The sequence below is a fragment of the Neltuma alba genome, unplaced genomic scaffold (assembly GCF_004799145.2).
Source record: "Neltuma alba isolate B1F8T4 unplaced genomic scaffold, ASM479914v2 tig00011879_pilon, whole genome shotgun sequence".
NCBI lineage: Eukaryota > Viridiplantae > Streptophyta > Magnoliopsida > Fabales > Fabaceae > Neltuma > Neltuma alba.
In genome coordinates this window covers 203,646-332,583 of record NW_021636481.1, presented here as the reverse complement: position 1 = coordinate 332,583, position 128,938 = coordinate 203,646, and the positions used below count along the sequence as shown (strand labels likewise).

The 128,938-nt window shown below is 31.9% G+C and overlaps 6 protein-coding genes, 2 long non-coding RNA genes and 2 pseudogenes across 10 annotated transcripts; 1 reads left to right on the top strand and 9 right to left on the bottom strand.

Annotated features, from left to right (window-relative positions):
* Nucleotides 1-19,334: 19,334 nt before the first annotated feature.
* On the bottom strand, nucleotides 19,335-21,704 carry LOC114718918 (receptor-like protein EIX1). The gene is made up of 4 exons (XM_028904357.1): nucleotides 21,431-21,704; nucleotides 20,994-21,342; nucleotides 20,404-20,638; nucleotides 19,335-19,403 (listed from the first exon to the last, which is right to left on the bottom strand). Exons 1-4 carry the CDS (start codon nucleotides 21,702-21,704, stop codon nucleotides 19,335-19,337), a joined length of 927 nt encoding a protein of 308 aa, XP_028760190.1.
* A 2,437-nt stretch (nucleotides 21,705-24,141) lies between these two features.
* Nucleotides 24,142-25,110, bottom strand: LOC114718917 (receptor-like protein EIX2). The gene has a single exon (XM_028904356.1). The coding sequence runs from the start codon at nucleotides 25,108-25,110 to the stop codon at nucleotides 24,142-24,144; it is 969 nt and encodes a 322-aa protein (XP_028760189.1).
* Nucleotides 25,111-34,908: 9,798 nt separating this feature from the next.
* On the bottom strand, nucleotides 34,909-37,275 carry LOC114718916 (receptor-like protein 38). The gene is made up of 3 exons (XM_028904355.1): nucleotides 36,837-37,275; nucleotides 35,585-35,827; nucleotides 34,909-35,471 (listed from the first exon to the last, which is right to left on the bottom strand). Exons 1-3 carry the CDS (start codon nucleotides 37,273-37,275, stop codon nucleotides 34,909-34,911), a joined length of 1,245 nt encoding a protein of 414 aa, XP_028760188.1.
* A 6,900-nt stretch (nucleotides 37,276-44,175) lies between these two features.
* LOC114718914 (receptor-like protein 33) lies at nucleotides 44,176-45,491 on the bottom strand. Its single transcript, XM_028904354.1, has 3 exons — nucleotides 45,239-45,491; nucleotides 44,276-45,021; nucleotides 44,176-44,196 (listed from the first exon to the last, which is right to left on the bottom strand). Exons 1-3 carry the CDS (start codon nucleotides 45,489-45,491, stop codon nucleotides 44,176-44,178), a joined length of 1,020 nt encoding a protein of 339 aa, XP_028760187.1.
* Nucleotides 45,492-65,758: 20,267 nt separating this feature from the next.
* On the bottom strand, nucleotides 65,759-71,917 carry LOC114718913 (uncharacterized; annotated as a pseudogene).
* A 483-nt stretch (nucleotides 71,918-72,400) lies between these two features.
* LOC114718912 (flavanone 3-dioxygenase 2-like) lies at nucleotides 72,401-75,307 on the bottom strand (annotated as a pseudogene).
* Nucleotides 75,308-77,600: 2,293 nt separating this feature from the next.
* On the bottom strand, nucleotides 77,601-81,129 carry LOC114718897 (protein DOWNY MILDEW RESISTANCE 6-like). Of its 3 annotated transcripts, none has more exons than XM_028904340.1 (5): nucleotides 80,840-81,129; nucleotides 79,209-79,474; nucleotides 78,867-79,102; nucleotides 78,440-78,774; nucleotides 77,601-78,102 (listed from the first exon to the last, which is right to left on the bottom strand). In XM_028904340.1, exons 1-4 carry the CDS (start codon nucleotides 80,841-80,843, stop codon nucleotides 78,666-78,668), a joined length of 615 nt encoding a protein of 204 aa, XP_028760173.1. In that variant the 5' UTR covers nucleotides 80,844-81,129; the 3' UTR covers nucleotides 77,601-78,102; nucleotides 78,440-78,665. The 3 variants fall into 3 exon arrangements, with proteins under 3 accessions (XP_028760173.1, XP_028760174.1, XP_028760172.1); XM_028904341.1 differs by having other exon boundaries at nucleotides 79,209-79,453; XM_028904339.1 differs by lacking the exon at nucleotides 80,840-81,129 and having other exon boundaries at nucleotides 79,209-79,666.
* Nucleotides 77,860-78,556, bottom strand: LOC114718911 (protein DMR6-LIKE OXYGENASE 2-like). Its single transcript, XM_028904353.1, has 2 exons — nucleotides 78,440-78,556; nucleotides 77,860-78,102 (listed from the first exon to the last, which is right to left on the bottom strand). The coding sequence occupies exons 1-2, from the start codon at nucleotides 78,554-78,556 to the stop codon at nucleotides 77,860-77,862; spliced, it is 360 nt and encodes a 119-aa protein (XP_028760186.1).
* LOC114718899 (uncharacterized) lies at nucleotides 79,697-92,388 on the top strand. Its single transcript, XR_003737863.1, has 4 exons — nucleotides 79,697-80,220; nucleotides 81,139-81,140; nucleotides 85,492-85,498; nucleotides 92,379-92,388. It is a non-coding gene; the product is annotated as an uncharacterized LOC114718899 (long non-coding RNA).
* A 13,322-nt stretch (nucleotides 92,389-105,710) lies between these two features.
* On the bottom strand, nucleotides 105,711-115,255 carry LOC114718927 (uncharacterized). The gene is made up of 3 exons (XR_003737868.1): nucleotides 115,245-115,255; nucleotides 106,075-106,181; nucleotides 105,711-105,934 (listed from the first exon to the last, which is right to left on the bottom strand). It is a non-coding gene; the product is annotated as an uncharacterized LOC114718927 (long non-coding RNA).
* Between the last annotated feature and the right edge of the window lie 13,683 nt (nucleotides 115,256-128,938).

The following is a 128,938-nucleotide window of genomic DNA, read 5'->3' as shown; positions in this document are numbered from 1 at the left end:
ATACAACCGAGAAGATACAATTAGATTAGAAGGTCAACCAATATGGTTGGGTTTAGCGGAAAAGATTAGTCTTTCATAATGTGACAAACTAATATTCAAATCTCTGCTAACAGAATGTCTATATTTAGTGCCAAACTATGCCTTAAATAGAATTATCTCTAATAAGAGGATACTTATGCGTAAAAAAAAAAACAAATTGTAGGTTCAGATTGATAAATTTAAAATGTTTACATTATGACAAATGGTGAGATTAAGTATTTTGGAATTTTTAATGAAATATTCTTGACGATATTAAAAATTGGACTATAGAGTGTTTCTTTTGAAAATAGAGGTGACCTTTAGTAAATTAGAGAAAGGATGTCATTATTTTTATTTTTTTCATGAAACAAGGATATCTCTAAGTCATATTAGACTTGAGACTAATTCCTTTTGGGCCTAAAGAGGTTAAAGAATAGCCCTCTCAACAAGTACGCTTCCCGGGATTTGAGCTTGTGTTCTTTTTCTTACAGAGGTGAGGCTGTTACCACCTCAACCAACAGCTTGTTAGTAATGTTATTGTATTTTACTTTTATTTAACTTTTTTCCCGGTAAAAAAGGTGATTGAAAAATTAAAAAACAAAAGAAATTATGTGACATGTTGAAGAGATTGCTTTGTCCACATAATGCTTTTATAAGTCTTCGCTTCAAATTATACTCAGTTTCAGTCCTTTACTCATTAATAATTTCACCGGAGCTTTCACTCTTATCATCTCTTTCAATTTTCTTTGGCAAAAGATTTTTTTATAATCTCTTATCATCTATCATATATTCCGATCCTTCTAAAGTTAGTAGGTGTTAGGGAAAAACTGAAGACAATTATGCATGAAAATATTGAAGGCCAATGGCTCGGTATTTTTTTTATTTTAAAAATGTTTGCAAACAAAAAAAATCCTACATGGGCTCCATGAGTGGCATGCAACTTAATAGAATAATCAATACTATTTTATGACTTAAAAATAAAATAAATCATTATAAATTTTGTTTTTAATTAATGAAGGAGTACACTTAACCAAGTATTGAGTCAGAGTGAACTAATTTTATACTCTATGCATAAAGTGATAGGCTGTTATCTGGGGCAAAGACGTGGGAAAGAGAGCCGGAAGACCTGAAAAGGTTGAAAGAATTTTGTTCAATGGGGATGAAGAAAACAACAAGGTTAAGATATTATTTTAACCCTGATCTTATTTCTTAGTTACAATTTTAACTTTAATCTTTTTAATGGTACAGTTTTGACTTTGATTTTTTTGGGGTGCAGTTTTGATCCTGATGGGTAAAATTGCACTGAAAAATCAAAAGTAAAACTACACCCGAAAAAATCAAGAATAAAATTGTATTTGAAAAATAAGATTAAGGGCAAAATTACTTTACTAAAAGATTAGAGACAAAATTGCACATAAAAAATAAGATCATGGTCAAAATTGTACTTGAATCCAAAAACAATAAAAAGAGTAAGCTATACAAATATTTTTTATTTATCTAAAATATCCTCTTTAATTATTTGTAATCGGAGCTACTTCTATATCTTGCCCTAATTTAATATGTGCAATAAATATGTATGGTTTGAGGATAAATTATAAATTTAAAAAATAAAATAAACTAGAGTTTTATATTTACAATCAAAACGAACATCTCAATAAGCTTCTGTATTAAAAACCGAATGGAGTAATATTATAAAGTTTAAGGTAGCTCCAAAAAATCTTTCAAACTAAATTTATGTTAATTTTTGCTGTAAGTTTTATTAATTTCGGGTGCTTAGCTTTGTTTCCAAACAATGGTCATTCTATAATTTCAATAAGATATTAATCATTTAATTGACAACTTTATCCTTCAATAAGGAGAGATGGAAAAAGAAAAAGACGTTACAGTGTAAAATATTACATGGGTGAAATTAAACGGAGAAAATATCACATGCATGTATTTAACACCGCGGCATGCATGGATTATGAGAGATATTTATTGTTGCGTGGTGACACTCAGGAATGAGGATACCTTGCCGCGGCAATCGATGGTGGTGATTGATTTGAAATTGAGGATGTTTTTTCCAATTACTTTGATGACGAATGATTCTTATTTCTTCTAATTTTTAACGTAAAAGCTACTTAACTAATTTTATATAGCTTAAAAAAATAAGATAAATTAGTTAATTTTTAGAAATGTAATGCAATCTCCCCGAAATAATCCTTTGTAAAATTAGATTCTATATTAACTTATAAGTTAGATAAATTAGTTTTTTAAAAAATGATATGGGAGACAAAATAAACTGAAAGTTTATATTTTGAATTAAATTTAACCATTAACTAGCTCTTATATTAGCAATAAGAAAGAGTATTAATTAAAATCCATAAATTGAAGTACTCTTTCATCTTTTTTTTTTTTGGTACATACTCTTTCATCTTTGAAATATTCATTTAAATACTCAATTGCCAAGAACACTACTTCCTCTGTTGTTTATTATAAGAGACAATTAACCAAAACCCGTTGAACAGAAAATTAGTTAAAATTGGTTAAAAAATAATAAATATGCAAAAAATGTGATTTAATTATTTTTTAAAAAATATCTTCAAACTGTCTCTTATAAAAAGAAACATGCCCTTTCTCAAGGAATTGTTTTTTATAAATAGAAATGGAAAGTTGAATAATTATATAAATTGTTTGTGTCATTTAGATTTTGCTGTTAATTATATAAATTCGAGCGCGGATGATGGGTGGGGTAGAAGCAATGAATGGAAGAGAATAATTGTCTCCAAATCATTTTATATTTACTACATCCGTTATTTAATATAAAAAAGTTAGTTGACTAATTTGAGTAAATTAAAAAAGTTTGTTGAGTTAGTTATTTGTAATAAATATAAGTTAAATTCCTTAGAATACCATTAGCTAGAACTTCTATTTGATAGAATCTTTAATATGTGTAACTATCACAGTGACTCTTTTGAAACAAATAGATAAATATAAGAGACAAAATAGATTGGGATCTTATATTTAAGATCAAAATAAAACTCAAACCAGCTCTTATATTAAAGATTGAAGCTACTATAATTCAGTCCTAACGCAGATAAAGACAAATAATTCAAAAGCAATGAGAACTGATAAGGAGTAATTCAAAAGTAATTCATAGCTATTCAAAGGGACCGTGGACGGGCCATTATATAGTTATTACCCATTTCACAGCAATTTCCTGAGAAAAAGTAGTTCAAAAGCAGTGGGAACTGCTGAAGATTCTTAAAAAATCATCAAGCTGTATAAAATAATAAAGATCTATCAGTAGGGCCTCAAAAAGCTTAAACACAACCAAAAAGCAAGTTAAACAGATGAAAATGACACGCGTAAACCCCAACAAACAAACAGATCAGAAAAACAAAAGCTTCATTATTTATTACAAAAACTCTGCAATGCGTTTAGGAAAATGTGGAAGCGAGCAATCAGAACTTCGTTATATATGAAGACTAATTAAGTTTATATAATATAATTTCATTTGGAAAAGCACAAAAACAAAACAATATAGATATTAATTATTTATTTAAGAAGAACAAGATTTCTGTTTTGGAATGGTTTGGATTACAAAGGAACAAATATCCTTAATAAAAGCAAACGGTTCAATTTAATTAAATAATTAAAATTCGTTCAAAATAAACATTTTAACGTCTACAAGTAAGAGGATAATAATTAAGTAAACAAAATTAAATTTCATGTTTAATAAACTATTTTGTATTAATAACATTACAGAACTTGTTAATCACGTTACTAAAGTTATAAAAATGCTACTTTTTGAATGTTTTTGGACAAGTTATTATTCACTGTTATACCAAATTTATGAATAGTATTATAAATTTCATGATTCACTGTTATACCAAATTTATTAATAGTATTATAAATTTCATGATATGTATATGATTCCCCCAATATTCCTTCTAAGATAAATACAAATTTTAGTATTTGCATTCAGACTTCATAGTCTTTTCCCCCTCAACGATTTAGAATTCGAAGCATATATTTCGGAATTTACATTTCTTTTTTTGAAGTATCATATATATATATATATATATATATATATAAACAGACACACACATTAGAACACATGCTGGGAAATACTTTCAGGTTCACTCGGCAAGAAAGATGGTAAGGGGGAAAAAAAGCATATTTAGTCATCTAACTTGAAATAAATTTTTAGTTTGGTCTCCTAATTTTATAAAATCTTTAGTCTCACATAATAATTTTGCGTGCCAAGAATTATTATTTTTTAAAAAATTAAGCTTAATATTTTTAGAGTTTAAAAATATTTTATTAATTGCACAGAGAATAGCGTATCACTTGTAGCGTTTCGTGTTCGATTGGCATTAACTATTTACCTATTTCATAGCAATTTCCTGAGGAAAAAAGTAATAATTCAAAAGCAATGGGAACTCATCAAGGTTGTTGAGACAAAGTTATAATTAATGCAATTATTTTACTGTCTCTCTATGCTTATGGGTTGATGTTATATATGTTGTCCACGTCTTTGTAATACTTTTATTGCAACAGTAGTAGTCATAAATTATTAATCGCACTAACAAGGATTTGAGGCGAAGACTGGGAGAAAAAAAACGGTCAGAAGACTTGGAAAAAAAGATTGGGAGTCTCCTGTGAATTAGTCAAGAAAATAAAATTAAGAAAGTAACCTTTACAAATATATTTTTTATTTTGAGAAATTGGAAAGGTCAAAATCACCATCTTACCCTTATGGCTAGATTTTGTCCACAACAATGAGGAGATGATTATTGTTTCGGGTTACAATGATAAGCACTATGGTGTTGATTATTTTGTTAAGATCCAGACTGTGCAAAATTATTTTTTTATTAATGCAAATTTAAAATTTTAACTTATAATTTTGTATACGGAAAAAATAATTTTATTTGAGAGATAGCTGTAAATTTATTTCTTTATTTTAAATTCTCTATCTGTTAAACAATATTTCATTAAAAGCATACAAATAAAATCATATTAAAGTAGAATTAGAGAGTAGGCTTCTTAAAACAAATGAGTTAAACACAAAATGAAAACTTTAATTTGTATGCGTGATTATGAGTGACTTTTATGGCTTAATTTGTGTGGCCACATACTTGTTTCAGACAAACTTTGTCCTGAGTGTGTTGATGAAAACTTGGAAGCAAGCAACTGGGACTTCATTATTTCTGAAGATTAATTGAGTTTATATAACAAAATTTGGAAAAATACAGAAACAAAATAAGATAGATATTGAGGAGAATTTTTTTAATTTTAAAAAAGTTTAGATTCTAAAAGAAACAAACATTCTTAATAAAAAAAAGGGTTCAATTTAGTTAAATAATTAAAATTCATTCAAAAGAATCACTTAATTAACGTCTAAAGTTAAGAGATTAATATTTAAATAAACAAAAATTAAATTTCATATTTAATTTTTATATAAATATAACCATATAATTAATGAAAATTTTAATTGTTAAACTACACAAAACTAACGAAAAAATTGAAACGTATGAACAGCGCAAAAAAGAACAAGTTTGTTAGGAATGGCTCCCAAAAAAAGTTGTTAGGAGTATTGTCTCCAAAAGCAAATTTCACTTAGTTTTCGAGTGCTCATTCCCTGCTCATCAAATTGATGAGCAAAGAATGCCCATACCTTTGGGCTTGGGGGTTGATAATATCCTAAAATAATTTTTCGGTGACATTCAGTATTGTAAATTTATTTTTCATTCATATTGAGTGTTATTGAAGAATATTTCAGGGTGTTGGATACGTAAAAAATTAGTTTAGCGATACTAAGTGCTACTAAAAAAATACTTCAGAGTGTTATATGTTTGTATTATAATTTTATATTATTCTATTTTTTGAAAATAAAAATAAAAAATCCATGTACAAAAAAAAAAGTGATAGACTCTGGAGCAAAGATATTGGAAAGAAGGTTGGAAGACTTGATGGCCAAAAAATAAAGTGAGAGAGTGTATGTCTGGCAAAAAAAAACAGAGAATAAATGATTAATCAATATAATGAAGATAATATAAAAACAAGAAATTAGTTAAATAAAACCATGCTTATCCAAATACTTCTTCCATAGAACGAGAGGGAGCATTCTTGAGGTGGCAGAATATTTCACTACTTAAAAATTTGTCATAGACTAATGGAGGCATTAACTAATAACTATCACCGCCATTTCATAGCAATTTCTTGAGAAAAAGTAATTCAAAAGCAATGGGAAGGGATCCCGAGATAAAGTTAACTAGTTCAACCCTTTTCCAATTTCTATGCTTGCGTTGGCTTTATGTCGTGGACGTCTTTGTAATGAGTACTTTATTACAGAAGTGAGTCATCAACTACTGCTCCACTAACAAGGATTACTTTCTTTCCCCCACCGTGTCATTTACTTCTCTTTTTCTCATATCTTCCCATTTTTTATAGGGAGAGACGATCATTTTGGATTTGCGGCAAATACGAGGAAAAGAAGCTCGGAAGACTTGAAAAAAAGGTTGGAAGACTTCTGTGAAAAGGTTAAGAGAAAAAAACAAGAAAGAGTAAGCTATGCAAATATTTCTTGTATTTTGAGAAAATTACGCAGAGTTATTTGCAAACTAAGCATCCTAAAATTGGATGTTTAGATGAAATCAAATCATAATTTTAAGAGTGATTTTATAGTATATGAAATATATATATATGGAGAAGTTTATCTCAATTTATGAAAATGTGTTTTTAGAAAGCACTTTTAAACATGTCAAAGCACCCGGTTGTTATAATATGAGCTGAACACAAATAGCTTAAATAATAATTTGTAGGATATTTTTCTTAATTTAAAAGCTAAAACGTGCATTCCCAGAAAACATCTAATTGAATAAAAAAAATCCTCTAATTTTTTCCTTACAATTTGGTTGTGGAAATTGGAAAAGAAGATAAGAATGAAAAATGATATGAAAATGAATGCATTAATATTCCAATTTTTCCGCTAAAAGATGAGAAAGACTTGCAAGTATTAGAAGACTTGACCATAAAAAAAAGTATGGTTATAGATGTTTTAGACATTTAAATGTTTGTGTAATGAAAAATAATATAAAAATCAATACATTAATATTCCAATTTTTCCCTAAAAGATGGAAAGAATTGAAAGTATTAGAAGACTTCACCATAAAAAAAATTAAGGTTATAGATTTTTTAGACATTTAAATGTTTGTGTAATGGAAAATGATATGAAAATAAATGCATTAATATCCCAATTTTTCCTCTAAAAAATGGCAAGACTTGGAAGTATTAGAAGAGTTGACTATAAAAAAAAATATGGTTATAGATTTTTTAGACATTTAAATGTTTATGTAATGGAAAATGATATGAAAATGAATGCATTAATATTTCAATTTTTCTTCTAAAAGAAAGAAAGACTTGGAGGTATTAGAAGACTTGATCATTACAAAAAAATATGGTTATAGATTTTTTAGACATTTAAATGTTTGTTTACTTTTTGTTTTTCCAATATTTTCTAATAAACACTTTACTTGTGATGATTTTCATTTTTTTTTATTTTGCCAACAATGATTTTCATTTTTCACAACTTATGTACATCGTGACCATGTAATCTAAATAATAAAGACTTGATTTCTCCTCAAACAAATCGTGATGGCGGTTTCATTTTGAAAATTTCACTTGTTTTGTTTTTTCAAATTATAATATAATTTGAATTTGAGAGGAGTATGATTTTGTGGTGTGTTTGGAGTAAATATAGTGAATGAATGCCAACTTTCTACAATAGTTGTTTTTGCCAACCTATGTTATATTCGTGTGTGTTTAAAATGTATTCGAATTAAATAGAGTTGAAGAAAACATAAATAATTAAATTAATACATAGTTGCGCACTACGGATGAGTAAAATAACTTGATTTATCATCGCTTATTATCATTAAGCACCTGTTTTAACTAGTAAAAAAGGTTGCACCAGTTTAACTAGAAGTCACCTTCAATTGAGAATCTTAATTGATAATCTCTTCTACCAAAGGAAACTGAAAGAGATGATAAGAATGGAAGCTTTATATTGGGTTCCATTAATAAGCTAAAAGATTGAAATATTGTCAATAACAGTGCAACCACTTTGAGTACTCATCAAAGTAGTTTAAGAATTAGTTAAAAATTTGATTTAATTTAAAATATAAGACTCTCGTATACCTTGTCTCTAGTATTTATTTATTTTGCTCTCAAATAACCTTATAATCATTGCACATTTAAGGAATTTCTATCAAATTATAGTTCCAATGCATATATGATTAGTAATGATATTTTAAGAAAAATAACATTTATTTATTACAAATAACTAAACTAATTTCTTAATATTTATAAATTAATTATCTAACTCTTATATTAAGAATATGAGGTAGTGTATTGATTTGATCACTTCAAAGCTAAAATAAAAAATATATATTTGTTTTATGTGTGAATTATTTGCAAACATTCTCGTTTGGAATTAAAAACATCACCAAAAAATTTTTAAAAAAAACAGAGAGAGAAGAAATATCATCACCAAAATTATCGTTTTTCAAGATTTATATGATTGTGTGTAGTTTCTCTGGGACACCACATGTAATTGATGTTGTTACAAATATATGAACTGAACATAAAAGGTCTAAATAATAATTTATAGGATATTTTTCTTATTTTAAAAGCTAAAAGTTGTATTTACAGAAAACCTCTTATTGAGTGGAAAAAAAAATAATTTATTGCTTATGCGTCTGGTGTCTATTGAATGTGCTTAAACAATTTGGTTGTGGCCAAAAATTAAAAAATGATATGAAAATGAATATATTAACATTCCAAATTTTTCTCGATCAAAAAGATGGGAAGACTTTGGAAGTATTAGAAGACTTGTTTATATATGATTATAGATTTTTTTAGCCATATAAATGTTTGTGTATGTTTGATTTTTCCAATATTTTCATTAATTAGTGAAGACTGAACTTGAGTATATTTTGGGAGAAGACTTTACATTAGCGTTTTGAATGGGGCAATGTTTTTATCAATATTGCTAGTCACCATAAAACATCACATGTCATTTCAAGATTATTTGCAAACTAAACATCCTAAAATGGGATGTTTGGATGAAATCAAACCATGATTTTAAAAGTGATTTTATAGTATATAAAATAAATATGTGGAAAAGTTTATCTCAATTTAAGAAAATGTGCTTTTAGAAAGCACTTTTAAACATGTTGAAACGCCCTATTGTTATAATATGAACTAAACACAAAAAGTTTAAATGATAATTTATAAGATATTTTTTTAAATTTAAAAGCTAAAAGTTGCATTCCTAGAAAACATCTAATTGAATAAAAAAAAAATCTTCTAATTTATTCCTTACAATTTGGTTGTAGAAATTGGAAGAGAAGATAAGAATGGAAAATGATATGACAATGAATGCATTAATATTCCAATTTTTTTTCTAAAAGATGTGAAGGCTTAGAAGTATTGGAAGACTCGACTATAAAAAAATATATATATAGCTATCGATTTTTTAGACATTTAAATGATTGGGTAATGAAAAATGATATGAAAATGAATGCATTAATATTCTAATTTTTCTCAATTTTCCACTGAAAGATTGGAAAACTTGTAAGCATTAGAAAACTTGACCATAAGAAAAATGGTTATAGATTTTTTAGACATTTAAATGTTTATGCAATGAAAAATGATATGAAAATAAATGTATTAATATTCTAATTTTTTCTCTAAAAAATGAGAAGACTTGGAAGTATTAGAAGACTTGACCATAAAAAATATATATTTTTATATATGGCTATAGATTTTTTAGTCATTTAAATGTTTGTGTAATGGAAAATGATATGAAAATGAATGCATTAATATTCATTACTCTAAAAGATGGAAAGAGTTGGAAGTATTAGAAGACTTGACCATTAAAAAAAATATGGTTATAGATTTTTTAGACATTTAAATGTTCGTGTAATAGAAAATGATATGAAAATGAATGCTTAAATGAGTTTTCAACGAGTGCGGACTAGCCTGTACCTGTGTAAAGTTAAATGGGCAGGCCATGAGTTGACCCCTAGGCTGTCCAACCCACCGGTTACTCACCTTTACTAAAATTTTGTCCAAATTTTTATATATAAAAGTCAAACTTCACAGCACAAATATTTATTCAAATTTCAATGATATGAATTAATTTCAATGATATGGTGACCAGCAATATTGATAAAGACATTGCCCCATTCAAAACACTGATGTAAAGTATTCTCCCAAATATACTCAAGTTCAGTCTCCACTGATTAATAAAAATATTGGAAAAAATCAAAAGTACACAAACATTTATATGGCTAAAAAATCTATAACCATATATGAACAAGCCTTCTAATATTTCCAAAGTCTTCCCATCTTTTTGATGGAGACAAATTTGAAATATTAATACATTTATTTTCATATCATTTTTCAATTTCTGGCCACAACCAAATCGTTTAAGCACCTTCAAAAGATACCAGATGCATAAGCAATAAATTATTTTTTTTTCATTCAATAAGGGGTTTTATGTGAATACAACTTTTCGCTTTTAAAATAAGAAAACTATCCTATAAATTATTATTTAGACTTTTTATGTTCTGTTTGTATTGTCACAACATCAATGCACGTGGTGTTACAGAGAAATTGCACACAATCGTATAAATCTTGAAATGATCGTTTTGGTAATGGTTTTTCTTCTCTCTCTGTTTTTTTTAATAATAGTTTTGGTGATGTTTTTAATTCCAAACGAGAATGTTTGCAAATAATTCACACATAAATCAATTTTTTTTTAAATTTTAGCTTTAAAATGATCAAATCAATGCCCTGCCTCATATTCTTAATATAAAAATTACATAATTAATTTATATACTTTCTCCATATTCTTTTGTCATTTGCTGCTATTGAAATTTTTCAGTCACGATTGTTACACCGACGACTTTTTAGTGGCCACTTTTATATCTTTAGTTACAACTTTTTATCATCACTGAAAGTTAATTTTTTTTAGTGAATATTGAGCCACGTCATCTAGTGTATCATATGTTGTGGCCCCACTTATCACGTTGTATTAATATTATTAATAATGTTCAATATCTGGGCTTAGTGCTTAGAAGTCATCAAATTCTATCCCACTAACGAGCGTGTAATTTACTTTCCTTCTCTTTCTATTCCCTTATCTTCTAACTTTTTTACGCGGTTGTTGAAAAGCAATGGCACCTTCGTTCTCTTGAGAAAAAGTCATTCAAAAGGTAAATTATTCTTAAAAATTGCTGGGAAGGTACCTAAAGTTGATTAAATGGCTTTGTTACCAAAGCTTTATAGAATTATCGCTTGGTAGTTGGTATATACTACTCCCGGTCCTAAATGTAAGACCCTTATATACACTATATAAGGGTCTTACATTTAGAACTGGAGGGGTATATACATATTTCTTGAGAAAAGTGATTAATTGAAAGCAATGGGAACTTAAGACTCTTATAAGAAAAGTTAATTTAGGTTTTGAATGACTTCTCTCAACAGTTATAATTAAAGAAAGTGACTTACTTTATCATTTTAGCGGGTATTTGATGACTTTCTCTTAGTGCGGTGCCCAAATACTACCTCTAATACTTCATATAATAGCTAGTTGGGGTATTGAATTTCATTTTAAATATAATATATCAATATACTTTGTCTTTTATTTTTTCTCAAAATATCCCCATTGATTGTAAAGAGTTTCACTAAAGGATAGTTTTAATAATCTAATGTATATGATTAAAGATGATAGTTTAGGGAGCCTAACACACATTCGTGATAAATAACTAACTTAATTAATTTTCTTGATATTCCTAAGTTAATTATCTAGCTTTTATATTAAGAACCAAAAGGAATATTAAATACAACAACCTTTAATAACAAAAGCCTACATCTAAGCACAAAAATTGTAAAACAACTGAAAAGCAATGGCTGCTCCTAACTCCTGATAAAAGTCCTTCAAAAGTTAAATTGTAATTTTAAAAATTGCTGGAAAAATCCTAATAATTTAATTAAACCGTGGAACACGCATCAACCGAACAATATGATGTTTTATTCATCACCATTAATAATTAATAATCAGTTAAAAAAGTCAAGGTTGTCATCAACTATACCAACCTAATAAGATGAATTTTCCCCTCAGCCTGAAATTTACTTCGTTCTTCTAGTGTCATATCTTTAATTATTTTAAAGACTAAATTTAGTTGTATAATTTCCTTCACTCTCTCTCTCTCTCTCTCTACATATATATATATAAATATATATCACAGTAGAACAGAGCATCTCAAATGTCCAAACAGAATGTTATTATTAGATCCTCCAAGCCACCAGCTTTATGGTGATTCACTGTGTTGCAAGCTCCAAATTTTGATATCTTCAACATCCAAATTAATATCCTGTAAGCCAACAAGCCAATAAACCTCACAGATTACAACATTCATATGCCCTTTCGTTTTCATTTTTTACTTGGTTGTAATTCATGACACATGATCAGAGTTCAAAGTAAAATCACACATCACATGGAGCACTATTCATCAAAGATTTCTTCACAACATGGGACACATGAACAATAATAGCTACTACAACATGGTCTCTTCTCACAATTCACTAAATTTGAGATAACTAAAGGACATTCAATAGACAACAATAGAGTCCTTGATCGTGCGTAACGGCAGCAGAACTCCTTATTCCTTGAAGCAGGGCTCAGTATTTGAATAACGATCGGAGTAGTTTTTAAATAAAGGCAGCTAATTTAAATGATAACAATACTTGAAAAATCAAGGAAGCTAATTTGTTAACTCAGCTAAGCTTTTGGAACAGAGAGCCAAGGCAACATAAAATTGATTTACCAAGTGATCAAACCATCGGAAAAATCTGTGTCAACATGCTCTGATGAGGAAGAGAGAACCACGAATTCCTTGGAAGGATATCAATTATTTGATACATGTTAGATTAATTTTTTCGTGATTCATTCTTTTTTTTTTTTTGGGGGCCGCGTGTTCAACACTTTTGTTTCCTATTTTCTTTCATATTGAACGATTTAGTGCCTAGATTTTCGTCTTTCTATTATTATTTGTTTCGTATTTTCACATAATTATTTTTCAATTCGTTCAAGGAAATATAAGAATATGAATTTCCTGCTCGTCTTTGATTTTTGATTGGCACGTCGTCTTGTATTATTATTAATTTGTAGATAATATGAGGCATTACAATATTTCGCAGTCATGAAATAGTGCAATCTTTTAAAAATAATTTTCCAAACAAAGTTACACATTAAAAATCAATTAAAATCTCATTTATATATTAATATTCTTTTCTTACCTTAATTTATTATATATTAATAAATATTATATTAACAATAATATTCTTCTCTTAATTTTTTAATATATTTATATTTTTTTATATTTGAATATAGACTTCAAGTTATGCCAGACTTCTATACAGGATAGGTTTATGTCAAAAAAGCCTATAATAAGTTACGGGCCTGCTTGTTAGCAAACAGGCCGATCCTATTAAAACTGAGATCTAATGTGATCTAGCTTATTTCCATCTCTATCCGCAGTTATGGTCAGTTTATTTATTTTTTTAATTGTGGTTGTTTTCAAGAATTTTCAAAGATTTTTTAACATTCATTTTAATTTTGTCTTTGATGACTTCCTTAACTTTCTTACTGAATATTCTTAATTAATGATTAATTATTCATTCATGAAAATGAAACATCATATTGTTTGGCCGTTTCGTGTTTCCCAACCCACCATGGTGAAGTTAATTAACTTTTAGGATTTTTTCAGCAATTTTAAATATTAATTTAGCTTTTGAATTAATGACTTTTCTGAAGAGACCAGAGCTGCCATTGCTTTTCAACGACCCATTAAAAAAAAAAAACAATAAGAAGACAAGGGAAAAAGAGAAGGAAAGTAAATTACACGCTGGTGGAAAAAAAATAAATTCATTATCTTAGTGGGATGGTATATGATGGCTTCCATTTTGCGCTGTGCCCAAATATTGGTGATTTTTTTTTTTTAATGGCACTTCTGTCTCTTGAGAAAAGTAATTCCAAAACTCAATTAAAGTTAGTGTTAAAAATTTGCCAGGAAGGTCTTAGAAGTTAATTAACCTCACTAGAGTGGGTTGGGGAAACACGCAATGACCAAATAATATGTTTCATTTATTAACATTAATAGTAATTAAGAAAGTTATGGAAGTCGCCGACTATACTATCGCAATAACATGAATTTTTCCCCTCAGCGTGTAATTTACTTCTATTTTTTCGCATGTCCTCTCCAATTATTTTAAGAATTAAAGGACATTTTCCTTTGAACCGTTTTGCGAGTAGCACTAATTATTATTTGTATGAACTATTAGCAAAGCAATATTGCCCATTAAGAGTCAAAATCATTACAGTATCGCCCCTTGTCTGACCACATTAATGTTGACTGTTAAGCGTACATTAATTTTAGATTAAAGAGAATTTTTTTACATTAACATAAAAACTAGTTTTTGGAGGTTGAATTTGATCATAAGTATAAGGTCTTAATCTAATTTATCTCTTATATTTATTATTTTTCTTTCAATTAATTTCTCTAACTTATAATTTAATGTTTTACAAGACATTTGTTATAATTAACTAATTTATTTGATTTTTTTAATTAAATTAAATTAATTGAGTAACTCTTATATTAAAAATTGGAGGTATTGCTTATTCTAATCAATAAGAGTCATGGATTGAATCATACTAAAATTTATATTTCATGCTTTACTTTTCATATTGTAATTTTTTTTCTGAAACATAGAGGACGACCGACTTATAATAGGGGAAAAAAATACCTCACATGCTAGAGTTCAAGTTTTGGATTTGATGTAAAATCCTCCTCGGGCCCCTCCTTTTCAACTTGACCAGATTTATTCCGAGGACATTAGGAAAATTAGGAACAATTTTTTTTATTGATTGTTATTCTATCTGTTCAGTTATACAATTTAACATCAAAATTTCCCGTCTGTATCATCTCCATATATGTCTAAATATTGAAGCCATCTTTTCGACTTATAATGGGACGTCATGGTGAATTGTTTATTGGGTATTCACAGAAAACAAATCAGCATATGTATTAATACGAAATTGACTAATTTTACCGGTAGGAATTAGGTCTAACAGAAGGGGCTAATCCTTCACAACATTATGAACTAAAGTTTGAATCCCCACTCGGAGAGATGCCTACATTTAGTATCCTATAGTACCTCGAATAAGATTGCCTCTAATAAAATGATACATGTGTGTAGCAAAAAGAAAATAACTGACTTTAATTTGCATCACTAACAATATTTGGTCCAGTCCATATCATAACACTCTGCTCACTAGCTAATCCTTAATTAAATTTAATGAAATATTTATAATTAACTTTAAAATTGCTTTTCATCTCTTTTACTCTCAATTTATACATCTAACTAATTTAAATGTTTTTCTTCATCTTAGAAAAGTAGTTAATATGACTTTGTAGAAAATATGGGAGGGAGTACTTGTAATGAGCCGACGTCAAGTAGGCATTAGAAACATACTCGTGTTGCTGTGCATCTGATTATCTGAACTCGTGTTGCTGTGCATCTGATTATCTGAGCCAACTTTGTTATTTAACGTTCATTATATTTAATTCTTTTCTGGTTTTAAATATAAGACTTATTTTATAGTGTAAGTTATACTTCGTACAGAATAGATGAGAGAAGCAACTGAGACGTCATTTGAATATCTAGCCTGAACAAGACATGACTCTGTTATTTCGAGCTACTCGTATAAACCGCAATGGAGCAGAGCGTCTCAAGCTTCGAAACAGAATGTTATAAGATCCTCTTATCTTCCACAAATTAATAGCTACTCACTGTTGCAAGTTACAAATTAATATCCAACATGTTAACATACATATAAATCTTATCTTACAGATTACAACACTCACATCCCTTTTCGTTTTGCTTAGCACACTTACACCTGAAATCTTAAACACAGACGCATAATATCTTTTTATTTGGTTCAAACTCATGACAAAACTGTTAGAGTAACAATCATATATCACATTAAAGACTATTCATCAAAGGTTCCTTAACAACATGAGACACACAAATAACTATTGTTATAAAATGCTCTCTTCTCACAATTCACTAAATTTAACATAACAAAAGGACATTCAGTAGGCTACGTTATTAGAGTCCTTGACCATGCGAAACAGCAGCAAAGCTCCTTATTCCTTGAAGCAGAACTCAGTATTTGAATCAGAGGAACGATCAGAGTAGGGATAGCTGCTATTTCACTTGCATCCCGTATTTAAAAATAAACAAGATAAAACATAATCAGCTAAGAACAGAATTTTTTTAGGAAATTGAAGAAAATAAAAGAAAAAAGGAAAATACTAACAATAATTGAAAAATTAAGGCATGGTTAATTTATTACCTCAAGGGAGATCTGTTTTTGATATTCAACCGAATCTTTTGAACCAGAGGGTGAAGGCAACATAAAGTTGATTGGCTTCGTTGTAATTTTGTTTTAAAAAAAAACAATTAGAAGATAAGGGAAAAAGAGAAGGAAAGTAAATTACACGCTAGTGGGAAAAAAATTAATTCATCATCTTAGTGGGATAGTGTACGATGACTTCCACTTTGTGCTCTGACCAAATATTAAACGCAGACAATATCTTTAATAACAAAAACCTACCCATAAACACAAAAATAATAAAATAATTGAGTTAACTTTTCTCAATAGTCTTCAGTTCCCTTTGCTTTCGAAACATTATATATATATGTATATATAAACAATGGGCCATGTGATGACATGTCATCAAAATATTAAGCAACGTCGTCTAGTGTCTCGTGTTGTGGCCACTCTAATTATTACATGGTAATAGTATCATTAATGTTTTTTTTTTTGCCAACATTATTAATGTTTAATATTTAGGCGTAGCCCTAAGTGGAAGTCATCAAATTCTATCCCATCCACTAGGGTGATATTGAATTGTTTTCCACCAGCGTGTAATTTACTTTCCTTCTCTTTTTATTCCCTTATCTTCTAACTTTTTTTATTCGGTTATTGAAAAACAATGGCAGTTTCGTTCTCTTGAGATAACTTAATTTATCATCTTAGTGGGATGGTATTTGTTGCCTTGCTTAACATAAAAGCTAGTTGTTCACCCAAAAAAAAAAGCTAGTTGAAAAATTTAATTTAATTTTAAATATAAGACTTCAATCTATTTTGTTATTCATTTTTTTCTCAAAATATCCTTATTGAATATAAATAATTTTCATTAAAAAATATTATAATCATCCAATGTAGATGATTAAAAAGGATAATTTAGAGAGGCCTGTTAACTTTGGAGATTTGAGAGAAATAAGAAGAAGAAAGATGGAAATCAAATGTATTATTCATGATAGAGCACTTGCTCATACAATCATTGTAACCCACTTGGGTTAACACTAATCATCCCTTACATAAGGGTGATGAACAAACTCCATAACCTATGAGGATTCTTGAGGTGCGAGACCCAAGTTAACCTCCTGTTTTTATGGTGAAGATTACATTATCTCACACCCTTAACCCATGCACTAAAACCCTATTTATAGAGTTTAACTCAATTATCTAGTTATATTTTTACCCTATCTTATCAAGGCCAATATACATATGTGACAAATAACCAACTTAACCAGTTCCTTTAATCTCCTTAAATTAGTTATCTAGCTCTTATATTGAGGATTAGAAAGTATTAAACAAACAATCTTTAATAACAAAAGCCCATACCTAAGCATAAAAATTGTAAAATAATTGAAAAGGAAAGGCAGCTCATCTTGACTCTTGAGAAAAGTCATTCAAAAGTTAAATTGAAGTTAATGTTAAAAATTGCTGGAAAAATCCTAAAAATTTAATTAAACCATGGAACACACATCAACCGAACAATATGATGTTTGATTCATCGCCATTAATAATTAATAATAGGTTAAAAAAAGTTAAGGTAGTCATCAACGATACCAACCCAATAAGATGAATTTTCCCCTCAGCGTGTAATTTACTTCGTTCTTTTTGTCTCATGTCTTTAATTATTTTAAAGACTAAATTTAGTTGTATAATTTCCTTCATCCTATGTATATAATGGAACTAATTATTAAGGGAAACAAGCTAAAGAACCTCTGAATTATGTAATTTTGATATTACATCAATGAATCCCCTCTACATAAAATCAAATCCAATCATAGTATGTGCTCATTAATGGATGGAGAAGCTTCTTAATTACTTCCTCATGTCCTAATTATAAGATCCACATTGTAGTATACTACAAAATGAATCTTATAATTAGGACCATAGTTAGTATATGTAGCTTCTTTCTTGCCCATCTCACCAATCTTCCTTTACAAACCCACATCCTTAATTCTCTACTGTTACAATTTAGGCCACATGGGATTTACAGTCTCTTGTTTTAAAGTAAGGATATAAATAATAATTAAAGAAGCAAGTCATTGCGCCTCAACGATTCATTGTGGGTGTAGTTTAAAAACATAACCAAGGCAACTGATTTGAGCCAACTTTGCTATTTAATGTTTATTAGTGAAGAGATTACTTGATTATGTAACCTAAACAAGGCATGACTCTGTTATTTCAAACAGTATAAACCACAATGGAACAGATCATCTCAAGTGTCAAAACAGAATGTTATTATTAGATCCTCTAAGCCAGCTGCTTTATGGCAATTCACTCTGTTGCAAGTTTCAAATTTTGATATCTTCAACATCCAAATTAATATCCAGTATGCCAACATGCATATAAATCTTACAGATTACAACATTATGCCCTGTTTTAATTGTTACACTTACACCTGAAATCTTTAAATACAGAGGCATGTAATATCTTTTTACTTGGTGCAATACATATCACGTGGAACACTGTTAATCAAAGGTTTCTTGACAACATGACACGCACTTGCACAGTAATAGCTATTATTGCAAGTTCTCTTCTCACAATTCTCTAAATTTAACATAACAAAAGGACGTTCACTAGGCAACCATAGAGTCCTTGACCGTAGTGATAGCTATTTCACTTGCATCTCGTCGACAAACCATATTGAGAAATAAACAAGGTATAACATAATCAGCTAAAGAATAAAATTTTTTAAATAGAGGCAGCTAATTTAAATAATGACAATACTTGAAAAATCAAGGAAGCTAATTTATTACCTCAACGGATATTTGTTACTGATACTCAGCTAAGCTTTTGAAACAGAGGGCCCAGATGACATAAAGTTGATCTACCAAGTGATCTAACCATCGAAAAAGCTGTCTCCATGCTCTGATGAAGAAGAGAGAACCACTAATTCCCCAGAAGCCCACTGCAAATCCAACCCCCATACGAAGATACAATGACTTTAGAAAGTTGTCGTCTTCATTTTTTGAGTCGTGAGTGTCTTCTTTTTTGTTCCACTTCTTTGGAAGAGGACCGCCACAAAGTGCATGGTTGCCAACAAAACTCCAAGACTCAAAACTTTGAATTTGGGTTCGCAGTGGAATTCGTCCCATAAAATTATTGTATGAGATGTTTAGATGAGCAAGAAAAGATAAACTGGAGATTGTTGAAGGAATTTCTCTAGAAAGTCTATTATAGCTGAGATCAAGAGATTCTAAGTTTTTCATGCCTCCAATTTCTTTGACAATCTTTCCATTTAAATGGTTTCTAGAGAAGTTTAAAGACCATAATGGATAGATACTGAACAATTCCTTAGGGATTTCTCCAGACAAGCAGTTAGCCGAAACATCAATAATAACACACGGAGAAGATGGAGGACGATGTTGGTAGTCTAATTCTCTTCCTTTAGTAAATATGCGCATTATTTCACTAGACTTATATGTGATATAATATGAATTTGTGATGTTGTGTAGGCAATGAGGTATGGATGCAGAAAGGTTATTATTAGCAAGATCAAGTATCATAAAAGAAGATAATAACTATCAAATTTTGCGCCACCGGATTTGGCAAACTTCCAAAAAATTTGTTTTGATCTAAAATGAGGTATTGCAAATCTGTCCAATTTAACAAGTTCAATGAAAATTTTCCAAAGAAACTATTATCACTCAAATGTAACAATAGAAGATTCAATGAAGCCAATGAAGGAGGAATTTCACTTGTTAGCTTATTGCTCTCCAATTTAAAGTACTCTAACTGTTTCCAATTGGCCCAACAATCAGGAAGTTCTCCACCCAAATGATTATATGATAGTCCGAGTCAACCAGCTTGCCTCCCTATTATAGTCTACGTGGCAGAATAATGAGAAAATAGATCCTAACAGAGTTATGAAATGCATAAAAGTAAGAGATATTTGTTGACAGTGTGACATTGGATATGTCATCACCAATCAAGTTGTTTGAGATATCAACAACATCAATTCCTGCTAAAAAGCTCCAAAATACATTTGCATCAATTGTTGAAATCCCTGATCTTGAAATGTCTAGATATTGTGGAGATCTCTGCCAATATAGCCATGTTAGAACATTAGGACCTATGCTTGTTTTACCCATATCCAAATCCTTGAGTTGAAATTGTGGGATCCAATCAGGATCAAAAACATATCTGAAAGCATTTGAACACAAGTTTAAATGGAACAAGTTTGAGAGACTAGCAAAATTCTTTTCTGAAACAACACCGCCCAAGGAATTGCCTCCAATATATAATTTAAGTAGGTCATTGAGTTGCCCAAGGCTTATTGGAAGATTGCCACTCAGTTGATTGCAGGACATATCTAAGTAATCCAAGGAAGAAATGTTTCCAAATAAATGATGGAATTGAACTAGAAAACAAATTATTAGAGATATCAAATTCCGTCGAATTTTCATTCTGGCCTAACCAGTCTGGAATTGATCCGTTAGGCTTATTATGGTTCAGCCTTAAACTGCTCAATTGTCGAAGCTTAAACGAGGCTACTGACACTTGCCCATGCAAGTTGTTTCTGCTGAGGTCAAGATCAAAGATATCTCTTGTGAAATTAAAGAACGAATTATGTAAAGGGTTGATAGAAAGATCAAGACTTACAAGCTTTGTAAAATTGACATGGTTGAGGAATGGATAATCTCTCAGACCACAACCTCTCAAGTGTAACTCGGATAGTGAAGGAAGCATATCCATATAGCGGAGCCATTTGCTTTCATTTCCAATATCAATGTAACTCAGGTCAAGATATTCTAAGGAAGAAAGTTGATAAAGCCAATGAAGATCATTTATGGTCAACTCTGGATTCATTGCAAAGTCAAGGTATTTTAGAGCAGCAAAGAATTTGGCTGATGGAGTACTCAGTAGTAAAATTATTGTGAAATAAGTCCAAGCTGCTGAGGAATTCAAGTTGAAGCAAACACAGATTAATCTCACCTCGTAATCCTTGGCCAGCAAGATGAAGCCCTGTGACTCTGCCTGTGTCGTTGTTACAGAGAACTCCAACCCATGAACAGCAATCTTCTTCACCAGCCCATGAGGTGAGTTTGTTTGAAGGATCTACAGCTCCTTCCCTGAAGATCAAAAGGAGTCTTTGATCATTATTGTTGCAACGAATTGAACTGTTTGTGCCACATTTGTTTCCGTCGAATGTTGCTGCAAATAGCAGAAAGGGCAAAACAAATGAAACTTGCGAAGTGAAACTCGCCATCATGTTTAACTTGAGTTGAATGAAATCATCATGGTATGTGTGTATCTATATATAATAATTTCTGAAAGTGAAAGCCAAAAGAAATATTGGAAAAGCTGAATTAAACGAAAACTTGAATGCCTAAAGAAGAGTATAACCATGCACGTTGCATTTATTACATATATATAATATATGATCCGTTTTGTCATTTACGTCCTTTTATTTCCATCCACATTGGCTTCCTATTAACATAAATGACACTTTCTTAGGGAAAAACAGTTCAACAACATATGAATTTGTGGAAACATTAGATGTATGCCCCCGCCACCCTCAAACCCCCAAAAAGGTAAAAAGAAAAATCAGCAGTTTCGACGTCCTTGCCTGCCGCTTTTATCTTTTTATGCTTAAAGTAAGTCTTTCCTCCCAAATGACACTCAATTTCAGTAAAGTCAGTCATTATTGAAAGGAACCCACAGAGGAGCTTATGTTTTCTCTTATCATCCTTCTCTGTTTGCTTTGATGAAAGAGATATTGCCAATTTCGTCAAACATCAATTAAAATGAACTAATGTGACCTAAGGCTAAGTTCAAGTTCTTCGATGGGTCTGGTTCCCCAAAAATCAAGGCTCATATGAGAAGCAATGGCCATCCTCCAGGGAACTTAGGTACTGGTAATAATTTAATTAATTTTTGTTATTCAATAACTGAGTTATTCCAATACGCAAGTCGTAACCTAACCAAGGCATGCAGTACACATATCATTGATGGCTCTGTTACTTCAAACAGTATAAAGCGTAATGGAAGAGAAACTTAAATGTCAAACAGAACGTCGTCGGATCCTCTGATCTTGAACTGTTTCCTTTGCCTGTTTCCTTAGGGTTCATCAATATTATATCTATATCTAATATATTTCAAAACCAAGTAGTCTTACTCTTATATGACTAGTTGAGTTTATTATTATTTTTTTTGTTGGCTAAAGCATACCTATTGAAGGCAATCCTAGTTGAAAGACTATCGGCACTAAATGTGAGTACTTCTTCTAGTGAAGATTCGAACCTTAGTTCGTCACGTTGTGAGGGATTAACCTCTTCCGTTAGACCCAATCTCGTTAGTGTTGAGTTTATTAATTGTTCTTCTGGTTACACTGCTCAATTTTTGTGTCTGTGTCTGTGTTTGCATACAAATTTTTAATTTTAATCATTTGAAATATAAACGATGTATGCGAAGCAGAACTCGATATTTGAATTAATTATTTTTATTTTTCTTTTACTCTAGAAATGAATAAATAATTCAATGAGCTCTTTGAAATTTGAATAAAAATTTGTGTGCCGAAGTTTTTTGATTATCATGTATAAGAAATTGGACAAGATTTCAGTATGACCGGAAAATAATAAAGTTCATGTACAATTCTTATAAGAAATTGTTAATTGCTTTTTCTCCTTTCCTATTCAAATGGCTTCCACTTCCAAACGCGTGAGCGGAAATTTAAAAGATAATGAAGTATTGCTTAAAAAATGCATGTATTTTTTATGGTCAAGACTTCCAAGTCTTCCCATCTTTCCGAGATATTGCCAATTTTTCAAACATAAATTGTAAACGCTGTTGTCTTGGGTTTCAAAAATCAACGCATGAAGTGATAATAAAAATATACAGTGTCTATAATTAATCATCATTTTGCAACAAAAATATACACAACCCTGCAATGCAGTGTAAGGAAATGAATTTCTACCTATGGAGTCACATATTCATTTATAAATGAATTGTTTAGTGCACTGTTGATTTGTTAAATAAATTAATTAAGGAATGAGTGAATAATAATCAAGTCAAATTAATAACTGTATTTACTCATACCACCAAGTTCTCTCAAACTGTGACTTGAGCTGTCGGGAGCGTGCTATATATCCTCCATATGCTCTTCCATATGTGGAGTGTTAACTCAGATACAGAGATTATTAATTTTCAATTCCGATCCAAAAGCATACTTGAACTTTTCATTATTGAAAGAGAAAATAATCAAAGTTTTAAAGTACAACGATATTCAACAAAAGGCTTTTCTGATACATGACAAGAGACACATATATTCTGATAAATATTACTACAAACAGAGATCATATGATGACTAATCAGTAGCAAACATTAGAGACCTTGGGCCATGTACGTATAGCCTCTCAATTCCCTGAAACAAAATATGAGATTTGAATGAATTTAAGTGGAAGTCGTTGGAATAGGACGTAGCATCTGATACAAAAGAATTAACTGGTGTTCGAAAAATGTTGTACCGGAATATGCTTGCTGCTGCGCTCGTATCCCGTACAGAAAACATATCCAACAATAAATCGAAAGTGTTAAGAAATGAATTTGTTTGGCGACAAGAAGATGAAAAGGAAAATGAAACCTTATTTAAAATAGTACATGATCTGAGATCGGTTAATTACCTGAACAGCAATCTGCTTGTAATTTTAATATTCATTGAAAGCTTTTTTCAACTTGAGCGCCACGATAACATAAAGTCGATCCACCAGAAGATGAAACAGTTGAAAAAATTTGTGTCTCCATGCTCTGACGAGGAAGAGAGAACCGCAGAACCCCCAAAAACCTGCTGCAAATCCCACTCCCATCCCAAGATATAATGACTTCAGAAAGTCATCATCTTCGTTTCCTTCAGCTGGCTTTGAGTCATTAGAAGCTTCTTGCTTGTAGCAGTTCTTTGGAAGAGGATCTCCACAAAGTTCATGATTGCCAATAAAACTCCATGGGTCGAAACTCTGAATTTGGGTTCCTAATGGGATTTGTCCAGTGAAATTGTTGTATGAGAGGTTCAAATAATCAAAAAAAGACAAATTAGAGATGGTCCAAGGAATTTCTCCAGAAAGCTTATTGTAGCTGAGATCAAGGGATTCTAATCCTTTCATGCCACCAATTTCTTTGGGAATCTTCCCAATCAAATGGTTTCGAGATAAGTTTAAGGACCACAGCTGAACTAAGTTAAACAATTCCTTAGGAATTTCTCCAGACAAATTGTTAGTGGAAAGATCAATGCTGTGCACAAGTAAAAATTTCTTGTAATCCAATTCTCTTCCTTTAGCAAAGACTGCTATTTCATATATAGGATAAAATTCCATAATCGGCCGCATGATTTTGTATAGGCAATGTGGTATATGTCCTGAAAGATTATTCTCAGCTAGTTCCAATATTGTCAAGCAGGTGAGGTTACATAACTGCGATGGAATATTGCCTATGAATCGGTTTCCCCTCAATTTGATGACATGTAAATTTTGTTGCATGGTATTTGGCAAAGTTCCAGAGAATTTATTTCCCTCTAAATTGAGGCATTCCAAATTTGTCCAGTTTGACAATTCCAATGAAAATTTTCCAAAGAAATTATTATGGCTCAAATCCAGCTGCACGAGGTTCACTAATGAAGCCATTGAGGGAGGAACTTTACCTGTTAGCTTATTACTCCCCAAAAAAAGGTACCGTAATTGTTTCCAATTGGCCCAACAATCAGGAAGTGCTCCGCTCAAATGATTATTTGATAAGTCCAAAGAAGACAACTGGCTTTCTCCGCTACTCTCTAGTTGGCACAATAACGAGAAAATGGATCCCGACAAAGAATTATGAGATGCATCTAAGGCAAAGATATTTGCTGATAGTGTGACATTGGAGATGTCATCGCTAATCAAGTTGCTTGAGATATCAACAGAATCTATCCCTAGTACAAAGCTCCAAAATATGTCCGCATCAATTTTTGAAATCCCTGATCTAGAAATATCTAGATCTGTTAAAGACCTTTGCGTATATATCCATGACGGAACATTAGGACCGATGCTTGTGTTACCCAAATGCAATGTCTCGAGTTGAAATGGTGGGACCCATTTAGGATCAATGTCAAATTTAAAACTCGTTGAACTTAAACCCAATCATGTTAAATTTGAGAAATTTGAAAAAGTCTTTTCTGTAAGAACACCAACCAAGAAATTGTGCCCAATGTCTAATTGATTTAAGCTATGAAGTTGTCCCAAGGTTTCTGGAAGATTGCCGTTCAATTGATTGTTGGACAAGCCTAAGTGGAGCAGGGAAGAAATATTTCCAAGAGATGATGGAATTACACCATAAAACAAATTACTTCCAATATCCAAGTATTGTAACCGCTCATATTGGCCTAACCAGTCTGGAATTGATCCGTTGAGATTATTATATCTCAAATCTAAATACTTGAGGTTCTGAAGATGGAGCAAGGACTTTGTTAATTGGCCATAGAGATTGCAATAAGTAAGGTCAAGATAATAGATGCGATAGGTGATATTAAAAAATGAATCAGGTAACTTTGACTTCACCATATAATTATTATTAGAAAGATCAAGAACTTCAAGTGACGTAAAATTGGCATAATCAAGGGAAGGAAAATCTGAGTCGACAATCCCACAAGCGTAACTCAGAAAGTGAAGGAAGCATGGCTATATGTTGGAGCCATTTGGTATCATTTCCAATGTAACTGCGACTCAGGTCAAGATATTTTAAGGAAGAAAGTTGGGAAAGCCAATGAAGGTCATTTATGACTAAACCATAATTATATGACAAGTCAAGATAACGCAAAGCAACAGAGAAACTTGCTGAGTGATTGGAAAGAGTAGGAAGTGATTGGTTGTGAGATTTGTGAGCATCAAAAGGAGATTTGGAGATTTGGCATGGTGGCATACTCACAGTTTTGAAGTCATTGTGGCTCAGGTCCAAGTGGTTGAGGAATTCAAGTTGAAGCACACACAGATTAATGTCACCTCGCAATGTATGATTGAAAAGAGAAAGCTCTGTGACTCTTCCGGTCATGTTGCAGTGAACTCCCTCCCATAAACAGCAATCTTCTTCGGTAGTCTAAGAAGAGAGTTGGTTGTTTGGATCAACCACTCCTTGTTTGAAGATTAAAAGCAGCCTTTCATCACTTTCATTGCAACTGATCACACTGTTGAATGTTGTTGTAAATAGCAGAAACAACAAAACAGAGGAAATTTGTTAAGCGAAGCTAGCCATTGTGGTAAGTTGGAGCATAGTGGCCTGAGAAGTCTTTGCATCATATATATATATATATATATTGGAAAATCAGAAACTACGTGGTAAATCTGCTGCAAGTCCTCTCATTCTCCTTTAAATTTTATGAAAAAAAAATATTATTTATAAAGCATGAATCTTATACTATGAATTTTGCAATATGTCTAATACGATGGGTAAGGGAGAAGTGAAGCATTGAGTGGCGTGTTGCAAGTGGGAAAGGGAGACTGATCGGCTTAACCGCCGTTTGTCTTTGGTCCTCCCTTTCCCACAGGCTCCCTCCTCCGTCCCACGTGTTTCGCCTTCTTTTGTTTTTTTTTCGTCGACAACACGTGATTTAATAGCGTAAAAGAGACAATCCACTCTACAAGGTCAAGCATACTAATTAGAATTTTGTATGAATATATAATTTTTTCCGGTGTAAAACTACATATAATTTCTTTAAATTATATTAATTTTAATAATATATCTTAAAATATTTTTTCAGTAATACCCTGTATTCTGAAATCATTTTTTTTTGGTACACTCAATATTCTACAATATTTTTTTAGTAATACTTAGTATCCCAAAAATATACTTAGCACAGTGTTACTAAAACCTAAAATTATTTTAAGATATTGAATGTTTCTAGAAAAATCTTTCAGGGTGCTGACTGGACCAGACGCACACTAGTGACCATTATTACAACATGTTCTCTTCTCACAATTCACCACTAACTATTCTGTGCCACACACTCCTATGCCGCTTGTTTCGAAACACACACCAAACAAGTCAATCAGAGTGACGACGAACAGAAGAAACCGGAGGATTAATATAGATTTCAGCAGCTTGTGAATTAACTGGAGCGTTAATTATTACTAATAATCATATCCAAGTCTCTCTTATCAGCAATTCTGGCCTCATGTTGAACTTTGAAGTAATCCTTATCAGCAATTCCATTGAAAAAGAAACTGGCATAAGTACACACAGTCACAGATGTTCTAATAAACCATTATTACAAACTCTTATTTTGTCACTATTTCACTAAATTTAAGATAAAGAAATGGCATTAATTAGAAGGAAACATTAAAGCTCTTAGCCAAGGGTAACTGCAGCAAAGCTTCCTGGCTATAATTCCCCGAAGCAGAATATATATGAGACTTGAATTTGGGACAAAGGCACTGGAAAAGTTGTAGATATATAGATCAGTCTTCAAAGCGTTGCACCCACTGCTTCATACTACAGTTGCGTCCCAAAGACAAAACATATCGATCAATAAAGAAAATAAGAAAAAACCAGTTAAGAACTAAATTTGTTTAACTAAAAGAAGATAAACTTTCATGCAAATAAATGAGAGAGACGACTTTGTTTTTGAAATATATGATAGTTAATCCATTAACTCAGTAGCAACTTAATTTGTCCCAAATATTCGACCGAAAAAGCGTCAGGGCCACATTGACATAAAGTTGATGAACCAAACTGTCAAATAATCGGAAAAATCTATGTCTGCATGCTCTAATGAGAGAGAGAAAACCACAAACTCCCCAGAAGCCTGCTGCGAATCCAACTCCCATCCCAAGATGCAATGACTTGAGAAAGGTGTCATCTTCATTTTCTTCGACCGCCTTTAACTTGTGAACTTCTTTCTTGTTACACTTGCTTGAAAGAGGGTCTCCACAAAGTTGAAGATTGCCAACAAAACACCAAGAATCAAAACTCTGATTTTGAGTCCCTAAAGGGATTTGTCCCTAAAGAATCATTTATTCGCAAGTGATAATTATGTGAAAGATCTGGTTGAAGCAGAGTAAAAGATTTGCAGACATGGCGTTGAGGAATACCCACGGAGTCAAATCGATTATGGCTCTGCAACTCTGCCAATGACATCACACAGAACTCCGGACCAGAAACAACAATCTTCATGACTAGTCCATGAAGAGAGTCTGTTTAAAGGATCCACCACTCCTTGTTGGAAGATCAAGAGTGGTCCTTGATCATTCTCGTTGCAACGAATCGCATTGTTTGTTTTACTATGCCTCTATCGAACGTTGTTGAAGTGAAGCTGACCATCATGGCTGATTTGAGTAGAATGAACACAACCTGGTCTTTATGTGATATATATATTTATATATATATATATATATGTATATATAGGGATCAAAGTGAACAATTAGTTTTTTCAAGTTTATAAGAGGTTAAAAACTTTAAAAAAAACTTTTAAAATTTTTTTTTTTGTTTTGGGTTCAAAAACTTGGACCAATTTACTGCGGACTAAAACTAAACAAAAGTCTCAACTAAGAAGCCATTTCTTTTTTTGGGCCAATTTTTATACTGCAAACACCATATTAGATTCTCCAATTACGCCCAAATTTAGACACGTTCAATTGTAAATCACAAAATCTTAGTTTTAAATCTGCACTAAGAACCAGTTATAAATATAATCCCATAAAAATGTCATTCTCCTCTTATATCTACAGTCGGCGCTCATCAGATTGTGTAGGAAATAAGATTGACCAATACAACGCTAATTGCTAATTTTTGTTTTCAAGGAGAGATTAGGAAGGGAATATTAAAATTTGTGTTTTATATTGATATTAATCTCCCTTACAGTGCCCAAACAAGCAAGTAATTGTGCCATGTAATTGGAGCAATCAATCTTAGAGGTTTAATAAATTATAGGAAATGCTAATAATGTAATTTTTTTACCGATTTTCCCGTTCAAGAAGAGATTAGGTAGGGAATATATCTCAAGTTTTGTTTTTCATTACTCATTTTGACCAGTTGATAGCTACGCCTACTTGTTAACTACAAAATTAATTACTTTTACCAAAAAAAAAAAAAAACAGTGCACTGTTATGCTACATTGTTTAATAGTGGGACCGATTATAATGTAGAACGGCCAAGTCCAAAAACTAATCAATACAAGAGTTCAAGTGTAATTAAGGGATCTCTCAAACCCTATTATCTGTTAATGACTCTGTTATTTCGTACAGAATAACCCAACATGAAACAGAGCATCTCAAGTATGTCAAACAGAGCAATCCACATGAAACACTATTTATCAGAAGTTTCTTAACAATATGAGACACACATACAATACTCACTAACAACTATTATATGAACATATTCTCTTCCCACAATTCACTAAATTTAAAATAACAAAAGGTCATTCAATAGGCAACATCTGAGTCCTAGACACGCGTAACAGCACTCCTCAGCTTATTGCTTGAATCATAACTCAATATTTGAATGAGAGGAACGATTAGAGTAGTGATAGCTATTTCACTTGCATCCCATATTGAAAAATAAACACGATAGAATAAAATCAGCTAAGAATAAATTGTTTTGGTAAGTAGAAAAGGATGCGATGGAAAAAGGAAAATGAAATTTCATTAAAATAATAACAATGGTTAAAAAATCAGGGCAGCTAATTTATTACCTCGAGGAAAATTTGTTGTTGATATTCAACCATGATGAGAGTTGGTTGGTTGGATCAACCACTTCTTGTTTGATGATGAAAAGCAGACTTCGATCATTTTCATTCCAACTGATCGTCCTGTTTAATGTTGTAGGAAATAACAGAAACAACAAAAGAAAAGATATTTGTGAAGCGAAGCACGCCATTGTGGGAAGTTTGAGTAATGAGTATAATGACCTAATGAAGCCTATAAATGATATACCTATATATACTGGAAAATTTGAAGTAATAAACAAAAATTTAAATGCTTAAAAATTTATAATCGCATGATTTTCATTGTGAAGTCCAATAGCTTAGTGATTTTTTTTTTTAAATTTTAAAATGCTTGCAAACAAAACAAATCCTGCACGGGCTCCATGAATGGCATGGAGCTTAATTATTATATTTTCTATTTTTATTAATTACTGAAAGGGGCATATATACAGACACATATTGAAGTGAAAGTGAATTAATTTTATTTATTTTCGTTTTACTCCAGAAATGGATAACTTAAGTGAGATCATCGAAATTTGAACAACTATTTATGCGCTGTAGTTTGATATTTATGTACAAGAAATTGGACAAAATTTTGCTCCAGACACACCACAAATTAAAGTCATACCTCTCTAATTCAAGTCATATTATATGTTGAAATAACAAAACAAAGGAAGGTTGCAAAATGAAACTGTCATCCTGATTTGCTTGGGTAGAATGAACTCAATTAAGCCTTTATTTACAAGATCAGGATGTTTATAAGTTGTGACAATTACTGCAAACAAATTGCTGCTTCAAAAATATTGGAAAAATCAAAATAAACAAATATTTAAATGCCCAAAAAATTCTGTAACCACATCTTTTTTATACTGACGCCTTTTAATACTTCCAAGTCTTCCCATCTTTTCAAAGAAAAGTTGAAACATTAATAAATTCATTTTCACAACTAATCTTTTTCAATTTCCACATCCAAATCATTTGAACCCTTCAAAAATTAAAAGTTGCTTAAACAACAAATTAAAGATTTTTTTCCCATGACATATAATATAAATAGACCATTCACTTAGAGGCTATATGTGAATACAACTTTTAGCTTTTAAAATTACTATAAATTGTTAGTTAGAACTTTTATGATCAGTTCATATTTTTATTAACAACATCAACAACAAGGTGTTACACTGCACACAATCATATATATCTTGAAATTCATCAACAGTTTGGGGGCATTTTTTTTTTAATTTCAAAACGACAATTTTTGCAAATTATTCAAACGTAAGTCGAATATTTATTTATTGAAAAAATAATTAGTTTTATTTTTTTAGCTATGAAATGAAAAAATTAACTCATTATATATGTGCTCTTGGAATAAATATTCATTACTTTTGCATCATAAGTTTTTCCCCCCCGTTCAAGCATCATAAGTTTGATTTCTGGGGAGTTATTGCTATTACGCGGACAAAAAAACAAATTGCAAATGTTTAAGTACGGCCTAAAAATTGAGTTTAATTACACCTAATTTTTTTTTAAAAAAAAGAAATAACTTTAGAAAATAACAAAGTCTGGATATAAAAATTGAGTAGAAGTACATACGCCCTCCCAAAGTGGAGAAAAGAATTTATCGTAAGGAAAGAGTTGATATCAGCAAGAATAACGTCCACTGTGGAAAATAAAAGCTTTTTTTCTAAAAAAATTAAAGATATAGTTACGCTATAGGCAGTTTTAGTTTTTTAGTTTTATTTTGTTAAAAAAATTCTGAAGGTAGAAGGGAACGTAAAAAGATTGGTTAGTAGCATTTTAGTATTTTTAAATTTATATATTCTAAATAATTATAATTTGTATGATCCTTCTCAATTAATATTATATTCCTTTTGTAAAAATAAATATCATGTCCCATACGTCCTTGGTTTTAATTTTCTAAAAAGCTGATCAAAAAAATTTTCTAAAAAGATTAAAAGACAAAGGAAAAAAGAAAAGGAAAGTAAATTACACAGTGGTGGAAAAAACCTAATTCATCATCCCAGTGGGATGGTATAAGATGAGTTCCCACTTTGTGCTGTGATCAAATATTAAACGTAAACAATATCTTTAATAACAAGAACCTATACCTAAACACAAAAATAATCAAATTGTTGAATTAACTTTTCTCAGGAGTCTTGAGTTCCCTTCGATTAATCACTTTTATCAGTATATATACATAGGTGTGTGTGTGTATATCTATATCTAAACAATGGGCCACGTGATGACAATTCATCACGATATTAAGCCACGTCATCTAGGGTCTCATATGTTGTGGCCTCTCTTATCACATGGTATTGATGTTAATAATGTTTAATATTTGGGCTTAGCACTAAGTGGAGGTCGTCAAATGTTTTCCACTAGCATGTAATTTACTTTCCTTCTCTCTTTATGCCTTTATTTTCTAACCTGTTTACGCGGTTATTGAAAAGCAACAGCAGCTTCGTTCCTTTGAGAAAAAGTCATTCAAAAGCTAAATTAAAGTTATTGTTAAAAATTGCTGGGAAGGTCCTTAAAGTTGATCAACATGTCTCTGTTTCCAAAGTTCTACTGAATTATTACTTGGTATGGAGTGTATATAAATTTATTGAGAAAAGTGATTAATAAAAAGCAATGGGAACTTAAGACTCTTAAGAAAAGTTAAAAATGAAGGAAAGTATTTGACGACTTCCTCTTTCTGGGGTGCCCAAATACTACTCTCCTCTTCAATATAAAAACTAGTTAGGAAATTGGATATACCCATACATCAAAATCAATTCACTTTGTTCTTTATTTTTTTCCAAAATATCCTTATTAATTATAAAAAGTTTTCACCAAGGGATAATCTCAATTATCCAATGTACATGATTAAATATGATAATTTAGGGAGACCAATATATATTTGTGACAAATAAACAACTTAACTAATTTTTTTAATATCCTCTAATTAGTTATCTAGCTTTTATATTAAGAACCGGAATTAGTATTAAACACATCTTTAATAGCAAAAGCCTACGCTGAAACACAAAAATTGTAAAATAATTGAAAAGCAATGGCAGGCTTGCGAAAAGTCATTCAAAAGTTGCATTGATGAAGTTAATGTTAAAAATTGCTGAAAAATACTAAAAATTTAATTAAATCGTGGAACACACAACAACTAAACAATATGGTGTTTCATTCATTATCATTAGTAATTAATAATTAGGTTTCCCCTCCTTAAAAAGGTGTTTCTTCTAGGATTTGAACTCGAGACCCAAAGAAATTTAGCGAGACCTTATATTATTATTAGACCAATTCTTTATCAGTATAATTTCCTTCATTCTATATGTATATATACTTAATCTAATTATTAAGGGGAAAAAAAGCTAAAGAACCTCTGAATTATGCAATTTTTATATTACATAAATAAATTCCCTCCTCATACCAAATCAAATCCAATCATAATATGTGCTCATTGACTGATGGAACACACACGGAGGAGCTTCTCAAATTACTTCCTTAAATTCGAATTATAAGATTCATTTTGTGGTTCAAATTGCACCATAAATTGAATCTTCTAATTAGAATCGGAGGTAGTATATGTATCTTCTTTTTGGCCCGTCTCACCGATATTCATTTACAAACCCACATTCTTAATTCTTGATTGTTACAATTTTAACTGTATGGGAATTACAGTCGCTTGTTGTAAAGTAAGAATATAGATAATAATTAAAAAAGCAAGTCATTGCGCCCCAATAATTCATTGTGAGTGTAGTTTAGAAACCCAAACCAAGGCATCTTATTTGAGCCAACTTTGTTATCTAATGTTTATTATGCTTAGTAGTGGAGAGATTATATTATTTGATTATGTAACCTAACCAAGGCATGACTCTGTTATTTCGAACACAATGGAACAGAGCATCTCAAGTGTCGAAACAGATCCTCTTAGCCAGCTGCTTTATGGTGATTCACTGTGTTGCAAGTTTCAATTTTTGATATCTTCAACATCGAAAATGCTTTATCAATTCCAAAAGCATACCATTAAACAAAAGGCTTTTCTGAGACATGACAAAACACACAGATACTCTGGTAACTATTTTACTACAAAGTAGAGATATGACAATCTTTAGGAAACATTAGAGAGCTCGGACCATGTATGGCTGCAGCAAACCTCTCTATTCTCTGAAACAAAATATGAGATTTGAATGAATTTAAGAGGAAGTCATTGGAATATAGCATGTAGCGATTAGACGTGTAATTCAACTGACAGGTAATTCAAAGCTAGAGGAAGGAGTTCAGTAGCTTCAGAGGTGGAAGAGGTGCATAGGTTGCTAAGATGAGAGAGAGCGGATGACCTGGGGTTTTTTCTTTATAGATCCGGTAAAAATAAATAAATATTGTACCGGAATATCCTTGCTGCTGCGCTTGTATCCCTTACAGAAAACATATCGAAAAATAAAGGGAATGTGTTAAGAACTGAATTTGTTTTGTGGCAAGAAGAAAGCGAAAAGGAAAATAAAACCTTATTTGAAAAAAAGTAGATGATCTCAGATCGGTTAATTACCTCAACAGCAATCTGCATGTAATTTAATATTCATTGGAAGATTTTTTCAACTTGAGGGCCGCGATAACATAAAGTCGATCCACCAGAAGATGAAACAAATGAAAAAATTTGTGTCTCCATGCTCTGATGAGGAAGAGAGAACCACAAACTCCCCAGAAGCCTGTTGCAAATCCTACTCCCATCCCGAGATAAAATGGCTTCAGAAACTCATCATCTTCATTTTCCTTCGGCTGGTTTTGAGTGATTAGAAGCTTCTTTCTTGTAGCACTTCTTTGGAAGAGGATCCCCACAAAGATCATTTCCAACAAAACCCCATGGGTTGAAACTCTGAATTTGGGTTCCCAATGGAACTTGTCCAGTGAAATCGTTGTATGATAGGTTCAAATGACTAAGAAAAGACAAATTAGAGATTGTTGAAGGAATTTCTCCAGAAAGCTTATTGTAGCTGAGATCAAGAGATTCCAAGTCTTTCATGCCACCAATTTCCTCGGGAATCTTCCCAATGAAATGGTTTCGAGACAAATTTAAGGACCACAGCTGAACTAAGTTAAACAACTCCTTAGGAATTTCTCCGGACAAACTGTTAGTGGAAAGATCGATGCTATGCACCTCTGAAAAGTACTTGTAATACAATTCTCTTCCTTTAGCAAAGACTTTTATTCCATGTATCGCATAATATTGCATGATCGGCTGCATAATGTTATATAGGCAATGTGGTATAGCTCCTGAAAGATTATTATCAGCAAGATCAATATTGTCAAACCAGTAAGGTTCCATAACTGTGGTGAAATATTGCCTATAAATTGGTTTCCCCTCAATTTGATAACGTATAATCTTTGTTTAATGGTATTTGGCAAAGTTCCAGAAAATTTATTTCCCTCCAAATTGAGACATTCCAAATTTGTCCAGTTTGACAAGTCCAATGAAAATTTGCCAAAGAAGCTATTATGGCTCAAGTCCAGCTGCAGAAGATCCATTAACGAAGCCATTGAGGGTGGAACTTTACCTGTTAGCATATTACTTCCCAAATTAAGGAATCTTAATTGTTTCCAATTGGCCCTACAATCAGGAAGTGCTCCTCTCAAGTGATTATACGATAAGTCCAAGTCAACCAACTTGCTATCCCTGTTACTCTCTAAATGGCACAATAATGAGAAAATAGATCCTATCAATGAGTTATGAGATGCGTAAAAGTAAGAGATATTTGATGATAATGTGATATGGGATACGTCTTGACTAATCAAGTTGTTTGAGACATCAACATAGTCCAATCCTACAATGAAGCTCCAAAATACGTCTGCATCAATTTTTGAAATTTCTAAAGCAGAAATGTCTAGATATCTTAGAGACCACTGTGTATATAGCCATGTTAGAACATTAGGACCTATTCTTGTGTTACTCATATCCAAATGCTCAACTTGAAATGGTGGGACCCATTTAGGACCAATGTCAAATTTCAAATTTGTTGAACCAAAGCTCAATGATGTTAGACTTGAGAAATTCAAAAAATTATTTTCTGTAAGAACACCCTCCAAGAAATTGTGTCCAATGCCTAAATGATTTAAGTTATAGAGGTGTCCAAGGGTTTCTGGAAGGTTGCCACTCAATCGATTGCAGGACAAGTCTAAGTAGAACAATGAAGAAATATTTCCAAGAGATGATGGAATTACACCATAGAACAAATTTTCATAAATATCCAAGTATTGCAACCGTTTATATTGACCTATCCAATTTGAAATTGGCCCTTTGAGATTATGAGTCCAAATCTAAATGCTTGAGTTTCTGAAGATTGAGCAAGGCTTTTGGTAGTTGGCCATAAAAACTACAACCGCTAAGGTCAAGATGATAGATGTGATGGGTGATATTGAAAAATGAATCAGGTAACTTTGACTTCATCCTATAATTATTAGAAAGATCAAGAACTTCAAGTGATATAAGATTTATATAATCAAGGGATGGAAAATCTCTGAGTCCACGTAAGTGTAACTCAGAGAGTGAAGGAAGCATGGCTATGTGCTGGAGCCATTTGGTATCACTTCTAATATAACTTAAGCTAAGGTCAAGATATTTTAGGGAAGAAAGTTGAGAAAGCCAATGAAGGTCATTTATGGCTAAACCAAAATTAGATGAAAAGTTAAGATAACGTAGAGCAACAAAGAAATTAGCTGAGTGATTGGAAGGAGTAGCAAGTGATTTGTTGTGAAACTTGTGAGCATCAAAGGGAGATTTGGAGATTTGGCATGGTGGCATACTCACAGTTTTGAAGTCATTGTGGCTCAGGTCCAAGTGGTTGAGGAATTCAAGTTGAAGCACATACAGATTAATGTCACCTCGCAATGTATGATTGAAAAGAGAAAGCTCTGTGACTCTTCCGGTCATGTTGTTGCAGTGAACTCCCTCCCATAAACAGCAATCTTCTTCGGTAGTCCAAGAAGAGAGTTGGTTGTTTGGATCAACCACTCCTTGTTTGAAGATTAAAAGCAGCCTTTCATCACTTTCATTGCAACTGATCACACAGTTGAATGTTGTTGTAAATAGCAGAAACAACAAAACAGAGGAAATTTGTGAAGCGAAGCTAGCCATTGTGGTAAGTTCGAGAATAGTGGCCTCAACGTGAGAAGTCTTTGCATCATGTACATATATATATTGGAAAATCAGAAACTACGTGGTATATCCGCTGCACGTCCCCTCATTCTCCTTTAAATTTTATGGGGAAAAAATATTATTTATGAAGCATGCGGCTTATACTACGAATGTTGCAATATGTCTAATATAATGGGTAAGGTAGAAGTGAAGCATTGTGTGGCGTGTTGCAAGTGGGAAAGGGAGACTGATCGGCTTAGCCGCCGTTTGTCCTGGGTCCTCCCTTTCCCACAGCTTTCCTCCTCCGTCCCACGTGTTTCGCTCTGTTTTTTTCCTGACAACACGTGATTTAATGGCAATAAATAAAAATGGAGACAACCCACTCCACAAGCATACTAATTAGAATTTTGTATAAATGCATATATTCCGGTGTAAACATACATATAATTTCTTTAAATTATATTAATTTTAATAATATATCTTAAAATATTTTTTCAGTAATGCCCTGTATACTGGAATGAATTTTTTTGGTACAATCAATATTATACAGTATTTTTTTAATAGTGGTTAGTGTTCCAAAAATACACTTAGCACACTGTGTTACTGAAACCTAAAATTATTTTAAGATACTAAATGTTTCTAGAAAAATCTTTCAGGGTGCTGACTAGAGCCAAAAATTATCTTAAGATACTGGGTGCTCTTGAAAGAAATATTTGAGAATGTTGACTATATTTTTAGGATATTAGGTGTTACTGAAAAAACAACTTATGGTGCCGCCAAAAATTATTTTAAAAAAGTGAGTGCTCTCGAAAAATATTTTAGTGTGCCAATCGTGTTTTAGGATGGGATACTGAGTGTTATTAGAAACATAATACTTTTTTTTTTTTTTCATGAAGAGATTGGGTAGGGAATGTAAAATTTTTATACCATTCAATAGTGATATTAATGCCCCTCGCACTGCAGAAACAGGCAAATGACTCTGCCTCAATAACCAAGGCATGACTCTGTTATTCCAAACGGCATAAACCAAAATGGAACAGAGCAATCACATGGAACACCATACATCAGAAGTTTCTTGCTATCTACTACGCTTGATACTTAACATAAGAATTAATTTAATTTTAAATATAATATTTCAATTCACTCCTTCTTTCATGTTTATCTATTTTTCTTAAAAAAATAGTTCTTGTAGTAGTTGTACATATTAAATGTTCTATCAAATAGTAGTTCTAACTAATACATATAATTAATAATAGTATTTTAGGAAAGATAACACCTCTTTATAACAAATAAGTAACTTAACTAATTTTCTTGATCTACTCAAATTAATCAATTAACTTTTATATTAAGAATTAGAGATAGCATTATGTCATGTAAAAGTAGAGTACTAACCAAGTGCACAAGACTCTCAATCTCTCATAAGGTGGAGCCTGAGAAGGGACATAGCTAATGAGAAGGAACCAGGCTTGTTAGCACTGGGGAATATAATACTCTTTCGGTCTTTAATATAAGACCTATTTAACTAGTTTAATTAAATTAAAAAAGTTAGGTAAGTTAGTTAATTATAAGAAATACTCTATGACATGTTTTTTTTTAAAATACCATAATCATCTTTTCCTACTTGATTATGATTGAGAGAATATCCATAGGGTGATTTTAAAAAATTGATAAGTATAAGAAGTATGTCTTATATTTAGAATCAAAATCAACTTAATAATTAGGTCTTATATTAACGTGACAATAAATCCGATAATCTGCTTAAAATCAGAAACCCTTTGCAATCCTGTCATTCCATGAGATTTTGCTCGGTGACAACTGGGAAATAGAGAGTAGTGTCATTCTACAAGATTAACCCTCGGCAGAAGCACTGAATCAAGTTACTCAATATTTGGCGATTCTGCACAAACACAATTCAAAATTCTACTTTGCTATGTGATTTTCTCTTCTGGGGTTAGGTGATTTTTTTTTTTTGGTAGCGGGAGAACAAAAGCGGGTCCGAAATGTTGGTTCTCTAAAATCATTTTCTATAAAGAATCAAACATCTTGATGCCTTTACACAAACAGAAAAGAGGGAAAAAGTTAATATATGAGCAAATTAAAGAAATTTTAAGGGGTTGGCTGAAATAAAGGAAGCCTTGAGGGGACAGAAACTAATGGATTCTGTCTCACGAAGGCAATGTTAACTAAGTTGCGCCACTGTTAATGCTGAAGGCCCAGGGGTTGTCCGAGCATTCAAAAACCTTGAAAACCTTAAAAGCCTTACAATGTCCTCGTTTCTTTGCAAGAGACCAAATTACAGTAAATTTCCAGACTTAAAGTTGCCTACTCTAGGAATTATTTATAAAAGCCTATAACCATTATGAAAGGGAAACAGGAAAAAGAAAACGAGATAAATATTAAATAGCAAATTGCGTCCTTTGGTATCAAGATAGTATCCACTCTTGTATTATCAAAACTACATCATAACGGCATCAGCTCACACATCTTAGGGGTCCGCTGAGGGGGAAAAAAATCAGATAACTAGAACCAACATCCACTCAACACATAAACCAAGTGGTTTCTTCAGGAAATTTTCATGCCAAAACATAAGGTTCAATGAAACTCTCATGATTATTTTCAATAAAAACAAAAAGGAGACACCACCCCAAAAAAGTACAAGCCCCATTGTCAAACCCAATAACCCTTCTCCAGGTGACACCAGTAGAGATTCCAGCACAAATGGACAGATTTTTCTAGACATCAAACATAGTCAAGAAAATGAACTTCTGTGTTCATAACATGTGAAAAACATGATTTGCTAAGTTGCTGTAAATTATATGTATGTTGATCTTTGAGATTATTGTAAACAGATTTCAAATAGGTTGTACAGAATAACTAAGATATGTATGATATAATATGCCAATGTCTCTGTTTTTCACTTTTTCTGAACAGCATATGCCAAAATGGAACAGAGCGACTAAAATGTCAGAGTGATGACAATTGTACAATAAATCCAATAATCTATTTAAAATCGGAAACCATTTCCAATCCTGTAATTCTATAAGACTTTGTTCAGTGACTACTGGGAAATACTGAAATAGAGAGCCTGTCATTCTACAAGATTAACCATCGGCTTAGCAACATATGATCTTTTTCTAGGGAGGCGCTTTATAGAGGTAAATTGTTAGAGTGCTTGACCGCCTTAAATGTCACAAACATACATAAGGAGAAGTGAGATCCAAGATTCCTACAAAAATAGAATTGTAATCAATTACAAGCATTCTAAATGTAGGAAATAGAGTTGTACTTGAGTAAAAGCCTCAAGCAACTTCCATAAGTTGTTGCCAACTTGGGCAGTTTCTTTGTCAGATGGAATAACTAAATCTTAAGTGCCTGGGCATCATCACCCAAGGTATTATCTAGAACACCGAAAATGAAAGATATTAGCGCACCAAATTGCCCCCCAGATCATTCCCGTGCCAACGTCTTCTTATCAAGAAGAGTAATTGTCTAATTGATAAATCAAACCAAAAGTAGAACATAGCACTTAAATAACATGTCAAAGAAGCAATTGAAGTGGTTAGGTCGAAACCAACAAACACAAAATGTAAGTTTCAAGTGCATGTAGGACCAAACTCTCAACTAAAAGAATATTGAATTCTTTTTTTTTTTTTTTGGGTTATACATCGCCCGGTAATCTGGCGCCTATTGGCAACCGACTAATCCGGACTTGAGGGGTAGGAGTGCCGCAGTTTTCCAGCGGTGGTTGTCCCCTCTCCCAGCAAGAGCGCTTCCCGGGATTTGAACACATGTTCTCATCCTTACGTGGAGCGAGCCCACTTACCAGCTCGACCAACTGCTCATTGGTAAAGCATATTGAATTCTGTTCTCAACATTCTCTTACCAATTGCAGGATTAACTTTAGTATAGATGCGGTGGTTTATAACAATATGAACTCCAATCATAATTACGTTAGAATGTGTTCCTTTTGTAAATTCTATACCAATCATGCTTCAATAAATCAGAAGCCAGAAACACAATCTTCCATTGAGTAGCATTACAAAGTTAATCATAAGCAGCGTAACTAAATTTTATAACAGCTAACGAGCAAAAAGAGGTAGCCCAAAAAATAGGAACCTTCATGATATACTTAAAACAAAATCTGCTGGAGGACACGAGAAGAAAAACATACAATATGGAACCAAGGACACTTCTCTACTCAGCAGAAGCAGCCTTCTTAACTCTTTTGGCTTTTACTTTCACTTCTCCACTTTCCTTCTTCTTCTTGCCAGAAACTTCATCCTTAGTAGGTAAATCATTTTCCTTCTTTCTCTTAGAAGACAAGCCATCTTTCTTACTTTTATCCTTGTTCTTGGCTGCCTTCTTCAATTTTTTCTCACTATTCAGCTCACTAAGAACCTCTTTGTTAGTTATTGATCCTATCCTTTTCTTCTTATCTAGCACTGGTTCAATAGTCATTTCATCATTTTCATTATCTTCTTCTACATCCCCATCTTCCTCAACATCTGACTCATCTTGACTGAATTCGTGACCTATATGATCATCCATGTACCGAACCTCATGGATCCTCCCCTTCTTCTTACCAATTTTAAGATCCTTCTTAGCCACATCCTTCTTCTTATCTTGCACATCCTTATCCTCTTCCTTAGCTTCCTCTTTTCTCTTAGCTCCCTCCATCTTCAATTCCATATTAGGATGAAAAGACCGCACAGAACCCCACCCTTTTGGCATGAGCTCCACATATCATTGATTGCCGTAGCCACATTAGCAACAATCTCGTCCCTTTCCACTGACACTTTGGCCGACTCTCACAACACTACACACGTACCTGTCCTGAGGAAAAACAACGCGGACGAGCATGCCCTCTCAATCTCCTCCTTCCAATTTTTATGTAGAACAGCACATTCTAATTATTTTATGATTATTTTTGTAAGATGCACATCACCGAATGTCTCACCAATTCGTCATACTCGCGTGTTGCGGTGCATATGATTTGAGCCAAGTTTGTTACTTAATGTTTATTATGTTTAATAGCTGAGAGATTATATTATTTGATTACGTAACCTACCAAGGCATGACTCTGTTAATCTCAAACAGTATAGACCACAATGGAGCAGAGCATCTCAAGTGTCAAAACAGAATGTTGTTATTAGATGATTTGATATTTGATATTTGATTTGATTCACTGTGTTGCAAGTTTCAAGTTTCGATACTGAAATCTTTCAATACAGAGGCATATAATATCTTTTTACTTTGTACATTCACATCTCACATGGAACACCATTCATCAACAGGTTTCTCAACAACACGAGACACACATAATTGTTATTACAACATGTTCTTTTCTCACAATTCACTAAAGTTCAGATAACAAAAGGACAACTGATAGGTTTGATCATGCTTCGCTGCAGCAGAACTCCTTATTCCTTGAAGCAGAACTCAGTATTTGAATAACGATCAGAGTAGTGATAGCTATTCCACTTGCACCCGATAGGCAAACCATATTGAAAAGTAAACAAGATATAACACAATCAGCTAAAGAACAATATTTTTTAAATGAAGGAAGCTAATTTAAATAATAACAACACTTGAAAAATCAAAGAAGCTCATTTATTACCTCAAGGGATATTTGTTACTAATAGTCAGCTAAAGCTTTTGAAGAAGAGGGCCCAGGCAACATAAAGTTGATCTGCCAAGTGATCATACCATCGGAAAAATTTGTATCTCCATGCTCTAATGAGGAAGAGAGAAGCACAAGCTCCCCAAAAACCTGCTGCAAATCCAACCCCCATACCACGATACAATGACTTTAGAAAGCCGTCATCTTCATCTCCTTTAGCTAGCTTTGAGTCATGAGTTTCTTCTTTATTATTTCACTTATTTGGAAGAGGATCTCCACAAAGTTCAGGATTGCCAGCAAAACTCCAAGAATCAAAACTCTGAATTTGGGTTCCCAATGGAATTTGTCCAACGAAATTGTTGTATGAGAGGTTCAAATAATCAAGAAAAGACAAATTGGATATTGTTGAAGGAATTTCTCCAGAAAGTTTGTTGTAGCTAAGATCAAGAATTCCAATTTCATGCCTCCAATTTCTTTGGGAATTTTCCCAGTCAAATAGTTTCGAGACAAGTTCAAGGACTGTATTTGACTGTTACTAATTAGTTCTTCAGGAATTTCTCCACTCAAACTATTAGCAGAAAAATCAATAACACCACCCGTAGAATATAGAAGACGGTCAAATGTTTGGTAGTCAAATTCTCTTCCTTTCATAAATATTTTCAAGATTTCATTAGGCAACACTATCACAGAATTTGGAGGCGTGATGTTGAATAGGCAATGAGGTATGGATCTTGAAAGCTTATTTTTAGCCAGATCAAGTATTGTAAAATGAGAAAGGTTGCATAATTGTAATGGAATACTGCCCACAAATTGATTGGCCCTCAATTTAATAAGTACCAAATATTGCGCTATGGGATTTGGCAAACTTCCAGAAAATTTATTTTTCTCTAAAATGAGGTAATTCAAATTGGTCCAATTTAGCATGTCTAACGAAAATTTGCCAAAGAAATTATTATCACCCAAATCCAACAAATGAAGATTCAATGAAGCCAGTGAGGGAGGAACTTCACCTATCAGCTTATTACTCCCTAAATTAAGGTAACGTAATTGTTTCCAATTGGCCAAGCAATCAGGAAGTGCTCCGCCCAAATGATTATATGATAAGTCCAAGGAACTCAACATGCTCTCTCCGTTGCTCTCTAGTTGGCACAATAATGAGAAAATAGATCCTGATAAAGAGTTGTGAGATGCATCAAAGGAAGAGATATTTGCTGATAGTGATACATTGGATATGTCATCACTAATCAAGTTGTTTGAGATATCAACAACATATATTCCTACTACAAAGCTCCAAAATATACCTGCATCAATTTTTGAAATCCCAGATCTAGAAATATCTAGACTTCTTAAAGACCGTTGTGTGTATAGCCATGATGGAACATTAGGACCTATGCTTGTGTTCCTCAAATGCAACGTGTCAAGTTGAAATGGTGGGACCCATTTAGGATCAAAGTCAAATTCAAAACTTGTTGAGCTTAAGTCCAATGATGTTGAATTTGAGAGATTGGCAAAATTCATTTCAGAAAGAACACCTATCCACAGATTGCCACTGATGTCTAAATGATCTAATTTATGGAGTTGTCCCAAGGTTTCTGGAAGATCCCCGTTCAATTGATTGTAGGACAAGTCTAAGTGGAACAAGGAAGAAATATTCCCAATAGATGATGGAATTATGCCATGGAACAAATTGTGATAGATGTCCAAGTGTTGCAACTGTTCAAATTGGCCTAACCAATCTGGAATTGATCCTTCGAAATTATTATACCCTAAATCTAAATACTTGAGATTTTGAAGATTGAGCAAAGAATTCGGCAATTGTCCGTAGAAATTGCAACCATAAAGGTCAAGCTCATGGATGTGATTGGTGATATTAGAGAATGAATCAGGTAATTTTGACTTCACCGTATAAAAGTTGCCAGAAAGATCAAGAACTTCAAGTGACGTAAAATTGGCACAATCAAGGGAAGGAAAATCTCTTAATCCACAACCACTCAAGTGTAACTCAGACAGTGAAGGAAGCATGGCTATATGCTGGAGCCATTTGGTATCGTTTCCAATATCAATGTCACTAAGGTTAAGATATTTTAAAGAAGAAAGTTGGGAAAGCCAGTGAAGGTCATTTATGACTAAATCATCATTGAATGAAAAGTCAAGATAAAGTAGAGCAACAGAGAAACTTGTTGAGTGATTGGAAGGAGTAACAAGTGATTGGTTGTGAGATTTGTGAGCATCAAAGGGAGGTTTGGAGATTAGGCATGGTGGCATACTCAGTTTTGAATTCATTCTTGCTCAAGTCCAAGTGGTTGAGAAATTCAAGTTGAAGCACACACAGATTGATCTTACCTTCTAAACCATAATAGGAAAGAGAAAGCTCTGTGACTCTTCCGGTGATGTTGTCGCAGTGAACTCCCTCCCATAAACAGCAATCTTCTTCGGCAGTCCAAGAAGGGAGTTTGTTGTTTGGACCAACCACTCCTTGTTTGAAGATTAAAAGCAGCCTTTCATCATTTTCATCGCAACTGATCACCCTGTTGAATGTTGTTGCAAATAACAGAAACAACAAAAGAAAAGATATTTGTGAAGCGAAGCTCGCCATTGTGGTAAGTGAGTTCGAGTATGATGGCCTCAATGAAGTCTTTACATTTTATATGTGTGTGTGTGTGAATGTTTATAGACACACACGCGTATATTGGAAAATCTAAAGTAAACAAAAACTTAAATGCCTTAAAAAATTGATAACCACATGATATTTCTTATTATTAAGTCTACTAATATTTTTAAGTCTTCCCGTCTTTTCAATACAAAATCGTGTCATGAATAAGAAAATACCACAAATATAATATATGACATATTTAGATCCTTTTAAAGTTAGCAGGCGTTAGGGAAAAACTGGAGAAAATTATGCGCAAAAATATTGAAGGCTAATAGCTCAATGATTTTATTTTATTTTTAAAATGTTTGAAAACAAAACAAATCCTACATGGGCTCCACATGGAGATTAAAGAATCATCATCACTATTTTATGACTTATAAATAAAATAACTTATGACAAGTTTTGCATTTTATATTATTATTAATTATAAAAGGAGTATAAGGAGTATACAAACACGCACTCACGTAATGAACTCAAAGTGAATTAATTTTATTTATTTTTGTTTTAGTCCAGAAGTGAATAAATTAATTCAGATAATCAAAATTTGAATAAATATTTTGCTCTGAAGTTTGATTTTCTTGGATAAAAAATTCGACAAAATTTTAGTATGACCGGAAAATAATAAACCTTTTCTTATAAAATTTAATATAACCCAAAAAAATCATAATAATTCCGTTCGGACTCCAACTTTTCCTTTTTATTCTTTTTAGCTTCCTTTTTTTTGCCGTAATTCTATTTAGCTTATTTATTGCTTGCTGATTACTCCTTTCCTTCCTATTCACATGCCTTCCAAATACACGACACATACATTCATAACAAAACTAAATACCTCAGCTAAAATTTAATATAAATTCAGGCTTTAATAGGTTCAAAGAAAAATTGATCCTATATGCAAAATATTTGACTGGCATCTAGATTTTATCATTTATGTTTTCTTCAACTGTGTTTAATTTGAATACATTATACTCCTCTAGTCTTTAATATAGGACTTAATTATTGAGTTGATTTTGATCCTAAATATAAGACTTATTTCTCATATTTGTCCCTATGGATACTCCTTCAACCATAATCAAGTAAAAAAGGAAGGAAGAATATTAAGAAAGATGATTACAGTGTTTTAAAAAAATATGTTATATTTTTTATAATTAACTAACTTACTTAACTTCTTTAATCTAATTAAATTAGTTAAATGGGTCTTATATTAAGAATCGGATGAGTATAATGTAGGTTTGCATGAAAAATTACTGTAGAAAGTTTGCATTCATTCATTATCTTTACTCCAAACACACTACAAAATCAAAGCTCTAAAATTCGAATTACATTGTACGTTGAAATAACAAAGCAAATGAAATTTTCAAAATGAACCTGTCATCATGATTTATTTGAGCAGAATTAATTCAATTAAGTCTTTAGTTAGATTACATGGTCACGAAGTACATATATAAGTTGTGAAAAATGAAAATCATTACAAATAAATTGTTTATGAGAAAATATTGAAAAAAATAAAAATGGATAAAAAAATCTATAACCACATTTTTTTATGATCAAGTCTTCTAATACTTCCAAGTATTCCTATCTTTTCAAAAAAAAAAAAAAGGAATATTAATACATCCATTTTCATATCATTTTCCATTCATATTCAATTTCTGCAACCAAATTGTTTGAACACTTCAAAGATAAAAGTCCCTTAAGCAATAAATTAAACAAATTTTTTTCATCCAATTAGGGGTTTTCATCGAATACAACTTTGAGCTTTAAAGTAAGAAAAATATCCTATGAATTATTATTTAGACCTTTTATGATCAATTCATACCATAACAACGTGACATGTGGCGTTACATAGAAACTGCACACAATCATATAAATCTTTAAACGATTGTTTTGGGGATGTTTTTAATTTCGAACAAGAGTGTTGGCAAATAATTCACACATAAAGCAATTTTTTTTAATTTTAGCTATAAAATGATCAAATTAATGTATTCTCTATACCTTGATTTCAGCTATATATATAAATATATATAATATCTTGAAATAAATATTCTTTTTCGCATCATAAAGTCTGTTTTAAGTAGAAAGTTTTTGGCGCTAAGACGCGGATAGAAAATTTGCAAATCCTTGAGCTAGTGTGACCTAAAATTTAAGTTTAAGTCTACTTTTCAAAAAAAAAAAAAATTGCATATAACTTTTCAAAACATCAAAGATTTTAAAAAAATACAACCGAGAAGACACAATTAGATTATAAGATCAACCAACAGGGTTGGGTTTAGTGGAAGAGATTAGTCCTTCATAACGTAACAAACTAATATTCAAATCTCAGCTAAGAGAAGGTCTATATTTAGTGCCAGACAGTGCCTTAAATAGGATTATCTCTAATAAAAGAATACTTATGCGTAAAAAAAAACAGATTGTAGGTTCAGATTGATAAATTTAAAATGTTTACATTATGACAAATGTTGAGATTAAGTATTTTGGAATTTTTAATGAAATATTTTTCACGGTATTAAAAATTGGACTATAGAGTGTTTCTTTTGAAAATAGAGGTGACCTTTAGTAAATTAGAGAAAGGATGTCATTGTATTTTTTTTTTTTCGAAACAAGGATATCTCTAAGTCATATTAGACTTGAGACTAATTCCTTTCGGGCCTAGAGCGGTTAAGGAATAGCCCTCTCAACAAGTACGCTTCCCAGGATTTGAGCTTGTATTCTTTTTCTTATGGAGGTGAGGCTGCTATCACCTCAACCAACAGCTTGTTGGCAATGTTATTGTATTTCACTTTTATTTAACTTTTTTCCCGGTAAAAAGGTGATTGAAAAATTAAAAAACAAAAGAATGTATGTGACATGTTGAAGAGATTGCCTTGTCCACATAACGCTTTTAAAAGTCTTCGCTTCAAATTATACTCAGTTTCAGTCCTTTTCTCATTAATAATTTCACCGCAGCTTTCACTCTTATCATCTCTTTCAATTTTCTTTGGCAAAAGATTTTTTTATAATCTCTTATCATCTATCATATATTCAGATCCTTCTAAAGTTAGTAGGTGTTAGGGAAAAATTGAAGACAATTAACTTAATAGAATAATCAATACTATTTTATGACTTAAAAATAAAATAAATTATTATAAATTTTGTTTTTAATTAATGAAGGAGTACACTTACTCAAGTATTGAGTCAGAGTGAATTAATTTTATTCAATTTTATTTTGGTCCGGAAATGAATAAATTAATTCATATCATTGAAATTTGAATAAATATTTATGCTGTGAAGTTTGACTTTTATATATATATATATAATTTTGGATAAAATTTTAGTAAAAGTGAGTAACTAGTGGGTTGAGCAGCCTAGGGGTCAACTCGTAGCCCGCCCATTTAACTTTAAACAGGTACAGGATAGTCCGCACCTGTTAAAAACTCATTTAAGCATTCATTTTCATATCATTTTCTATTACACAAACATTTAAACGTCTAAAAAATCTAGAACCATATTTTTTTTATAGTCAAGTCTTCTAATACTTCCAACTCTTTCCATCTTTTAGAGGAATGAATATTAATGCATTCATTTTCATATCATTTTAAATTAAAATATTAATACATTCATTTTAATATCATTTTTTATTACACAAACATTTAAATGTCTAAAAAAAATCTATAACCATTTTTTTTTTTTAATGGTCAAGTTTTCTACTACTTGCAAGTTTTCCAATCTTTTAGCGGAAAAATTGAAATATTAATACATTCATTTTCATATCATTTTTTATTATCCAATCATTTAAATGTCTAAAAAATCTATAGCTATATATATTTTTTATTGTCAAGTCTTCCAATACTTCCAAGCCTTCACATCTTTTAGAAGAAAAATTGGAATATTAATGCATTTATTTTCATATCATTTTCCATTCTTATCTTCTTTTCCAATTTCTACAACCAAATTGTATGGAATAAATTAGAGGATTTTTTTTTCATTCAATTAGATGTTTTCTAGGAATGCAACTTTTAGCTTTTAAATTAAGAAAAATATCTTATAAATTATCATTTAAACTTTTTGTGTTCAGTTTATATTATAACAACAGGGCGTTTCAACATATTTAAAAGTGCTTTCTAAAAGCACATTTTCTTAAAAATTGAGATAAACTTCTTCACATATTTATTTTATATATTATAAAATCACTCTTAAAATTATGATTTGATTTCATCCAAGTATCCTATTTTAGGATGTTTAGTTTGCAAATAATCTTGAAACGACATGTGATGTTTTATGGTGACTAGCAATATTGATATAAGACATTACCCCATTCAAAACGCTAATGGAAAGTCTTCTCCCAAAATATACTCCAGTTCAGTCTCCACTAATTAATGAAAATATTGGAAAATTATGGCTAAAAAAAATCTATAATCATATATAAACAAGTCTTCTAATACTTCCAAAGTCTTCCCATCTTTTTGATCAAGAAAAATTTGGAATGTTAATATATTCATTTTCATATCATTTTTCAATTTCTGGCCACAACCATATTGGTTAAGCACATTCAATAGACACCAGATGCATAAGCAATAAATTAATTTTTTTTCCCATTCAATAAGAGGTTTTTTGTGAATACAACTTTTAGCTTTTAAAATAAGAAAAATATCTTATAAATTATTATTTAGACATTGTATGTTCAGCTTTATGTTCAGTTCATATATTTGTAACAACATCAATGACATGTGGTGTCCCAGAGAAACTACACACAATCATATAAATCTTGAAAAACGATCATTTTGGTGATGATATTTCTTCTCTCTCTGTCTCTCTCTCTCTTAAAGTTTTGGTGATGTTTTTAATTCCAAACGAGAATGTTTGCAAATAATTCACACATAAAACAAATATATCTTTTTTATTTTAGCTTTGAAATGATCAAATCAATATACTACCTCATATTCTTAATATAAGAGTTAGATAATTAATTTATAAATATTAAAAAAATTAGTTTAGTTATTTGTAATAAATAAATATTATTTTTTTTAAAAATATCATTACTAATCATATATGCATTGGAAGTATAATTTAATTTGATAGAAATTCCTTAAATGTGCAATGATTATAATATTATTTGAGAGCAAAATAAATAAATATTAGAAACAAGATATACGAGGGTCTTATATTTTAAATTAAATCAAATTTTTAACTAATTCTTAAGCTACTTTGATGAGTACTCAAACTGGTTGCACTATTATTGACAATATTTCAATCTTTTAGCTTATTAATGGAACCCAACATAAAGCTTCTATTCTTATCATCTCTTTCAGTTTCCTTTGGTAGAAGAGATTCTCAATTAACATTCTCACTTGAAGGTGACTTCTAGTTAAACTGATGCAACCTTTTTACTAGTTAAAACAGGTGCTTAATGATAATAAGTGATAATAAATCAAGTTATTTTATTCATCCGTAGTGCGTTTAATTATTTATGTTTTCTTCAACTCTATTTAATTCGAATACATTTTAAACACACACGAATATGTCATAGGTTGGCAAAAACAACTATTGCAGAAAGTTGGTATTCATTCGCTATATTTACTCCAAACACACCACAAAATCATGCCTCCTCTCAAATCCAAATTATATTATAATTTGAAATAACAAAACAAATGAAATTTTCAAAATGAAACCGTCATCACGATTTGTTTGAGGAGAAATCAAGTCTTTATTATTTAGATTACATGATCACGATGTACATAAGTTGTGAAAAATGAAACTCATTGTTAGCAAAATAAAAAAAAATGAAAATCATTACAAGTAAAGTGTTTATTAGAAAATATTGGAAAAACAAAAAGTACACAAACATTTAAATGTCTAAAAACTCTATAACCATATATATATATATATATATATATTTTATGAGCAAGTCTTCTAATACTTCCAAGTCTTTCCTTCTTTTAGAAGAAAAATTGGAATATTAATGCATTTATTTTCATATTATTTTCCATTACATAAACATTTAAATGTCTCAAAAATCTATAACTATATTTTTTTTATAGTCAACTCTTCTAATTCTTTCAAGTCTTGCCATTTTTTAGAGGAAAAATTAGGATATTAATGTATTTATTTTCATATTATTTTTCACTACACAAACATCTAAATGTCTAAAAAATCTATAACTATATATATTTTTTATAGTCAAGTCTTCTAATACTTCCAAATCTTACCATCTTTTAGAGGAAAAACTGGAATATTAATATATTCATTTTCATACCATTTTCCATTACACAAACATTTAAATATCTAAAAAATCTATAACCATTTTTTGTTATGGTCAAGTCTTCTAATACTTCCAACTCTTTCCGTCTTTTAGAGGAATGAATATTAATGCATTCATTTTCATATCATTTTCTATTACACAAACATTTAAATGTCTAAAAAATCTATAGTCATATATATTTTTTTTATGATCAAGTCTTCTAATACTTCCAAGTTTTCCGTTCTTTTAGAGGAAAAATTAGAATATTAATGCATTCATTTTCATATCATTTTTCATTACACAAACATTTAAATGTCTAAAACATCTATAAGCATATTTTTTTTTTAAGAAAAAAGAGAGAGAGAGAAGAAAAACCATTACCAAAACAATCGTTTCAAGATTTATATGATTGTGTGCAATTTCTCTGTAACACCACGTGTCATTGATGTTGTGACAATATGAACAGAACATAAAAAGTCTAAATAATAATTTATAGGATATTTTTCTTATTTTAAAAGCTAAAAGTTGTATTCACAGAAAACCCCTTATTGAATGAAAAAAAAAAATTTAATTTATTGCTTATGCGTCTGGTATCTTTTGAAGGTGCTTAAACGATTTGGTTGTGGTCAAAAATTGAAAAATGATATGAAAATAAATATATTAATATTTCAAATTTGTCTCCATAAAAAAGATGGGAAGACTTTGAAAGTATTAGAAGACTTGTTCATATATGGTTATAGATTTTTTAGTCATATAAATGTTTGTGTACTTTTGATTTTTTTCCAATATTTTCATAAATCAGTGGAGACTGAACTTGAGTATACTTTGGGAGAAGACTTTACATTAGCAATAAGAAAATATAATCTGTTATATGCTTAGATCCTTTTAAATTTGGTAGGTGTTAGGGAAAAATTGGGGGCAATTACGTAAAAAAATATTGAGGGCCAATAGCTCAGTGTTTTTTTTTTTAAAAATGTTTTCGAAAACAAACGAAACCCTATATTATGACTTATAAATAAAATAACTTATTACGAGTATCATTTATTTTATATCATTGTTAATTATTGAAGGATTATACTCGGACACACTCACTCACGTATTGAAGTCAAAGTAAATTAACTTTATTTATTTATTTTAGTCCGGAAATGAATAAATCAATTCAGATCATTGAAATTTGAATAAATATTTGTGCTCTGAAGTTTGATTTATACGCATAAGAAATTGGACAAAATTTTACTATGACCCGAAAATAATAAAACCCCATATATCATTTTTTTAATCAAATTTAATATAAGCCATAAAAAATCACAAAAATTCCATGTGAAATCCATAAAATTAATTATATATGGCTCTTTGAACCCCATATTTTGTGCTATTTGTGAAAAACTAGGTCAAGTTACTTATATCCATTATATAAAATTCTCAAATTATACATGGACATGTGTCTATTTTTGTTTCCTGTAAATTTATAATTAAATATTATTAAATACTAATATTTTAAAAATAAGACATATAACTATGTATGATTTGGGCACTTGACATAATGACTATAAGTAATTTGATGTAAGTATTGTACTCTTTCTTCTTTTCTTTTTCTTTTTAGCTTATTTATTGCTAGTTATTTCTCCTTTCCTTTCCTATTCACATGCCTTCCAAATACACGTGACTGGATATATATAAATAAAATTAAATACCTTACCTTAAAATTTACTGTACATTCAGGCTTTTACAGGTCCAAAGGAAAATTGATCTTATATACAAAATATTTAACTGACATATAAATTTAATTATTTATGTTTTCTTCAACTCTATTTCAAATAAATTATATACATACACATAATGTAGGTTGTCCAAAAAAAAATGTTGTAGAAAGCATTCATTCATTATCTCTAGTCCAAATACACAACAAAATTATATACCTCTCAAATTCAAATTAGATTATATGTTAAAATAACAAAACAAATGAAATTTTCAAAATGAAACCGTCATCATTTTATTTAGATTACATTGGTCACGATGTACATAAATTGTGAAAAATGAAAATCATTACAAATAAAGTGGTTATTAGAAAATATTAGAAAAGGCACACAAACATTTAAATGACTAAAAAAATCTATAACCATTTTTTTTATGATCAGGTCTTCTAATACTTCTAAGTCTTCCCATCTTTTCGAGGAAAAATTGAAATATTAAGACACTTATTTTCATATCATTTTCTATTCTTATTCAATTTCCACGGCCAAATCGTTTGAAACACTTCAAAAAGATAAAAGTCACTTAAGCAACAAATTAAAGGATTTTTTTTTCCATTCAATTAGAGGTTTTCTAGAAATACAGCTTCTAGCTTTTGAAATAAGAAAAATATCCTTTAAATTATCATTTAGACTTTTTATGTTTAGTTCATATTATAACAACATCAATGACTTGTGGGGTTACAGAGAAACTGCACACAATCATATAAATCTTGAAACGATTATTTGTGGGATGTTTTTAATTTCAAATAAGAATGTTTGCAAATAATTCACACATAATACAATGATGTTCCTAGTCTTTTAGTTCTTTTCCAGGAAACTTCACGACTTTCATGTCAAATGTTACTAGAATCTAGACTAATTGAGATCAAGTCAAATTTGACATATTGACCGAGACATTGCCCCATCCAGAACGCTTGTAAAGTATTCGTCCCAAATTGTACTCAAGTTCAGTCTCCGCTCATTCATATTGAAACCCACCAAGGAGCTTCCCTTGTTATCTTCCAAATTATACCCTATTCATGACGCTCATAAAGTCTTTAGTTCTTTTCCAAGAAGCTTCACAACTTTCAACTATAGAATTTATTGGGGCCAATACTAATTTGAATCATGCGAGAAAAGATGTAACGTATTGAAAATATTGCCCCATCCATGACGCTTGTAAATTCTCTATCCCAAATTATACTCAATTTCAATCTTTTGCTCATTAATGGAACCCACCATAAAGCTTCCATGCTTATCATCTCTTTCAATTTCCTTTGATAAAAGAGATCCTCAACTGCAAGTGACCTCTAGTTAAACTGATACAAACCCCTTTACCGGTTAAAAGAGGAGGTCAATGAAAATATGTGATGATAAATCAAGTCGTTTTACTCATCTGTGGCCTGCAACTACTTTGCAAGGAAGGGGAGTAATGTAATGTATTGTGGTAGTAATTGAAACAATAGATTCTCTAAGTGCATCGCCAATTCGTCATAGTTCATTGGAGAAACTTTGAAAAATATTTTATGTAGAACGACGCATTTTAATTATTTTTTGATGATTTTTCTAACACGCATATCACCAAATGGCTCTTGTACCCATTGGCGAAACTTGTCTGGGAGATTTTTTCTTTTAACAGAAAAAAAATCATTCACATCTTTTAAAAGAGGCACTAAATCAAGTTACTTAATATTTGGCGATTCTGCACAAAAGCAACTCAAAATTCTACTTTGTTATGTGATTTTCTCTTCTGGGGTTACGTGACTATTTTTTTTTTAATAGCGGGAGAACAAAAAATGGGCCTTTTCAGGGCCCATATATGATTATATATGATTTAGGCATTTGACATAATGAATATAAGTAAATTGATGTAATTATTGTACTCTTTCTTTTTTTTCTTTTTAGCTAATTTATTGCTAGTTATTTTTCCTTTACTTTCCTATTCACATGCCTTCCAAATACACGTGAGTGGATATAAATAAAGATAGAGAAAATTAATCTTTTAGTTTTTTAATGTTTTAACTCATTTATAACTTAGTCATTTAACTATGATTCAGTGTAACTCAATCTCTCAACTTTTGACTCTCCTACAACTCAATCCCTAATCCTTTTACATTTAATTTTAATCCCCAAATAATTATCCTACATGGCAAGAAATATTAATTAACATCATTAAAAAATGAAAATGTGTCCTCTAACTCAACTCCTGTATGATACCATGCAATCAGATTCCTCCGCCCATTTCTCCGGCGGCAGCATCTCCTTTCTCTGCTTCTTCAGCCCCATCGTCGGCTTCTCCACCCAACCACTGATTGATTCCTCGTGGCGCCGACTCAAATGGAAGGAAGGCCCAAATAAAGGCCAATTTTTTTTTTGGGTGCTAAAGTATGGCAATTCTGTTCAAGGCACTGTTGGGTACTAAACGTGGATACCTCTCTCGATTTGAATCTTAGTTCGTCACGTTGTGAGGGACTAATCTCTTCTGTTAAACCCAACTCAGTTCGTCACGTTATGAGGGACTAATCTCTTTTGCTAAACCCAACTCCTATTGGTTAAAAGCCGAGTTAAAGGCACGTACAGTCGAAAATGTTCATTTGAAGCCGCTTAAATACTTCTAACGACTTCACGAGAGCCCATCGCCTACCTCTCAATCTCACTAATATTTCTTACCATATTTGTTATCTATGCTTTGCTTTCTCTCCTCCAGTGAAGATGTCGTCCCTTCTATACAAACATTGCAATTCACACATTGGGTCATACCTTCTCTTGCTCATTATAGCAACTTTCCAAGATAAAAAGCAAACGTTAGAAAATATTGGAAAAAGCACACAAACATTTAAATGGCTAAAAAAATCTATAACCATTTTTTTTATAGTCTAAGTCTTTTAATACTTTCAAGTCTTCCCATCTTTTCGAGAAAAAATTGGAATATTAATACATTCATTTTCATATCATTTTCTATTCTTATTCAATTTCCACAGCCAAATCGTTTGAAACACTTCAAAAAGATAAAAGTCGCTTAAGCAACAAATTAAAAGATTTTTTTCCAATTCAATTAGAGGTTTTCTAGAAATACAACTTCTAGCTTTTGAAATAAGAAAAATATCCTTTAAATTATCATTTAGACTTTTTATGTTTAGTTCATATTATAGCAACATCAATGGCTTGTGGCGTTACAGAGAAACCGCACACAATCATATAAATCTTGAAACGATTATTTGAGGGATGTTTTTAATTTCAAACGAGAATGTTTGCAAATAATTAGCTTTTGAATTAATGAATTTCTGAAGAGACCGGAGCTGCCATTGCTTTTCAACGACCCATTAAAAAAAACAATAAAAAGAGAAGGAAAGTAAATTACACGCTGGTGGAAAAAAATTAATTCATCAACTTAGTGGGATGGTATATGATGACTTCCACTTTGTGCGGTGCCCAAATATTGTTAATTTTTCTTTTTCATCGTCTTCTAATTTTTTTAACGGCAGCTTTTGTCTCTTGGGAAATGTAATCCGAAAGCTAAACTAAAGTTAATTTTAAAAATTGTCAGGAAGGTCTTAGAAGTTGATTACCATAGTGGGTTGGGAAAACACACAATGACCAAACAATATGATGTTTCATTCATTAACATTAACAATTAATTAAGAAAGTTATGGAAGTCGTCAACTATACTATTCCAATAACATGAATTTTTCCCCACAGCGTGTAATTTACTTCTCCCCCCCGCCCCCCCAAAAAACACGTCCTCTCTAATTATTTTAAGAATTAAAGGAAATTTGCCTTTGGACTATTTAGCGGGTAGCACTAATTATTAGCACGAACTATTAGCAAAGCAATATTGCCCATTGAAGAGTCAAAATCATTGCAGTATCGCCCCTTATCTGACCACATTAATGTTGACTGTTAATCTTACATTAATTTTAGATTAAAGAGAATTTTTACATTAATATAATTTAATATTTTACAGAATGTTTGTTATAATTAACTAATTTATTTAACTTTTTTAATTAAATCAAATTAGTCAAGTAGCTTTTATATTAAAAATTAGATATATTAATTATCCTAATCAACATAGTCATAGATTTAATCATACTAAGATTTATATTTTCATGCTTTTCTTTCACATTGTAATTTTTGTCTGAACATAGAGGAGGACCGACTTGTAATAAGGGGGGAAAAAAAATACCTCACATGCTATGTAGTTCAAGTTTTCGATTTGATGTAAAATCCTTTTCGGGTCCCTCCTTTTCAGCTTGACAAGATTTATTCTGAGAACATTAGCAACATTAGGAACAATTTTTTTATTAATTTTTATTCTATCCATTCAGTTATACAATTTAACATCAAAATTTCCCATCTACATATCATCTCCTCTTTATACATATAATTGTCTAAATATTGAAGTCGTCTTTTCAACTAATAATCGGACGTCATGGTGGATTGTTTATTGAGTGAAGGAAGAGGGACAATTTTATTCACAGAAGGCAAATCAGCGTATGCATTAACACAAAATTGATCTAACGTTACTAAAAAGAGTGGAGTTTAGTAGAAGAAGTTAGTCTCTCATAACATGGTGAACTAAAATTTAAATCCTCATCGAAAGAGATGTTCACATTTAATGCTCGATAATATCTCGAATAAAATTATATCCAATAAGAGAATACATATGCGTAGCGAAAAGGAAAAAAAAAAACCGACTTTAATTTGTATCACTAATAGTATTGGGCCCAGACCGAATCATAACACTCTACTCACTAATCCTTAATTAAAATAATGAAATATTTGTAATTCATTTCAACACCTTAGAACATTAGTTAATATGACTTTGTAGAAAATATGGGAGGGAGTACTCGAAATGTGCAGATTTCAAGTAGGCACTGGAAACATGCTCGTGTTGCTCTGCACCTGATTATCTGAGCTGACTTTTTTATTTAATGTTAATTATATTTAACACTTCCCCGATTCTCAAAAACGAGAATTACATTATAAAATGGATAGAAGGAGTAACTGAGAGGTTATTTGAATATCTAGCCTAAACAAGGCATGACTTTGTCATTTGAAGCTAATCGTACAAACCAAAATGAAACAGAGCATCTCAAGCTTCGAAACAGAATGCTGTAAGATCCTCTCATCTTCCACAAATTAATAGCAACTCACTGTAGCAAGTTACAAATAATATCCAACATGTTAACGTACATATAAATCTTATCTTACAGATTACAACACGCACATGCCTTTTTGTTTTGATTGTTACACTTACACCTGAAACCTCAAATACAGACACATAATATCTTTTTATTTGATTCTAAATCATAACTCATGATCGAACTTTAGAGTAACAATCATATATCACATTCAAGACTATTCATCAAAGGTTCCTTAACAACATGAGACACCCAGACACACATGTAACTATTATTACAAAATATTCTCTTCTCCCAATTCACTAAATCTAAGATAACAAAATGGCATTCAGTAGGCTACGCTATTGGAGTCATTGACATTCGAAACAGCAGCAAAGCTCCTTATTCCTTGAAGAAGAACTCAGTATTTGAATCAGAGGAACGATCAGAGTAGGGACAGTTGCTATTTCACTTGCATCCCATATTGGAAATAGAAGAAAATAAAAGGAAAAAAGAAAATACTAACAATACTTGAAAAATTAAGGCGTGGCTAATTTATTACCTCAAGGGGATCTGTTTTTGATATTCGACTGAATCTTTTGAACCATAGGGTGAAGGCAACATAAAGTTCATTTGTCAAGTGATCTAACCATAGAAAAAATCTATGTCTCCATGCTCTGATGAGGAAGAGAGAACCACAAATTGCCCAGATGCCCACCACAAATCCAGCCCCAATACCAAGATAGAATGACTTTAGAAAGCCATCGTCTTCATCTCCTTCAGCTGGTTTTGAGCCGTCATCAGTTTCTTCTTTTTTGTTGCACTTCTTTGGAAGAAAATCTCCACAAAGTTCACGATTGCCAACAAAACTCCGGGAGTCAAAACCTTGGATTTAAGTTCCCAATGGAATTTGTCCGATGTGATTGTTGTGTGAGAGGTTCAAACAAGCAAGAAAGGACAGATTAGATATGGTAGGAGAGAGCCTGTTGTAGCTGAGATCCAGAGATTCTAAGTTTTTCAGGGATCCAATTTCTTTAGGAATCTTTCTAGTCAAATGGTTTCGAGACAAGTTCAACAACCACATTAGAATCATACTAAACAGTTTTTTTAGGAATTTCTCCAGACAAGTTATTAGAAGAAAGATCAATAATGCTAGCTCTAAAGTATGCAAAATATTGGTAGTCTAACTCTCTTCCCTTAGTAAATATGCACGTCATTTCACGAAGATCCAAATATGGGTTGATGTTATTTGCATTCGTGATGTTGTATAAGCAAGAAGGTATAGATCCAAAAAGCTTATTATCAGCAAGCTCCAGTATCTGCAAAGAAGAGAGTTTGCATATTCCTAGTGGAATATTGCCAATGAATTGGTTGGTTCTCAATTTAAGAACTTCCAAATTTCCTGCCATATACAAATTTGGCAAACTTCCAGAAAATTTATTTTTCTCCAAAATGAGGTATTGCAAATATCCCCAGCTTAGCATGTCTGAGGAAAATTTGCCAAAGAAACTATTATCACTCAAATCCAACCATTGAAGTTCCAATGAAGCAAATGAGGGAGGAACTTTACTTGTTAGCTTATTACTCCCTAAACTAAGGCATAATAATTGTTTCCAATTGGTCCAACAATTAGGAAGTGTTCCACTCAAATGGTTATAAGACAAGTTCAATTCAACCAAGTTGCTTTCTCTGTTACCCTCTAATTGGCACAATAATGAGAAAATAGATCCTGATAAGGAGTTGTGAGATGCATGAAAATAAGAGATATTTGCTGATAGTGTGACACTGGATTTGAGATATCAGCATCTTCTATTCCTACTACGAAGTTCCAAAATATATCCTTATCAACTGTTGAAATCCCTGATCCAGAAATATCTAATTTTCTTAAAAACTGTTGTGTACTGTATATAGCCATGGTGGAATATTAAGACCTATGCTTGTGTTACCCATATACAATATCTCAAGTTGGAATGATGGTAACCATTCAGGATCAAAGTTAGATTTGAAACTATTTGAACTCAAGCCCAATATTGTTAAACTTGAGAGACCGGAAAATTTTTTTTTCTGTAAGAACACTAACCAAGAAATTGTGCCCAATGTCTAATTGAATTAAGTTATGGAGTTGTACCAAGTTTTCTGGAAGATTGCCGTTCAATTGATTGTGGGACAAGTCCAAGTAGAACAAGGAAGAAATATTTCCAAGAGATGATAAAATTACGCCATGGAACGAATTTTGAAAGATTTACAAGTATTGCAACTGTTCATATTGGCCTAACCAATATGAAATTAATCCTTCAAGACTATTACAACTAAGATCTAAATACTTGAGGTTCTTTAGACTGAGCAAAGACTTTGGCAATTGGCCATGGAAATTGCAATCACTAAGGTCAAGATGATAAATGTGATGGGTGATATTAAAAAATGAATAAAGTAACTTTGACTTCACCATATAATTAGAAGAAAGATCAAGAATTTTAAGTGACGTAAAATTGATATAACCAAGGGATGGAAAATATCTTAATCCACAAAACCTCAAGTGTAACTCGGAGAGTGAAGGAAGCATGGCTATATGCTGGAGCCATTTGGTATCATTTCCAATATCATCATAACTAAGGTTAAGATATTTCAAGGAAGAAAGTTGAGAAAGCCAATAAAGGTCATTTATGACTAAATCAAGATTATATGAAAAGTCAAGATAACACAGAGCAACAGAAAAACTTGCTGACTAATTGGAAGGAGTAGCAGTGATTGGTTGTGAGATTTGTGAGCATCAAATGGAGATTTGGAGATCTGGCATGGTGGCATACTCAGAATTTCAAGGTAATTGTGGCTCAAGTCCAAGTGGTTGAGAAATTCAAGTTGAAGCGCACACAGATTAATTTCACCTTCTAGGTAATGACCAGAAAGAGGAAAGCTCTGTTACCCTTCCAGTGATGTTGTTGCAGTGAACTTCCCACCATAAACAGCAATCTTCTTCAACTGTCCAAGAAGAGAGTGGGTTCTCTATATCAACCACTCCTTGCTTGAAGATTAAAAGCAGCCTTTTATCATTTTTATTGCAACGCATCAACCTGTTTGACATAACCATATCTCTGTTGAATGTTGTTGCAAATAGCAGAAACAACAAAACAAAAGAAATTTGTGAAGCGAAGCTGGCCATTGTAGTAAGTTTGAGTATAATGGCCTAATGAAGCCCTTACATGATATATATGTGTATATATACTGGAAAAATCTGAAGTAAACAAAAGTTTAAATGCTTAAAAATTTATAACCACATGATATGCATTGTGAAGGCCAATAGCCTAGTGATTTTTTTTTTAATTTTAAAAATGCTTGCACAGAAAACAAATCCTATATGGGCTCCACGAATGGCATGGAGTCTAATTATTACCATATTTTTATTACTCATTGAAGGAGCATATATACAGAAACATATTGAAGTGAAAGTGAATTCATTTTGTTTATTTTTGTTGTAACCACTTCTTTTCGATGGTCAGGTCTTCTAATACTTTCAAGTCTTACCATCTTTTTAAAGAAAAGTTCAAATTTTTGCATCACAAGTTTGATTTATATAGAAATTTCCTGGAGGCAACTATTATGCGGACAACAACAAATTGCAAATCTTTAAGCGCGGCCTAAAAATTAAGTTTAATTGATATACTTTTTCAAAGAAAAATTGCACTTAACTTTCGAAAATAACGAAGTCTGGATATGTAGAAGTGGACATGCACTCCCAAAATGGAGGAAAAAACGCAACGAAAGAGTTGCTATTAGCAAGAATGACGTCTACTGTGGAAAATAAGGGCTTTTCATAAAGGGAGAATCACATTCAAGTCTCGTAGAAAAGAAATAATCACTAAAAGGTTCCAATAACAACCTGAGCAGTCTGTAATGACAAGTCCTACAGTGAGAATGACAACCTCTAGGACTTATTTTTCAATTGTTTTCCTTACTTGTGACCTTATTATTATAATTCTCCCTTTTATAAATATATATATATATATATATATATATAAAGTTACCTACTTAATGGGCAGTTTTAGTTTTATTTTATTAAAAACAAAATTCCGAAGGTAGGGAAGAATAACATAGGAAGATTGATGGGTAGCAATTTAGTATTTTTAAATTTATTTTTAATATTTAGTCCTTGTAAATAATTATAATTTGTATGGTCGTTCTCAAGAAATATTATACTCTTTTTTAGAGCAATAAATATTATGCTCTACGTACAGGTGATTCGTTTTAATTTTCTAACTAAACAATTCATTGGGGAAAAAACAGAAGGAAAGTAAATTACACGCTGATGGAAAAAAAATTAATTCATTATCTTAGTGCGATAGCATACGATGACTTCTGCTTTGCGCTGCGATCAAATATAAAAGCAAGCAATATCTTTAATAGCAAAATCCTACACCTAAACGCACAAATAATAAAATAGTTGAACTAACTTTTCTCAAGGGTCCTGAGTTCCCATTGCTTTCCATTAATCACTTTTGTCTATAAATACATATATATATATATATATATATAAAAGCGTCGTAGAATGACAGAAAAAGAAATTACAAATTACAAATCCCAAATCAGGTTCAGTAACACAATTTTATTTGGTATTGACAAGCCTGAATTTCAGAATGACAACAAATTTTTGTTAACATTCCTCATTTGATATTTACAAAATTTCAACTTTTTTTTTTGTCACTGTCCCTATAAGCAATGTGCCACATGATGACATATATTAAACAATTGGCCATGTGATGACATGTCATCAAAATATTAAGCCACGTCATCTAGTGTCTCATATATGTTGTGGCCCCTCCTATCACATGGTATTAATATTATTAATGCTTAATATTTGGGCTTAGCACTAAGTGGAAGTCATCAAATATTTTCTACCGGCGTGTAATTTACTTTCCTTCTCCTTTCATTCCCTTATCTTCTAACTGTTTTACGCGCTTATTGAAAAGCAACGGCAGCTTTGTTCTCTTGAGAAAAAGTCATTCGAAAACTAAATTATTGTTGAAAATTGCTGGGAAGGTCCTTAAAGTTAATTAACGTGTCTTTGTTTCCAAGGTTTTGCAGAATTATTGCTTGGTATATAGTGTATATCAATTTATTGAGAAAGTGATTAATCAAAATCAAATGGGGACTTAAGAAGCAATGGGGACTTACGACTCCAAAGAAAAGTTAAAAATGAAGGAAAGTGACGGGAAATAATTTAATTTATCATCTCAATGGGATACTATTTGACGACTTCCTCTCTGAGAGGTGCCCAAATACTATTATTATCTTTAATATAAGAGCTAGTCAGAAAATTGGATTTAGTCATACCTCAATTCACTTTGTCTTTCATCTTTTTTTAAAATATCCTTATTAATTATAAAGGGTTTTCACTAAGGGTGTGTTTGGCATGAGGGATTTGGGAGGGAGGGGAGGGAAGGGGAGGGATTTTAATCATTTCCCTTTGTTTGGCAACACACAAATTTTAGGAAGGGAGGGAAAAATTTTTAAAATTTCCCCTCCCCTCCCCTCTTCAACCTCCCCTCCAAAATTGGGAGGATTTGGAGGGAAAGGGTAATATTTTGTCATATTATGACCATTATGCCCATATTTTATCATGTTGTGACCATTATGTCTATATTTTGTCATGTTGTTACCATTATACCCACGTCTTAAATAAAATAAGAGCAAAATTGTCCATATTAAAATATTTTTCCCTCCCCTCCCCTCTTTTTTAATAAATCCAAACAAGGTGATATTAAAATCCTTCCACTCCCCTCCCCTCCCCTTCCCTCCATTAAAATCCCTCCCCTCCCCTTCCTCTCATTGAGCCAAACATACCCTAAGAGATAATTCTAATCATCCAATATACATTATTAAAGAAGATAGTTAGGGAAACCAATATATATTTGTGACAAATAATCAACTAACCAATTTTCTTAATATCCTCCAATTAGTTATTTAGCTTTTACATTAAAAACTGAAATTAGTACTAAGCGCATCTTTTTTCTTTTTTTGGAGTAACCTCATCCGGTATCCTAGGCCAGTCCCTCATCAAGGGAAACTCAATAGGCCTAGACTAATCCAGATTCGAGCCTTGTGGGGACCTTTTTGCGTGTTAGCTCTACCACCTGCACTGCTGCTTTTAAATGCATCTTTAATAACAAAAGCTTACACTGAAACACAAAAATTGTAAAATAATTGAAAAGCAATGGCAGCTCCTAACTCTTGAGAAAAGTCATCAAAAGTTGCATTGTTGAAGATACTGTTAAAAATTACTGGAAAATCCTAAAAAATTAATTAAACCATGGAACACGCAACAACCAAACAATATGATGTTTCATTCATTAGCATTATTAATTTATAAGCAGGCTTCCCTTCTCTACAAAAATGTCTCCTTTATGACTCGAACCCAAAAGGATCTAGAAAGACCTCACATTGCTAGACCAACTCTTCATTGGTATGATTTTCTTCATTCTATATGCATATATAATTGATCTAATTATTAAGGGAGAAAAAGCTAAAGAGCTTCTGAATTATGTAATTTTGATATTACATGAATGAATTCCCTCTTCATATCAAATCAAATCCAATCATAATATGTGCTCATTAATGGATGGAACCCAGACGGAAGATTACTTCCTTAACTCTAATTATAAGATTCATTTTGTAGTCTAAATTACATTACAAAGTGAATTTTATAATTAGAATCGGAGGTAGTATAAATATCTTCCTTTTCGCCCATCTCACCAATGTTCATCTACAAATCCACATCCTCAATCCTTGACTGTTAAAATTTTAACTGCATGGGAATTACAGTTGCCTGTGGTAAAGTAAGAATATAATAATTGAAGAAGCAAGTCATTGCGCCTCAATAATTCGTTGTGAGTGCAGTTTAGAAACATACTCCAGTGTAGCTGTGCATCTGATTTGAGCCAACTTTGTTATTTAATGTTTATTATGTTTAGTAGTGGAGAGATTATTTGATTTCGTAACCTAGCCAAGACATGACTCCGTTATTTCAAACACAACGAAACAGAGCATCTCAAGTGTTGAAACAGATCCTCTTAGCCAGCTGCTTTATGGCGATTCCACTGTGTTGCAGGTTTCAATTTTTGATATCTTCAACATCGAAAACGAAAATTTATCATCAATTCCAAAAGCATACTTGAATCTTTCATTATTGAAATAGAAAATAATCAAAGTCTTAAAGCACAACAATACATGACTTGGAAAACCATTCAGCAAAGGCTTTTCTGGGACATGACAACACACACACATACTCTGATAACTATTTTACTACAAAGTAGAGATATGACAATCTGTAGGACACATCAGAGACCTCGGACCAGCAGACCTCTCTATTCCCTGAAACAAAATATGAGATTCGAATGAATTTAAGAGGAAATCATTGGAATATAGCATGTAGCAGATAAAAAAGAAATAACTAACGTTCAAAAATATTGCACCGGCATATGCTTGCTGCTGCACTCGTATCCCGTACGGAAAACATATCGGACAATAAAGGGAATGTGTCAAGAACTGAATTTATTTTGTGGCAAGAAGAAAGCGAAAAGGAAAATAAAACCTTATTAAAAAAAGTATAGGATATCAGATCGGTTAATTACCTCAACAGCAATCTGCATGTAATTTTAATATTCATTGGAAGCTTTTTTCAACTTGAGGGCCACGATAACATAAAGTCGATCCACCAGAAGATGAAACAATTGAAAAAATTTGTGTCTCCATGCTCTGACGAGGAAGGGAGAACCACAGACCCCCCAAAAACCTGCTGCAAATCATACTCCCATCCCAAGATATAATGACTTCAGAAAGTCATCATCTTCCTTTCCTTCAGCTGGCTTTGAGTCATTAGAAGCTTCTTGCCCGAAGCACTTCTTTGGAAGAGGATCCCCACAAAGATCATTGCCAACAAAACTCCGTAGGTCAAAACTCTGAATTTGGGTTCCCAATGGGATTTGTCCAGTGAAATTGTTGTATGACAGATTCAAATAATCAAGAAAAGACAAATTAGAGATGGTCAAAGGAATTTCTCCAGAAGGCTTATTGTAGCTGAGTTAAGAGATTCCAAGTTTTTCATGCCACCAAGTTCTTTGGGAATCTTTCCAATCAAATGGTTTCGAGACAAGTTTAAGGACCACATCTGATCTAAGTTAAACAATTCCTTAGGAATCTCTCCAGACAAATTGTTAGTGGAAAGATCAATGCTATGCACGAGTATAAGGTCCTCGAAATCCAATTCTCTTCCTTTAGCAAAGGCTGCTATCTCATCTGTAGGATGATATTCTTTAGTCGGCTGCATGATTTTATATAGGCAATGTGGTATAGGTCCTGAAAGATTATTCTCAGCCAGATCCAATATTATCAACCTAGCGAGGTTACATAACTGTGATGGAATATTGCCTATAAATCGGTTTCCCCTCAATTTGATGACACCTAAATTTTGTTGCATGGTATTTGGCAAAGTTCCAGAAAAGTTATTTCCCTCTAAATAAAGGTACTCTAAATTTGTCCAGTCCAACAAGTCCAATGAAAATTTTCCAAAGAAATTATTATGGCTCAAATCCAGCTGCATGAGGTTCACTGATGAAGCCCTTGAGGGAGGAACTTCACCTGTTAGCTTATTACTCCCAAAACTAAGGAATAGTAGTTGTTTCTAGTTGGCCGAACAATCAGGAAGTGCTCTGCTCAAATGATTATATGACAAGTCCAATGCAACCAACTTGCTTTCTCCATTATTCTCTAGTTGGCACAATACCGAGAAAATAGATCCTGACAAGGAGTTGTGAGATGCATATAAGGAAGAGATATTTGCTGGTGGCATGACATTGGATATGTCATTGCTGATCAAGTTGTTTGAGATATCAACAGAATCTATCCCTAGTACCAAGCTCCAAAATATTTCTGCATCAATTTTTGAAATTCCTGATCTAGAAATATCGAGATTTCTTGAAGACCTTTGTTTATAAAGCCATGGTGGAACATTAGGACCTATGCTTGTATTACCCAAATACAATGTCTCGAGTTGAAATGGTGGGACCCCTTTCAATTTGTTTGGAGAAATTCCTAAGGAATTAATGAGATAGAATAAATACTAAATACAGTCACTTAAGGGCAAAATAGAAAGAAAAAAAGTAATAATGCTTAAACAAACTCAAAAAATGAAGCTTATATTTTGGACCAGACTCATCACCAAAAGTGAAACTTATATATAGGACAGGAGGAAGTATTTTATTGTGATTTGATTTCAACGAAGGGCAAAATTGAAAAATCATGTTTCGTTTTAACAAGGAGATCAACTACCACTTCAACGAAGGCCTGAGTCGAAAATAACTCCAAAATGAAAAGGAACAAAAGAAGAGGAGATGAAGTTAAGCCTTTTTTTTTCTTTTTTTTTTTTTTTGGGGTCACTCCATTTGGCTTTCTATTATCAAAAAGAAGATTCTCCATTTGGTGTTAATCTAATGTCATCAACAATCAATCAAAAGATATTGACAATGATGGATTCCTGTAGTGTAGAGTAGCATTGTGGAAAATTATGCGGATTTGGTTCCACTTTTACTGAGGGGGAGGAGGCTCTTCCACACAAGGCATTGGGTCAGGCAATAGTTTGTGACAGGGTGGTTCCAAACCTCTTCCGCGCCAATGATTTACAAAGGAGGTTTCCAGTTTCCTCACCTGTCATCAGTCATGCTATCACAAATAACATATAAAGAAAAAACCCGGTGCAATACTTTGGTTTTTGCTGTTGTGTTTTTCAATCAAATTACAACACAGGATTTTTTAAATATATATATATATATATATATAACTTAGCAGTGAATAGAGAAAACACATTACACATAGCACCTAAACACGAATTGACACCAACATGTAAATTATCTATGCATTGGCAATCAGGGACTTAGCAGTGAATAGAGAAAAACATTACACATAGCACCTAAATATGAATTGACACTAACATGTAAATTATCTATGCATTAGCAATCAGGGGTTTGCACCTTCAACTGACAAGACCAACCACAGGAACAGCAATATAGCCATAAGTAAGTGAATGCACCGCTGATGCCAAAGTGTGGCCATTATCTCCAGCACATAGTCTCAATTATTTAAATGGAGACACTTGATAAATGAAATGGAAAGATGCAGCTGAAGAACTATAAAGCTATATTTGTACAAACAAACGGTTATTGAAGATTGAGGAAAGGTGAAGAAGTACTGATCATGAAATGACAAAAGATGTATGCCCATTTGTAAATAACTAATTGATAATATATGTGTATTTGGGTGTCTGTGTGTGTCTGTGTGTCTGTGTGTTCATGTATAATGAAATGGTAACATGTGATTATGCTGCAAAAGCAAGCAAATCTAACGCTAACATTGGTAACTATGACAAAGATGAACTTGTAAATAAGGGGCATACTGAAAATTTGAACAAGATACCACATACGAAACAACATATTTCAAGAATGAAATACAAAAAATTTCTAAACATCAGGAAGCTGAAACAAAGGAAAGGGGGCAAAAGAGCATGTTGCACTTGGTTCACATTGACACACATAAATATTCTTTAATGTGTTTGCCTTTGGCAAATAATTGTAGATATGCATCATTTACAGAGAGCAATAACTTGGGTTGTGCTAATTAAGAACCATTATCGAACTTCACATATGATTGGGAACAAGGTTTCCTTCCTAGTCTACTCGTGGTTTATGCTTTTGATATTATTAGTACTCAGTTCCATTAACTGTCTCTTGAAGGAGGCAGAATAGAATTTTTGCTCAATGGTTTTCTCTCTGTTTTTTTCCCTGTTTCCTTCATTCCCATAAAACACTCCATACAGAGTTGTCTCATTTCTCTTTTATTAAAAAAATTTTCTTCTTCAAAACAGAAGTCAAAAGATAATAATAAACAGGGAAAATTACAATGCACCTAAGAAAAGCTACGTTTCATAAGAAGCAAACCTGTCAAACAACAAATGGCTCCCTGGCAAGACTAAACGGTTTGGTCAAAATAGTAAGAAACCCATTTCGATTGCCATAAACAATGTCAGTGAAGGGCCGATCACCCACCTGCCACAATATACTCATGCTGGGACAAGCATTCTGAAAATATGAAACAAAACTAAGTGACAATGAACTCTTAATTTTTTCTTTACCATGATTAGTTGGGAGGGCTCACAACCGAAATGCTTTTCAATTTCGTCAGCTGATCCAGCTGGTTTCTTCACCCCTAAGGCATGCAAATATATAAAGACATCAACACCAACAATACATTATTATTGACAATCCAAATGAATATTTCACGTCTAACGTTTAAAGGTAGGATACATGTCTCAAAAGAAACGCTTACTGTGCCTTATGACTCTAATCCCAATTGCCTCCTCAAGCGCCTTAGCTTTGGAACCATCATGATCATACTCATGAAGCCCTAATTCATCAGACACAAGTAACACAACAAAAGTCCTGTGAGCAACATGCCCGAACCGAAAAATTCAGAACAAATTGCCTCATGCGTAAAAGTAACAATGTCGACACTGATACAGAAAGGAAATGGCAGCACTTCAGACAACAAAATATAAGTGTTTTAGATCCGTAATGGCTTAGAGGTACCAGCAATCCAAGATCCACAGGATGAAATATATAGTGTTTATAAATAATTTAAGTACCATATCTATTTGATAACGAGATTCTTTCTCTGAAGTATAGCTACTTCATAGCTTACAGAATACCATACAACTCCAATTCTGAACTAGCTTCACACTATACTTACCAGCAGAGTCACTGAAGACAGCAATATCAGGAAACGCCAATTTATAACGTTCCATCGAAGAAGCAAGGGAAGGCCAAAGTGTCAAAGATTAAGGAGCAGTAATGGTATTATCCTTATCAAACACGACCCCTTTGAAACCCCTTCTTCGCAGCTCACCCCATCAATGTACCTCAAGTCCGGAACAGAAACATGAGGCAGTGCTAATTTGGGGTCTTTCACAAACAAAAACGTCGAGCAAATGGCCTCCAAGTTTATTCTCTGCCCTAACGCCGCTTTCGCTTCTGCCCACCACATGTTTGTGAAATGTACCCGCCTTCCCTCGTCGTTCCCGAACCTCTTTTGCTCGTCTTCTTGTGGAAGCTTTTGGTATCTGGGTTCTGGGTGTTGATTATTGGTGTCTTTGTAATCAGTAGAGAGAAGAAACTGAAGAAACAGAGAGTGGCTCTGGCTCTGATTTGAAGTGGAATTGACGAAACTCTGGGGATTTCTCAGAGTCAGAGTAGAGAAATCTCTGATTGGGATTTTGCTATGAGCAGTAGAAAGTGATAGAGTGGTAAGATTTCTCTGGTGATGGGCATTGCTATGAAAATTCAGAGGCTTTGGATGGAGGGAACAACAACTCGGATTCTCGGAAGAGAATCAGCCGCAGGAGCTGTAGGCATTTTTAATTTTATCTTTAGACTGGGCGGTTTTATTCCTGCAAATAATGGGCTTCCAAATTTCAAGTTAATTTTAGTTAAATTTAGAGCTCGTGCCACCCTTGAAATCCAACATAGTAACGTAATAAGACCTCCTTTAATCTATCCGTTTATATCCAAAAAAAAAAAAAAGACCACTTTAATCAATTCCTCGAGAAATGAGAATCCATTATACTCGGCAAAATTTCGGTTTTGCGAAAACTGATTTTTGATACAATTATTAAAATTGATCTACATCCCTCGTAAAATGAGCTCAAATTTTGGTCTAGTCATAAACCATTTCAAAGGAGTTTTTATAAATGCTTTTAACCATGAGGCTGGTTGTTCTATGGACTTAATTTACATTTTTTTAAAAAATCTCAATTATCCGATTAATATTTAGAAAAATTTTATCATTATCTGGTGGGATCCATGCTGAATATGAAGAGACATGTGTCCAATTAATAGGAAGAAAAATTTTAACAGCGAAACAAACTTTTCTTATGTATACAAAAATTAAATGATACTCCTTCTGGTTCAAAATATAAGCTAAACTTTATTTATTATGTTTATCAAGAGACCAATTAAAATCAATTTAAAACAATAAATATGTAAGGCATATATTTATTTCTCCTAATATACCCTTTTTAATAAAAAGAATAAGCAAAAAATGTAATAAATGAATTAAAGAGGAGAGAAAATATATGGGGGTAAAATTGAAAAAACTTCATTAAATATTTAGACAAAAGTAAATGTTATCTTATAAAAAAAAACCAACCCTTTTAAGAAAGTTTAGCTTATATTTGAACCGGAGGGAATAATAAATAGTAGTCAACATTGTATCTTAACTGAAAATCTTAAGACTCAATTTTGTAAGTCATTTCATTTTATTCTAAATTATTTATCAAGCTCAATTGTTTTTGACGTGAGAATACTACTCCTTCCATCCCATATTATAAGCAATCTTATACTAGATTACGTAAATCAAAATGACAATTAAAATTGGTTAAAGACAATACATGTGTAAAAATTAAATTTTCTCTTGCCAAAATATTTTTATTTAAGATGGAAGAATTATGAAAGAGAGAAAATACATAATGAAGAGAGATTATATTAAAATAAGTATATATTGGGGGCAAAATAGAAAATTTGTTATAAAAATTTAAAACAACTGTTAAAAGTTGCTTATATTTAGAAATAAGGTAAAAATAGTAGTGGTTACTTATAATATAGGACAAAGGGAGTAATGTTTTTTATTTTCTTCAGATGGAAAGATACATGTCCCTTTAATTCACTTGACATAAAACTTGTTTAAAAGGTGTCAGATTGGAACATCAATAGTGGAAATCACATCCAAGCCTCTCTTGTCAATACATCTAGCCTCCTGTTGAACTCGCAAGTAATCTTTATATTTGATTCTCTTGAACAATGGCCTTTCCTTATCTAAAAGCTCCATTGCAAGCCCTATTTCTTTCTCAAGTGCTGGTCCATTCTTTAGTGCAAAACTAAGCCTCATGTCTTTTTCATTCACCACTACTCTGTGCCACACACTCTTATACTGCTTGTTACTCACAATCTGATTAATTCCAAAACAAATGTCAAACAAGTTTATTAGAACCATCACAAATAAAAGAAGCTAGCTGGTTAAGGTAAGTATATATGATTAATTAAGGAGGGAAAGTTGATGAGTGACCTCAAGTTGATCTCCAATGTTGGCAAGTAAGCAATAAGGCAAAGGAGGATTCACATTAACCCATTTATGATGGTGCTTCACTGGAATGCCTTTGATTCCATTTTCAATGAGGAGGGTTAGTAAGCCATTGTCAGCATGAGGAAGTAACCCTAAAGTAAGGTCTGGTTGAGGATATGGAGGGTACAAGTTCGCTTGACATGTTTGATGCCCAGAATCAACACCTGTGGACTCTATAATGGCCTTGGCTTGTAATCCTAAACTCTCTGATATTCCTTCCTGCAAAGTCCTTGCCACATTTCTTATTCTCTTGTTGTATTCAAATGCTTACTCTCTGCAAAATAAGAATGAAAATGTTGTATTTGTTAAAGCCCCAAAGTTTTTATCAGGCTTCTAGATTTTTCTTTTATTTAGAGGGATAAATACTAATGACTTGAGGTTATAGGCGGCATGATCAAAATCGTGACCTCTTATTTACAAAAGAGTTTTCATGTCATTAGATTATGAGGCTATTGACAAGCTTCTACATTATTAAATGAGAGCATATATGTGAGTACGTAGGTTTAACACTGCTTCTTAATTCAAAATCTTGTAACGTCACATTTTTAGTCTATTTCTGCTAATATGACAGGCTTCAATTTCCCTATATATATATATATATATATATTTACTCATTCTTGGATGCTAACAAAAATTTAAAAAAAAAAAAAAAAAAAGAAGATAGAGGAGAGAAAGAAAAAAGAGAGGTTGAAATTGAGCGTACTTGAAACGAGCGGGCTTGTGGGGGGAATGGAATTCAGGAAAAGTAGCGAGTTTTAGATAATCTCTCCAGTAACGAACCTTCTCTCCATAAGGAAGGGAACTGGTACCAAATCTAATGGGTGTGATTATTTATTGATCAAAAAATTCCATCTTTTCCTCATGAGGCAAATCGTGAAACTCCAGTGACTTGTTTATCTCCTCCTCCATCAGTTTCTCTGAAATCCCATGATTTGTAATCTGAAAGCGACACATCCAAAAACAAAGTCAACCAGAAAAGCAATTCTAGCTGCCATAGAGACTTCAACTCTAGCTGCCATAACCCTAGGGTGTGTTTGGATGAAACCAAACCATGGTTTGGAAAAGTGATTCTGAAAAAAATTAGATTTGTGAAGAATAGATTTTGTGAAAAAGTGATTCTGAGAAGTGAGGGTGTTTGGATAGTTATTGCAGAAGCACTTTTTACATATGGAAATTACCAAAAAGGGTATAAGTTAATATAATAATTATATAAGGGATATTTTATAACATATTTTGATTTGAAAAAATAAAATTGTTAATGAAATAATTTTTACTCACATAATTAATAATTTATAAGATAATATATACCAAAAATCTTACCAAAAATTTCTTACCAAAAATCTCATCTTTAACCCCACTTTCATTCACTCCCTCCTTCTCATGTCTATTTTCTACTCTATATATACTTGGTTTATCAAATAATTTTATTGATCCCACCCACCACCCACTGTATTAATTCTTGAATTTGATGCCTGAGTTTTTCAATAATTTCATTGACCGCATAGTTCGTTGAATGCCAACTAGAGAGAGGGGGCCTTTTCACGATCCGATTCATGAGGATAAGCTTGCTGTACCGTTCCCTCCCTTGCTTTCGTCCTGCTACTGAATTATATGAGATCCCACAAGATTGAATCTGCGCGTCACTGTTATAATACGCCGGCCATTTCTTCTCCTGTTAATTTTCCTTCCCTCTCTCTCTCTTCCTTACTCTCTGTCATTTAACTTTCGCAGTTTCTGGCTTTTTTCGCGCTCTGTTTTTTAGCACTTCTCTTCTGTCCTGTAAATGCGATTTCTCTCAGCGGCACCTTCAAACCGTGGCTGGACGGTGACTTCTCCACCGGCGGCGACTCGTTTTGTGAAGAAGGAAAGGAAGACCGTGGACGACTGGGCAATGAGGACCGACTGGGGAAGAAAGCGTGAAAGAGGAGAGGAAGAAGAGCCATTATTTGAACACGCCTGGAGCCTTTGTTCATCTGTTGAGGGGCCCACCATGACTTTTTAGTAATTGGAGGCGAGAAGCACATCAAAATAGCTTCTGATAAAACCATGGTTTCACCGGTTGAAACCATGGTTTTACCTAAACCAAGGTTTGCTCATTTTATCTGCCTGTTTGGATGATATTTTGTGCAAACCATGGTTTGCAATGTCATCCAAACAGGCTCTAAATATTCTCAAAAACTTTAATTACCATGAAGAAGCCCCATTCTCTGCATGCATCACCTAGCTGTGTCGAACTGCGTCGGCATGGATTTGAGGAGCCGGTGAGGTGAGGAGCGAGAAATCGAGGATGGGGGTGGAAGCAGCAAGGTCATCATCTGCAACATCATCACGACGAGGTTCAGTGAGAGAGTAATGCGTGGTCGGGATGGGAACGGCGCCGTTTGATTCAATGAAGGCCTTGATGCTTGTAGTATTATCATCAGAAGCATGAAGCGTTTGAGGTTCTGACGAGGAGGAAATAGTGAGAGGTGAAGCCATGGAAACATGAGAGTTGAAGATACTGTGAACAGAAATAAAGAAAGAGTATTGCAGGAACAATATAATACGAGATACTCCTCCGGTCCTTAATATAAGACCAAATTCTTAAGTTGGTTTTGGTCCTAAATATAGAACCTATTTCTCATATTTATTAATTTTCTCTAAATTACCCTTATGGATACTTCCTCAACCACAATCAAGTAGAAGAAGGAGAGGGGTATTAAGAAAGATGATTGTGGTATTTTAGGAAAAATGTATCACTTTTCTTATAATTAACTGACTTACCTAACTTCCTTAATCTAATCAAATTAGTTAAATGGGTCTTATATTAAGGATAAGAGGAGTATTTGGTAATAATTGATCATAATTGACTAGTGTGGTCAATGACTGATTCAATAATTGAGAACAGAGACAATACTTTTGAGTTGATTGATTCACTTTACTTATATATATATCTCACAGTTATCGATATTTCCAGTTTGGGAAATTCACTAGGTAGTCAAATGTATGAGTAGGACAATATGAAATGTCTACATCTTATCCTTTATACAGACTAAGGTCCATACTAGCGTCGGTGCTAATTAGCTGCTTATATATGTCGTCTATGATCACGTGACATAATAACAGCCAGACTTGTTGAAATTTGAGTCGAGAATCACTTGACACAATAGAGGGAGGGCAAGATCTAAGTTTGATCTTTTAAGTTTCATAATTTTATTAGTCACTTGTTAAGTTTAAATTTGAGACCTCATCCAAATGTGATAGGTGGTACTTTGATTAAGGGTGTGTTTGGCAAGCACCCCAAACCATGGTTTGGGAAAAATGTTAGCCAAACACCCTTAAAAAAATCAAAACCATGGTTTGGGTTCAAAACCATGGTTTTGGGAAAAGCAGAAATTTTTTACTTTTGGAGAAAAAAAGGGAGAGTGTGAGAGCCTATAGGATATGTATCTTGTTGTTTTTTTTTTATAAAAATATTTTTTATAAACATATTTAATCTTATATCTTATAAATATATATACATATTAATTATTTATTAATTATATTATCTTATATATTATTAATATATGTTAATAAAAAATATATTATTAACAATTTTATTCCTTCAAATTAAAATATATCATAAAATATATTTTTTCTATAATTATCATATTAATTTATGCCAATTTGTATATTAAAAAGTACTTCTAATAACAACTATCCAAACACTCACACTTCTCAAAATCACTTTTTCACAAAATCTATTCTTCCCAAAATCTATTTTTTTCATAATCTATTCTCCAGAAGCTATTCTCCAAACCATGGTTTGGTTTCATCCAAACACACCCTAAGACAATTTGTCATAACCATTAGATTCTTTTTCAATACTTGTAATGCATATATAAACATGTATCTTTTTCAATACTTGTAATGCATATATAAACATGCATAATATATATAAATATAAATATCTTAGAAACATAATTTATGTTTTTCAAAAAAATTAAAAAATTCTCACTGTTCCACTGTGGTTGGTTTTCATTGGTTTTATCAATTTTCTATTCGTTCTGATTTGTTTTAAACCGGTTTTCAGATTTACATCTTATATTAGATTAGAGGCAATAATACGAGTTGATAGCAAGTTTAGGTTGGCAAAGGTGCAGGTTCTGACGGGCTGGCATATAATCTTTCTTAATTATATATATATAATGCTTTTTTTTTTAATTCTTTTATCTTAACATACTTTTAAAAAAACAAAACACCTACCTTTTTCAAGTGAAGCAACACCCGATGATGCATTTAAAAATAATATAAAAATATTCTTTTTAATTTATTTATAAGTCACTTCTAACATGTTTCATATAGATCAAGAAAAATTTTAAACTTCGTTAACTTTCATTTAAAATTTAATAACTTTTTAACTTTAATCCTATTTAATATACAGTAGACCTTATATAAGTAAAATCAACATCATAACAAACGAAGAGTAAAATTATATATCCATACAAAAAATTTCTCTCAATGTTCTATAACTAGTGCCGAAAACAACTTATCTCTATCCTATAAATAGCACTAAAATAGTATTGTCTTTTTTATAGTCCAATGACATAATTTGAAGAATTTACTAAGTTGTTAATAATAATGATGGCAGAATAATAAAATAGTAATAATAGGCTTTTAAATATCAGGTTCATGAGGATAAGTTTATTAAAAGAGATCTTATCACAATTTGCAAGTCAACATTAAAAGCATCTAATCAAAATTTATAGGTTGATATCACAAATAACTTTTTTTTTTAAAAAAAGTATATATATAACCAACAAAGTCTTAATTAATACAACAGTAACAACAAGCCTTATCTTATTAGATGGGGTCGGCTTAGTCTTACTTAATAACATAGAATAATTTAACTACCAGACAACTTAATATCAATCCATGCATCTCCCCATCATCACACAATATTTATAAGCATATAGGCTAGCGACCAAGACACAAACTCAAATCTATCGTCGAATAATAACATAAGATTACATGAGTTTATTAATTGATTGGAGCATAATTTATTATTGTCACTAATTAATACGAATCATATCCAAGCCTCTCTTATCAGCAATTCTGGCCTCTTGTTGAACTTTGAAGTAATCCTTATACTTGATGCTCTTATACACTGCCTTCTCCTTCTGTAGAAGCTCCGGTGCAGGACCTGTTTCGTTCTCAAGGGAAGGTCCATTCCCCAGTGCCAACGTAACCCTTGCGTGTCTTTCATTCACCACTACTCTGTGCCGAATACTCTTGTACCTTCCGTTAGTGACAGCCTATTCATAACAACAAACAAAGGGGTTAGAAGTTGAAAAAGAGGCTGGTTAATTATATGTTAAATAATCAATATATATAATCACTGCATTAATATGATATATGCAAAAGACTGTTTTCAGAATTTAAACCAGTGACCTTTAGATCGAATGACAGCAACCTCATCATTATTATTAAGCTCACCTCCGTCGTTAAAGTGACTGAATTACAAACTTTTGCTTACAAAGATTATGTAAGTGGTTACGTACTGTACAAGTTTTCAATCTGGCTTACTGTTATAGTTTAAATATGCGGAAAATAGAGACTAATTCAGAATGTTTTAAGAGTTGAAATGATGACCTCAAGTTGATCTCCAGTGTTGACAAGTATGCAATTGGGAATAGGATTGACGTTGACCCATTTGCCATCATGCATCACCTGAAGGCCATTTACGTCATTTTGAATGAGAAGTGTCATCAAGCCGTTATCATTATGAGGAAGCAACCCTAAAACAAGGTCTGGTTTAGGACATGGAGGGTACAAGTTGGTTTGACATGTCTGATAACTTGAATCGTAGTCTGTGTAATCAATAATGGCATTGGGTCGTAACTCGTAAGTCTAAGCTCTCAGATACTCCTTGAAGCAAAGTCCTCAATACCTCTCTGATTTTCCTACTGTACTCAAACGCAAGCTCCCTACAGAGAAACAAATTAAAGGTGTTGAATGAAGAAGAAAGAGAAAGATGAAAAACGAAGAACAAGGTAATGGATGAAGTTCTTGAACGTACGAGAAACCAGGAGGTTTGTGGGGAAAATTGAAATTAGGATGTGTTTCAACTTTGAGATAATCTCTCCAGCAATCAGCCTTCTCCCCGTGAGGAAGAGCACTTGTGCCATATCTAATGGGTGTGACCAATTCTTCATTTGCAAGCTCCTTCTTTTCCACAAAAGACAAGTTGTGAAACTCGACACTCTTGTTTAATAGATCCTTCATCAGCTTCTCTGAAATCCCATGATTTATGATCTGAAAGCGACAAACACACACACAAATATATACATACACATAGTACGACGTAAACCATAAAATCAACATCACAACTCGGTTTTAGGAAAGAGGTTTGAAAATTTACCATGAAGAAGCCCCATTCTTTGCAGACAGTGCCGAGTTGTCGGACAGCATTGGCATGGACATGAGGGTTGTCGGAGGTGAGGAGGGAGAAGTCTATGACGGGGATGGAAGCAGCAAGGTTGTTTTCTGCAACATCTTCACGAAGCTCATGGACAGAGAAGTAGGTAGAAGGGATTGGAACGGCGTCGTTTGATTCAATGAAGGCTTTGACGCTTGAAATTTGAGACGCTTCAAGCTTTTGGGGCTCTGGTGAGGAAATAGTAACTTCTGAAGCCATATAGATAAAGGTTGAAAGGCACTATGTCTTAATAGAAATGAAAGCAAAGGGCTTAAATGTAGATGCGTGTGTTTATAGATATACACACAAAAGGAAATGAGGCAAGACACTGTCCAAGGGGACCATGTGCATGTGCTCATAGGGCTTTCAGATAATGATAATGATCACACACACGCACAAGCACGCACGCACGCGCGCACACACACAAGTGAGAAACATGCATTTGAATTTTGCTTTTCCAGAAAATAAGCTGTTACTGCCACGGTTAGGGGTGGAAATAGGCTAGGCCAGGCTTTCCCCTCAACAGGCTAGGGCTTTTTTGTAACAAACAAGCTTAAGTTTCACCTGTGGCCTGTTAAAGGCTTTCTTTTCAGCCTAAGCCCTACTTGTATAAAAGTTTGACCTAACCTGAAGCCTGTTAAAGGGCCTACATTTTTTTCAAAAACTATAAACAGGCTAACAAGCCAAGGCTAAAAATAGGCTTTTACAGAAAACAGGTCTAAGCCTTTAAACAGTCCGAAAACAGGCCATATATACATAAATAAATTCAAAATTATAATAACCCAATCCAAAATTATCTAAAATACAACACAAGATCTAATATAATCTAATTAATCAACAAGATAATACCAAATGCAACAAGGGAACAAGTTTCATTACAATTACAATAATTTTGACCAAATAAAGGTATAGCAGTCCGTCGCAGATCATCAAATTTTCAACGTAGTTTCTTCTAGTTTGAACACCTTGAAAAGAAGAAATGAAATGTATAATACTCCCCCGTCCTGAATATAAGACCCAGAGAAGTCTATTGGCAATGAATCATAAACTAGAAATGAATCATAAAGCACATACTAGCAATTTAGCATATATCAGTTGAATGACTAAAAACATGCTTCCACCCTCTAGGAAAATGAGTAAGAAACCCGATAAATCAAAAGTAAACAAAAATATCCACAACACTAAAATTCCTAGTTTTCTGTAGAAAAATTCTGACAAAATCTTGATCCATTGGCACAATACAGGCTATTGTAGAATCTATAAACAAGGCACAGCACTGTATGATTAAAATTTTGATAAAACATGTTACTCTCCCTGTATATTATACATATATTCATGGCGGTGATATATATGGGAATATATGCATGGGACCTTGTGTGTGTGGGTGTTTATGGCGGTGACTTCTGATTTCAGCGATTTCTTCCATGAATGTATATATAATCATATTCAGACTTCAGATTTCTGCCATGAATAATGAAATCATATCAACAGTCGACCGCTTTTGTTAGTTGAATACGATGGACGAGAAAGTACTGTTCTAGTTATCAAAGTTTAGTTTGTAACAAAAAGCTTACCCATTGACGACGCACGATGTAAATGAGTACTGAAGAGGAGGAGAGATTAGATCTGGAGATTGGGATAGAGTGCGAACGGCCAACCGTGGGAGCTCGGAGCTGGAGAGTGAACGACGGCAATGCTGTGGCTTGTAAGATCTGACCGTGTGAGGTCGGAACTGGAGATCGTGAACGACGCTGGTGAGATTTAGGGAATGGGGAACAAAGTCGAGACTGGAGATGGAGAGCTCGAGCGTCGGCTGGATTGAACCAAAAATATCAGGTTTTTTTGGTTGGGGGGGTAAACTTTGGGTTTAAAGTTGTAAATCGTGCAAGATGAGTGGCCAAAAAACGCAATTGCGTGGGGCGTAAGATTACGATCGTTTCAACTGCAGGCCGCGGGTTCAAGACGTGTTTTCAACATAATGCAGCCTGAGTTTAAGGGCTCTTTCTTTTAATATGCTACTCCCTCCGTTCCTTATTATAAGAGACATTTGATGCTTATGGCATGTTTCTATATATAAGAGACACTTAAAAGTTGTCTCTACTTTTCTGTGTTGATTTTCTATTTTACCCATATTTATTATCTCCAACTCACACTCTCTCTCCTTCCCATTTCTCTTTCTTTTAATAATTTAATTGTTCTCTCTCATGCTCTCTCTCCTTATTAATGAGGACATTTTTGAAAAAAAAATTATACTTTTTACATATTAATTGTTCTTAACTAATTTTAACTATTTTTTTGATCAACGTACTTCGGTTATTTGTCTCTTATAATAAGGAACGGAGGGAGTAGTATTTTAGAATTGATTACTCTTTCTTTAGACTCTCATAATATAAGTGCTGGTGTGTGTGTTAAGGGTCGTTTGTTTTACTAAAAGTAAAAGAAACCGTGTGATTTAATAGGGTACAAGCATGCTAATTAGAATTTTGTATAAATGTAATTTTTTCGGCCTAAACTAGGAGTGTTCACGGGATGGGATGGGGACAAGCCTGTCCCGGTCCCCTCCCGGTGAACAAGAATGGGACAGCACTTTTGTCCCGTATCCCATCTCGTCTCGGTTCTGTCTTGGTTCTGTCAGGCTCGAGACGGGGCTCCTTTTTTTAAAAAAAAAACCATAATTTTTTATGTGAATTTTTTTATGTTATAATGCTTATTTTTTATTGAGCTTCTAAAAATAAAAACATTACAAGAAAATATTATGTAGAAAGCTCAATTATATAATATAAAAAAGATGTAAAAACAATATTGTAAAAAAAATACCATAAAAGAAACACTATATAATGATTTTATGAATTATTTTATTGAGAGAGGAGATTTTGTTGAGATAATACTACAATTTAAGAGTTAAAAATCACTATAAAAATAATAATTATTATTATTAATAAGTAAAGTGAATAATCTAATAATAATTATTAATAAATAACTTTTTTTTAAAAATACCCTCGGACGGGACAGAACGGTACGACGTCCCGTGTCCCGCGTCCCGTCCCGTCCCGGTTATTGTCCTGTCTCGGTTACCATCCCGTCCCGTCCCGATTATCATCCCGTCTTGTTTCGTGCTTGTCCTATTCTGAAATTTTTTTTGTCCCATATCGAACTCATCAGGACCGAGATGGGACAAATTAAACACCCCTAACGTAAACACACATAAAAGAGATAAAGTGACAAGAGGAAAATTAAAGAGACAAGCCAATGTCTCTCGTTTGGTAAACTAGGATTGAAGTTATGGAAAGGGAATTTTGAATAAGATTGGTAATCTTGCTTCAAATATGCACGGCTCATACGCTTTCCAATCTTCATTTCATTTCCTAATGCTGTAAAAAGGGCTTGTTTGCCCAAATATGATAAACTGTGAAAATTTTTTACTCAGATACAATAAGATCAAAAATATTTACCGAGATGCTATACCTGAAATCGTTAAACTATGATTGAGTTTAAATTTGTATAGAACTCATTAAGATGAAGAACGAGTTCAGTGAGACCTACATCACAAAACAATAAAACTCGTTTAGATAGAGAATGAGTTCAGTGAGATTCACCTTACAAAATGAAACTTGGTCTTTGTTTGAACAAGTTCAGTGGGACCCACAATCCTTTTGTCTTCCATCTTAATACTCTCCACGTGATTTTTTCTTTCTTATTTGACTAGACCCCATGCTTTTTCTTTTTCAACCACACACACAAAGCTGCTCCTGGTTGATTTCCTTCCCCAAATATTTCCATCAGTATAGGGGCTTAGGAAGTAGTCATTCGAATGTCTTCAGTTCATGCCCAGTAAGTATTTTTTGTTGGCATGTGAGTGTATAGTGTACATTCTATCATTGCCTATATAATGCATGCAATTTTTTACTCAAATCTACCTTCCTTCTCGTTCCTTCTTAAATTCTTCTCAAAGTTCTCCAGCTTCTTCTATTCTTTTTTCTCCTTCCACACTTTCGTTCTGTGAAATCAGTGGTATGTGTGGTCTTGCAAATATTGTAGTTTACTTTTTTATAATATGACTATATATATATATATATATCTTTTTTTAGTAGATAATGTTCAAGTAAATATGTAGTCAGATTAAATATGTTTCTAGTTAAATTATGTTTTGTTGTGAGCTTAGTTTGGTCTTCTATCTGGCCAATGAAAATTAGTACTAAATAGTGCCAAAATTTTCTTGATAAAAAGAGTATTGATGGTGGGATTAATAATAATAAAAGAAAGGATTTTTTTTATTTTTTGGGAAAATTAGACAGGAAGACCTAGAAAAAGCAATATTTATTAAAGAGGATCTTATAGATTATAATTATTTAGGGAGACCAAATAATAAAATATAAATTAAAAAAATACTCAACAGCAATGGCTAATTATTTTGTCATATTAAGTAATTATAATTTTTAAATAACTAGTGTGAAATAGTTATTAATATTTCTTTTTGTTTTCAATCATAGGGATGCTTTTTTTGGGTCACTTAAATAGTACCTAATATAAAATTACACAAGTGCATTCATTATAAACTTATCATTATTCAATGCAAATTTTGCTTTATGCGTTAGTCAAAGTATATATCTTATCAGAAGCCTTTATTGATAGTACAGAAATTAGAGGCTCAAAAGAATATAATAATTCTTTAATAATACAGATAAAGTAAAATTGAACATTTGAAATATGAAGTTGGGACTAAGAGAAAAATGAAGCAGAGGCAATTTTTTGAATAAAAAACTCACATTTTCAAATTAATTTATTTAATCAAATATTTATCTAATTTAATCATTCAAAATATCCAATAATGAAGCATAAGTTAGAGAAAATTTAGGAAAGTAGTTAAGGGGCAATTTAATATTTTAAATATATTTGATCCTTTCAAATAGTTATAATTTTTAAGATCCTTTCTAATAATGAAGCAAAGGCAATTATTTTAGCTCATACTTTTTTATAATATTTAATTATAATATTGTTTGAATAAAACGGAATGTATGAAATAATGGATAGAAAATTATATATTTATATATTAGAATTTATAATACAATTTTAACATATAACATTTATTTTAAATTTAATTTATTTTTTAATTTATTAAATTTAACATATCAATATTTTTATTGTAAATATATTTTCATTATAAATGTTCCACAGTCATTGTTCATTTAAAGATATTATAGGTTACTATCTTACTTAAAAATGTAAATGAGTTTCTTAATAAAAAAATAGCCTAATTTTTATAACTCTAAGTAAATGATTATTCTACAACTTTCTTTTCAAAAATATATAAATAGTTGAATTAAAAATAATGGTATTATGGAGTTAATTTAGTTTTACAATTCACATATTTTCTACTCTGATCATGTATTAAGGCAAGTCGGTCGTTAACAACCTATTCCTATCATGCCTGTTCATTTAAAAAAATTACCATATAATATAGCTGCTTGGCAAAATAACCACAAATTGGGGTCAATAATACCCAAATTTCGTTGAAGCATGGAATGGATAGCCATATGCTGTTGTTGATACTTTGCTGGCACTTGGTGAACTTAATCGAATATTTGAGTACATGCAATGCTATTGGAGATATATAAGATGATGGATCCAATGAGTTAGTGGCGATCCTAGCTATGTGGTAAGGCTTTTTTAGTTTTTTTTTCAATCAATATCATCATTGTCTTTTATACAAAAAGATTTTTCAACGTAATATTTTATTTATTTCAGGCTGATATAACAAAACAGTTATATAGGCTGACGATTAATTCTCGTTTAACATGCTCTAATTGCATTAATTATCTAAAAGGAATTGCTCAAGACCAATGTAGCATCTTACTCGCAATTAGAGAACAACGATTTAATATGAACCCTCAATCAGTTCCACCAACAGTTGAGTTGCCCTGTCCACAAATTTTTCAAGATAGACCAAGCAAATAGCATGGTGGTTACTTGTTTACTCAGCCACCAATAAATTGAAAATTTAAGAGAACAAGAGCATAAAAAATTTAGTCATTCTGATAACATACCAGTCTCATCATCAAGCCCTATGACCTCTTCCAATCCAACTCAATCCTACCCTCCTCACATGCTATCATCATTGACATTATCTCATTCTGACTCACCCAATCCTCCTCAATTTCAATCGTTCGTATCCTTATTTGATGATTCTGTATTATTTATGGATCAATATAACACTTCTTCTTTTGAGCAAGGTGGTCCATCAGATGAAGCATTTGTCATCCCTCAGCAATCACTTTCTTCAGTCAAATCACCTTGGTTTGATTTAGATACACCAACTATGTAGACAAATGAGACATTAGATCAAACTCAAGAAGTAGATACATAACAACAACCACAGCATGCACGGAGGAGACTAGGATGTGGCATCGGGAGTCATTATTTGTTAGGTAAATTAATTCTTATTTTTTGTTCATGTCAATTTAATTATTATTTATTATTAATTTTATAAAACTTAATCATTACTTATTTTCATTAATCACTTTTTAATTAATGTAATATATTACTATTATCATTACATAATGAATAACTCATTATTCTAATGATATGATCATTATTAAAATTCTTGTAGGGGTATTTGTGTGGTGAGAGATTGGAAAGAAGTTTTTCAAAGGTTGATGAAGTTTAAAAGTTGTTCATACCAAGATAACGTTCAATTGCATGCGAAACAACATTTATTGAAGAAATTATTTAGATGAACTTTAAAAGATGTTCAAGTCAAAAACAATTTTGACTGTAGTATTTGGGGAAATAATTCCACTATACAGCATTTGAAGAAATTCTTTTACTATTTGTAGTCTATTGATAAAAATTTCTTGTAAAAAGATTATCGCTCAATTATTGATACTTTTAATCTTTAATATAAGAGCTAGTTGGAGATTCAATTTGATTCTAAATATAAGATCCCAATCTTTTTTTCCTGTAACGTTATTTATCCATTTTATCTTTAAATAATTCTCATGGTGTGGTTGCACATAAGGAGCCTCCATCACTAAGTATTTTCAATGCACATAATTAATAAAGATATTTTAAGAAGAATAACAGCTATTTATTATAAATAACTAATATAATTAATTTTTTTAATATTCACAAACTAGTTATCTAGTTCTTATATTAAAAATCAAAGATAGTATTTGTTAAGATTTGATTGCCACATTAACATCTGTCAGTTATATTTGCGTAATCATCTTTTTCAAATAAAATTCCAAATGATAGTGTTTAGATTTGTGCGTGTTCCTATATATAATAATAACAAAATAATCAGAGCGAGTGCTATCATATATATGTGACATGAAAAACTTTTCAACAAAGTCTTCTTACTTGTTAGCAATTGGAGAAGATACCATGCACTAACAACTACTCCTCCGGTCCTAATTATAAGACCCAATTGACTTATTTGAGGAGATTAAGGAAGTAAGTTAAGTTGGTTATTTATAATAAATAAGTGTTGTCATTCCTAAAATATCCTTGCTAATTAAATATATTGGTTAAAACTATCATTATTAGAAAGATTATCTTGGAAAAAAATGCATAAATATAAGAGACAAAATGGATTGGGGTCTTATAACTAGGACCAAATAAAAAGTCAAATGGGGTCTTATAATAAGGACCGGAGGAGTAGTATTACAAAATCCTATATCCTCACTATCCTCAGAATCTAAGATAACGAAAGGACATTCATCAATAGGAAACATCAGAGTCCCAAGCCATGTGTCTGCTTATTCCTTGAAGCAGACATGAGATTTCAGCTCCAGAGAAAGTCATAGGAGAGCAGTAGTACATTGATAAAACCAGACATGGAGAGGCTAGTTAGGTTAAACAATCATTGCATTAATATGCGTTCATAAAATTACCAAAACAATCCTTCCTCTATTGCTGACTGTTGATGTCAAGTTATTTTCAATGGTGACGATTCAGCCGTGGTTCTCCTTGATCCATCATATGCGGCACCATTATTATGATGTTTTTGACACTGCTGTGTCATTCTGTTAATATAAGTCGACATTGGGACCTTTCTAAAATGTTGTAGATTCCTTAAGGGAAGATAATGTTGCAATAATTCGCATTCAATCACCACTTAAAGGATATTCTATTGAAAAAGAAACTGGCATAAGTATACACACGTATTCTGATAAACCATTGTTACAAGCTCTTATTTTGTCACTATATCACTAAATGTAAGATAAACAAAGAACATTAATTAGAAGGAAACATTAGAGCACTTAGCCAAATGTTGTAACTGCAGCAAAGTAATCTAGCTATTCCCTGAAGCAAAATATGAGACTTGAATTTGAGACAAAGGCATTGGAAAAGTATTAGATATATAGATCAAATCTGTCTTCAAGGATGTTGCACCCACTGCTTGATCTGCTGCACTTGCATCCCATAGCCAAAACATATCGAACAATAAACAACATAAAAGAAAGAAAAAGAGCCAGATCAGAACTAAATTTGTTTTAACTAAAAGAAGAAAAAGAAAGATAAATGATCATGCAAATCAAAGAGACGATAACTTCTGAAATATGTGATAGCTATAATCCATTACGTACCTCAACAACAATTTTAACTCGTTCCAAATATTCGATGGAAACTCTTAAGCGTGAGGGCCACATGGACATAAAGGCGGTCGACCAAACTGTCAAATGATTGGAAAAATCTCTGTCCCCATGTCTGATGAGGAAGAGAGAACCACAAACTACCCAGAAGCCTACTGCAAATCCCACTCCCATCCCAAGATACAATGACTTCAAAAAGCTGTCATCTTCGTTCCCTTCAACCAACTTTGGGTTGTGAGCTTCTTTCTTGTTGCACTTTATTGGAAGAGGAACCCCACAAAGTTGAGGATTGCCAACAAAACTCCAAGATTCAGAAGTCTGAATTTGAGTCCCTAAAGGGATTTGTCCAATGAAATTGTTGTATGAGAGGTTCAAAACTTCAAGAAATGATATATCAGAGATGGTTGGAGGAATTTCCCCGTAAAGCCTATTGTAGCTGAGATCAAGAGATTCCAAGTTTTTCAGATCTCCAATTTCTCTAGAAATCATTCCAGTCAAATGGTTTCGAGACAAGTTCAAGGACCACAATAGAGTCAAGTTAAACAACCCCTTCGGAATTTCTCCTGATAAATTGTTGGAAGAAAAGTCAACAATGTACCTTGACAATAAATCAGGGTAATTTAATTCCCTTCCCTTAGAAAATAAATTTGTTTCCTTATAGAAATAAAAAAAGGTCCATAAAGTTCTAGGATCAAACTGCATGATGTTATACAAGCATGGTGGTATGGATCCTGAGAGCTTGTTATCAGCAAGATCAATTACCATTAGAAAAGACATGTGGCACAGCTGTGTTGGAATATTGCCAATAAATTGGTTGGCCCTCACTTTGAAAACCACCAAATTTTGCTGCATTGTATTTGGCAAACCTCCTGAAAATTTATTTCGCTCAAGCGCGAGGTATTCCAAATATGTCCAGTGTGATAAGTTTAACGAAAAGTTTCCAGAGAAACCATTATCACACAGAGACAACAAATGAAGATTTGTTAATAGAGCCATTGAGGGAGGAAGTTCACCAGATAGCTTATTACCCCTCAAATTAAGGTAAACTAATTGTTTCCAACTGGCCCAGCAATCAGGGAGTGATCCACTTAAATTATTATGCGATATATCCAAAATAGACAGCATGTTTTCAGCCCTATTACTCTCTCTGGGGCATAGGAACGCAGAAATGGATCCTGAGAACGAGTTATGAGAAGCTTGAATGTACATAACATTTGCTGATATGTGAGGGAGGCCTCCGGTAAAATTGTTATAGTCCAAACGTATATCTCTTGAGTGAAGTGTCACATTGGATATGTCTCCACTGATGAAGTTGTTTGATAGGTCAACTTCATCAATTCTAGCTATGAAGCCCCACAATATATCTGCATCAATGTTTGAAATCTCTGATCTAGAGATTTGGAGCCTTTCTAGAGACCTTTGTGTATATAGCCATGTTGGAAAATTAGGACCTAAGCTTGTATTTGCTGAAGAGAAATATTTGAGTTGAAATGGTGGCACCCAGTTAGGATCAAAGTCAAATTTAAAACTAGTTGAACTCAAAGCTAGTGATGCTAAGCTTGATAGGTTGGCAAAGTTCTTTTCTGAAAGGACACCTGACCAAGAATTGCCATCAATACTTAAAGATTTTAAGTTATGAAGCTTTCCAAGGCTTTTGGGAAGATTTCCTCTGAAATGATTGTGAGACAAATCTAAGGAAATCAAGGAAGAAAGGTTTCCAAGACATGATGGAATAGAACCATTCAACTGATTAAGATAGATTTCAAAATGCTGCAACTGTTCATGTTGGCAAATCCAATCAGGAATTGATCCTTCAAGATTATTTAAACTCAAATTTAAATGCTTGAGGTTTTGAAGATGGTGCAAGGCTTTTGGTAATTGACCATAGAAATTGCATCCCAAAAGGTCGAGGTGATAGATGTTACTGGTAATGTTAAAGAATGAATTGGGTATTGAGTTGATACAGTTGAAAGAAAGATCAAGAATTTCAAGTGATGTAAAATTGATATAATCAAGGGAAGGAAAATCTGTGAGTCCACAACCCCTCAAATGTAACACAGAGAGTGAAGGAAGCATGGATATATGGTGGAGCCATTTGTTTTCATTTCCAATATCACTGTTAGTGAGGTCAAGATATTTCAAGGAAGAAAGTTGAGAAAGCCAATGAAGGTCATTGATGACTAAACCATTAACTGAAAAGTCAAGATAACGCAGAGCAACAGAAAAGCATGCTGACCGATTCGAAGGGGTAGGAAGTGATTGGTTGTGAAATTTGTGAGCATCAAAAGGAGATTTGGAGATTTGGCATGGTGGCACACTCACAGTTTTGAAGTCATTGTGGCTCAGGTCCAAGTGGTTGAGGAATTCAAGTTGAAGCACACACAGATTAATGTCACCTCGCAATGTACGATTGAAAAGAGAAAGCTTTGTGACTCTTCCGGTCATGTTGTTGCAGTGAACTCCCTCCCATAAACAGCAATCTTCTTTGGAAGTCCAAGAAGAGAGTTGGTTATATGGATCAACCACTCCTTGTTTGAAGATTAAAAGCAGCTTTTCATCATTTTCATTGCAACTGATCACCCTGTTGAATGTTGTTGTAAATAGCACAAACAACAAAACAGAGGAAGTTTGTGAAGCGAAGCTAGCCATTGGGGTAAGTTTGAGAATAGTGGCCTCAACGTGAGAAGTCTTTGCATCATATGTATATATATTGGAAAATCAGAAACTACGTGGTAAATCTGCTGCAAGTCTTCTCATTCTCCTTTGAATTTTATGGGAAAAAAATATATACTACTTCCGGTCCTAATTATAAGACCCAGTTGACTTATTTGAGGAGATTAAGGAAGTAAGTTAAGTTAGTTATTTGTAATAAATAAATATTGTTATTTCTAAAATATCCTTGCTAATTAAGTGTACCGGTTAGAACTATCATTATTAAAAGGACAATCTTGAAAAAAAATACATAAATATGAGAAACAAAATAGATTGGAGTCTTATAATTAAGACCAAACAAAAAATTAAACCGGGTTTTATATTAAGGACCGGAGGTAGTAATATTTATGAAGCATGAATCTTATACTATGAATTTTGCGATATGTCTGTATGATGGGTAAGGGAGAAGTGAAGCGTTGGGTGGCGTATTTATTGCAAGTGGGAAAGGGAGACAGATCGGCTTAGCCGCCGTTTGTCTTTGGTTCTCCCTTTCCCGCAGCTTCCCTCCTGCGTCCCACGTGTTTCGCTCTGTTCTTTTCCTGACAACACGTGATTTAATGGCAATAAAAAAAACTGGAGACAACCCACTCCACAAGCATACTAATTAGAATTTTGTATAAATATATATAAATATTTTCCGGTGTAAACATACATATAATTTCTTTAAATTATACTCCCTCCGTTTCTTCTTATAAGAGACAAATAACCGAAGTACGTTGATAAAAAAAATAGTTAAAATTAGTTAAGACCAATTAATGTGTAAAAAGTATAATTTTTTTTTTCTAAAAATGCCCTCATTAATAAGGAGAGAGAGCATGAGAGAACAATTAAATTATTAAAAGAAAGAGAAGTGGGAGGGAGAAAGAGTGTGAGTTGGAGACAATAAATATGAGTAAAATAGGAAATCAACACAAAAAAGTAGAGACAACTTTTAAGTGTCTCTTATATATAGGAACATGCCATAAGCATCAAATGTCTCTTATAATAAGAAACGGAGGGAGTATTAATTTTAATAATATATCTTAAAATATTCTTTTAGTAATGCCCTGTTTAAAATATTCTTTCAGTAATGCCCTGCATACTGAAATAAATTTTTTTGGTACAATCAGTATTATACAGTATTTTTTTAAATAGTGGTTAGTGTTCCAAAAATACACTTAGCACACTGTGTAACTGAAACCTAAAATTATTTTAAGATACTAAATGCTTCTAGAAAAATCTTTCAGGGTGCTGACTAGAGCCAAAAATTATTTTAAGATATTGGGTGCTCTTGAAAGAAACATTTGAGAATGTTGACTAAATTTTTAGGATATTAGGTGTTACTGAAAAAATAACTTATGGTGCCGCCAAAAATTATTTTAAAAAAGTGAGTGCTCTTGAAAAATATTTTAGTGTGCCAATTGTATTTTAGGATGGGATACTGAGTGTTATTAGAAACATAATACTTTTTTTTTTTTCATGAAGAGATTGGGTAGGGAATGTAAAATTTTTATACCATTCAATAGTGATGTTAAATGCCCCTCGCACTGCAGAAACAGGCGAATGACTCTGCCTCGATAACCAAGGCATGACTCTGTTATTCCAAGCGGCATAAACCAAAATGGAACAGAGCAATCACGTGGAACACCATTCGTCAGAAGTTTCTTGCTATCTACTCCGCTTGATACTTAACATAAGAATTAATTTAATTTTTAATTTAATCTTAAATATAAGATGTCAATTCACTTCATCTTTTATGTTTATCTCTTTTTTTTTTAAAAAAATAGTTCTTATAGTAGTTGTACATGTTAAATGTTCTATCAAATAGTAGTTCTAACTAATACACATAATTAATAATAGTATTTTAGGGAAGATAATAATAGTATTTTTGGAAAGATAACACCTCTTTATAACAAATAAATAACTTAACTAATTTTTTTGATTTATTCAAATTAATCAATCAACTTTTATATTAAGAATTAGAGATAGTATTATGTCATGTACAAGTAGAGTACTGACGAGGTGCACAAGACTCTCAATCTCTCATAAGGTGGAGCCTGAGAAGGGACATAGCTAATGAGAAGGAACGAGGCTTGTTAGTTTAGCACTGGGGAATATAATACTCCTTCGGTCTTTAATGTAATATCTATTTAACTAATTTAATTAGATTAAAAAAATTAGATAAATTAGTTAATTATAGAAATATGACATGTTTTTCTTAAATCACTATAATCATCTTTCTTAATATCATTTCTTCCTCTTCTGTTTAATTATGATTGAGAAAATATCTATAGGGTTAATTTTAAAAAATTGATAAATATAAGAAGTACATCTTATATTTAGAATCAAAATTAACTTACTAATTAGGTCTTATATTAAAGATCGAAGGAGTACAAGCTTATATAATTTGCTTATAAGCAGGCGCTGCGGCTAGGTTACCAGGTAAAGTAAAGCCAGTTCATGAGAGCATCAAAGCGCAATGACTACTTTAAAGTTCAGGAAGCGGCCACGTGTTTACAACAGAGGCCAGGCAATGTCTGTTCTGAAATTACCAAACAGTCCATGAGCACATGCCTTCATGAAATTACCAAAAGAACCCTCCCTCTATTGCTGACGGTTGATGTCAAGTTCTTGTCGACGATGACGATTCAGCCATGGTTCTCCTTGATCCGTCAGACGTGGCACCAATATTATGACGTGTTTGGCACTGTCGGGTCGTTATCGTGTTAGTACAAAGTCCTAAGGCAAGATGGGGACTTTTACAATCACTGCTTAAAGGATATTCCATTGAAAAAGAAACTAGTATAAGTGCACACAGATATTCTGATAAACCATTATCACAAACTCTTATTTTGTCACTATTTTACTAAATTTAAGATAAACAAAGAACATTAATTAGAAGGGAACGCTGGAGCTCTAAGTCAAGTGTAACTGTCAGCAAAGCATCCTAGCTATTCCCTGAAGCAGAATATGAGACTCGAATTTGAGACAGGCATCATTGGAAAAGTAGTAGATATATAGATCAGATCTGTCTTCAAAGAGGCTACACCCATCGCTTGATATGTTGCACTTGCGTCCCATAGACAAAGCGTGTTGAACAATAAACAACATAAAAAAAAAAAACCAGTAAAGAACTAAATTTGTTTAACTAAGATAAGGAAAAAGAAGATAAACTTTCATCCAAATAAAGGAGAGATATGACCTTTTTTTCCTTTTTGGAAATATATGATCGTTAAGTCATTGCCTCAATAGTAACTAAATTTGTTCCAAATAGTCGACCGAAATGTTTAAGCATGAGGGCCACGTTGACATGAGAAATGTGTCATCTTCATTTTCTTCGTCCAACCTTAAGTTTTGAACTTCTTTCTTGTTACGCTTGGAAGAAGGTCTCCACAAAGTTGAAGATTGCTAACAAACACTACAAAAAAACATCAAATTAGTAACAGAATTTACTTTCAAAATTTTTGTCACTAATCAAAATTAGTTACGGATTAGCGACGGAATTTAATTAGTTATATCGTCACTAAATAATTAGTGACGGAATTTAAAATTCCATTGCTAATTAGTGACAAATTATTGACATTTTAGTGATGAAAATTAGTAAAAGAAATTTTCTGTTACTAATCCGTTGCTAATTAGAGACGAATATCCTATAAAAATTCTATCACAAATTAGGGATGGAAAATTCCATCACAAATTGGTGACGGAAATTTCCGTCACTAATCCGTCACTAAATTTTTTTATTTTATAAATCCAAAATACCATATGGCAATCATTGATTACTGCGACGTGTCATGTCTGTGACTGCCACCTTATCACCATCTACCACCTCACATTCTCCTCTCTACCCCATGCTACCATGTCATCCCCTCATCCATGTCATCGCCATGCGTCCATCACTATGAGCCACAACGTCATTAATGATTGTCACCTTACCAACTCCTCTCTCCTATGTTACCACGTCATCTCTTTATCTACGTCATCACCACTTGGTCATCATTGTGATCCATCATGTCATCATTGGATGCCACCTCGACTTCTCTTCTCTCCCATGTGGCCATGTCATCCTAGCATCTGTATTATCGCCACATGTCCATCATTATGAGCCGCTATATCGTCGTCCTATCCACATTATCACCACGTCACAAATTGAGCCAATTTGTGAAGAAGTGTTGGTTCAAATCTGAGACCTCATACGTGCTTGTTGAAGCCTTTATCAGTTGAGTTGAGAAACACCTACTAAATTTTTATGCAAAAATAAATATATATAATATTTGTAATAAAAATACAAATATATATAATAAATATTACATACATAATTTAATATATATTATACAATTTAATATATTATTATTTATTTGAATTCAATTTTTATATTTTAGTAAAAATTTCTAATAATTTATATTTTTATTCAAATATTTAAAAAAATAATAAGTATATTATATATTTTTATTTTTATTTTATTTTATATTTTTATTTTTTAAATTTTTATATAATATATTATTTTAAAATTATGATATATTATATTTTTATTTTAATAATAATTTAAAAAATAATTATTATATATTTATATTATATCTTTTTTTGTGATGGATTAGTGACGGAATTGCGACGGTAATTAGTGACAGAAAAACTCAGTCACTAATTTTCGTCACAAAATGAGAGTTAGTGACGAATTGTGATGAAAATTACTGATAGAATTTTTTGGTCACTAATTTCCATCACTAATCATTTAAAACAAAATTAGCGACGGACTTGTGACATAATTTAATGAAGGAAAAAAATTCTGTCACTAATCCATCTCTAATTTAGTGACGGCACTAATTTAGCGACAAAAATTTTTCGTCACTAAATTCTGTCACTAATTTTAATAACGAATTTTGTTAGGGATTAGCGACAGATTAGCGGCGGAATAAAATTGTTGCATGATTGCATGAGTCCCCAAAGGAATTTGTCCAATGAAATTTGTCAGGGATTAGTGACGAATTAGTGACGGAATAAAATTCTATCACTAATCTCCTGGTTTTTTTTGTAGTGAAAACACCAAGAATCGAACGTCTAAATTTGAGTCCCTAAAGGAATTTGTCCAATGAAATTGTTGCATGAGAGGTTCAAGTAAGCAATAAAAGATATATTAGAGATGGTTGAAGGAATTTCTCCATAAAGTCTATTGTGGCTTAGATAAAGAGATTCCAAGTTTTTCATGCCTCCAATATCTTTGGGAATCTTTCTACTCAAATGGTTTGAGACAAGTTCAAGGATTGCATTTGACTCATACTAAATAATCCTCAATATAGGACCCAATTATTGAGTTGGTTTTGGTTCTAAATATAAGACTCATTTCTCATATTTATCAATTTTCTTTAAATTAACCTTATAGATATTCTTTCAGCCATAATCAAGTAGAAGAAAAAGAAAAGGTATTAAGAAAGATGATTATGGTGTTTTAAGAAAAATGTGTCACATTTCTTATAATTAACTAACTTACCTAACTTTTTTAATCTAATCAAATTAGTTAAATGAGTCTTATATTAAGGACCGGAGGAGTAGCTCCTTAGGAATTTCTCTAGACAATTTGTTAGAGGAAAGATCAATTATCCGCAAAAACAAAATGTCAGCATCATCTAATTCTCTTCCTTTAGTATGTATGTTTATAGTTTCCGCCCACAAAAGCTGATCAGTTGAATCCATGATGTTATCTAAGCAATGAGGTATGGATCCAAAAAGATTATTATGACCAAGATCTAGTATCATAAGGGAAGAGAGATTGCACAATTGTAATGGAATCTCACCAATAAAATGGTTGGCCCTCAACTTTAAAAGTACCAAACGTGGAGGCATTGTAGTTGGCAAACTTCCTGAAAATTCATTTCCTTCCAAAAGAAGGTATTGCAAATTTGTCCAAATTTGATATGTCTAATGAAAATTCGCCGAACAAATTGGTACCACATGAATCCAATATCCAAGGATTCAATGAGGCCAGGAAGGGAGGAACTTTACCCTCTAGCTCATTACCCCTCAAATTAAGCTATTCTAATCGTTTCCAATCTACCCACCAGTCAGGAATTGCTCCACTTAAATGATTATGGGATAAGTACCCACATAAGACAATATGCTTTCCTCATCACTCTCTAGTTGACACAATAATAAGAAAATAGAGCCTGACAAAGAATTGTGAGATACATCAAAGTGAGAGATAATTGTTGACGGTATGATATTGGATATGTCATCGCTAATTATGTTGTTTGACAAATCAGCATAATCAATTCCTGCAATTTATTCTTTTTTGGCCAAATGCATAATTCAAGATTCTACTTTGTTTCCTGGTCAAAAAAAAAAAAGATTCTACTTTGTTGTGTGATTTTCTCTTCTCGGGTTGTGTGTGTGTGTGTGTGTGTTTTTTTTTTTAATAGTGGTGAGGCCGTCGTTTATACTTCTGTAGGTTGTAGACCAAGAGTGGGCCTTTCAGGGCCCATGTATGTGGGTTCTTGTTGCTTTCACACCAAATAGAAAAGAGGCAGAGATCAGTGGGATTGGGCCTGACTTAACAAAATGATTAATCTCTCACATGACAAATCAAAATTTAAATATCCGCTGAGAAAAGTACTCACTTTTAATGCTTAACAATATTTCTGATGGGGGGATAATTATGCATACTAAAAAGAATAAAAAGAATAAGAGGGAAAAATTTAATATATGAGCAAATTAAAGAAATTTTGAAGGGAAAAAAACTACTCCTCTGGTCCTTAATATCAAAAGGGGGGAAAACTAGATAAATAGCAAAAGACAAACACATTTTTTGTTGGGTCCATTGATATCAACGCAGTATCAAAATTATATCATAACCTGCTAAGTTATATAACAAAATTATATCAAAATCATACCATATGATATAAACAAGAAAAAGAACTGCTGTGTTCTTAACATGAGAATAACATGACTTGCTAATTTGCTATAAATTATATATCATGTGTTGATCTTTGAAGCAAGCAAAAATTTAAATGCCTTGAGAAGTTGATAACCACACATGATATTTTTTATTGTCAAGTCTACTACTAATATTTCCAAATCTTCCCGTCTTTTCAATAGAAATCGTGTCATGAATCCAATTACTCCACATCATGTTACCTGCCTTATATTCTTTTTTTTTTTTTCAATTTCCAAAACCAAGTTGAATTAGTGGATTTTTTAACTACATCTTTTCTTTTAACATTGTCAATAAGAAAATACCACAGATATAATCTGCTATATGCTTAGATCCTTTTAAATTTGGTAGGTGTTAGGGAAAAACTGGAGGCAATTACGTATAAAAATATGGAGGGCCAAGAGCTCACTGATTTTTTATTGTAAAAATGTTTCCGGAAACAAACCAAACCCTATATTATGACTTATAAATAAAATAACTTATTATCATTTATTTTATATCATTGTTAATTATTGAAGGATTATACTCAGACACACTCACTCACGTATTGAAGTCAAAGTAAATTAATTTTATTTATTTATTTTAGTCGGGAAATGAATAAATCAATTCAGATAATTGAAATTTGAATAAATATTTGTGCTCTGAAGTTTGATTTATACGCATAAGAAATAGGACAAAATTTTAATATGACCCGAAAATAATAAAACCCCATATATCTTTTTTTTAAAATCAAATTTAATATAAGCCATAAAAAATCACAAAAATTCCATGTGAAATCCATAAAATTAATTACATATGGCTCTTTGAACCCCATATTTTGTGCTATTTGTGAAAAACTACTCAAGTTACTTATATCCATTATATAAAGTTCTCAAATTATACATGGACATGTGTCTATTTTTGTTTCCTGTAAATTTATAATTAAATATTATTAAATGCTAATATTTAAAAAACAAGACATATGACTATATATGATTTGGGCATTTGACATAATGGCTATAAGTAATTTGATGTAAGTATTGTACTCTTTCTTCTCTTCTTTTTCTTTTTAGCTTATTTATTGCTAGTTATTTTCCCTTTCCTTTCCTATTCACATGCCTTCCAAACACACGTGAGTGGATATATATAAATAAAATTAAATACCTTACCTTTAAAATTTACTGTACATTCATGCTTTTATAGGTCCAAAGGAAAATTGATCTTATATACAAAATATTTAACTGACGTATAAAGTTAATCATTTATGTTTTCTTCAACTCTATTTCAAATAAATTATATACATACACATAATGTAGTTTGTCCCCAAAAAAATGTTGTAGAAAGCATTCATTCATTATCTCTAGCCCAAATACACAACAAAATTATATACCTCTCACATTCAAATTAGATGATTTGTTAAAATAACAAAACAAATGAAATGTTCAAAATGAAACCGTCATCATGATTTATTTAGATTACATTGGTCACGATGTACATAAATTGTGAAAAATGAAAATCATTACAAATAAAGTGGTTATTAGAAAATATTGGAAAAAGCACACAAACATTTGAATGGCTAAAAAAATCTATAACCATTTTTTTTATGATCAAGTCTTCTAATACTTCCAAGTCTTCTCATCTTTTCGAGGAAAAACTGGAATATTAAGACACTCATTTTCCACTTTTATTCAATTTCCACGGCCAAATCGCTTGAAATACTTCAAAAAGATAAAAGTCGCTTAAGCAAAAAATTAAAGGATTTTTTTTCCCATTCAATTAGAGGTTTTCTAGAAATACAACTTCTAGCTTTTGAAATAAGAAAAATATCCTTTAAATTATCATTTAGACTTTTTATGTTTAGTTCATATTATAACAACATCAATGACTTGTGGTGTTACAGAGATACTGCACACAATCATATAAATCTTGAAACGATTATTTGTGGGATGTTTTTAACTTCAAACGAGGATGTTTGCAAATAATTCACACATAATACAATGATGTTCCTAGTCTTTTAGTTCTTTTCCAAGAAACTTCACGACTTTCATGTCAAATGTTACTAGAATCTAGACTAATTGAGATCAAGCCAAATTTGACATATTGACCGAGACATTGCCCATCCAGAACGCTTGTAAAGTATCCGTCCCAAACTGTACTCAAGTTCAGTCTCCGCTCATTCATATTGAAACCCACCAAGGAGCTTCCATTTTTATCTTCCAAACTATACCCCATTCATGACGCTCATAAAGTCTTTAGTTCTTTTACAAGAAGCTTCACAACTTTCAACTATAGAATTTATTGGGACCAATACTAATTTGAATCATGCGAGAAAAAGATGTAACATATTGAAGATTGCCCCATCCATGACTTTTGTAAAGTCTCTATCCCAAATTATACTCAATTTCAATCTTTTGCTCATTAATGGAACCCACCATAAGGCTTCCATGTTTATCATCTCTTTCAATTTCCTTTGATAAAAGAGATCCTCAACTGCAAGTGACCTCTAGTTAAACTGATACAAACCCCTTTACCGGTTAAAAGAGGAGGTCAATGATAATAAGTGATGATAAACCAAGTCATTTTACTCATCTGTGGCCTGCAACTACTTTGCAAGGAAGGGGAGTAATCAGTAATGTAATGTATTATGGTAGTAATTGAGACAATAGATTCTCTAAGTGCATCGCCAATTCGTCATAGTTCATTGGAGAAACTTTGGAAAATATTTTATGCAGAACGACACATTTTAATTATTTTATGATGATTTTTCTAACACGCACATCACCAAATGGCTCTTGTACCCATTGGCGAAACTTGTCTGGGAGATTTTTTTTTTAACAGAAAAAAATCATTCACACTATTGGAAAAAGGCACTAAATCAAGTTACTCAATATTTGGCGATTCTGCACAAACGCAACTCAAAATTCTACTTTGTTATGTGATTTTCTCTTTTGGGGTTATGTGACTTTTTTTTTTTAATAGCAGGAGAACAAAAAACGGGCCTTTTCAGGGCCCATTATGACTATATATGATTTAGGCACTTGACATAATGAATATAAGTAAATTGATGTAATTATTGAACTTTTTCTTTTTTTTTTTAGCTTATTTATTGCTAGTTATTTCTCCTTTACTTTCCTATTCACATGCCTTCCAAATACACGTGAGTGGATATAACAAAGCTAGGGAAAATTAATCTTTTAGTTTTTCAATGTTTTAACTCACTTATAACTTAGTTATTTAATTATGATTCGGTGTAACTCAATCTCTAAACTTTTGACTCTCCTAGTAAACATTAGAAAATATTGGAAAAAGCACACAAACATTTAAATGGCTAAAAATCTATAAACATTTTTTGTATGGTCTAAGTCTTCTAATACTTCCAAGTCTTCCCATCTTTTGAAGAAAAACTGGAATATTAATAGATTTATTTTCATATCATTTTCCATTCTTATTCAATTTCCACAGCCAAATCGTTTGAAACGCTTCAAAAAGATAAAACTCGCTTAAGCAACAAATTAAAGGATTTTTTTTCTAATTCAATTAGAGGTTTTCTAGAAATACAACTTTTAGCTTTTGAAATAAGAAAAATATCCTTTAAATTATCATTTAGACTTTTTATGTTGAGTTCGTATTATAACAACACCAATGACTTGTGGCGTTACAGATAAACTGCACACAATCATATAAATCTTGAAACAATAATTTGTGGGATGTTTTTAATTTCAAACGAGAATGTTGCAAATAATTAGCTTTTGAATTAATGAATTTCTCAAGAGACCAGAGCTGCCATTGCTTTTCAACGATCCATTAAAAAAAACAATAAGAAGATAAGGGAATAAAAGAGAAGGAAAGTAAATTACACATTGGTGGAAAAAAATTAATTCATCATCTCAGAGGGATGGTATATGATGACTTCCACTTTTTGTTGTGCCCATATATTGTTGATTTTTCTTTTTCATCATCTTCTAATTTTTTTAATGGCAGCTTCTGTCTCTTGAGAAATGTAATCCGAAAACTAAACTAAAGTTAATGTTAAAAATTGTCAGGAAGGTCTTAGAAGTTGATTAACCTCACCATAGTGAGTGGGGGAAACACGCAATGACCAAACAATGTGATGTTTTATTCATTAACATTAATAATTAATTAAGAAAGTTATGGAAGTCATCAACTGTACTATCCCAATAACATGAATTTTCCCCCTCAGCGTGTAATTTAATTCTTACCCCCCCGGGGGCAGAAAAAAAAAATCACGTCCTCTCTAATTATTTTAAGAATGAAAGGACATTTGCCTTTGGACTATTTCGCGGGTAGCAGTAATTATTAGCATGAACTATTAGCAAAGCAATATTGCCCATTTAAGAGTCAAAATCATTGCAGTATCGCCCCTTGTCTGACCACATTAATGTTGACTGTTAATCTTAAATTAATTTTAGATTAAAGAGAATTTTTACATTAATATAAAAACTAGTTTGGAGCTTGAATTTGATCATAAGTATAAGATTTTAATATACTTTATATCTTATATTTATTATTTTCTTCCAATTAATTTCTGTAACTTATAATTTAATGTTTTAAAGAATGTTTGTTATAATTAACTAATTTATTTCACTTTTTTTAATTAAATCAAATTAGTCAAGTAGTACTTAAAAATTAGATGTATTAATTATCCTAATCAACAGAGCCAAAGATTGAATCATACTAATATTTATATTTTCATGCTTTTCTTTCATATTGTAATTTTTTTCTGAACATAGAGGAGGACCGACTTGTAATAAGGGGAAAAGAAAAGAGGAAATTGCAAATAAAGACCCCCCAATATATAAAATGACAATCAGGGACCTTGAATTTGAGAAATTGCTCACAAGGACCCGGTCCCAATTTGCAATTATGAAATCATGGCCAAATTACCAAAATACCCCTCTTTAAATTTTTTTTAAAAAAAGAACACCACTGCCTCGCCGGAATCCGGCCGCCGGAGCTCCGATGCCGGCAGCCGAATTCCGGCCATTGCCAGCGGCCTTCCTTTGTTTTTTTTTTTTAAAATTGGGGGGAAGTGAGGTTGGGGGGATTTGATCCCCCAACCTAATGCTTCCCAAAATTAAAAATGACCATCGAGCCAACAAATTTTTACTAACATTATGATACAAAAAAAAATATAAGTTAACTCATTTACTCTTGTTACAGGTAATAACAACAATACATTTGAAAATAACAAGTTCTGATTATAAAATAACAAGTCTGAGATTAAAATTTAACAACACGTTTTTTTTATAACAACACACTCTGTTTCAGGTAATAACAACAATACATTTGGAAATAACAAGTTCTTATTATAAAATAACAAGTTTTGATTATAAAATAACTAGTTTGGAATTAAAATTTAACGGCACCCTTTTTTTTTATATAACAACACATTTTATTCCAAGTGATAATAACAATACATTTGAAAATAACAAGTTCTAATTATAAAATAAGAAATTTGGAATTAAAATTTAACAACACGTTTTTTTTATAACAATTAATTATTTTATACTTTTGAAAAATAGATTGTTTATAACTTATAAAAAGTATTTTTAATCTATTTAATTTGCTAAAAAAATAATTTTTATCTCCAATTTATAATCAAAACTTGAAGTGTAATTTATTATAGATTAAAAATACTTTTTTATTGTTCAAATTTATAAATAAAATTTAGGGAAAATGACAACACACTTTTTAAATTTTTTTTTTTTAAATTTTTTAATCTATATATCTATACAACTCATTATAAATCAAACTACTTCTTATAAATTATAAATAGTACAATTTATTGTAGATTAAAAATACTTTTTTGATTGCTTAAATTTATAAATGAAATTTATCTCTAATTTATAATTAAAAATACTATTTTATTCTTTAAATATAAAAACTATTTTTAATATTTAAAGAATGAAATAATAAATTATACTATATTATTTAAATACTTAATAATAAATTTTAATATTTAAAGAATGAAATAATATAAAAATTTATACTATGATTTATAGATTAAAAATACTTAATTATAAATGCTTTATAATTTATAAGGAGTAGTTTGATTTATAATGAGTTGTATAGATATATAGATTAAAAAGTATTTTTTTAGAAAAAATAAATATATTAAAAATATTTTTATAAGTTATAAATAATTTATTTTCCAAAATCATAATATAAATAATTTTTTAAAAAAACGTGTTGTTAAATTTTAATTCCAGACTTGTTATTTTATAATCAGAACTTGTTATTTTTAAATGTATTGTTGTTATCACTTGAAATAGAGTGTGTTGTTATTAAAAAAACGTGTTGTTAAATTTTAATTCCAGACTTGTTATTTTATAATCAGAACTTGTTATTTCCAAATGTATTGTTGTTATCACCTGAAACAGAGTGTGTTGTTATTAAAAAAACGTGTTGTTAAATTTTAATCTCAGACTTGTTATTTTATAATAAGAACTTGTTATTTCCAAATGTATTGTTGTTATCACCTGAAACAGAGTGTGTTGTTATAAAAAAACGTGTTGTTAAATTTTAATCTCAGACTTGTTATTTTATAATTAGAACTTGTTATTTTCAAATGTATTGTTGTTATCACCTGCAACAAGAGTAAATGAGTTAACTTATATTTTTTTTTTGTATTATAATGTTAGCAAAAATTTGTTGGCTCGATGGTCATTCTTAATTTTAGGAAGCATTAGGTTGGAGGATCAAATCCCCCCAACCTCACTTCCCCCCAATTTATAAAAAAAAAACAGTTTCAAAAAAAAAAAACAAAGGAAGGCTGCCGGCAATGGCCGGAATCCGGCCGCTGGAGCTCCGCAGCCGGGGTGGCGGAGCTCCGGCGCCGGCGGCCGAAGCTCCGGCGAGGCAGTGGTGTTCTTTTTTTAAAAAAAATTTAAAGAGGGGTATTTGGTAATTTGGCCATGATTTCGTAATTGCAAATTGGGACCGGGTCCTTGTGAGCAATTTCTCAAATTCCGGGTCCCTGATTGTCATTTTATATATTGGGGGGTCTTTATTTGCAATTTCCTCAAAAAAAAAATACCTCACATGCTATATGGTTCAAGTTTTCGATTTGATGTAAAATCCTCTTCGGGTCCCTCCTTTTCAGCTTGACAAGATTTATTCTGAGAACATTAGCAACATTAGGAACAATTTTTTTACTAATTTTTATTCTATCCATTCAGTTATACAATTTAACATCAAAATTTCCCATCTATATATCATCTCCTCTTTATATATATAATTGTCTAAATATTAAAGTCGTCTTTTCAACTAATAATCAGACATCATGGTGGATGGTTTATTGGGTGAAGAAAGAGGGACAATTTTATTCACAAAAGGCAAATCAGCGTATGTATTAACACGAAATTGATCTAACGTTACTAAAAAGAGTGGAGTTTAGTAGAAGAAGTTAGTCTCTCATAACATGGTGAATTAAAGTTTGAATTCTCATTGAAAGAGATGTTCACATTTAATGCTCGATAATATCTTGAATAAAATTACATCCAATAAGAGAATACATATGCGTAGCGAAAAGGGAAAAAAACCGACTTTAATTTGTATCACTAATAGTATTGGGCCCAGACCGTATCATAACACTCTAATCACTAATCCTTAATTAAAATAATGAAATATTTATAATTAATTTCAACACCTTAGAACAGTGGTTAATATGACTTTGTAGAAAATATGGGAGGGAGTACTTGAAATGAGCAGATTTCAAGTAGGCATTGGAAACATGCTCGTGTTACTCTGCACCTGATTGTTGCTCTGCGCCTGATTATCTGAGCTGACTTTTTTATTTAATGTTAATTATATTTAACACTTCTCTGATTCTCAAAACAAGAATTACATTATAAAATGGATAGAAGGAGTAACTGAGAGGTTATTTGAATATCTAGTCTGAACAAGGCATGACTTTGTCATTTGAAGCGAATCGTACAAACCAAAATGGAACAGAGCATCTCAAGCTTCGAAACAGAATGTTATAAGATCCTCTCATCTTCCACAAATTAATAGCTACTCATTGTAGCAAGTTACAAATTGATATCCAACATGTTAACGTACATATAAATCTTATCTTACAGATTACAACACTCACATGCCTTTTCGTTTTGATTGTTACACTTACACCTGAAACCTCAAATACAGACGCATAATATCTTTTTATTTGATTCTAAATCATGACTCATGATCGAACTTTAGAGTAACAATCATATATCACATTCAAGACTATTTTCATCAAAGGTTCCTTAACAACATGAGACACCCAGACACACATATAACTATTATTACAAAATATTCTCTTCTCCCAATTCACTAAATCTAAGATAACAAAAGGGCTTTCAGTAGGCTACGCTATTGGAGTCCTTGACCATGCAAAACAGCAGCAAAGCTCCTTATTCCTTGAGGCAGAACTCAGTATTTGAATCAGAGGAACGATCAGAGTAGGCATAGCTGCTATTTCACTTGCATCCCATATTGAAAAACAAACAAGATATAACATAATCAGCTAAGAAGAGAATTTTTTTAGGAAATAGAAGATATTAAAAGGAAAAAGGAAAATACTAACAATATTTGAAAAGTTAAGGCGTAGCTAATTTATTACCTCAAGGGAGATCTGTTTTTGATATTCGACCGAATCTTTTGAACCAGAGGGTGAAGGCAACATAAAGTTGATCTTTCAAGTGATCAAACCATCGGAAAAATCTGTGTCTCCATGCTCAGATGAGGAAGAGAGAACCATAAATTCCCCAGAAGCCCGCCGCAAATCCAACCCCCATGCCAAGATACAATGACTTCAGAAAGCCGTCGTCTTCATCTCTTTCAGCTGGCTTTGAGTTGTCATGAGTTTCTTCTTTTTGTTGCACTTCTTTGGAAGAGGATCTCCACAAAGTTCACGATTGCCAACAAAACTCGAGGAATCAAAACTTTGAATTTGGGTTTCCAGTGGAATTTGTCCGATGAGATTGTTGTATGAGAGGTTCAAACAAGCAAGAAAAGACAAATTAGATATGGTAGAAGGAATTTCTCCAGAAAGTCTGTTGTAGCTGAGATCCAGAGATTCTAAGTTTTCCAGGGCTCCAATTTCTTTAGGAATCTTTCCAGTCAAATGGTTTCGAGACAGGTTTAAGGACCACAGTAGAGTAATACTGAACAATTCTTTAGGAATTTCTCCAGATAAGCTATTAGCAGAAAGATCAATAACACCACTTGTAAAATATGCATGAGATTGGTAGTCTAACTCCCTTCCCTTAGTAAATATGCGCATCATTTCATGAAGATAGAAAGATAGGGCGATGTTATTTGGATTTGTGATGTTGCACAAGCAAGAAGGTATAGATCCAAAAACCTTATTATTAGCAAGCTCTAGTATCTGCAAAGAAGAGAGCATGCATATTCCTGGTGGAATATTACCCATAAATTGGTTGGTCCTTAATTTAAGAACTTTCAAAGATCGTGCCATATACGGATTTGGCAAACTTCCAGAAAAATTATTTTTCTCTAAAATGAGGAATTGCAAATTTGTCCAATTAAGCATGCTTGATGAAAATTCACCAGAGAAACTATTATCACTCAAATCCAACTGTTGAAGTCCCAAGGAAGCAAATGAGGGAGGAACTTTACCTATTAGCTTGTTACTCCCCAAACTAAGGAATTCCAATGATTTCCGATTGGTCCAACAATCGGGAAGTGCTCCACTCAAATGATTATATGACAAGTCCAATTCAGCCAAGTTGCTTTCCCCGTTACCCTCTAATTGGCACAATAATGAGAAAATAGATCCCGATAAGGAGCTGTGAGATGCATAAAAATAAGAGACATTTGCTGATAGTATGACATCGGATATGTCATCACTAATTAAGTTATTTGAGATATCAACATATTCTATTCCTGCTACAAAGTTCCAAAATATATCCTTATCAATTGTTGAAATCCTTGATTTAGAAATATATAGTTCCCTTAAAGACTGTTGTGTATATAGCCATAGTGGAATAGTAGGACCTATGCTTGTGTTGCCCATGCCCAATGTCTCAAGTTGAAATGATGGTACCCATTTAGGATCAAAGTCAGATTTGAAACTATTTGAACTTAAGTCCATTGATTTTAAACTTGAGAGACCGGCAAAAAAATTTTCTGTAAGAACACCAACCAAGAAATTGTGCCCAATGTATAAATCAATTAAGTTATGGAGTTGTCCCAAGGTTACTGGAATATTGCCGTTCAATTGATTATAGGACAAGTCTAAGTAGAACAAGGAAGAAATATTTCCAAGAGATGATGGAATTGCGCCATGGAACAAATTCTCAGAGATATCCAAGGACTGCAACTGTTCATATTGGCCGAACCAATCTGGAATTAACCCTTCAAGATTATTAGAATGAAAATCTAAATACTTGAGGTTCTTAAGATTGAAAAAGGACTTTGGTAATTGGCCATGGAAATTGCAACCACTAAGGTCAAGATGATGGATGTGGTGGGTGATATTAAAAAGTGAATCAGGTAACTTTGACTTCACCATATAAAAATTATCAGAAAGATCAAGAACTTCGAGTGAGGTAAGATTGATATAATCATGGGATGGAAAATCTCCAAGTCCAGAATCACTTAAGTGTAACTCAGAGAGTGCAGGAAGCATGGCTATATGATGGAGCCATTTGGTTTCACTTCCAATATCATTGTTAGTAAGGTCTAGATATTTCAAGGAAGAAAGTTGAGAAAGCCAATGAAGGTCTTTTATGACTAAAATATAATTATGTGAAAAATTAAGATAACGCAGAGCAATAGAGAAACTTGCTGAGTGATTGGAAGGAGTAGCAAGTGATTGGTTGTGAAATTTGTGAGCATCAAAGGGAGATTTGGAGATTTGGCATGGTGGCATACTCACAGTTTTGAAGTCATTGTGGCTCAGGTCTAAGTGGTTGAGGAATTCAAGTTGAAGCACACACAGATTAATGTCACCTGGCAATGTATGATTGAAAAGAGAAAGCTCTGTGACTCTTCCGGTCATGTTGTTGCAGTGAACTCCCTCCCATAAACAGCAATCTTCTTCGGTAGTCCAAGAAGAGAGTTGGTTGTTTGGATCAACCACTCCTTGTTTGAAGATTAAAAGTGTTAGATATGATTAGTTTTGATGATGTCAAATAATAGAGCAAAAAGTTTACATCAATTATTTATCTCATATTTTGACTAACTATCATACTTAATATCTTGTGTAGTTTCCTCAAGAAAAGAAAGGAGTTATTATGTTGCACTTTGAGTTATGGAGAATGATCAAGAGGAGGAAGAAGAAGAAGAGAGATTGAGAAAAGAAGAACTTGCAAGATCAAATGAAAATATCAAGATTCAAGTTTATAGATTTGATGTTAAATGTTGCTATACTCAATCAGAAGTTTGAATGGCTTAGTCGGAAGCTAAAATATACAACCGGGAAATTATACCATCATATATTGAGTCACCCTTCATATAAACATGGAAAATAAGCTTCAGAGGTGATTTTCATGGGCAATTATCGATCAATTGATCGATCATCCAATGATCGATCAAGTTATCGATAAAAACACATCCTCTGTTATACTCTGTTCTTCGTTCAGCTCTGACATAGGTTCGGTATTTCTTCCATATCTCTCAAACCACAAATCCGTTTGAGGTGAAACTTGATTCCTATGAAACTAGACTCAGAACACGGTTCATGGACACCAAATTCACCTTCAAAGAGTTTCATATGAGGGATATATGTTGTTCGAAAGATTGAAGTAAGGATTAACGCCTTTATTCCGACCTTTAGTCATTGTGATGAAGATAACTTTGCAACCACAACGAATTTTGGGGTGATTCTTGTTCCATTAGAAAGTAGACTCAAATAGCTTTCTGGGGATAGGTCATTTTCAAAATTTGGAGTTGAATTGGAAGATTTATGATCACCCAAAGTTGACCTTTGTTTTGCTGGAATCAGACTTCGAATTTATTGAGGCAAAGATCAGAAGTTCTACACTGAACGATCAAGTTCTCAAGCAACATGCTACTCAAATATGTTATTGAGTAAAAGATCTAGACGAGATGAAGAAATGAAAAACCATTATCAGATGTTACTCGAGCTTGATCAAGCAACTACGTATTCGATCACTTTATCGAGTTCCTGGTACTATCTCTTCGATTCTTCTCTTTTATCTTCACATGCATTATTAAGATTTTATCAATAACCTGTTGGATAAATGGTTTTTGGATAATGTTATGGATAAATGTATTTATCGATCACTTGATCGATAAACAAGGTTAACGTTATGGATAAATAGGCATTTATCGATAGCATGATCGATAAATAGATTATCGATGAGAAGACAGATAAATGGTAATGCGTTCTACTCATTCTATGTTTTGCTTTAGTCTCCATTTATCGATTACCTCATCGATCAGTCATTTATCGATAATATGATCGATCATTGCTCTTACATGTCTACCCTGTTTTTCACGTAACATGATCGATAAATCAGTTATTTGAATTTACAGGATTAAATCTCCTTGTTTTACTTTATTGATAACTTTATCGATCACTCATTAATCGATCACCTATTCGATCAACCTACATAGCATGTGTTTTCTCCGAATATACTTTTGCTTATTGTTTATCGATAAGGTTATCTATTATTTGTTTATCGATAATGTGTTCGGAAAATCATTACTTAAAATTCTATTCTATAACACTTTGTTTATCGATAACCTTATCCATCATCCATTTATCAATAATTTGTTCGATCATCAATGACTGAAGTTTCATTTCTGTAACACTTGGATTATCGATAATCTGTTCGATCAACAAGTGTTCGATCACTTGTTCGATCATGGAACGTTTTCCGTTTAAACATCAGTCGACTATGATGATTCTTAAAATCAATGATCTATTTTCTTTCAAGCTTTTCTCAGCCTTCTTTTAACATATAACTCTTTATCGAAAAGACACGAAGGCAAACGTAACTTGAAAAGGTTTATTCTTGCATAAATCATTTTTGGGTCACTGTATTCATGCTTCATCATTTGTCGATCATTTGTTCGATCATCATATGATCCATAATCTATTCGATAATTGCGTCTATCTGCTATATCTTTTCTTCATGTAATTAATCGATAATATAATCGATCAAAGCTTTATCGATCAAGACATCGATCAAGTAAGTTCATCTTACTTTCTGAATATCTGATGATTGATTCCATGTTTTCCAACTTATTGTTTCTATGATTATCAGATACTTATCACTTGATCTGAGAAAGATTATTTCAGATAAAAGAGCCACAACAAATTTATGATGTGAAGAATCGACGTTCGTCAGAAGCTTCCAACGGCTAGTTTCAACGGTCATATTCTTCAAGCCAAACGGGAAGAAAAAGCTCAACGGTCAACTACCCAACATCATCTATAAATAGAAGAGCATTCAAAACAAGAAAAAATGAGAAGAGTCTGAGCTTACAACATCAAATGCTAAAATGCCGAATCAACATATTGTCATTTAGAGCTCCGAGAGAAAACTCCCTGTCTCTGTACTTCATAGACTAAAACTTATGTATTCGTAAGATAGAGAGGAGAGTTTCCCAGACGTGCTTAAGTTTCATCTATCACTTCTTTGAGAGAAGAAATATTCAATCTTCCTTATCATTGCTATTACGGTGTGTAAGGGGGAGTATTACCTCAGTGAGAGGTTGTTGTTGAATTAGACTGGTTAGTCGAACGATTGTAAGTGGCGACACAAGTGCCCGGATCAAACTTGTGGTTGTAGCGGTTCTCAAGTACCCGTGTTAAACTTGAGGGAGATAGTCGATTGAAAATCTCAGGGGGAGCCTGGGGACTGGACGTAGGTCAGTGAGGACCGAACCAGGATAAATCACTGTTTGCATCTTCTCTTGCCTTACCTCTTTATATTTCCAGCTAAACTATTTTACTACTGTGATTATGCTTATCTCGATTCATTGTTTTTTATACTCAGAATTTCTTATGAATTTCATTACATTGCGAAAAGATTTTTAATTTTAATCAACACCCAATTCACCCCCCTCTTGGGTGTTCAGCCATTCCAACAAAAAGCAGCCTTTCATCACTTTCATTGCAACTGATCACACTGTTGAATATTGTTGTAAATAGCAGAAACAACAAAACAGAGGAAATTTGTGAAGCGAAGCTAGCCATTGTGGTAAGTTCGAGAATAGTGGCCTCAACGTGAGAAGTCTTTGCATCATATGTATATATATATTGGAAAATCAGAAACTACGTGGTATATCCGCTTAGAGCCGGGAATCAGGGCCGGCCCGGCCCTCCAGGGCCGGCCCTTCAGGGCTGGCGGGCTTAAAAGGGCCGGCCCTCCAGGGCTGGAATTTTAAAAATATCCCAATTTGCTAGGCCCGGCCCTTAAGCTACAGGGCCAGGGCCGGCCCGCGGGCTTTTGGCCCGTTTAAGAAAAAATACTATTTTTTATATTTATCATATTTTTTATAAAAATAAATCAATGAAATTATTAATAAAAGACATAAATATGAATAAAATTAAGTCACATATAAAATATCATCATATATAAATATTCATCAACATCTAAAACATTCATTAACAAGATAACAACATCTAAAAGTTTTATCTATAATTCAATTATGCAATAAATAAACACTATTATTAATCTTTTGAAACTTCATCATCACTATAATTAATTACTTTTTTTCATAAGTATACTTTTCTTTCGTAACAAAAATATCAAGTTTTTCTTCTTTATAAGAATTTTATTTTTAAATTTTGCAATCTAACTATTATTTTACTTTAATGTGAGAAACATTGCTGTTGAAACTCATGAATTTCTAATTCAAATTATAGAATCACAAGTTATATAAGTATAAAAATATTCTATTATCAAATATATATATATATAGTTTAAAAATATCAACGCATATAATATAAATCAAATCATTATTAAAATCCAAATTAACCCATTTTTAAAAATTTAATTGGATAAATTATTATCTAAAACTAAATTTACTTTTAAAATGATAATAATAACTAAATATTTGAAATATTATTAACAATGTAAAAAATTAATAACATTAATATTATATAAAAAATTTAAAAAATAAAAAAATATAAAAGGGCTTAAAAGGGCCGGCCCGTGGCCCTCCAGGGCCGGCCCTTTTAAGCCCTCGGCCCTCCAGGGCCAGCCCTCCAGGGCTTATGTTTCATTTTAAGAGAAAAATATCAAGCCCGGCCCTCATAATTTCAGGGCCTAAAAGGGCCGGCCCGACGGGCTCGGCCCGTTTTCCCGGCTCTATATCCGCTGCACGTCCCCTCATTCTCCTTTAAATTTTATTGGAAAAAAATATTATTTATGAAGCATGAATCTTATACTATGAATTTTGCAATATGTCTAATATGATGGGTAAGGGAGAAGGGAAGCATTGTGTGGCGTGTTGCAAGTGGGAAAGGGAGACTGATCGGCTTAGCCGCCGTTTGTCTTTGGTCCTCCCTTTCCCACAGCTTCCCTCCTCCGTCCCACGAGTTTCGCTCTGTTCTTTTCCTGACAACACGTGATTTAATGGCAATAAAAAAAACTGGAGACAACCCCCTCCACAAGCATACTAATTAGAATTTTGTATAAATATATATATATATATATATTTTCCGGTGTAAACATACATATAATTTCTTTAAATTATATTAATTTTAATAATATATCTTAAAATATTTTTTCAGTAATGCCCTGTATACTGAAATAAATTTTTTTTGGCACAATCAATATTATACAATATTTTTTTTAATAGTGGTTAGCACACTGTGTTACTGAAACCTAAAATTATTTTAAGATACTAAATGTTTCTAGAAAAATCTTTCAGGGTGCTGACTAGAGCCAAAAATTATCTTAAGATACTGGGTGCTCTTGAAAGAAATATTTGAGAATGTTGACTATATTTTTAGGATATTAGGTGTTACTGAAAAAATAATTTATGGTGCCGCCAAAAATTATTTTAAAAAAGTGAGTGCTCTTGAAAAATATTTTAGTGTGCCAATTGTATTTTAGGATGGGATACTGAGTGTTATTAGAAACATAATACTTTTTTTTTCATGAAGAGATTGGGCAGGGAATATAAAATTTTTATACCATTCAATTGTGATATTAATGCCCCTAGCACTGCAGAAAGAGGCAAATGACTCTGCCTCAATAACCAAGGCATGACTCTGTTATTCCAAACGGCATAAACCAAAATGGAACAGAGCAATCACGTGGAACACCATTCGTCAGAAGTTTCTTGCTATCTACTACGCTTGATACTTAACATAAGAATTAATTTAATTTTTAATTTAATCTTAAATATAAGATTCCAATTCACTTCATCTTTCATGTTTATCCATTTTTTTAAAAAAATAGTTCTTGTAGTAGTTGTACATATTAAATGTTCTATCAAATAGTAGTTCTAACTAATACACATAAGTAATAATAGTATTTTTGGGAAGATAACATCTCTTTATAACAAATAAGTAACATAACTAATTTTCTTGATTTATTCAAATTAATCAATTAATTTTTATATTAAGAATTAGAGATAGTATTATGTCATGTACAAGTAGAGTACTGACCAAGCGCACAAGACTCTCAATCTCTCATAAGGTGGAGCCTGGGAAGGGACATAGCTAATGAGAAGGAACGAGGCTTGTTAGTTTAGCACTCAGGAATATAATACTCCTTTAGTCTTTAATGTAAGACCTATTTAACTAGTTTAATTAGATTAAGAAATTTAGATAAGTTAGTTAATTATAAGAAATATGACATGTTTTTCTTAAAACACCATAATCATCTTTCTTAATATCTTTTCTTCCTCTTCATAAGTCATTACCTCAATAGTAACTAAATTTATTCCAAGTAGCTGACTGAAATGTTTAAGCATGAGGGCCACGTTGACATAAAGTTTATCAACGAAACTGTCAAATAATCGGAAAAATCCATGTCTCCGTGTTCTAATGAGAAAGAGAGAACCACAAACTCCCCAAAAATCTACTGCGACTCAAGCTCCTATCCCAAGATACGTTGACTTGAGAAATGTGTCATCTTCATTTTCTTCGCCCAACTTTAAGTTTTGAACTTCTTTCTTGTTAAACTTATTTGGAAGAGGCCGGTCTCCACAAAGTTGAAGATGGCTAACAAACACTACAAAAAAACATTAAATTAATGACAGAATTTACTTTCAAAATTTTTGTCACTAATCAAAATTAGCTATGGATTAGCGACGAATTTAGTTAGCGATATCGTCATTAAATAATTAGTGACGAAATTCAAAATTCCGTCGCTAATTAATAACGAATTATTGACAGTGTAGTGATGAAAATTAGTAACAAAAATTTTATGTTACTAATCCGTTGCTAATTAAAGACAGATATCCTATAAAAATTATGTCACAAATTAGGGATGGGAAATTCCGTCACAAATTGGTGACGGAAATTTCCGTCACCAAATTTTTTTATTTTATAAATTCAAAATACCACATGACAACCACTAATCATCGTGACGTATCATGTCTATGACTGTCACCTCATCACTAGCTACCACCTCACATTCTCCTCTCTTTCCCATGCTGCGATGTCATCCCCTCATCCATATCATCGCCATGTGTGCATCACTATGAGCCGCAATGTTATCAATAGTTGTCACCTTACCAACTCCTCTCTCCTAGGTTACCACGTCATCTCTTTATCTACGTCATCACCACTTGTTCATCATTATGATCCATCATGTCATCACTGGACGCCACCTCGACTTCTCTCTCCCATGTGACCATGTCATCCTAGCATCCACATCATCGCCACGTGTCCATCATTATGAGCCGCCATATCGTCGTCTTGTCCACATCATTACCACGTCACAAATTGAGTCAATTTGTGAAGAAGTGTTGGTTCAAACTTGAGACCTCATGCGTGCTTGCTGAAGCCTTTATCAGTTGAGTTGAGAAACACCTACAAAATTTGTATGCAAAAATAAATATATATAATATTTGTAATAAAAATACAAATAATATAATAAATATTACATACATAATTTAATATATATCATACAATTTAATATATTATTATTTATTTGAATTTAATTTTTATATTTTAGTAAAAATTTCTAATAATTTATATTTTTATTCAAATATTTAAAAAAATAATAAGTATATTATATATTTTTATTTTCTTTTATGTTTATATTTTTTAATTTTTATATAATATATTATTTTAAAATTATGGTATATTATATTTTTATTGTAATAATAAGTTAAAAAATAATTATTATATATTTATATTATCTCTTTTTTTGAATCATTTAAAACAAAATTAATGACGGACTTGTGATAGAATTTAATGAAGAAAAAAAATTCTATCACTAATCCGTCTCTAATTTAATGACGGCACTAATTTAGCAACAAAAATTTTTTATCACTAAGTTCTATCGCTAATTTTAATGACGAATTTTGTTAGAGATTAGCAATGGAATAAAATTGTTACATGAGAAATTGTCCAATGTAATTGTTGCATGAGTCCCTAAAAGAATTTGTCCCTAAAGGAATTTGGCCAATGAAATTTGTCAGGGATTAGTGACGAATTAGTGACGGAATAAAATTCTATCACTAATCTCCTGTTCTTTTATAGTGAAAACACCAAGAATCGAACCTCTAAATTTGAGTCCCTAAAGGAATTTGTCCAATGAAATTGTTGCACGAGAGGTTCAAGTAAGCAAGAAAAGATATATTAGAGATGGTTGAAGGAATTTCTCCATAAAGTCTATTGTGGCTGAGATCAAGAGATTCCAAGTTTTTCATGCCTCCAATTTCTTTGGGAATCTTTCTACTCAAATGGTTTTGAGACAAGTTCAAGGATTGCATTTGACTCATACTAAATACTCCTTCAGTCCTTAATATAGGTACCCAATTATTGAGTTGGTTTTAGTCCTAAATATAAGACCCATTTCTCATATTTATCAGTTTTCTCTAAATTAACCCTATGGATACTCTTTTAATCATAATCAAGTAGAAGAAGGAGAGGAGATATTAAGAAAGATGATTATGGTGTTTTAGGAAAAACGTGTCACATTTCTTATAATTAACTAACTTACCTAATTTCCTTAATCTAATCAAATTAGTTAAATGGGTCTTATATTAAGGATGGGAGGAGTAGCTCCTTAGGAATTTTTCTAGACAACTTGTTAGAGGAAAGATCAATTATCGCAAAAACAAAATGTTAGCATCATCTAATTTTCTTCCTTTAGTATGTGTGTTTATAGTTTCCGCCCACAAAAGCTGATCAGTTGAATCCATGATGTTATATAACCAATGAGATAAGTACCCAATAAGACAATATGCTACCCAACAGTCAGGAATTGCTCCACTTAAATGATTATGGGATAAGTACCCACATAAGACAATATGCTTTCCTCATCACTCTCTAGTTGGCACTATAATAAGAAAATAGAGCCTGACAAAGAATTGTGAGATACATCAAAATGAGAGATAATTGTTGACGGTGTGATATTGGATATGTCATCACTAATTATGTTGTTTGACAAATCAACATAATCAATTCCTGCAATTTATTCTTTTTTGGCCAAATGCATAATTCAAGATTCTACTTTGTTGTGTGATTTTCTCTTCTCGGTTGTGTGTGTGTGTGTGTGTGTTTTTTTTTTTTTTTTAAATATTGGTGAGGCTGTCATTTATACTTCTATAGGTTGTAGACCAAGAGTGGCGCTTTCGGGGCCCATGTATGTGGGTTCTTGATGCTTTCACACCAAATAGAAAAGAGGCAGAAATCAACGGGATTGGGCCTGACCTAACGAAATGATTAATCTGTCACATGACAAACCAAAATTTAAATATCCGCTGAGAAGTATTCACTTTTAATGCTTAACAATATTTCTGATGGGGAGATAATTATGCATAATAAAAAAATAAAAAAAAGAAGAGGGAAAAATTTAATATATGAGCAAATTAAAGAAATTTTGAAGGGTATAGGTAAGTTTGTGAAGCGAAGCTCGCCATTTTGGTAAGTTTGAGTATAATGGCCTAAGGAAGCCTATATATGATATACCAATATATACCGGAAAATCTGAAGTAATAAACAAAACTTAAACGCTTAAAAATTTGTAACCGCATGATTTTCATTGTGAAGTCCAATATCTTAGTGATTTTTTTTTATTTTAAAAATGATTGCAAACAAAACAAATCCTGCATGGGCTCCATGAATGGCATGGAGCTTAATTATTATATTTTATACTTTTATTAATTACTGAAAGAAGCATATATACAGACACATATTGACGTGAAAGTGAATTAATTTTATTTATTTTCACTTTACTCCAGAAATGAATAAATGAATTGAGATCACTGAAATTTGAATAACTATAAATGAGCTGTAGTTTTATTTTTTTCTATAAGAAATTGGACTAAATTTTGCTTCAAACACGCCACAAATTAAAGTCTGACCTCTCTAATTCAAGTCATATTATAGGTTGAAATAACAAAACAAATGCAAGTTGCAAAACGAAACTGTCATCGTGATTTGCTCGAGTAGAATGAACTCAATTAAGCCTTTATTTATAAGGTCAGGATATTTATAAGTTGTGAAAATTATTGCAAACAAATTGCAGCTTAAAAATTTTTGGAAAATCAAAGTAAACAAATATTCAAATGCCCAGGAAAAAAAAAAAAATCTGTAACCACATCTTTTGTGTAGTAAGGTCTTCTAATACTTCCAAGTCTTCACATCTTTTTAAAGAAAAGTTGAGACGTTAATAAATTCATTTTTCACAACCAAAGTAAAAGTTGCTTAAACAACAAATTAAAGATTTTTTTCCATGACATATAATATAAATAGACCATTCACCTAGACGCTATATGCGAATACAACTTTTAGCTTTTAGAATAAAAAGATACATCCTATAAAGAGATACTGCACACAATAATATATATCTTGAAATTCATCAATAGTTTGGGGGCATGTTTTTCATTTCAAAACGAGAATTTTTGCAAATTATTCAAACGTAAGTCAAATATTTATTTATTGAAAGAAAAATAATTAGTATTATTTTTTATTTTGGCTCTGAAATGAACAAATTAATTAATTATATATAATCTTGGAATAAATATCCATTATTTTTGCATCATAAGTTCTTTTTCGGTCAAGCATCATAAGTTTGATTTATATGGAAATTTCTTTACGCAGACAAATTTCTCAATTAATAATATATTCTTTTTTATAAAAATAAATACTACGTTCCATAGGTCCTTACCTTCGTTTTAGTTGTCAAATGTTTTCCATCGGCGTGTAATTTACTTTCTCATTGTCTCGTCTACCAATAATATTTCCAAGTGTTCCCGTCTTTTCCATAGAAATCGTGTCATCAATCCAATTACTCCACATCATGTTACCTGCCTTATATTCTTATTTTTTTTTCAATTTCCAAAACCAAGTTGAATTAGTGGATTTTTTAACTACATCTTTTCTTTTAACATTGTCAATAAGAAAATACCACAGATATAATCTGCTATATGCTTAGATCCTTTTAAATTTGGTAGGTGTTAGGGAAAAACTGGAGGCAATTACGTATAAAAATATGGAGGGCCAAGAGCTCACTGATTTTTTATTGTAAAAATGTTTTTAACGCGCATGTCGCTATGCATATGATTTTAGCCAAGTTTGTTATTTAATGTTTATTATGTTTAATAGCTGAGAGATTATATTTGATTACTTAACCTACCAAGGCATGACTCTGTTATTTCAAACAGTATATACCACAATGGAGCAGGGCATCTCAAGTGTCAAAACACAGAATGTTGTTATTAGATTATTTGATATTTGATTTGATTCACTGTGTTGCAAGTTTCAAGTTTTGATACTGAAATCTTTAAATACAGAGGCATATAATATCTGTTTACTTTGTACATTCATATATCACATGGAGCACCATTCATCAAAGGGCTTCTTAACAACATAAGACACATAATTGTTATTACAACATGTTCTCTTCTCACAATTCACTAAAGTTCAGATAACAACAGGACAACTGATAGGTTTGACCATGCTTCACCGTAGCAGAACTCCTTATCCCTTGAAGCAGAACTCAATATTTGAATAACCATCAGAGCGGTGATAGCTATTTCACTTGCATCTGATAGGCAAACCGCATTGAAAATAAACAAGATATAACATAATCAGCTAAAGAACAATATTTTTTAAGTAAAGGAAGCCAATTTAAATAAAAACAACACTTGAAAAGTCAAAGAAGCTCATCTATTACCTCAAGGGATATTTGTTACTAATAGTTAGCTGAAAGTTTTGAAGAAGAGGGCCCAGGCAACATAAAGTTGATCTGCCAAGTGATCATACCATTGGAAAGATTTGTATCTCCATGCTCTGATGAGAAAGAGAGAACCACAAGCTCCCCAAAAACCTGCTGCAAATCCAACCCCCATACCACAATACAATGACTTTAGAAAGCCGTCATCTTCATCTCCTTCAGCTAGCTTTGAGTCATGAGTTACTTCTTCCTTATTGCACTTATTTGGAAGAGGATCTCTACAAAGTTCACGATTGCCAACAAAACTCCAAGAATCAAAACTTTAAATTTGGGTTCCCAATGGAATTTGTCCAATGAAATTGTTGTATGAGAGGTTCAAATAATCGAGAAAAGACAAATTGGATATTGTTGAAGGAATTTCTCTAGAAAGTTTGTTGTAGCTAAGATCAAGAGATTCCACTTTCATGCCTCCAATTTCTTTGGGAATTTTCCCGGTCAAATAGTTTTGAGACAAGTTCAAGGACTGTATTTGACTGTTACTAATTAGTTCTTCAGGAATTTCTCCAATCAAACTATTAGCAGAAAAATCAATAACGCCACCTGTAGAATATCCAAGACGGTCAAATGCTTGGTGGTCAAATTCTCTTCCCTTCATAAATATTTTCAAGATTTCACCAGGAAACAATTCCACAAAATCTGAAGGCGTGATGTTGAATAGGCAATAAGGTATGTATCCTGAAAGCTTATTTTCAGCCAGATCAAGTATGATCAAATGAGAGAGGTTGCATAATTGTAATGGAATATTGCCCACAAATTGATTAGCCCTCAATTTAATAATTTTCAAATGTTGCGCTACGAGATTTGGCAAACTTCCAGAAAATTTATTTTGCTCTAAAATGAGGTAATTCAAATCGGTCCAATTTAGCATGTCTAACGAAAATTTGCCAGAGAAATTATTATCACTCAAATCCAACAAGCGAAGATACAATGAAGCCAATGAGGGAGGAACTTCACCTATCAGCTTATTACTCCCTAAATTAAGGTAACCTAATTGTTTCCAATTGGCCAAGCAATCGGGAAGTGCTCCGCCCAAATGATTATATGATAAGTCCAAGTAACTCAACATGCTCTCTCCGCTGCTCTCTAGTTGGCACAATAATGAGAAAATAGATCCTGATAAAGAGTTGTGACATGCATCAAAGTAAGAGATATTTACTGATAGTGATACATTGGATATGTCATCACTAATCAAGTTGTTTGAGATATCAACAAACTGTATCCCTAGTACAAAGCTCCAAAATATATCTGCATCAATTTTTAAAATCCCAGATCTAGAAATATCTAGATTTGTTAAAGACCGTTGTGTGTATAGCCATGATGGAACATTAGGACCTATGCTTGTGTTCCTCAAATGCAACGTGTCAAGTTGAAATAGTGGGACCCATTTAGGAGCAAAGTCAAATTCAAAACTTGTTGAGCTTAAGTCTAATGATGTTAAATTTGAGAGATTGGCCAAATTCATTTCAGAAAGAACACCTATCCACGGATTGTCACTGATTCCTAAATAATTTAATTTATGGAGTTGTCCCAAGGTTTCTGGAAGATCCCCGTTCAATTGATTGTAGGACAAGTCTAAGTAGAACAAGGAAGAAATATTTCCAAGAGATGATGGAATTATGCCATGGAATAAATTATGATAGATGTCCAAGTGTTGCAACTGTTCAAATTGGCCTAACCAATCTGGAATTGATCCTTCGAAATTATTATACCCTAAATCTAAATACTTGAGATTTTGAAGATTGAGCAAAGACTTCGGCAATTGTCCGTAGAAATTGCAATCATAAAGGTCAAGCTCATAGATGTGATTGGTGATATTAAAGAATGAATCAGGTAATTTTGACTTCACCGTATAAAAGTTGCCAGAAAGATCAAGAACTTCAAGTGACGTAAAATTGGCATAATCAAGGGAAGGAAAATCTCTTAATCCACAACCACTCAAGTGTAACTCAGAGAGTGAAGGAAGCATGGCTATATGCTGGAGCCATTTGGTATCATTTCCAATATCACTGTCACTAAGGTTAAGATATTTTAAAGAAGAAAGTTGGGAAAGCCAATGAAGGTCATTTATGACTAAATCATCATTATATGAAATTTGGCATGGTGGCATACTCACAGTTTTGAAGTCATTCCAGCTCAAGTCCAAGTGGTTGAGAAATTCAAGTTGAAGCGCACACAGATTAATCTCACCATCTAAACCATTACTGGAAAGAGAAAGCTTTGTGACTCTTCCGGTGATGTTGTCGCAGTGAACTCCCTCCCATAAACAGCAATCTTCTTCAACAGTCCAAGAAGAGAGTTTGTTTTCTGGATCAACCACTCCATGTTTGAAGATTAAGAGCAACCTTTGATCATTTTCATTGCAACTCATCACCCTGTTTAATGTTGTTGCAAATAACAGAAACAACAAGAGAAAAGATATTTGTGAAGCGAAGTTCGCCATTGTGGTAAGTTTGAGTATAATTGCCTAAGGAAGCCTATATATGATATGCATATATATACTGGAAAATCTGAAGCAATAAACAAAAATTTAAACGCTTAAAAATTTATAACCGCATGATTTTCATTGTGAAGTCCAATATCTTAGTGATTTTTTTTTATTTTAAAAATGCTTGCTAACAAAACAAATCCTGCATGGGCTCCATGAATGGCATGGAGCTTAATTATTATAACTGAAAGAAGCATATATACAGGCGCATATTGAAGTGAAAGTGAATTAATTTTATTTATTTTCGTTTTACTCCAGAAATGAATAAATTAATTGAGATCATTGAAATTTGAATACTATACATGCGCTGTAGTTTGATTTTTTTTTATAAGAAATTGGACAAAATTTTGCGCCAAAAACACCGCAAATTAAAGTCTAATTCAAGTCATATTATAGGTTGAAATAACAAAACAAATGAAAGTTGCAAAACGAAACTGTCATCCTGATTTGCTTCAGTAGAATGAACTCAATTAAGCCTTTATTTAGAAGGTCAGGATGTTTATAAGTTGTGACAAGTATTGCAAACAAACTGCAGCTTAAAAAATATTGGAAAATCAAAATAAACAAATATTTATATGCCAAAAAAAATTCTGTAACCAAATCTTTTTTTTAGTTAGGTCTTCTAATACTTCTAGGTCTTTGCATCTTTTCAAAGAAAAGTTGAAACATTAATAAATTCATTTTTCACAGCTAAAGTAAAAGTTTCTTAAACAACAAATTAAAGATTTTTTTTCCATGACATATAATATAAATTCATTTTGCATCATGAGTTTTTTTTTTGGGTCAAGCATCATAAGTTTGATTTATATGGAAATTTTCTTTACATTGATAAAAAACAAATTGCAAATGTGCAGCCTAAAAATTAAGTTTAATTACATCTACTTTTTCAAAAAGAAAATTGTAATAACTTCAGAAAACAACAAAGTCTGGATATAAAAATTCACTAGAAGCACATACGCCATCCCAAAATGGAGAACAGAATTTCTCGGGAAAGAGTTGATGTTAGCAAGAATAACGTCCACTGTGGAAAATAAAAGCTTTTTTTTTTTAACCAAAAAAAAAAGATATAGTTGCGTTATGGGCAATTTTAGTTTTTTAGTTTTATTTTGTTAAAAAAATTCTGAAGGTAGAAGAGAACCTAGGAAGATTGGTTAGTAGCAATTTAGTATTTTTAAATTTATATTTTAATATTTAGTTCTTCTAAATAATTATAATTTGTATGATCCGTCTCAAGTAATAATATATTCTTTTTTATAAAAATAAATATTATATTCCATAGGTCCTTTGTTTTAGTTGTCAAATGTTTTCCACCAGCGTGCAATTTACTTTCTTATTGTCAAGTCTACTAATAATATTTCCAAGTCTTCCCGTCTTTTCCATAGAAATCGTGTCATGAATCCAATTTCTCCACGCCATGTTACCTGCCTTATATTCTTTCTTTTTTTTCAATTTCCAAAACCAAGTTGAATTAGTGGATATTTTTAACTACATCTTTTCTTTTAACATTGTCAATAAGAAAATATAATCTGTTATATGCTTAGATCCTTTTAAATTTGGTAGGTGTTAGGGAAAAACTGGAGGAAATTACGCATTAAAATATTGAGGGCCAAGAGCTCAGTGATTTTTTATTGTAAAAATGCTTTCGTAAACAAACCAAACCCTATATTATGACTTATAAATAAAATAACTTATTATCATCTATTTTATATTTATTTATTTATTTTACTCCGGAAATGAGTAACTTAATTCAGATCATTGAAATTTGAATAAATATTTGTGCTCTGAAGTGTGATTTTTACGCAAAAGAAATTGGCCAAAATTTTAGTATGACCCGAAAATAATAAAACCCTATATATCATTTTTTAATCAAATTTAATATAAGCAAAAAAAAAAAAATCACAAAAATTCCATGTGAAATCCATAAAATTAATTACATATGGCTCTTTGAACTCCATATTTTGTGCTATTTGTGAAAAACTCGATCAAGTTATTTATATCCATTATATAAAGTTCTCAAATTATACATGGACATGTGTCTATTTTTATTTCCTATAAATTTATAATTAAATATTATTAAATGTTAATATTTTAAAAATAAGACATATGACTATATATGATTTGAGCACTTGACATAATGAATATAATAAGTAATTTGATAATATTGTACTCTTTCTTCTTTTTTTAGCTTATTTATTGCTAGTTATTTCTCTTTTCCTTTCCCATTCACATGCCTTCCAAATCCACGTGAGTGGATATATATAAATAAAATTAAATACCTTACCTTTAAAATTTACTGTACATTATTATAGGTCCAAAGGAAAATTGATCTTATATACAAAATATTTAACTGACGTATAAATTTAATCATTTATGTTTTCTTCAACTCTATTTCAAATAAATTATATATACACACACAATGTAGGTTGTCCCAAAAAAACTGTTGTAGAAAGCATTCATTCATTATCTCTAGTCCAAACACACAACAAAACTATGTACCTCTCAAATTCAAATTAGATTATATGTTAAGATAACAAAACAAATGAAATTTGAAACCGTCATCATGATTTATTTAGATTACATGGTCGCGATGTACATAAATTGTGAAAAATGAAAATCATTACAAATAAAGTGGTTATCAGAAAATATTGGAAAAAGCACACAAACATTTAAATGGCTAAAAAAATCTATAACCATTTTTTTAATGGTCTAAGTCTTCTAATACTTTCAAGTTTTCTCATCTTTTCAAGGAAAAACTGGAATATTAATACATTCATTTTCATATCATTTTTTATTCTTATTCAATTTCTACGGCCAAATCATTTGAAACGCTTCAAAAAGATAAAAGTCGCTTAAGCAACAAATTAAAGGATTTTTTTCCAATTCAATTAGAGGTTTTCTAGAAATACAACTTTTAGCTTTTGAAATAAGAAAAATATCCTTTAAATTATCATTTAGACTTTTTATGCTTAGTTCACATTATAACAACGTCAATGAATTGTGGTGTTAAAAGAAACTGCACACAATCATATAAATCTTGAAACGATCATTTGTGGGATGTTTTTAATTTCAAACGAGAATGTTTGCGAATAATTAGCTTTTGAATTAATGAATTTCTCAAGAGACCGGAGCTGCTATTGCTTTTCAATGACCCATTAAAAAAAACAATAAGAAGATAAGGGAATAAAAGAGAAGGAAATTAAATTACACGCTGGTGGAAAAAAATTAATTCATCATCTTAGTGGGCTGGTGTATGATAACTTCCACTTTGTGGGGTGCCCAAATATTGTTAGTTTTTCTTTTTCATCGTCTTCTAATTGTTTTTAATGGCAGCTTCTCTCTCTTGGGAAATGTAATCCGAAAGCTAAATTAAAGTTAATGTTAAAAATTGTCAAGAAGGTCATGGAAGTTGATTAACCTCACCATAGTGGGTTGGGGAAACACGCAATGACCAAACAATATGACGTTTCATTTATTAAAATTAATAATTAATTAAGAAAATTATGGAAGTCATCGACTATACTATCCCAATAACATGAATTTTTCCCCTCAGCGTGTAATTTACTTCTACCCCCCCCCCAAAAAAAACACGTCCTCTCTAATTATTTTAAGAATTGAAGGACATTTGCCTTTGGACTATTTCACGGGTAGCACTAATTATTAGCATGAACTATTATTAGAACAGAAATATTGCCCATTTAAGAGTCAAAATCATTGCAGTATCACCCCTTGTCTGACCAAATTAATGTTGGCTGTTGATCTTACATTAATTTTAGATTAAAGAGAATTTTTACATTAATATAAAAACTAGTTTGGAGATTGAATTTGATTGTAAATATCTTGAATTTGATCATAAGTATAAGATCCTAATATATTTTATCTCTTGTATTTATTATTTTTCTTCCAATTAATTTTTCTAACTTATAATTTAACATTTTACAGAATGTTTGTTATAATTAACTAATTTATTTGACTTTTTTAATTAAATCAAATTAGTCAAGTAGCTCTTATTAAATATTGGATGTATTAATTATCCTAATCAACAGAGTCATAGATTGAATCATACTAGGATTTATAGTTTCATGCTTTTTTTTCATATTGTAATTTTTTTCTGAACATAGAGGAGGACCGACTTGTAATAAGGGAAAAAAATACCTCACATGCTATATAGTTCAAGTTTTCCATTTGATGTAAAATCCTCTTCGGCTCCCTCCTTTTCCACTTGACAAGATTTACTCTGAGAACATTAGGAACAATTTTTTTTTATTAATTTTTATTCTATCCATTCAGTTATACAATTTAACATCAGAATTTCCCATCTATATCATCTCCTCTTTATATATATATATATATATATATATATATAAAATTGTCTAAATATTGAAGTCATCTTTTCAACTAATAATCAGACGTCATGGTGGATTGTTTATTGGGTGAAGAAAGAGGGTAAATTTTATTCACAGAAGACAAATCAGAATATGCATTAACATAAAATTGACTGACGTTACTAATAGGAGTTGAGTCTAGTAGATAGAGCTAATCCCTCACAACATGGTGAACTAAAGTTTGAATCTTCACCGAAAGAGATGCTCGCATTTAATGTTTAACAGTACTTCAAATAAAATTACATCTAATAAGAGGATACATATGTATACCGAAAAGAAAAAATAACCAACTTTAATTTGTATCACTAACAAAATTGGGTCCACTCCGTATCATAACACTCTACTCACTAATACTTAACTAGATTTAATGAAATATTTATAATTAATTTCAAAATTGCTTTTGATCTCTTTTACTGTCAATTTATATATTTAACTAATTTAAATATTTTTCTTCATCTTATAAAATGAGTTAATAAGATTTGCCAATTTTCATGAATAAGTCTGCTTATATGATTACATTTAATTCTCACATATTCTCTCTCCCATTTACCCCCATTTAATTACTCATATCATTCTTTTTCTCTGATGTAGCCATCTCCACTTGCCTTACAGATGTCGACTTTATTTTGTTAGGTGATCCTTGAATTCTGAACACCACTGTTTCCTATTTTCTTTCATATTGAACGATTTAGTTCCTAGATTTTCGTCTTTCTATTATTATTTTGTTTCGTATTTTCACATTATTAGTGTTGCAGGGAAACTCAACTTTGTGTTTGACTGTGTTATTCGGCCATCATTATTTTTCAATTCGTTCAAAGAAATATAAGAATATGAATTCCTGTTCATCTTTGATTTTTGCTTGGTACGTCTTCTTGTATTATTATTAATTTGTAGATAAAATGAGGCATTACAATATTTTGCAGTCACAAAACAGTACAATCTTGTACTTTTTTAAAAATCAATTTCCAAACAAAGTTAGGCATTAAAAATCAATTAAACATGCTTCAGGTTAGGCTAGGTTTAACTTGCCCAAAAAAGCCTATAACAGGCTATAAGCCAGGCAAAGCCGGCTTGTTAGCAAACATGCCTTGTCTGTTAAGGCTGAAACTTGATGTGAGCTAGCCTATTTCCACCTCTGCCCGCAGTCATGGTCGGTTTATTTAAAAAAAAAAAAATTGTGATCGTTTTCAAGAATTTTCATTCACTTTAATTTTGTCTTTGATGAGTTCCTTAACTTTCTTACTGAACATTCTTAATTAATGATTAATTATTGTTTGGTCGTTTCATGTTTCCCTAACCCACCATGGTGAAATTAATTAACTTTTAAGATTTTTTTCATCATTTTTAATATTAATTTAGCTTTTGAATTAATGACTTTTCTCAGGAGACCGGAGCTGCCATTGCTTTTCAACGACCCATTAAAAAAAAAAAACAATAAGAAGATAAGGGAATAAAAGAGAAGGAAGGTAAATTACACGCTGGTGGAAAAAAAATTAATTCATCATCTTAGTGGGATGGTATATGATGACTTCCACTCTGTGCGGTGCCCAAATATTGTTAATTTTTCTTTTTCATGGTCTTCTAATTTTTTTTTATTGGCAGCTTCTGTCTCTTGAGAAATGTAATCCGAAAGCTAAACTGAAGTCAATGTCAAAAATTGTCAGGAAGGTCTTACAAGTTGATTAATCGCACCATAGTGGGTTGGGGAAACACACAATGACCAAACAATATGATGTTTCATTCATTAACATTAATAATTAATTAAGAAAGTTATGGAAGTCGTCAACTATACTATCCCAATAACATGAATTTTTCCCCCCAGCGTGTAATTTACTTCTTACCCTCCCCCCCAAAAAAACATGTCCTCTCTGATTATTTTAAGAATTAAAGGACATTTGCCTTTGGACTATTTCACGGGCAGCACTAATTATTAGCATGAACTATTAGCAAAGCAATATTGCCCATTTAAGAGTCAAAATCATTGCAGTATCGCCCCTTGTCTGACCACATTAATGTTGACTGTTAATCTTACATTAATTTTAGATTAAAGAGAATTTTTACATTAATATAAAAGCTAGTTTGGAGATTGAATTTGATCATAAGTATAAGATCTTAATATACTTTATATCTTATATTTATTATTTTTCTTCCAATTAATTTCTGTTACTTATAATTTAATGTTTTACAGAATATTTGTTATAATTAACTAATTTATTTGACTTTTTTAATTAAATCAAATCAGTCAAGTAGTTC

What these genes read in the sequence shown, in the direction of transcription:
- LOC114718918 (XM_028904357.1), bottom strand. Translation starts at nt 21,704, where the DNA reads ATGGCGAGTTTCACTTCGCAAGTTTCATTTGTTTTGCCCTTTCTGCTA. An exon ending in TGCTGGCCAAGGATTACGAG is followed by an intron (nt 21,343 to 21,430) that starts GTGAGATTAATC and finishes GTACTCCATCAG; the next exon opens with CCAAATTCTTTGCTGCTCTA. An exon ending in AACAACTTGCATGGGCAAGT is followed by an intron (nt 20,639 to 20,993) that starts GTCAGTAGCCTC and finishes AAATGCTTTCAG; the next exon opens with ATATGTTTTTGATCCTGATT.
- LOC114718917 (XM_028904356.1), bottom strand. Translation starts at nt 25,110, where the DNA reads ATGGCTTCATTAGTGAACCTCGTGCAGCTGGATTTGAGCCATAATAAT.
- LOC114718916 (XM_028904355.1), bottom strand. Translation starts at nt 37,275, where the DNA reads ATGGCTAGCTTCGCTTCACAAATTTCCTCTGTTTTGTTGTTTCTGCTA. An exon ending in TAATTTCTTTGTTGCTCTAC is followed by an intron (nt 35,828 to 36,836) that starts GTTATCTTAACT and finishes TGTGCCATTTAG; the next exon opens with AGAGTAACAGGGATAGCAAG. An exon ending in AAACTGGACAAATTTGGAAT is followed by an intron (nt 35,472 to 35,584) that starts GTCTCAATTTGG and finishes ATTTCACCACAG; the next exon opens with TTATGGAACCTTACTGGTTT.
- LOC114718914 (XM_028904354.1), bottom strand. Translation starts at nt 45,491, where the DNA reads ATGGCGAGCTTCGCTTCACAAATATCTTTTCTTTTGTTGTTTCTGTTA. An exon ending in TTCCTATTATGGTTTAGAAG is followed by an intron (nt 45,022 to 45,238) that starts GTAAGATCAATC and finishes ATGATGATTTAG; the next exon opens with TCATAAATGACCTTCACTGG. An exon ending in ACACAAGCATAGGTCCTAAT is followed by an intron (nt 44,197 to 44,275) that starts GTTCCATCATGG and finishes AAATTGATGCAG; the next exon opens with GTATATTTTGGAGCTTTGTA.
- LOC114718911 (XM_028904353.1), bottom strand. Translation starts at nt 78,556, where the DNA reads ATGACACTTCTCATTCAAAATGACGTAAATGGCCTTCAGGTGATGCAT. An exon ending in ACACTGGAGATCAACTTGAG is followed by an intron (nt 78,103 to 78,439) that starts GTCATCATTTCA and finishes TGTTATGAATAG; the next exon opens with GCTGTCACTAACGGAAGGTA.
- LOC114718897 (XM_028904339.1), bottom strand. Translation starts at nt 79,484, where the DNA reads ATGGCTTCAGAAGTTACTATTTCCTCACCAGAGCCCCAAAAGCTTGAA. An exon ending in AAGAATGGGGCTTCTTCATG is followed by an intron (nt 79,103 to 79,208) that starts GTAAATTTTCAA and finishes TGTCGCTTTCAG; the next exon opens with ATCATAAATCATGGGATTTC. An exon ending in CACAAACCTCCTGGTTTCTC is followed by an intron (nt 78,775 to 78,866) that starts GTACGTTCAAGA and finishes GTTTCTCTGTAG; the next exon opens with GGAGCTTGCGTTTGAGTACA.